The sequence below is a fragment of the Clavelina lepadiformis genome, chromosome 6 (genome assembly GCF_947623445.1).
Source record: "Clavelina lepadiformis chromosome 6, kaClaLepa1.1, whole genome shotgun sequence".
NCBI lineage: Eukaryota > Metazoa > Chordata > Ascidiacea > Aplousobranchia > Clavelinidae > Clavelina > Clavelina lepadiformis.
The window spans coordinates 13,866,697-14,009,370 of record NC_135245.1 but is presented as its reverse complement, the minus strand read 5'-3'; the positions used below and the strand labels follow the sequence as shown (position 1 = coordinate 14,009,370).

Sequence of the window (142,674 nt, the reverse complement as noted above, 5' to 3'; positions counted from 1 at the left end):
ATCTTCTTTGATCAGCTATCCGTCTTTGTTTATGATCACAAGATCTTCACATGATTGTTTCTAACGCGGATGTTTTTCAAGCGTAGGCTTATCATGGAGTCACGTGGTTATGGTTGGGTTGTCACAATACCATCATCATAAAGGTGAGTAAATTTCTGTTGATATTAGTAAATGAAAAAGTGAGAACACCAAGTTAGATTTTTCAGCAGAATCCATTGGAATTTTGGGTCGAATCACTATATTCTATTCGTGTTGCGCTTGGATTGTCATTTTGGAGTACGCGTAAATTATTATCTAATAATTAATTAACCTACTACTATTTTCAGCCAATTGGGGCGAGCAACTTAGATATCATCGTAAAGGTGAGTACATTTCTGTTAATGTTGCCAAATAAAAAAGTGGGAACACCGAGTAAATTTTGGACCTAACCACTGCTTTTCCTCTCACGTTGCTGGTGGGTGAGGTGTTCTTCAAGTAGTCTTCCTGTTAGTTTTATCTAGAACTTGTTTTAATTTCCTAGTTAATCCTTTTTTGTTTATTTACTGATTTCATACCTTACATTTTACATAACTTTGCTGTAGTTTATGCGTGACCATCTGGTATGGTTGCTCTAATCACGCATGTCGCTTCGCCTTTGTGCGCTGCCGTGCCACGTCGCGTTGCCCTTTTGTTGGTTTGAGCTTTATGATATTGCTAGGATTTTGCCAGGATGACAGGGGAAAAGCTATAATGTAGAAGCACGATAGAAAAACAAAATTTGTTTTCCCGAACAACCAAGTCTGAGCTACACTAAGCTTAAGTTATGTGTAGCTCTGGCTACACCTTGTGAGGTCGATAGCCGAATTGTAAGACCGCTGAACTCGCAAAAATGCGGCGCGTGTTCCATATTCGATACCCGTCGGCTTTACGCCGCTACATGGCGCTACCGTTGTATTGCACTCGGCGTTTCACTTGTGTAGGTGTGTGAAGACGTTCCGAGGAACGAGAACAAAGGCTGTCATATACTGTATATCTGTATACCTTTTTATATATGCCATACCATATGAAAATTATCTTTTCGTGAAAGTTTGAAGGCAAAGTTTGTGAAAAAATATTAGTTTTTACAGCTGTAACCCACCATGAATTCCTTTAAAATGCTTGATGCCGCTATTAGGCCTACAAGAAGAATAAGACCGTTTTCACTAGTTGAAGTGCGGAAGCTCTTTTGTTGCAATCAGCATGGTATTACCAGTACCAGTAATGTTTTTCATATCAACGCTTCAGCTCCTTTGACTGTCTGTATTAAATCCGCATACACTGGCAATCGATTGACACAACATTCTGTTTACACTACTGCAAATTGCTTTTCTCAATGGATAAACATTGAAACTGGAAAAGAGTACACTGTTTCACTGGAAGAACTTAGAAAGTTGGTTGATGATGATGATGATGAAGTTGTATTGATTGATGTACGACAGCCTAATGAAGTTGCAAAAGGCAGAGTGCCTTGCAAACGTTATGTTAATATACCAGTGGGGGCTATGTTTGCAGCATTGTCAATGAATGATGATGATTTCAAAAAGGAGTATGGTATCGAAAAGCCTGGAAAAGAAGATGATATTGTGTTTATGTGCCTGGGTGGTGTGCGCAGCACTTGGGCCTTCCAAGTTGCTCAGCATTTCGGTTTCTCAAAGAGTAAACATTACCCTGGTGGATGGGCTGAATGGTCAAGGTCGTAATTTTGTGTCCAATTAACATTTAACTACATCTATATATTTTGAATTAATTTTCAAAGTTTCAATATTTGTGTAATTCTTCAGGCCTGGTGTGCATTTCAGGGCAGAACTTGCCGAGATCTCAGGTTTGCAGACCTGTTAACTCCGGTTTGCGCTGTGTGCAACGGCTAACCAAGTTTTGCACCCATTCAGTCTTACTTCAGTGCATGTTTAACACTTAAATAGCTAGTCTAGATTTATCTAAGAGCCTATCAAAAAGACTTTTGGGCCGGATTATTCCTACTAATATTTGGCCAAACATTTTGGCAATATGGATCAAGCCAACCTCGCTCATTTATCATGCTTCGATGATTCTAAACATTTTTTGAAGTTTCTTGACTTTTTTGCTACTATGAATAAAATTTCTTCATGTTTTGTTTGAAGCAATTTTCATTAAGAAAATTTTGCCCGCAAAAATAACTGATAATTGGATGAGTTTGCCTGAATATAAGCCCTAACGAGAAGAAAAATTTTAATTATTAAGCGGCAATTTGTTGGTCCCAAAATTAAGATTTATAAGTAGGCCAAGTGTGCAAAATTGTATTTGAAATGTATTTTGGGTGTTCAGCTGCCATGAAGTACAGACCGGTCTGAGGTTTGTTTCTTTTTCACAACTAGGCAACTGTGTAAAGTAATGCATTAAGTCGAATTATTAATTAGCAAGTTCTATTGGTGTCACCAGTATTTATGTATATACATTCATCTAATAATTAATTTATAACTAATAAAGTTGTTTGTTTGTGGTAATAATTGCTTAGTGAGATGTATTTAGTTTCAGGGAATAGACATGTAGATATAGCATTGGAGTATCCGCAAAAATATTAATGAAAAGTATGAATGTAGTTTTGATATATGATGCTAACTATCATGATAAAAATCTTGCTGAAGATTTGGACCGTTTGAAGCAGAATATTTCAAAAATTGTTGATGCAGGTATGTTTGTACCTTGTAAAACAGGAGTATTTTATATTTATTGCAAGTGAAACTGTTTTGTTTATTAATCTAATAGTCAAAACAACAGCTTATTGATACTGTTAGATACATGTAACTAGAAATTGTATGTCTATGTGTTGAGTTTAACTTTCATGAATTTTTTAACGGAAGAAACTAATTTTGTACAACTGATTAAAACTTGCAAAGCTTTGTGTGTTTTCATAATAAGCTAATCGCAAAGTTTGTTAGTGAAAATTATTTTGTTTTATGATTTATGTAAAGCATGTATTCAAATTTTGAGGGTGTAATGTAAGCGCTTTCAAATAGACTTTCTATTCTATGTGAATATCCTCGCATTAGAACAGTGTTCCCTAACATTTTGGTAGTCATGTTATCCCTGGTATATTTTTGCAAATTTCATGGAACTCCTCATCCTCCTCATTAATAAAAGTTTTAAACAATGAGTAGGCTATGACTAGAAATAATTACTTTGAAGGCCCAGTGCAAATCATTTTACTGTTTTAAACTTACCGATACCCAAGTGGTTAGAGAGCTGCGCTCATAAAAATGTGGCCCGTGTTCAATACCGGGTTGTTCTACTTTTATAATGCCCTTGGTCAAGGCAATAAACACCCTTATTTCTGTAATCCTGTTCAGTGGTCCTGGTAAACATTACAAACTTGGTCAGTGCGATATAAAAAAATTAAATAAAAAAAAAAACGATCAAATATGAACTTGCACAATGGCAAGCTCTACAACTTGAACGATGAGGAATCATTGCAAGCTTTAAGTGTGCGAAAACTGTCCTCAGTCTGATCCAAGGATAACGATTATCTTACCATAACAAAGGGCATGGTTACCACTTACCAACAGGGTTACCAATCAAAAAGTAACTTTATATCGACCGGTCATTTTTTCTTCACAATTGTATTGCTACATTTCAGGAGTGGATTAAGATTGGTTGAGGTCCATGGGTAAAATTGAGGTAGGGACCCCTTTGGAAAAATCGCTCAGTATGTCAGTACTACTAAATGATTAAATATTGCGGCCTAGTCATCTTATTAATGATACTAGAAGTTTTCAAATGCTTTTCATGTGAAATTGTCACAAAAACAACTAGCTCCTCCCAAAATCTTTCGTTTTACATCAATTTTATTGATTCGTCTTACAGACAGTGGAATGGTGGCCAATATTTTTGGAAATTTTGTATAGGAAAACAAAACAAATGTCTTTAATTCAACAACAATGTGACAAACTATGTGTTTCGTTAGCTCGTCATAAGTTTTTTGTAAGTGGAAAGTCAGCGGATTCCAATTTTCAAAAATATTTAAACTTATTATTGGTATTCTCAGGAATTCATGGAGTTGGGCTTGAAATATTCCATTTTTAAATGATTGCTACAATAAATGAAAAAAAAAACGGTTTCACTGTTTGAAGGAGACGTGTTTTAATATTTTAGTCCTGATCAACCACAGTTACCTTCAAAATTTAATCGAAAAGTATCAACAGGTTTCTGCTTGTCGAACAGCTTCACGGTTTTAACCTTCATGTGTGGCAGACAGTTGTCCAATTATTTTTTATTTTTGCCGTTATTGTAATAAAACATGCCCAATATTTCAAACGTTGTATACATTTTCATGTTGTACTTTTTTACACCTGTTAGTGATTTACCTGCTGACTGCTGAGTTACCGATATGCCACAAACATCTCTCTTGTTTGATCTTATGCGTCCCAAACCAGTTTGTCCTATTTTATTTTTAAATATGTTATTCTTATTCTCATACGCAGTTACAAGGTTACAGTTGCGATATTTAGTGAAATGCTTGGCGGGCTGCACTCAAAATTTGCAAGGGCCTTGACTAAAACACACCATGTACAAAATTACATTTGCCTATGTACATGATTACATATTATTGGTTTTGTATGTATGTTTTTTAATTACAAGATACTTCTTGCAAATACTATGACAGTTTGGGTCATTAGAATTGTGATTGCTAGTAATGCAAATCCACTCTGCTATATATGTCTTAGTTTGATTGTATCACATGCCTCTAAATTAGTGGTGGAATCTGGCAATTTTATTCAATATAGCGGAATTTAAACAGATGTCTTTCAGTTATTCTTGTTATAACAGTTATTAGTTTAGTTATTAAGATTGTTCACCAATTGCAAGAAATCATGTCCCTTAAAATATCAGGAGGCTAACCTATCAAAGCTCATAAAACCACTCTAAATATCTTTCGGAACACTAGGGTTCTATGGAACCATTGTTGAATAACTCTGTATTAGAATGTCTTAGATTGTTGGTTGTACAATTTTTTAGAGCGCAGCATTTTTTTTTAGAATGCACTCTTGGAGAAGTAATACCATGGAATAGTGTGAAGGTTACTTTCTGTATACCAAAAGAGGCAGCTGAAAGGCTGAAGCAGCTTGCACACACAAACAACAACCAACTGAATGACCTCGGTATATTATCTGTTCAAGTGGAAGGTGGGTATATTTTAAATTAGTTCTTTTGTAGCTGCTGTACACAAGTATTCTTAGTGTTTGCTTATTGTACTCCACAATACAAATTGTTAAACATTTGCTTGAGCTTTGAGTAATTTAGCTAAAACATGGCTGTGTCAATTAGGGGAAGAGATCATAAAGTTAACGATAGAAGATGGTGAAGGAAATGAACAGCGACTAATTCTCCAGCAACAATCCTCAAGCACATCTCAGCAAGGTAGTGTCACGTTAAATTCTTCTAGGCCCCAGGATACCCTGCTTTAACAGCCAGTCATTTGAACGAAAAGTTATCTCTTTGACATTAAGTCACCTCACTAGCCCAGTTTTATATAAAAACAATTTTATTGGCTCTTTTCAACAAATCAAAAACATCACACATAGCTCCAGTGTTAGACTTCAGCGTCATGAAAATTGTGACCGTCTCATACAAGCGCTCGGTGTAGAGTAGACTGTCCAAAAACTGATGATTAGGCGTTAACAAAAGCGTTTCTTGCCTCGGGAAAAGATGGTTCGGATATGCTCATACAGTAATCTTAAATGGCACACGAAAACAGCGTGAAACAAAAGATAAAAACATCCCACTAAAGTATGTGGCTAGAATACAAATAACACATGTGATAAAAGACACACAACTTGGCTTCTAGCGAATGTACATGATTAAGAGTGCTAAACCAGTAAATCTTATCACGCATAAATGCCTAAATTGTGACTATATTCAAATATAATAAAGCATATGTAAAAGTATTGAAAACACACCTTAAAAAATTCATTTCGTCACGGTAGCAAACTACATTTTGTGTACACTGGTATTATGCACTTACCTTCATCGTTTATACTTCACACACATTGTAACATTTGTTTCAAATAATATCATAAGTTGGAAACAGTAATAAAGGTTGAGGTGTAAATTTGTAACAGTAACATTTACTAAAATAGAACTTCCATCTTCTACATTGAACTTTAGAGTTCTGAGTTGCAGGTCAATACTAACCCAAGCATGACACCTTTCGTTGCAATTATTGTAGCCCAAAACCTGGGCTTCACTCACCACCCTGTCATTTGCAATTCACTAACTATGAACTAATATTACAGGAGCTACTGGGCAAAGTTTTAATGTTGACTGTGCTAATGCTAGCCAGTCTGCTACATACATTCATTTGCCCCAGCCAAGTAATCCACCTCCGAAGAAAAGAACTCGGAAAACAAAAGAGAAGCACTCAACTAAACAGAGTAACCAAGCCCAATTAAAGATGAACAACAGCAGTAAATTTGAGCAGAATAAGTTGTCAGAGCAGTTTGCACGTCCTGTGTCACTTTCCACTGGAAATGAAATTGCAGGCCAAAATTCTCAGTATCCCATGACTCAACTCTCCCCTAGTGTTGAGCAGATCGTTTCTGAAAACTGGGACCAACAAATGCATCAACAAAATCCAGAAGAGGATATCATGGGCATTCAACTCCAGAGCTTTATTTCTGGTGCAAATGTAACTACTGGCTCAAACATCAATCCAAGTACTAACCCCTCTTTTGACCAACAACATGGCCCTGTTCAAGGAAGTGGTGTGACTGGTTCAGCACCAACAAACTATGATACTAATTCTACTGTTATTATTCCGTCAGTTAATCACAGACTTGACTTGCAAAAACAGCAAGGTGTGCACAGTGAATCTGCTGGAACTAAAATTTTTGGAGGATCAACAAGTAACTTGATGCATAGAAGTGGAAACCCCGCTATGTTAGACGAAAACCATTTTAACCATCACATCAATGAACCAGGTAATTGTAAAGGCAATACTACATGCTTAATTGTTAAGTTTTACTTACATGTGCTTTGTACTACAGGTGGCAGAACACTGTGAATTTTATAAGATAAATGTACATAAAAGCAATAGCCAAATACGATAGCATTTTAAAAATTTGTTTATTTTGTTAACATGCGTGTCAAACTCCCGGCTTACAATAAAAGTTGGCCTGCAAAGGTTATCGTTTTCATTGAACTATTTCCGGCCCGCGAGATCATTGTACAGTATAACTTACTTTTTTCAAGCAAGAAACAAGATTATAACAAATCGCACAATTCAGCAGCACAGCAGTTGCCCCACCATACGATAGAATAAATAGATTTATTCAAACCCTTGTAATCTGGGCTGCCTTTGCTTTATTGTTTGTAAATTCTTTAATGCTTTTGCAAGGAGATGATTGAAACATAATGATGTAAGAGAAGAACAATCAAAAATAGCCCCGTCAAAAATCGTCCAAAACATCAAAACATTTGGTGTTGTTTCGCTGTCTGTTCCAATTCATGTACTCGTGTCACAAAACGTTCAATCAAGTTTTATCCTTACGGCCCGCGGCGTTAAATAAGTTTTGAGTTTTGATCCCTGGTGCAATTGAGTTTGACACCCCTGGCATAAGGTTAAGCTTGTGTTGTGTTGTCAGGGGTGCTTTGTAGTCGGAAATAAACAGAATACTGTTAAATGAAAGTTCATTTGGGCAGTGTTTTCAACCAATAAGGAATTCTTCCCTAAACCGTCTAAAATTTTGTGTGGGAATTTTGTACATGTGATAGTTGTGAATGTGTCATGTTACACACAACTTTTGTGGTTGATGTTTTATACTATTTGATAAATTGCTTTTAAGGGCAATTGTTTGAATTTTTGCATTGTGTAGCATTGTGATTTGTCGGAATCGTACATCTACCTCTCATGCATTGTCTTCATATGGACATTAGGGCCATCGAATATGTAGAACCACTTAATTATGATTTGTTGATATTTATTTTGACGAGTATTTAATTGTATTTTGGTAGGTTCAATAAACATGGAGTCATCTGAACCATCTCAGATTCAAACAATGTTCAGCGGTTATCAGCCAAATGGCCTTCAGCAAGGAACACCGAATAATGCTTCGCAGCAAAACATGTTGCAGAACTGGCAATCAACTCCAGCCATGATTCCCCAGGCATCTGTATTTAAATCTTCCACAGTACCTGCTTCCAACTTCCAAATGCAGAATAATCATGTTGATGCAATTGGTTCTGGTTTTGTAATGCATTCACAAAGTGCAATATCGCCGGCCTCTGCTGGACACAATCAATTTCCTTTTACATTTACAAGTGGACCCAAAGTACCTAATCCAATGGAAATGCTTCCAGATGCAAAGATGCAGGGTCCGGGCATGTCAATTGCCAGCCCTTTGTTGGTAAACTTGTTACAAACTGAAGCTTCTTCAGGAATGTCTACCATTTCACATCCTCCACAAACCACATTTCCTCCTACTTCTCCTTCCACTGCAGCACAGAAACCGAAACGTAAAAAGGCTCCACGTAAGAAGAAACCACCAAAATCTTCTCCAACAACCCAGATACCTGCAAATACACAATGCTTTACTGGCATGTACAATATGCCTGGCCAAGTAGGAAATCCGAGGTTTCCATCTGGTGAACTCGTGAATCAAGATCATGTTAATCTATCGAACCCTTTGCGCAATGTAAACTATGGGGACGCAAAAGTATCAATAATAGAAACCATTAGTAGAAGTGATGTTGGAGCACAATCAATGTCATTCTCTGGCAGCTTTGATAGTAACGTTCTGCCACCAGGTTCTCAAGTTCAGATGTTTCCAAGGCCCGGATCCGTACGAATGCCCACGAGTCCTGCTTTTTCATCAAAACAAATAGGATTTTTACCAAAGCAAGTGCCCAATATGTCTTCACAACAGCAAATGTATATGAATCAAATGCAAACCCAGTTTGGACATGTAGATCCAGGACCAGCCCAAGGCCAATCTTCTCCTGTCATGGTACAGACAATGCAACCTCAAACAGTGATGCAGTCAGCTGCAATGCAAAATGTCAATAATTCTGGGCAATTTTCTGGTAATTTCCAGCATATTAACGGGCAGTCGAATATGATGCAACAGCCTTCAAATCAACCGCAACCATTTTCTGTCACACCTGATGGTGTACCCAACATGCAGCCAGGTCAGTTGTTTATTAACAGTTTCCCAATGCAAAGCAATCTAAACAATAATAACAGCAAACCTTTTGCTGAAACTTACACCCAAGCAATCGAGCAGTTGTCTTCAAATGACCTGAAATCCCCTCCAGTTTTACCAACGTTATCTCATGGTCATGGCACACCGAGACCTCAGTTCCAACCATATTTGAAAATGTCTGGTAATTTGCCCAAAAGTCAACGATTAAATTATGTTGGAAGGCTTTCCACTGGTGTAATGTCTGTCATAATGAAGGTTCCTTGCACCAGTTTAGAAGTTTCAAAAGTATCTCCTATTCGCTTCCCAACACTGCCATTACTCTCCACATCTCAAGGCAGACCAAGTAGTCGGTCTATGCCGTCACGCAAGTCCCCAGCAGCTTCGTCAATGGATTCTACATCATTTGGTAGTCCTAGTCCGACATTGGGACAAGCAATTACTCCTCCAAACTTACATCTCAATTACATAGCTGCATCCTCATCACCTCTTGCATCCGGCAGTAGCAGCAGAAATGGAACTCCTAAACCTCGACAGCAATCCATCACTTCACGTACTAATTCTGCTATGATGAAAACTGCTAACCCACGAAGGCCGTCGTTAGATCAATACAGCAGTCCAGCCTCATGTCCTCCAAGCCGTAGCTTTAACAGTGAACCATCCACGCCTACGAACATGCCTTCACGACCGTCAAGTGCTGCACTGAATTCCGTTCCAAATACACCACAGCCAGTAGGACAACCAGCAATGCTAGAGCAATCCATCCACCAGCCAAATCACTACGCGCAAGTCCAACTTGCCACGGGACAATTATGGCAATCTCACAATGCTACTGCACAGACTCACGGAATTGCTAGCAATTGGGATGGGCAGGTTGGCCACTGTTCGTACCCAAATATGTCATCGCACTCGGTTTCGGAACCTAAAGCGAGTGTATGTGGCTCAGTGGATGCAAAATTGGATGTCAGGCAGCAGTCCCTTTTGACTACAGATCAGTCAATACAGCAGGGTAGAAATTTTTCAAATGTTTATGACAGCAGACCTTCCGGTAATCCTCAAGAAACAACCGTTGCAGACAATGTGCCAACTATCAAGTCTTCTGTTACTGAAGCTTCACCCCCTGCTCCAATAAAGACTCCAACTTGATATTAATTTTATACAGGCGCCAAAGCTGGCCTTCTTTGTATTCTATTTCCTTGCTTTTTATCTGCAAGCCCATAATATGCGGAAGGATGTGAAATATAAATATGTGAAATGTTCGTTATTAGTTTAAAATGTATTGTGTCAATATATAGAATGATGCACTGCTTTTTTGTTGATAATTCGAACGTTTTAAGCCAAAGATGCAGGACCCGTTAAAAGATAATATCAGGATTACCGCATTTCGTATTTCCCTTTCAACGTAATATTAAGTGAAAATTAAGAAACGAAAGTCTTCGGCGAGTTTTCTAGGTGAGCACTGAGCAACCCTTGGATTATGCATTTCGCCTACATGGCCCAGGGTTTAAAGCACAAATGCGAAAGCAGGCTGTTCTTGGAAGGCCAATTTTTTTATGCGTACAATAAAGAAAGAATTAAATAAATAACGAAAACTATTTTAGTTGCAGCAAGTTATATTATGGTAAATAAATGTTAAAATGTTTGGAAAAGCTAATACTAGTTCGAGCAAGAAGATCGCAGTGACATTGACAGCACCTCTTGAAGGAATTCTATCAATCAGTGTACACACTGGCGATCTCAAGTGAAGTAGTTCGTTAGCTCTTCACGTCGAACCGACCACAGAGACTTTCAGTGAAGACACTCTTGCGCTTAGTTTTTGCACCCGTATGTAAGCTGCAATATTATCAATTACTACTTAAGAGTCGTCACTGTGTAATCCAGTGACAGCAAAAGCTGAAGCTCAAAGTAGTTCAGATTTTGAAGGAAATGACGAAGTCGACCAAAGATTGAATTGACTCACTTAATGGATCGCTGAGATTGCTCCCAATAGTCAGACTAGAAACGTGTTGTGAGTTTGCCAATGTTTTTCAAACCAAACCAGGAATTTAACGTGAGAACGGATAGACAGGAAGTGCCACATACGTTGCCAAAGATTGAAAACCTGATTTCAAAGAAGCTATTTACAATCTGCGCATCGTGCGTCTAGGCAGCTTTTACAGCCACACCTATCGGCACTGATTTTCCCCATTGCAACTACGCTTGTAAAGATGGATCTTGCCGACTTCTCCTTAAAACACTCGTTTTCCCATCCATTGAAGAACGTATCTGCACCTACGTAGAACCAGTTGGCAAGGATTTTATGCTCCACTAAGCTTATATATTTAATTAAATGATGATATGTGTGATGCAACTTGTAATCACAGTGCAACGCTACAACAACCTCACCACCAACTCTGATAAGCGCAATCATGGAGGAATTGATCAATCTTCTGTTAACGGACTTCGCTTGCAGAATCTACAAACCACATTTACGAGACTCTCTATAATTCTTTCTATAGAGCAAACCACAAGGTGAGTGGACAACAAAGGCTTCGCGGACGAGCGTCGGTCGATAATGAAGCCACTTAAAACTCTTTCAAAGATGTAGCTCGCCAAGCAATCCTCAACTTTACCTAACTAAGTCACATATCGCTATCAACGACTACCCAGTATACAATCTACAATCTCAATTTTGCTTTTCAGCAATCTGGTATTTTCATTTGGTCTAGTGGGAATAAGAAGATAGTTTGCAGGACGAAAGATGTACTTGATTGCTTTATGAAACTCAAGTACTCTGTGTTCTACAGCAAATATGTGTATTTAATGAGATTTTTGTCTACCAATCATTTTGAGAATAGCGTGGCTTTCTTTGTGCCCCTGCTCTTATTGAATGCTTGTGTTGTAGTGTAGGCAATAGTTAGAAGAAGGATTTGCTAAATCTGCGTCATACGTTTGTTTTGTTATGCTAGTACCTAGTAGCGGTCTCATCTTGTCTGCTGATTCGTCAAACCAGTCCTTGTTATGGCCAGTTGTATTAACCAGGTATTGTTCAGCAGTTTCTCTGATCGCTGGTGAAGTTTTCTCCGATAAAAGGCCAAGCTTCGCTCGCTGTAATTCCTTATCTAAGTCAGTTGACTGAGTTGAGAAGGCTCCGTTTTATTCTTGACTAATACTCACATTGTACTTATTCTTCCAAGGGTGACACCGTATTGATGCAATAAGTGCTGGTAAAACATTTTGGTGGCCAGAGATACCGAGGCTAAAATCCTACCAAAAACGTAGATGATAACGTACAATAACAAACTAAAACTGTAGGTTACATGTGTCGTGTGTAATGTTTTTCCATTTACCAAGCTTCATATGACATTACGAGTGAAGAAAAGCAACTGTTACACATTATCAACTATGACATAAAACACATGCACTTTATTGTAATTATCCAACTATAAAATCGTCTTAGAGTCGCTGGTTTTTCTTCTGATTGAATTAATTCTCTAATACATCGTAAAGTTAGAAATAGAGCAGAAGGAATTTAGGGATCTGTTAACTGGTGTATTTGCTGTACTAAATAAACTACATACAGGCTAACCTGCCACAAGGTTTCAAAGTAAAGTTTCTATAAACAGTTTGTTTATTAGACCTATGATTACAACCGACATGCAGATAAATTATATCATCAATGCAAAGGGCGCAATTTAACATTGAAACGTATTTGGTCATGTCAAGCACTCAAAATCCCTTGGTAGGCTATTAATTGGACTACTTTTTGCATTCAGCATTATATACATCACAAAGAATATGATGTTATTTTAACTGACTTTCACTGCTTGCTAATCTTCCTTGCGATAGTTTCCTTTTCTCCAATGTAATTGTCGCACTCGTCACAAGACTTGCCGCTGCGGCGGCTGCTGCTGTAGCGATTGGTGCGGCTGTTCCTCTTGCCCATTTTTGATATTTGATTGAAAACCAAACAATTCCGATCATAAACAAAATTAAACCGCTAGCAAAAAACACTGGTCCGTAGTCAAAATATACATGAGAGTTCTGCTCCTTCTCTGACGTTGATGGGATTTCCTCCATGAAATGAAAGATCGTCAAGATTACTCCAGCGGAAATGAAGCATATTCCAATCAAGATAAACGCAGCCGGTTTCAGCAAATATCTCGTTTTGCCTAGCTGATTGTTGGTCAAATTTTTATAAGCGTCCTTGTTTACTGTAAGGTTGATCAAATTTGAATCTTTTGTATCGTTTTCTTTGTTGTTATTGCAATTGTATTTTATATCAAGATTTTCTTGACAATTTGGCCAATGATCGGTGGACTGCTTTGTTTTCGACGTAGCATCCATGAAGTCTTTGACTTCCAAGTTTTCTTGAAATTATAGCTTGCAAAATATCACTTGCTTGTTGTTTTCTTCTTCAATGTTAACGAATAATCTTCACATTACCCATAATTACATGTCAAATTTTGCATCCACCTAGACGATAGCTTTATATCTTACTATGAAATATAAACAATATATATCACGTGAACAATACATTTTTGAATTTATGAATTGAAGTTAGGTTAATGGATATCTTAGAAAATTTTCGATGCTAAAGACAGTATGGCGTTCATCGAATTGCTATATACTGTTAAATGTTATTTGTAAAGTCACAGTGCACTATGCCGAAATAGTGCTATAGGCTAATCACCTAATACTCAAAAATTGTTCTTTCTTGTTACAGTTACACTTTCATCTGTATACCGACTCTTTTACAATAAAGCAAACTAACCATAGAAAGTTTTAGATTAAATTCTGGTAGACATTTAGGTTTTTTTCTACACTGTGCATATGGTATATTTCATCCCGCTTTCTCGATCTATTACAGACCAAACAATTAAGTACAAATAAGATATATTCATAAACGTGGCCCATTGGAGCCTCGGGTACGTAAGCTACACACCTGCATAAAAGTTTAACGAATGGCAAAACTGGAAAGAAAATTATGCCCTACAGCTTTTCTAAGGTTATTATGTATTTGCCCCACACCAAGTATAGCAAAACAAGTTCAAATATCACAAAATCCACTTGAATTATTCATTCTTTAAAACTACCTTAGTTTATCGCTAAAGAAATTGGAGTAAAAACTGAGCAAAAGGTTAACGAAAACAAAATGTCTTTGTCAATCTTCTGTTGCTAATCTTTTTAGCCACACTTGTGTTATACGTGTTCTACTTCACCATTTGCGTTTAAGTTAACTTTACACCAATAGTTTATTATTTATTTACTTTTACTTTCAATATGATATCCTCTAATTAAACATCAGTACTAAAAATAATAATCTATGCAAGGGGTTTCTGGCTATATGCTTTTATAGTTACTACATATGATGCAAAAGAAAATACGTTAACCTATATAATATATTCTTTCGATTTTGCATTTTGATTTATTCCTGTTTAGAGCCGTATTTCGTGTTTTTTTCACGTCAGTGTATTGGTTACTGCATAACTCACTCATTGCGATATAGTCTATTGAGCGAAATTGAACAACAATGGCATTTTGTTTTTACAAAATAAGTTTGATATATTATCGCCCATTACGCTGTATGGCTCTATTCTTTTTATACCACTTGATTTTATATGACAAGCGACATGCTGTTACGAACCAAATTTCACTTAACTTAATGGGGATTAACGTGTGGCTTTGACCTTACTCTCTCTTTGATCATGATGTAAATTATTAATCGATGAAAAACTATTAGAACACCAATTGCCCTTTTCTGATAGCGCTCCTTAAAACATAATCAATACGACACGTCAGTGTAATAATGCAAGTCTAATAGTGTAAAGTAATGTCCGTAAGTCAATATATAGAGCCATTTATATTTGTTTTATACTCTGTTTACCTGTTATATATCTTACACTAAAGATAACAAAGTGCCAGTAGACAATTTCGCCATATATTTCAATTATTAATCGTCCTTCTACCTTGTTTCACTTATTTTTCATGTAAATATAGATTTTAAATCAAAAAGAATGTTAGACCTCGGACCGTGTCGCTAAATTATTGATTGTATCTCTATACCAGTCACGCAGCAAAGATGACTGATATTGCAGACAAAGTAAGCGCTTCAAAACGACAGGTCGAAAGTAGCGGATTGAAAGAGTAAGCGCTTTGTTTAAAATTTTATAAATTTGAAAGAGCGTTTTAAAGAAAATTAAAGTACCCAATACTGGCAACCACAGCGTAGCATATTTCTGGTGCGCATAAGAATGTGCCCTACTTTTCACTGCAACGATATTACTTGCGAAAGTACAGCTATATGCAAAATAAATTGTAAGAAATGGTGACAAGTTTACCATATTTTTTTATGTTTACAAATAGTCTATAGCGTTTGTCTTTCTAAACGTCAAATAAAACGCAAAATCTTGCAGGCACAAACGCCAGTGGTATAATGGGTATGCTGAAATAATTCATTTGAAGATGTTGAAATGTAGTTATACTGCTGCATATACTTTTCTTGCATGTGCTGTGTTTAAAGTGAACTCACACTCTAAATTTACCAACTTTAACTTTTCTTCCGATACACATCCGACGTTTGGTTTCTTGTTAAATTATTCTCACAAAATATTTCAATTCCGTTTTATAACTAAGATACTGTTTCAATTGCCTACCTAACACAACGGCTGGACTACTTATACTTTGATTTCAACGTCTAATTTCTCCAAGCTGTTGCCTTTCCAACAACAGCGCGGGTAATCAAAGGAAGGGCCATGGCGCGCTCGCAGTTTACTGGTTAATTAGTTTACACAACTTAGTTTTGCGTCCCAAGAGACCCGACCATTCTTCTTTGCCGTCGATAATTTTTTAAGCAAAGATATGGGGGTATGTTTCTGTTGTTCAGGTTTTTGTAAAAACAAACTTTTGCATTGTCATTCTGAAGATGAAGTGACGTATTGTAATGTATTTTTATCCTCTGTTTCAAGTTTCAACGCCAAAAAATAACAGCAGTAATAACTTCATCAACTGCATATGTCAATCGCATAAAATCTCATTTATTATATCCTCTCTGCTTAATAAGCTTTGTATCTTTTTTATGAAATAATTCAATTTAAAAAATTAATTATTTTTAACATGAAGAGCAAGTTCAAAAGTAAGTTGGCTTTAAATTTAAGAATCGTCAGTAAGAATGCTGAAAGAAGGTTTATCATAGTGTTTAAGCAATTGTTGCCATTAATATATCGTAAAACAAGCAAATTTGCGCTGACCTTAACATATATGCATGATGGCAAGTCACAATCTGAAATTTATTTGGCCTTTCTGTTTAGATTAAGTATAAATACCTTGTTGAACAGAACTCTTCCAGTGGGCGACAAGAAACTGAAAACGTATTTAAGTGCATAATATACGAATAGTCGAATACCTTGCTTTAGTCAAGACAACCCTAACTAAGTAAATGTTTATGTATCTATACTGGCGAAAATAACAAATTATATACAGTATACTAAGTATAAACTATACTAACGTTCTGGAGCTCAGTCTTGGCTGTAAGCGCAAGCTTAATTCAATGTTTTACCGGCATACAGGGCAGGCGCTGAGGAATGCGAGCCCGGATTGCGAAACTGTTGGCAGGACTGCTCAAGCAGGTCTCATATTAAACGAACATTCACGTTTAATTTTATCTTACTCTAGCCGTCTATCGTATTGTACACTTCACTTAACTTAACTTAATTTGAAACGCGTTGTAGGCTGGGCTCTACTACAGGAAGATCCACTATTAGTAACAGAGACAAGGTTTCGTATTCTATAATCATAAAAAAAACATTGAATATATATAGTTTACCGTAAACTTTTTTTGTAAAAATCATTTAGTATTTTTAAATCATTTCGAAATGCACCTCTTTTTGTAATATCATTTTCATTGATAGCATCGCCAAGCTAATTGATTGCTCAAGCGATAATAATGAGCATAAAAACACTTTGATCAGTTTTAGTTTTGAAAAACTTCGTTCGACTGATGTCAATGTTACAGGCATTGTTAAGTAAATTCTCTAAGCAATAAAAAGACTAATAAATGCCGTGTATCGGATTAATTGCCGTCAAGTATTTAACCATAGAATAAGGCTTGCTGCCATTGAAAGGCAAAAATGTTTTTAGTGCTTCAATTTCTTCAACCATGAATATCCTTAAGAATTCCGCAGCTATATAATTTTCCATAAAGTAGTATAAGTATGCTAGGTTATAATTCTGTTTTGTGCAAGTTGTTTGAACAGTTCGATTACGGAACGTAGGACATGTTAGGATTGTATCACTCTCTGCTTCATGGAATTCGTGGATCTTGTAGTCCTATTACAAGAAATCGGTCAAAATCGGCAAAAACGACGGTACATGCCGTAAGGGAACGAATATTTCTATACTGTAGCACATGCACCGTCATTAATGACAATTCTACGTTGAAAATTAACATCACCGACTACTAATCCAAAATAAAAAAAGAGGTGAACAGCCTTCGCACAAAAATGTCATTCACACTCATATACAACATCGTTCGTCGCGCTGGTTGGCATGAATTGTTCAGCTGGCTGACGGATCTTCTTCTTTGTTCTTCTACATATCGTATCCATTTAACAGCTTCTGCCTAGGCGGGTGTAGGGATAGTAACAAGGCCCCGGCTGTTGGAGTGTGTGGACGGACAGATTCCTTTAGATCAGCGGTTCCCAAACTGAGGTCCGCGGATCAACTGGGGTCCGCAATGAGAATTAGTCTTTAAAGCTTTAAAGCAGTTTCAGAGGGTGGATGTAGCACACGACATGAGAGTTGCGCTATCCAAAACCAAACCAAACATTGATGAGTTAATTGCAGCAAAACAAGTGTACCCATCCCCTTAAACGCTTAACGTATTTGATAGTTTTTGCTTTTTCTTTCGTTGGTGTGGATTTTGAATTTATCCTATAGCATTCTTTGATTTTTATAGGGCCTCGAAATAACAAAATAATTGCAAAGGGTCTACCAGGCAAAATTTTTAGAAAAGTTTGGCAACCGCTGTTATATACGAACTGGCGCCACCAAGCGTACAATATATGACAAAGTCATTGTACCATTTCCCTAAGTTTGTGTCTGCTTAAACAGTGTTGATTCAAAACTGTTAACTGCGGATGTTGGATACCGCCAGGGGTGTGTGCTGTCATCGCTCCTCTTCATAGTTTACATGAACTGGACATACATGCTGCGTCTTGATAAAGAATGTGCCATGGTTAGACACAGTGAGATCGGTGATTTGCTGTTCGCAATTGACGCAGATGGTTCTCTTCACTTCCTTTGAATCTGATTTTTAACATTCGCTAGATCGTTTCGCAACTGCTTGGTCTATGGGATGAAAATAAATATAAAAAACTGAGCTACTTTGCCTCTCAAGAAATACTGCTCAGGCAACTGCAACTTTACAGAGAAACATTGAATCAAAGAGAAACGTACGTTCAAATGTCAGGAATTACACTTCACGAGTAACGGAAAGCATAACATTGAACTAGACACAAAAATCGGAAAAGCAAGTGCAGTCATTCCTGAGCTTTAACGAACGGTTGTCATGAAGCGAGAGTTTTCTAAGACCGTAAATCTCTCAAGTTTTTAATCAGTTTTTCTTCCAGTTCTCACTTACGGTTTTGAACCTTGGATAATGGTCGAAAAGATTCGCTCACGGGTGCAGGCTGTAGAAAAAAAAATTATGATATAATGTTATTAGCTCAAATGCGTAGCACTGAAATCTGTGAATCTAATTAAATGTTGAGCCCAACTACTTCTTCAAATTGAAAGGTACCAACTACGATGTACTAATGATGATGAGATAATAATTATATTACAGTAAAGGAAAACACGTCGTCTCTGATGCCAATGTTCTTTTATTTGAGAGTATCATTGAATTCTTTACTATAATTTGAATCCCATATGTTATTGTAAAGTATGATTTTTATAGGATTCATAAGAACAAGGGAACCTTGTGTTAAAATTTTTCCATTTTTATTTAACTCGGAACCGTCGAATTTTGAAGTGGTTTCTCGTCACAGCTGAAGTATTGTCTTCAGCTTTGCTTTATGTGACTCAAATAGTTATTAAATCTCTTTCTTGACAATATAAAATATACCCTTATTCAGCCAATTTACTTTCACCTGTTTAATGTGCTTACATGCTTAACTTTTGCTGACATAAAACTGTGTTTTTATTTGGAACCTAAAACGTTTCAAAAGTATGCATTATGATAAAATGTGGTATGTTATTCTCAGTTATAAGTTATATACTTTATTTCTGACAGAACCAAGAGAAAATATTAAAACCCGCAGAAAGGAATTCCTTAGATTATATAGTATAGTATAGCTGTGTACTTGTATGCATTTACAAGGAAGTTTAACTCTTTTTGGACAAATGTGATGTTTTTTTTAACATTTTTAAACCCAATAAACAAAGTTTGTGAAACTACAGTTTAGTTAAATACTTATCTTTGTTATGATTTCCCATAATGCTTTTCTTTACCTTACATTAATCAAGGCTTTTGGAATATACTAAAAAATTTGACAGTATATAAAGCTTAGGTGCTAAAACGTTTTCGCATGCGAGCAATTTTATTCATGACCAGGCAAAATTGATCTACTTTTATTTATGAACGCTTTTTAGCATATGCAAAACACTAAAATTTGTTTTTTAATATTTTCCTGAATAGATACACTTTAGAAATTCAATATTAGTTTATTTGGATATAAGGTGACTGTATACCCTTTACATACGGTCTTTTCGCACATTTATTGAAAAGGGATTGAATCACAGGTGATAAAGATACACGATCTACTCTCAGTGACTTTTCAATCGACTTGTCCATCACGAGTGAAGATCGACACCGTTGGAGAATAAGATTAAACGTTTTTGTTTATTTACCTGAAACCTTTTGTTTTGCCGATTTCAATCTTGCAACAAAAATTCTCCTAAATCAAAGTGTGTGGGTACTATGACACAATGCGTGTGGGTACTATAACATAGTCATAGAACAATAGACCTTTCGGCGAAACGTCCCACCAATTTAATGATGTTGTAGTGTAGTTAGCAAGGTTTGAGATGAGTCCAAAATGGAAGCACGTAAATATGCCTACCTCGTAATAATTCTACCACTCAAGAGATGGCAAATAAAGGCTAAAAGTTATGATTCATTTTGACAGTTTAGAACAAATCAATATGAGCGATAGTATTAAATACAATTGTAGAAATAATTTTCTCTAGTGAAAATGTTTAAATATTGTATAATTTTAGATACAGTACGATCTCCTCAAATGAAAGTTCACGTACCTACCGCGGTTGCCTTGTGATCGCAAATAATAAAACAGTTGGGCCTCTACGTTGTCACGTCGCAGTAAAACGCATTCTTAATTCAGCGTCGTGACTTCTGTGGTTGAGACTCACCCCGAAATAATTCCAACGCTATTTGGAATTGTGACGTGGCAATTGTTCTTTATGCAAAAGCACACGAGCAAACAGATCTCGAATTAATCTCGGCCATTTTCTGAAGTTTGTGTTTGGAGCTACAACAATGAGCGATAATGTGTACTTAGCCCTGTGCGCGCAAACATTTTATCGCTATGTTCGAGAAAGTTATCATACATTGTTGTGATTTGAACATATCTTGGAAACTTAAGAAGGTGGTCAGATTTGTCTGTTGTCGAAATCTTTCTGAAGTTACTACCTGGTTAGAAAAGCGAAGCGATGTTCTTTGCGCTACGGAAATACAGTACTGTAGATACGTTTATCGATAGCAGGTAAATTGCAGTCGGACTGTAGATAAAGAAGTTAATAAGTTTAATCACTGACAAAGATCAAAGCAATGGTTAAGTACAGGCAAGTGTAGGGTTTGTGTTAAGCTACAATACGCAGAGTACATAGCCAAACATCTTGTTTGTTCAACGATTTATCTGTCATACCTTCGCTTAACTTATTATCGAAAAGATATATCAAGCTTCCTTGACTTCAGCTACGTTGCTAACTCATAAACTATTGCAAAATCACGTATGTTTGAACGTGTTTTGTAGCCTACTCCTGGATAAAAAAAAACTATAGCCAGTAGTCACCAAAGTAGTTTTAGTATTTTAACCAGGGAAAGCAAACCAATAAAGGAGCTTAAATGCTTGACTCACTGCTAACTTTAGAGGTAAAACTTCATGTACGGCGATGAAGAAAATGTAAAGTGAATTTGATTAATAAGTTTTCCTGTATGATGTTTTTGTGAAAACCGTTGATGTATTTATAATCCTCACAAAATAATACTCATTGCCTACAGTGGCCGTGATACTCGTTTACATGCCACAGACATTTTCTGTTATTGACGCAAACACGTCTTCAAAGAAACATGACGTCATTTTCGTATGTCTGTGTACACTGTATGACATCATTTGGATGTTGTTACAAACAAAGCATTTTTAATGGCTTTGTACGGTTTGTTCACAAAAACATTTAATAAAATAGTTTAAATTAATCCATGATTTGGCTATAGTCTATTTCAAAATGAGATCATTTTAAAATGGGAAAATTAATTATAAGAGATAAGTTGCGTACAATTGTCAGTTAATGAAAAGTTTAGAATAGAGTTACAGCTACCTTTGTTGATTCCAATTTATTGGCGGGTAAAATGTGGATATGGCAAATCTAATTGTCGTTTAACCGAAACATATATCTTTTCATGTACAATTTTATTAGTCTTAAAACGCCACAGCCTACAGTTGATATTGTTAAGTTCTTCTCATCATCAATTTGCTGACTCTTGATATTTGACTCAAATCTCCAAAACAAAACAAATTTATGTGCAGAGGAAAGCACAGCTATATGGGCCTAGAATGTATTTAATTGGGGGGAGATGTGACATATGAATGCGAAGTTAATAGGACATAGAGTAATAATAATTGGTTGGTCTCTTTGCTTATTATATGCAGTACAATACAACGCTTTTTAATCGATCGTCAAGAACGCTATAGGTAATCACCATAAACATCTCAGATTAAACATTTTTATAAAACATGAACCAACGGTATTATACAACTTTCGCAAGCACGAAAATGGCAAAGGCGAAGAACTCCATAGTTTCACGACCAATACGTTTCACCGGCTACAAAGTGAGTTAATATGTCCTCAGTTTGAGTGAAGATGACCCTAAATTAATTCACATTTGCAATGATTTGTCGTTTTCCTTTGAATACTGAGTGATATTTGTTTCATAGGATAAACAACAGGTTTAAATTCTGCAAAACTGATAACTTGCTGCCAGAAGTCTAGCAATTTAACAACAATTGGTAACACGGACACAGTTTTTCTTCAGAATTGGATTTTAAGTCATTCGGTATTGGCCTTTATGTATTTAATCTGGGTTAGCGGTTTCATCTATAGAGAAATATGAGTAGGAAAATCAATCTTATTTTTTAAACATCGAACCAAATCGTCACATTCGGCTAAGCAACTGTATCGCTAAACTGGGTTACGGTCGGAATGGCAGCGACAAGCAACATGGAAAATATTTCAAATGATTTATCTCCAAATGGGAGAGTGTCTGAAGATATCGTGCTTTCTCCCGAACACTTGGTTCATGCCTCTGATCCCAACGTTGTGTTGACCAATCCGGCAGTGTTGAGTCATTTGCAGCAACTTCACGACAAGGCAACGAGAAGGTTATAACCGAAAACGTGTTTAGTTTATTGTAAAAATTAGCGTCTGCAAATTTAGGCTAGAAAAAATTTAAAGTGAAGAGCAACTGCAAAAGTCAAATAAGCTTAAATCAAAGAATCAAAGAATCAAAGAGTTGTCAGTATAAGTACAATGAAGAATGATGATAATATGTGATCAATGATATTAAGCAGGTATTGCCATAAATGTATCGCAAAACAGGCAAGTTTGATAGTAATTGTGAAAAACATGGTGGCTATTATGAAGTGACCATGTTAAAACAATGTGCATTACGCTGGTGCTTGGTACCCGGTATATGGTGAAAATAGGTGATGCGTATTTCGGTGCATAACACGAATATATCTTGCGTTATAGGCCTCACCCAATCTAAAGTTGGTGTATTTGTGCTGGTAAACGTAAAAGGTAGCCTAGTTGCTAAGCTAATATAATGACTTCCGTTGGTGACTTTACTCGATTTTGACTTGACTCAATTTTTGCAAAAACTTGATTTGACTATTCTTGGAAACCAGGTAAATGGCTTGACTTCACTGGAGCCAATAAGAAAAAAACTCGTGTAGGTTTTTGTTTACGTATACACGTTTCTGCATCAAGGCAAACTTTTTCTTTTGTTCTGTCTAAAATACTCATTAAATAGCAACTTAAAACAAAGTTAGTTTCTCTACGAACGCATATGGGGCAGAAAAAACGAAACGTATTTCGAAAACCTTTAACGTTTTATTTCATAAAAAAACGGACTTTTTGCTTTCTCTATGGCTCGGCTTCAGCAATCAAATGACTTAACTTGACCCGAGTCACTTGTCCCAAAGCAATTGATTTGATGTTTGTCCTAATTAAATTTAACTTGACTTGCCAATCAAGTTTCATAACTTAGTAACGTTTCTGTAAGCTACAACTCACTGAGCTCAATCTTGGGTTTTTGTCGCTATGATCCAGTCCTCTATCGGTAATTGCGTAAAAACACGAACGTTTCAGTTTTTGGTCTGGTGTGATCCGGGAAATTTTTATATGCTGCAAATAAACATCAATCTCAACCGATTGTTTTCCTAAAAAGACGATTTCCATCTTATATGCCAGCCATCGAACACGTTAATTTTACATTTTGACATCATTATTGCCGTCAACTTCGTCGTAATTGGCAGCAAGTTTGCGACGCATTTTTGGCAATAACTTCTTAATTACTAGTTACATATCATTGATTTTCTCTTTGGCATACAAACGGAAAACTTTATTCTTTGATTTTCGGTCAACTTATGTTTGACCTTGCCCTCACTTTAAAGAAAATTTCTATATAACATCAAGCATTGTTCTCATAGAGCTCAAGTCACAGCTGATGATGATAATACTGAACGTCGTCAGCACCTGCAAATAAAAGTCGATGCTTTTAACAAAAGAAGTCAAGTCGGAGCTTTCAGGGTAAAGTTAAAAGATGTAAGTAAGAATAAAAACAACCATCGTTTTCTAATCTGTTGTGTTTGTTACGTGATATGTTTTTTGTAAAGTTGCATAAATTTTAAAGTAACCGCGTAATAATAAATTTGTAGCAAAACATAGAAAATTAGTTTTTTTATTTTTTTTGAACTTTTCTGCCCCAATACGTTACGTCTTTATTATTAATGTTACAAAAGCAACATGTCATTGATGAAAATACCATCACCAGCTAAATTAGCCCGTTCGGGTTCAACAGATTCAACTAGAATTATAGAGCTGTTGTTGCGTCTATTCTAGACAACAGCTGAACTCGGTTACACAGGTCCTATGAAGTTTTATTATCAAGCGCCGGGGAGCAAAAGTGAAAGCTTTCGCTTGATGACGCTATCTGATCAAGATTGCGTGAGAGTAGTACTTCCAAAATTGCGACAAAAATTTGCAATCTCTGATGATCAGAAGTGCACAATGAGAGAAAATATTAATGGAGGTATGCATTTTTACTTTTATTTTTTTATGAAATTTTCATACCTACATGTAGTTTACCAATAACGCACAATGCATATTTATCTTTCTATACCTTTGCAACATTGTGAGATATTTTTACATTTTGAACGTGTTGTATTTCGATAAATGAGAAACTTTTAAGAAAGTGACCTTTTTGGAACTATATTATGATGATGTAAGTGCCAATGGTCCATTGATGCTGCTCTTTTCAAAGACTGTTTACTTTGTAAAAAGATAAAAGTAGAACTTCCGGTAACGGAAGTTCGTGAAAAACTGATCTAAATTTTGTTCTAGTTTGAATTGAATTTGATGTTATATTGTTGCAGTTTTTTGTGATATTAACCGGCGGATTACTGTGGCAGGCTATTCAGCCTTCGCCTTATACGTAGTTTGACTAAAATATACCTATCCAGCTAGTAGTTATCTGTACTGTAGAAATCCATTTTTACACTACACAATTACCATGTCATGATAATGCACGTTACCTTATAGCTGCGACTTTTTCTTATAAATTTAAAGCATAAGTTTTCAAGCATAAACCTTTTGACTTACTATGTGTACTCCGTATAATGATTAAATCAACTTGAGTCTTGCTGTAGGGCTATGTTATAGCAGAGTTGGAGCTGTCAGCTTCAGATTCCAAAGTTTTTCATGAAACTTTTCTTTACACACTTCATATACCCGTTTCGCTCGGTGTCAAAAAGTGATAACAACAGAAAATGCGAAACCGCTTGTATGGGTGTCATCCCGAAGACGAAAATGGTACAATATGGTCAAAGAAGAAAACGCATAATATTAAGTTGAAATTTATGCTATAATAGGTTCATGTGTCCCGATTTGGCTCAACATACCTACGTATTTGGTGCGGTATTTCATCGAATTTCTATACATTGATTTTATTGCAACCTTAGTTTTCTTTGATTCATTTGCGCGATACAAAGCGACACACTCATTGTTTTTGAGTGACGTTTCGAGAAGTGATATCCTCTTTTTGTTTTGGAATCAATCGTATACTTGTGCTAATTGTTGAATAGTATGGTAACAGCTTACTATAGGGATAAGCCTTGTTGTAAAGTGTGATTGCCGCAAGCTTGTTATAGTACTTCATCAGCGTCGGCTTCTCGTGAGCTGCGGAATTTAAGGATTTCAACGATAATTAATGCGACATTTTGGATTTAGGATAATGCAACTAAGATGCCGATGGTTATACAACAGTCGTATTTTACGAGTAATTTTGTTTGAAGCTGTAGAAGATTTATGGTTTCATCCTTAGGCCAACGTGAAATAGCGATAATATGCGCCGATGGTTGATGTTAGAACAAGCAATGCCTAGTTTGTTATTCTAAGACTGATAAAATGTATTTATTTTTAACAATCCACTTTCAAGCGTGAATGGTTTTGATATTTTCGGACGCCGTGTCTTGTTTCACAATGAGCGTTGCCACCATTGTGTCGCGAATAGCGATGTTATTTCAACACAATGATTTTGATGAAAAATTGGCACACGCCTTAATCGTTTGCTATGAGAAAACCTTGCTTTGAATCAACGAAACCTTCTGTTTTATGCAACGAAGAGCAAAGATAAAACATTGTCGTTGGAATATAAACTGAAGACGTGGTTAAGTGCCTGGTAGGTACTATTCTTTTTTGGAGATACGAAATTGTTGGTAATACTGTTAATGTAGTTTCGTTTCATTTCGCAGTACACCTGAAGAAGCTCATGTAGAAAAATATAAAGTTAGCCTTCAGAGTGCCTAACTATATCCTGTTTTTTTTTTTTACTGTTAATGTAGTGTACTTGGTTACGCCAAGGAAGAGAAATGGGTTAATTACGAAAGATGTTTAGACTAAGTGGTCAAATGGTCGTAATATCAAATTTGATGCAGAATGCTGCTATGTTAGTAATCTCAGCCGTATGCGCATATGTACAGTAGATACATTAGAAAGAATCAATATTTATGATCGTATTTTCTTACAAAGACGCTTATTTGAAACTCTGTATCTTATCGATATCGTACAAACATTTCCGAAGAAATTTGGTATTTCTTAACTTAGTTTAGGCCCAGCGTGTAATTCTTGAACCAGGCTTAGTGTTCAGCTGTGGTCTCCACAGGAAATTTAATAACAGTGCGTTTAATAATGGTAATCTCATTCTGACAAAATACAGTCGCATAGGATACGTACGGTATTTAGGGTTGTGAAAAAAATGAGCAGATTGTTAAGATTTATAAAAAGGTTAAGTTTAAGTTAACCCTTTTTGTTGAATTGTACTGAAACTATTGATGTAAATTTTTAATATTAGTGAGCATGGAAAAATTTCTAATTACATCTAAACTATTTCCAATCCTTGTGTAGTTCAAAGACTGAGTTTAATAGGCTACTGAGTTCAGCAAACAACAGTAATCAATAGTCTACAGACCTTTGCAGGTCCGTTTGTAGTTCATAGAATGATTACAGAAGTGGAAAAGTATAGGTGTAGTCACTTATCATATAGTCATATGAAACAATTAGTTTAACTTACTTAAGTGCTGGGCAAGTGCAAAAAGACGTTGACCCAAACTCAAAGAATACTCGACAGTAAGCATACCAGGTGAAGATTTTTTTATAATAGTTTGTAGATAAGCAGTTATCACTATCACCAAAAAAGTATCACAGATTTGCCGCTATGTATGACAAAGTTGGCAGCGAAGATAACACCACAACGTAAAATCAATACGCTTGATGTTTAGTGTTTAAAATTTTAAATGAAGTATATGTAGTAGTAGTAGTTGGTACGCTAGCTAACGAGTTTGTTGTTAGTGATGTTTATTTTCAGGCCAAAAAGTCACACGTGGCAGAACATGTAGGCTACTACTGATGTAATTGTGTTCTTTGGCAATTAACGGACTAGGTTATAGCGCTAAAAGCCAAGATTGTTCTTATGTGTCATATTTGATCAAAACACGAGAGAATATGGTGACGTCACAATTAATACGACGTATGTTATAATTAGCAACAACCTTGCAGTTTTTGCAATAATTGCTTAAGTTGTAAATATTTTTTAAATATTTTTGTCCAGTAGGTCTATACGTACTTTCAATTATTCTTTGATTTAAGGTGAACTTGGGTTAGCACTTGACCATCATATAAAAAAGTGACTTCAATCTTTAGAAATAGGAATTATTTGTGATAGTAAATATGGCACATAATATAATCTTCGCCTGCAAAAGCTACTACTGCTTAATAACTTCTAGCATCTCACCAATCAAAGAATTTGGCCTTTTTATTACACCTGCTTGTTTCCCATTTATTGACATTCGTTTGATTGTTTCCGTTTTGCGGCACAGCTATTGGATTTTCACTGAAATTGTCGACTTTTATGGGGATGTTGCGTTCTTTGCTTTTTGCTTACGAGAAGTGTACTGTAATATTGAATGAGGCAAACATGGCACGCAATTTTTGGGTGACGTTGATGAACGAGCGGTTTCGGCTGAAATATAACTTACAGCTGCGAAACATGCTCTGACTAGAGAACGTCGTTGACGCTTGTTAGGAAAAATGTGAAATGAAAGTAAATAACATATTAAAGTGTTATTGAGAAAACGTTTTACTCTTCACGTTGTCACATTTTTCGTATGTGTCGCATTGTTTGGTGGTCACCTTTCAGCCATTTGCACTAACTGCAACCCGGTCGATGAAAAGCAGGGCATTTTTTGTTGAAATTTGTCAGGATTAGAAAATCAGCTCTGCCAACAGACAGCGTTAGTGACCAACATCATAATAGACCTGCTGTAGTTTAGTTACGTGTGCGTTGGACAAGATATCATTTGTGGTGTTGTGTTGCAATGTGCAAACATGAAAACGAAAAGGGTGAAACAAATGTCTATTTGCACACCATGTTAGTACCAGCGATTTATAGAGCTATAAATATCGTTTTTGAAGCGAAAGGCACTATTTCTCTCGGAACTTTGATAAAGATAATAATTTTAGTGCTGTAGCTTTCAGTATGACCGGAGAAAGTACTTATATATCTTATGACTGTATTGACTGTGATATCAATTTTCCTGCCGCCCCTTCCCCTTGTCCATCGAGTGAACATGGGTGGAGCTTTAAAGGTGAGTTAGTTTTAATCGTTAATATTAAGTTCACTGCGATCATCGCATACAGTCGTTCCAACTACCAACTGTAGTTCCCACAATTTTGCAATATTTGATGGCTTTGATGAATGATGTTTTCTTGGCTGTTCCATTGCGAAGCGGTTAATTGATGCAAAGACTTTCCTCAGTCCAAGGATAAGTATTACAATACCATATACCTTCTTGACTTTAAGTCTAGCGGTAGTGTTCGTTCGGACAAGATCTGCCTAAAATTAAATTATTAAATTGTTTCGAACTGGTTCAAAAATTGTTGCAGTCGTAAGTAAAGGTTAATATATCACTTTGGATAATTCCAACTAAGTCCTGTGGTATGTAATTAGGCAATGTTACGCCAAACTTCTTGCCAATTGCCTATACCCTCTCATATTAATAACAGGTTAAAGATAATAATTTAAACATCTTTATTTTACTTCTTGACGATCTAACGGTTTGGGCATATCATTATGTTATTAGCCGCATAACCACAAAGCCAATTTAATTATTGCTTGAACTGATGAAGCTCTCTAGTAGTCTAGTTTTATGGATATCAGTATTGAGTGTCAGTAGATATGGTGTTTTATTATACGTTCGGATCCACTTTATGCGGATAAGCGCTACAGCGAGAGCTACTGTGCTGTAAATTTCGATATAAGTATTACGAAATGCTTTGCGTCAAAAAAGTGGCATGGAAGTTTCTTGAAGAATAGTTTAACTGTATGTGTGTGATCCGGTGTGTAGTTTTGGCAGCTTTTGTACACAAATGTTTCGGCATTTCACAGCACAGCATTTCGCGTGCTCGTTCATTGCTATTACTGCAATTGACCTATACCGTTAGAGAAAGCATAATTGCTGAAAGTACAGTACAAGGCGATTGTATTTCAATTAAAGTATATCTTTTTTGCGTCAACAACATTGCAATGTAGTTGTATTGCAGACGAGATTCTACTCGATCCTGATGACAGACCTCTTGAACTGGCCGTAAATTCGAGATCGCCTGTGACGTTTCATTTGGTTACCGGCGGTGATAGAAACACTGAACTTTTGAAGACTTTACGAAACGAAAGTTTTACACCAGAGCAGCGCCGAAAATTGATAGAAAAGTGAGTAATCACGATGTGTTTTATGTTTTTGGTTAAAGGTATTGTATACCTGTAATTACTTGATCCACAAACATTCACGTACACTTGCAGACATAAAAAATATTAGTTCAAGGTTGTTTAAAATTGCTATTAAGCTGCATAAACCAGTCTCCAACTAAAATGTAAAGGAGTGGGCCTGGAAAACAATTTTGTTATGTAATACTTCTCCCGTATTGTTCTTTATAAATAAATGTATTTGAATTGAGTCACCTTGTCTTGCATGTGGAAGCATGTAGCACAGTCTTGCCATAAACTGTCATATACGTTGCTCTGTTTGGATGTTTGAACTGAATATACCAACAATTGCTTAGGTTTAATTTGACTGCCGAGTTCGAAGATGATGACGTAAGGACTTGTGATACGTCATCACCAAATACGCCGCGGCACCGAATTTCTCTGAGCGGAAGTAGTACAAGTGGAAGTATCAAAAAAGGTGAAGGGAGAATGGCTGGTTTGCCGCTGGTCCCTATGCCTAAGATTACTGGTAAGTACAATGGTTTAATTACATATACTTAAATACTTAACAACACTTTTCGTGTCATAAGTTATGATGCGCGAAAAGATTTAAGGGGGCTATGTGGTTTGTTGCAGAGTTGTAATGAATCGAGCCACTGACTTGACTCGAGTCCGACTCAAATCATTTTGTCTTAAAACTTGACCTGTTCCCTTTCCAAGAAAGTACATCAATGACTTGACTAGTCTCGAGTCAACATTTGAAATGACTCGACTTGTCTCAAGTCTGTTTTTTGATTACAATTCATGCAGCATTGAGATAATATGTATCTCTCTTCATTGATCCAAACACATGAAAGTGTAACACAAAATCATTTTATTTGTCTACGGACGCCTATCATGTATCCAAATGGAGCAAATTTTATAATACAGTAATCTTAAACATTGGTTGATACAGTTGATATTTTTGCTTTCCGTTGGCTTCGTTTCGAATATCAATTGAATCGACTCGAGTCTTATTTACCAAATGACTCGACTTGATTTGAGACACTTATGCCACAAGAATCGACTTGACTTGAGTCTTAAAAGGTATATGACTTGACTTGACTTGCAACTCGAGTTTGATGACTTGGTTACGACTCATTATTGCAATTTAAATCACATGCAGCACGTTGCACTGAAGAATAATTTGTTATGGTAATTTATTTGTTTTGTTATAAACTGTATGCAAACAGTTAACAATCCATAACACCACAAACATATACATTACAGTAATAAGCAACTGTTTATGATGGCTATTTTTAAGTGTAGCAATTGCATACATTAAAAGTAAAACACTTTATTACAGGATACAACAGTATTACCCGAAGATTAAGTCTGAAGCAAGCAGTTGATGATAGATCAACCGAAAAACTTCCCCCCTTTATGAGAAGTCAGACTTTATCTAATTTAGAAAGACCAGTAAGCTTACCAGTGATACCCGACTCACAAAACTCGAACACCCGGAGCGGTCGGGTTCGAAATATAAAACATAAGAAAGACAGTACTTTACCGGGTCGACGAGAGTCGAGGTCCGCATCTGCCCGGAAACTTTTTTTTAGCTTACGCAAATACCGCGCTAGATCCACATCCAGAGATCGAAAAGGATCAAAAGGTAGCGTCTCTTCCGATGTTGAGGACACAAAATCTCCCACAAAAACCACCGAGTTGTCTTCCGATGCCAATTTACCTGGCATCCTAAAAATCTTTGGCGATGCTGTCAGCCCTGGAGCTAATTACAAGAGTGTTTTGGCAACAAAGCATTCCAGTTCAAAAGAACTCGTCAAAATTGCTCTTCAAAGATATGGAATTCCAAAATTGCAGTCGAAAAGTTTTGTTCTTTGCGAAGTTGTTGGAAGATTTAACGAAGAATTAAGCAAAGGAAACACAAAAGCGTTGAAAGTCAAAGCTGGAAAAAATCGGCGAAAAGCAGGTATTTCAACTGTGCAATGTGCATCAACGTTGCTGGATGATTTGCATTTCCAACTGGTCTGTAGTAATTATTGACTTTGCTAGTTTTGTTCAGTATCAAGCATTATAGCTTCGAAAAGTCTAACTACATAACGAAGTTCAGTGTATAGGTTCAAGTAATGTGATGAATAAACGTTGAACCTATTTTAAAGCTGACGTGGTTACTAAGACAAATGAAATGACGATAGCAGGAGCAGACTTCATTGAAGACTATGTGCGTCCGCTCAACGATCACGAAAAGCCTTTAGTTCTGCAGTCGTTTTGGAAGCCACAGGAAGGCCATTACCGTCGATTTGAAATTAGAAGACGGTCGAAGGTCCATTTTAAAACTTAACTGCTCTTTGCAATATTTTTTCAGAACTTTCCTGAAACACGGCTCCACTTGGTGTGATTAACTACTGATAACCGAGTTAATCTAAAAAATATTCACAATTGTTTTAGGTCTTTAAAAAAGTGGAAAAAGATTATTCAACACGTGACATCAACAATCAAGCCAAGCGGCTGGTAATGCAGAAATCAAGGTAAATTATGCGTACGGTATAAAGCTGGCATGCGCTGAACATGTTCCTATTTATGCATTGGTGCGTTTGTTTCAACGTTATTCTTTTGTGTTGTAGAACAAATCTTACAAACCTGCCAGCGACAGATCAACCGCAGACGGAGAGCGAGGATTCTGATGATGAAAGCAAATCACCAACTTTCGACGCCAGACGACCAGAAACACCAAAAGCTACTTCACCGGTAAAAGGTCACCCTAAGAAAACCTCTTACAAAAGCGAGCAGACTACAATAAATAAAAGTCCTGACACAACTGGAGGAGTGGAAAATTCAAGCAAGGATTCAAATATGACCACGATGACAAATAAGAAAGATGAGGTGAAAAGTCTGGATAGCCCACCCGCGCCTTACTTGATCACTTTGCAAGGAAACGAAAACAATCTCATACGAACCCTTAACAAAAACGAGACCCTGGTTGGAAGCGACGTTACAGATATCTGTCTCGAAGCTTCGGATATCTTACGTCATCATTGCGTCATAAAAAGACGCTTGGAACTATTATTTTCCGAAAGTCGGAATTACGAAGCAGTAAAACGATGGTGCGTGACAATTACGTCACTCGACTCAGAAGCCAAAGTGACTGTAAACGGTCAAAGAATCTCAGTTAAACATACTCTGCAACACGGCGAGTTAATAGCAATAGGAAAACATCATATTTTTATGTACAAAGACCCTTCATCTGACATCAACTTAAATAATGTCGTTTCGTTTTCGTTTTCCAAAAAAAGTGACCAACAGCAAATTGAAATCAAACACCCTGAAGCATCAGATTTAGCAAAAGCCTCTGCAAGTTTGAGAACTACAAAAGATAAGGAGCCAGAGTATTTGGATTTTATTAAAACGGATTTACCTTATCAGCTTTCTTCAGAGGACCGTGTGCTAGCTCTTATATTTGACTGTGTTGGGGATTTAACTGACCTATCTCCTGAACGTCCGTTAGCGCCAGCTACCCTTCTTTGCCAGTGCATTGTTCATTCTTGTCTCAACTTTCATTTGGGGCACAAAAATGAATTACTGCTAAAGATTGGAAGCAATTTACAAAGCATAGTTTTGGTAAGTACAGATTTATCACATTCGTATGTACCATATTTTGCTGATGGTTGGCAAAAATTATTTCTTTATCTGTTCCCAAGCCAAGTACTACACAGTGTGTCATTGCTGGTCTAAACTATAGTCTAGTTTATGGTCTAGTTTACGTTTTAAACTACATATAAACTATATTCTGGTTTTTATATCATCTTAGAATGCAACAAAGAGTGTTTCAAATCAAGAAATCCAGTCGTAAGTATTTTTCAATATAAATTTCATATGTCATTACTTTAGGCCAAGTGCATGAGTTAAATTCTTCTGCTGTCAGTAAGTCTAACGACGTTGTCAAGTTTGGATGGTAAATAGAATTAAACCATTTACAATGTTTTAGATCTTCGGATCCGGGGCAGAATATTCAGTCACTTTTACCTTATCTTCGGCCCGTAGTTTTCTGGATGTCGAACGCTCTGGAAATTTTTGAGTTTTTGCAAAAAGATTTAATTCCGATCGTTAAGAAAAGAGTGGAAGAGGAAACCAAAAGGTTACTGATTGCATTTAGGATACGTCAACCTTATATTCTTAAACGCTGTTGTTTTATTTTACGAATGTGCTTAATTGCATAAAACGGAAAGTGGATGCAGTGTACCAGAGCATTGGTTTAACTATACCGACTGGTTGTGTTACCGTGTACGTAATAATGAAGATAATTTTCCATGATCGTGTATTAATAAGACTGACTTCAATTCATAGAAAACAAGTAAGCCCGAAGATCTTGGCTGAAGCAAACAAGTTTGTAGTTAACGAACAAATACTTGCTTTGCTTGAAGAGGTTGTTATGTATGCCTTCCAACAACTTGTCTACTATTTGACCAAGGTAGCTCGAAACTTCCGATTAGCTTCATGCAATTTTGGCAGATGCGCTGCTTTTTGAAGTAAACAATTCTCCAGCGTAACATGCAGCGTAACATGCATCGTATCTTGCAGACGTTGTACAGCTCTCTACCCGCCTTGCTTGAATGCAATCCATTTGCCGACCGATCCATGCCAGGATTAAATGTTCAACATGTTATGGACATCTATTCCAGTGCACGGGAAATGACGCAAATGTATGACGTCAATGAACGTATAGTTGACCAATTGTTTGCGTATCTTTTCTTCTTCACGAACGTTTCACTTTTCAACACTTTAATGGAAGAAGGTATAATACAATTCGTGGATTAATTCTTATGAGTTCTTTTGATGCAAACTTAAGTAAATAATTTATATGATTTCATTGCTTTACAGATTCCTGTTCCAGATATTATAGCTGGGAAATGGGCGTTCGAATAAGAGGCAACCTTGAAAAACTTGAGTCTTGGGCGATAGAAAATGGTTTCATGGATCAGTGTACGACATACCTTGAAAACATTTCAGCACTTGCCAACCTTCTAGCGACACCAAAGAGCCAGTTTTTGAAGGTCTTTCTTCAACAATTGATACACTCTCTGACGTTTCATTCTAGTTTTAGCTTTTATCATGTTGTTGTGAATTTTTGGTCAAAAGGGAATTTTTTTCGCAGGGAAGTTGGTCTTATTTTCGCCAAACTTTTCCTGCCTTGGCTCCTGCTCAATTAAAGCATATTTTAAGTGGTTATCAGATTACTGGAAGCAAAAGTAAACCTAAATCTTGGACGCCTGATATGCAAGAAATGGATGAAGCCATGAATGAAGGTGAGTTATTGATTGAGTTAGAATATTATCAAATTGCAATTATACAATCAATTGTTATTATTTCAAATGTAAATTATTCTTTTTGACTTAACAATAATATAATTAACAAGAAGTCTTTATCAAAAGCATTACTGTCATTATATTCTCTTAGATAAGATCATGGAAAGCTACGATAATCATCCTCCTCTCATGCTTCCTGTAGCGGGATCAAAAATTGACTTTCGACTACCTCTAAATGATTCCTGGTTCCAAGCTTTTGTTAACAAAATAAAACGAGTAAATGACTCCCCATCAGAAAAAGACGTTCCGCTCTTATGCGAAACTAGTGTACGCGAACAACCGGATGGCCGTGAATTATCAAATAGGGAGATGTCACCATCACACACCGAACAAGAAAGCATTTCCCCGAGTGCTCAACCTCCCATTAACAAGTCGGAAACATTAAAAAGCGTTTCACCAGAGGTTGGTGGCAATGACCACTTATCTCATTCCGGGTCATCAAGTGTCGAGGCGCATTCGGCAAACAAGAAACAACAGTCACAAACCGCCTCTGCTGGAGGAGCCGGTCGTATGGTATCATCATCATCTTGTTCTTCCTCATCAGAGCCGGAAGGTTACGTAATTCGGCAGCACAGAAGTCCACATCAACAGCGCAAGATAAGTGATGTCATAGGCAATCCATCACACGCCATAAATGAGTTGGTTGAATCTGAAGGTCGACGTAAAGCATGTGATGAAATTGTTGTGCTTCCTGTATCATCAACCCCGTCCCATTCGTCGCAGGTTTCTTCAAACAAAAGCCAGGGTAAGATATCACCTTATTTGTGCCCTGGCTGTTGAGGGCTACGTCTTAATGTAACGAGGCCTACTAACGAAAGCTTACTTACATTTTAGCTAGCAAAAAACTGTAGTTGATTTAATTCACATTCTACTGTTTCTCTCCTTGATTACCACAGATAGCCGGCTGTAACAACTCCGGCTAACAAGCAACTAGAAGTGTTTTGCAGCGTAACATTATCATAACCAAGATCGTGTTTTGTTCAGACGGCACTCGTTCACCATATAGCGGTAGTTCACCAACCGTAAGTTCGACTCACAGTTCGCAGGCGATGCCTAAAGAAGTTTTTATTGTCGATATTAAGAAGGGGAAAACTGGCCTGGGAGTGGGTTTAGTAGACGGAATTGTTACATCTCTCGGAGTACCTGGTGTCTTTGTGCGATCTCTTATTCCTGATATTTCGGGAGGAAAGGTAAAAAAAGACTGTTGAAGACTAAAATACATTTTTGGATACAACGACAGTAGTTTGAAACATGTTTTTGCGTTTATTTCAAAAACGCATAACCACTGATTTTACTATATATAAGTTACACTCAAGAACCGAAAATATTAAAATGTAATATTTAAGCTTTTGCCAATTGCTCATTTATCTTTTGAAACCATTTTCCGTTAAAGCATGTCCACACGAAACATCACGATGTTTTACGATGCTGGCTGCAAGAGGGAAGGTTGCAACTGGGTGATAGGATACTTGCTGCAAATGGAGTCAGTCTCATAAACATGAGCTACCACGAGTAAGAATAATTTAAATCATCTTAAATTTTAGTTCTGACTTTATTCCATTTAAAAAAAGTAAACTGTATTAAAGCCCAATAAAATAAATGCCTGAGGCGTAAGTAAGTCGGTGAATCTTAATTTTAAATTATCTAAAGATTAAATAACCGGACAGTGATATGATTGAATTTGTTAATGTTGCGGTAATAGCATTTTTCTTTTTTATTTCTCTTTCAATGAAAGAATGAAATCTCCCTATGCCGGCCGCAAAGCATTTATATCAAGCATACAGTGTCAAGTTAAAAGGATAGTATTAATAGAACATTTCACGCAGGGCCATGCGTACCGTCAGACACGCTGGAGATAATGTTCGATTACTTGTTGGTCGTTGCGGGTCGGAAGTTGCGATGAAAATTACATCATCGAGTTGCTGATGTACAGTCAACAATCTCCACGCAACAAAGCATTCAAAATCGTGCCTTCATTTTCAACGAAAAAGTACCCAATCTCTGCAGTAGGTTAAAGCAAGGCTATTAAATAATGTTACATCATGCAGTGTTGCCATTTACAACAGGTCAACAGTCCCCATCGGATATCATTTAATAACGAGAAACACACTTGCTAAAACTCTACTCCTGACCTCAAGAAGTTTTCCTAATAAAAATAAAACTTTTAGTTTTCTATAACTTTGTATGCAGTATAAAATTATTTCGCCTAAAGTGTTCATATAATATTTATTTACAGGTAATTTTCTTTCGTACTCGTTGCGTTTCATACTTTTCATTTGCTTTACTTTGCGTTGTATGTTACTTTGTCACATTTCGTATAATCAAAATTTCAACAACGCTGTATTGTTTTAAGTCTTTTTTTACTTATGTTATGCGTTGGAGATTAAGTTTCATGGTAGACCTGTGGTAACCTATGTTTCTGTGTAGCGCATATGTTTTGGAAAGTTTTATCAATTCCAGGTTTTTAATTGAATGTCTTTAGACAAAAGTTTGCAGTCTTATAAACAACAATGAAGTTTCAATTCTTAAGGTATATCGAGAATTGCGTATTATATAAGTCATTTGCAACAATACAGTATAGGCCTGCCTTCTCTATTGCATAAAACTCTGTAAATGTTACTTGCAAATTATGTCAACTTTAGCAACTATTTTTCACACATGATTTTTCGAACGGTTTAACCCTAGTGATTACGGAACTTTTGGTGAAGAAGAAACGATTATAATACATATAGTAGCCTATTGCTTACGGTGGAAGAAGGGGAATACTGGGAAGAAATTATAATGGGTGCTGGTCATGAAGTCACACTATTTTCTACAATGCCTTTTGCCTACCAAACCAGATTTGGAAATCCCCAGATTTATCTGTTGTGGACAGAAACACAATGACAACACCTTAGACAAGTTAAAGCTTTAACTAGTTAGTTTGAATAGAACGGATTACGATCACATGGGTGGTCAGGCTACAGAAAGAAAAAAATTGTCACCAGACTATATAGTCAAGCACAAGTGCAGTTAACATTGGCGAGCTTAGCAAAATTGGATTATTAATTTTGCTGGATCGTCATATGTCACATTTAGCTAAACCATATACAATTAATAATCTGTTAAACATGCTTTGACCAAATAGGCCAACGTATTTTCACTTCTTGTTCCGTGAACTGAATGTAGGTTGATCAAGACATGTTTCAATATCCTGCGTCTCATATAATGTGTGCTAACTTTGAATTTTTAAAACAACTTATCTTAGTTCAATTTCTAAAAGGAACAGGAAAAACAAATAACCTATTCTTTTTGAGTTCGGAGAAAAATTACTCTTATTTATGACAAGGTAATTAAAATATAAATACTACCTGGTCAATCTCGGCCAACTACAAAACCTTTGAGTGCTTTGAAACTTTCGCACGTGCTGTTTACGTTTGCAAGATTTTCCGTATTTTTAGTCATCGTAATATAGCCTACAAGGTAGATAATGCAAGATTCACAAAAACTATTGAACCGCTAATTACCGAATAAGTTTAAGCAGAACGCAAGTTTGTTTGTCCTAGAGCTATAGGTAGCGGGAAAATACTCAATAAACTAAGGAAATCCCTCTAAAGTTGTACTTGAAAACAAACGACGGTGAGATTATAAACTAGAAGGTTAGATGGAGGTCACAAAATCACGATAAGCTTTCAATGAAAAACAAAACAGCGATGTATTCTTAGTAGAAAACTTTTGCAAAAGAAATTACGTTTTTATTTCATATGTGCTATGAATGCCGAATATTCTGAAGATTACAAAGCGACACTTGTGATTTTTGAAAAGTCAACCACTTAATTAAGTAGAGCGGCAGATGAAAGCAACGTTTTTTTTCTATGAGTGAGTAATACATAGTGTAGTGCTGAAATTGTAATGCGAAAGTAATTGCCTCTAGCTAAAAACGTCGAATAATGTCGCGTTTATTATTGGCCTTTTTCGCAGTTTGGACGTGGAGCTTCTTAGCGCGATTTACTAGTAGAATGGGTTTGCCCGCAATTCAGTTAAAAAGCAGTTCGCTTGGTCACTGATTGTCGGAGGTGTATACCGCGATAAGTTGTTTGGAGGATTAATATCAAGCTTTATAGAAGATTACAAAAATTTATTGCTTAATGTATCTTGATATTAGGCGCAGAACGAACACAAAGATAAGACAGTGGAAAACGTATTTATTAATCAGAGGTTTCTGTCGACATGTACAAATATTAATTCAATTATCAGCGTAATAATAGAGAGCAACTATATGAAGCAAGGTTTAAAACTGCAGCAGTTGGAAAGGAAAAAACGATTGTAAAGAAGTGGCGAAAGTATCATAGAATTGTTATTGTTTGCGTAGAAAGATAACAGAAATGATATTGCATACCCCGGTGGCCGGTACCCATTGAGTTCTAATCATGGTGCGTTTCACCACCTTCACGTGGAGGGTTCACCCTCAGGAAACTCACGCTGGTTGCCATGTTTGGCCATGGTGGGTATGCCACTCATTCACAGGAGCAAAAAAGCCGTTTTAGTCTTTTAGTGGGATAGGGTTTATGTTCTTTTTTATGTTAGTTGTTTACTGGAGGATTTTCCCAATTACCTAGTTATACTTCTGGTGTGAACAATTACAAAAAAAATCATGACTGAAATGTCGCTTTGAAAATAGTCAGATATGTTTGTTAGTGATTCTTTAAGTATAACCCGACTAGATTGTTATGATTCTCTGTTCTCTGTTCTGTTATGATTGTTATGATTCTCTCTTTTGGTTTTCTGTACAGTAAACTACAGTTTAGATCACTCCAAATTCTTTCCTTATGAGCGCCAGTTCTTCTGCACTTCACTTTTGCTTTTTGTTTTGTGGTGAAAAATGCAATTAGAATTGTTTATTTTTTTGTAATTATTTACTTAATGGAACAATCAAATTCTTCTGACAGGTTGAATGGTAATATGATTTAGGAAGTGTTATCTTCGATGACCAACATTTCAATAATAACTTTTAAAACATGGAATTTATGTCAACTTTCCTTTTTTCGGCAGCAATGCTAACTTGCATGATATCCTTGCTTGCATCTTGCGCATCTTGCAAGAGAATTTTTAAAAAGAATAGTAAGTCGTAATCTATTGATACGTTTTTGCGGATTTGGTTTGGTTGTTATTGTTTTGAAGGGAACTTTTTATCATAACCGACTAATGTTTCTAAAGCAGTTTTGTATTAGAAAAACCGGATGAAGAAAAGAAACAAGAAAGGGTTGAAGTAATCGCAATCGATGACAACAAAAAAGAGAATGGATTCAACAACCCAGCTTACCAGAACGAAGCTAATAATGATGAAACCAAGGCAGCAGTAAAGGAATATGATGTAGATGATGCAGATAAGCAGAGAGGTAGAGAAGACTCCTCGGGGCAAAACCAGGTTAAACCGCTGATTAAATTACACAAACTTTTATAGAAGTTTGATGTTGACTATTAAATGTTCACGCGTGTATAAAAATAACGATTTTGTTTACTTTAAAAATCTGTTAAAAAAAGGTTTAATATAGTTCAGAATCTCCGACTTACAGCACGATTGTAAAAACAAACAAAAAAGCTTTGAACATTTTTGAAAACATTTATTGTTTGCACTTTACCGCCCGGGGCATATGGCTCATAAACTAGCAGCTTCAACATTTTTCAAGGGGCAATTTTCATGTTCTCTTCCGGTTTAATTCCACTGTAGAGACAATCATGTAATTGATACTCTCTGTCAAATATGTAAAACACGCTTTCATATAGTTATATTGGTCTATTTGTGGTCATGTTTATCTTTTTAGACATGATCAGTTTTGAAAGATTGACGCTCCTATACAACATGGGATGGAAATCAATCTGATAAGGCTTCTTTGATTTCAACAAAAATATCTTTTTGCCATATAGTTTTCAAATTGCTGAACTTGTCAGGCCTACACGTATTATCACTTTCGGCCAACGTCTTTTTATTTTTCTATACTATTTCTTTAAGGTCTCCACTGGCGTAGACTGTCGCATTGAAAATGAATGCCAAAATACAAATACATCAGAAAAAATGGGTAAGCTATTTTATGTTATACTATTATACAGTAGGAACATTACATTGTTTACTGGCGAAAACGTGGTGTAGGCTACATGACAACTTTGCTTTGCTAAATGTTGCAACCTGCTACATAAGGTTATTAACAAACAACACTCATTCACTTTATGAGCCGGAGAGTTTGAGTTTTCATTCTTGCTTTTTTTACCCAACATGAAAAGGTGGTGGGTAAACGTTTTCAAAATTATAAATATTTTAGGTCTATGTATATAATAGCCAACATTCTCAATGATTTTTGGAACCGATTGTTTTATTGAATTAAATCTGTGTTTGTAGTTGTTTTTGTTCATGCTCATTATAGGTGCCTTGCGGTACTTTATCTGACTATGAAGGATATACAGTACACAGAAGTATATACAGTACAGATATACAGTATTATCCAACAAATGTAACTATTTGTTTGGAAAAACGAAACTCATATGTATTTGGTTGCAATGCGCGAAATTAGATTCTTATTTTCTTTGTATAGTACAAAGACAACAGAACATGACTCATATAACAGAAGTACAAAATTCAGAATTTCACAGTTTAAAAATTTCAAATTTACGTTTTAAGAGCAAATCTGCAATATATTTAGGCCTTTAGATAACAGTGCTTTGTCCGGATACTTTAACACTCCAAAGCGCACCTGGCATTGAAATAAAAGATACTGATACAAATAGCAAAACGAATTAAACCATATCAAATGCGAGTCTATATAATGATAACGAACTATCAAAGCAATGATCGCTGGGAATCGATGACGGGGTAAAACGTTTAAATGGGATACGTGTGATGACTTGTTCCAATTAAAATTATTTGTATAAAAGCGAAAGGTTTGGTATATGCATATATATATAATAATCTTTGTGAAAAGATATATATACGTTATCCGTAACGTTTTAGCCTTTTATAAATAAAGAAAAAAAATTACCTGCATTAGATTACGTGATTGTTAAAATTATTTGATTATTTTAATTGGATTGACGATTTCAATAATCCAAATTTTGAAATAAAATTACCCAACAAACTAACTTTTTACTCATTTTTTGGTAAAGGTTTGTTGGATTTTATACAATTTGCTATATATTAGCTCCGTTTTGTTTTGGCTACATTGTGCTATATTTCCAAATGTTATCACTTTATTTATTTTTGAATTGGCTATTACAGTTATCCAAGAAGAAGAAGCAGAACAACAAATTAGTCATTCATCACTGAATCAGTTTGCAAATGCAGACGACGTTAGTCAAACTGTTACTAAAATTTCAGAAAAATCTTGTGGTAACTTCAATATCGACGTGATGCCTGAAAACCATAATCAATATCCGTCAAATGATAATAACATCAGTGACAGTGATAACGACAAGAACGCTTCTGAGACACACAATATACAATCCAAAAGAGAATCCGATTTAACTTCGATGGATTTCGGTGACATGATTCTTAAAAATGGTTGGAGACAGGATGTGAGGTTACAAACCTTGGTTGAAATGAAACTTATAGATAAAGCAACTACGGAAGAATTGAGATCCATTTTAAGTACATCGAGTGATGGCGTTGAAGAACACAACATACCAGAATCTCTGAAACCATATCTATACGGAGACAGTCCTGTGGCGGGAATATTGCTTTCTGAGACTGGAGAGAAAAAATCAATTTTTCGATCAGCCAAAGATGGAATATTGAGGCGTGGAACAGCCATAAGTCTACTTGAAGCTCAAGCTGCTACCGGCAACATAATTGATCCTGTAACCGGGAGAAAGATGTCGGTGTCTGAAGCTTTTCAACTTGGCCTTCTAGACAAAGTTTACGAAACAGTAGTTTCGCGAGCTGAACGAGCGGTTGTTGGATACAAAACAAGGATATCGGATAAGACCTTATCTCTGGGGCAAGCTATGGAGCGAGGTCTGGTAATAGAATCCCATGGAATACGACTCTTAGAAGCTCAAGTAGCCACCGGGGGAATCATAGATCACAAAAAAAATATAAAACTTCCGCTTGATGTCGCGCTTGAACAAGGCTTGGTTGATGAGCGTTTGGCTGAAAAGCTAAAAGCCGTGTGTGAAGACATACCCGACGCATCCAAGAAAGACGATCTGAAGACATTTTTCGACCCCAACACGGAAGAAAACGTAACCTATCTGGAACTGATGCGTCGCAGTATGGTTGACGACGACACAGGAATGCGTTTGTATCCATTAGAAAAGATCGGACGAAAACGATACAGTTACGCCGGTTACTCCGGTCGTTCGAGTCTTGCGTCTTCACGAGCAAGCAGTAGGGAAAGTATCCCAGCAGCATTGGCAGCAGTTCCATAATTTATTGGTAAAAGTTGCTGACACTTAGAACGAGGAAAAGTTTCAGCCGGATTGTGCAGGTTTTCATTTTATTTCATCATAACCTCACCTGACATACGTTTACTTCCTACCAAGATAAATGGAACGTTTTCTCAAAAATAAATCACTAACATTACATTTTATTCGGATTAGAAATAGATGAATGTGAGCTCTTCCAACAGTATTTTTGTGACTTGTTTTGCTTTCTATTATATGGGCATTTCCAACTACTTATGTTTTTAAACTAACGTTATCATATGTTTATTTGTCCTATTTTAACAGCACTTTTGCGTTTTATGTCACTATACCCTCATTCAAAAGATTTTGCTTTCATATTACATTTGTACAAGAAAATCCACCATCTTATTTACATTCTTTTGTATAATTACTGAGTGTATAGGGATTTTATATCAAAATTTATAATCAAATGTCAATACATCAAAGAAAGAGAAATCTAATAGTAACTATCTATGAGGTTGACTATACCTCCATGCATGTAACCAGATAAGCTGATCGTATAGGCGTATAGTCAGGGTTACCATTCCGTGCTTATTTTCAAGTACAATGTTTTAGAAAATACCAACGTGCTTATTTCTAAGAAACGTGCTTATTTTCACTTGCGTGCTTATTTTTGTCTTATTTTTAGGGAAGAGGTACCTACTTTTGGGCATTTTGACCCCTTTAGTATGCCATTTTGTACCAAAGACATACCAAAATTAAGAACATGCAAATAGTGTCTCGTTTTTTCAGGAACATTGAATGCCTTGTTGTGCACTGTTTAAGGTAGTATTCTTCTTTCGTTTCCTAGTCGTGCTTATTTTTGAGTCGATACCGATGGCAACCCTGCGTATAGTTGACGCGTGTATACGCATAGTCACATAATAGTCGGAAATGCATTGCAGTTGTGAATAAATTTATAAGTAAATGCGCTTGGTCATGTAACATGCGTTGTTTTTTGATAACAGCCAAACACTGCATCCAAAAATATTATACTATTGTGCATTTAGACAGATACGGAAAACTTGCTGGGCATGGGGAGCGAGAACAACTCTCATTCATGCAAAGAAAACATATAAGTTTTGTAGTGTCTTGTTGGGCAAATCAGGTTTTTACTATCTACGACTGTTGCATTCTGAAACACCAGAGTGAAGCGAGAGATGAAAGTGAAAGATACCTTGCTGTTTCGTAGCGAGTTGAGTAAAATGAAAAAATTGTTAGTACTATATGACTTACTATTCCGCCTGAAGGGTTTAGGTAGAACTTGTCCTACACACAGTCTAAACTTCAGTGATTTCACGTGGTTATTTTAATACAGTATAATAATTGTTGTGAATAAATTTTATTTAGTACTGTATACCGATTTTGACAAATTTTTGCCAATACTTTTTGTTTCTGTTATGCTTTTGTGTTGCGCACTCTACTTGAAGAATAAAATGCTGTATATGGTATAGGTATACCATTAAATACGATCAGTTCTTCAATGAGTATTTGTAATGCTGGGTTTATCCAAGGTAGCGTATAGGCTTTTATGGTGCTATGGCACGCTTTGAAAGCTGCTTAGCCGTTTGTATATGCAGCAAAATTTTCCAAAGGTGAAAAGAATTAGTTATATATGTATCGTACTGATCCTGTAAATGGTAATTATATCGAACATTTGGTAACACAATGAGTCACTGTGTCAGGCTTTAATGGTTGCACGTTGTTTACGTCTTAAACGTTTCTTGTCGCTTTTCTTAAAGTTGCGGCATTTCTTTGCAAGGCCAGACCATAAATTTCCTGAGGTCATACGAGCAAGTCACAAATATCAGCTGATCTTGTTGACGAATTTGCTGCTGAGCTAGGACCTGATTGTGCACGCTTGCATCTGTATGGTGGACGGCTATTACTGTTTACACAATCCTGCGTATTGTTTTTGTGTTGAGAAAGACACAGAATGATACCAGTATTTTTATTCTGATCAAAACGGAAGTTTTCATTGACCTCATTACATTTTTAAATATATAATTAAAGGCGGTTAGCGTTGCTGTAGGCTCATTCGAGTATATATATTCGTATATGTAGTCCTTATGTACATCGTAGCCTGTTTTGAAGGGAATAAGAAGTATTGTTAGAAACCTGGAGTTTTGCAGTTAGCTACATGTGTGGGTTAGAGTTCACAGTACTTAGTTACTTTACGGTTAGTTACTTTTAGTAACTAAAGGTTACAATAAAAAATTTGCATGGTTTTGGTTTGGATAAGTGTTTTGATAACTTTTGAGTTGAGGAAGTTGGAATTGAAGGTAATACTGAAACGGGAAAATACATACGATTTTTTCGCTGAAATAGTCACAGTCATTTTTGAAATAGTTTTCGTAACGTTCTTAATACTGTTAGCGCCTGTATTTATAAATCATTAAATAAAATAGCTTGCTTGCGAGTTGTCCCTCGTTAAACGTTAATAGAGCATGTAAAGAAACCACAAACGATAACACGAAGTTTCCGTTATTACGTAATCTCACTATTGTATGGCCGCTCGCGTCATCAACTTGCGCAATTATGCTGTTGGTAACCTACACAATGGACCATGTTTTCCCAGAATTGCAGAGTTAGCAACAATTCTATTAATCAATTATTAATTTTTCGTCCACTCCATTACGTCCAAATCCGAATGGGGACTTCAGGTTTAGGTTCGTGCAAGATGTATCGCGTATGCGGTCGTAACATATAAGCTTAAATATAGCCTACCAGAAAAGTTAACCGGTATCTTGCCAAGCTATTTTAATTTTATTGATAAATGTTGCATCTCGCAATGTGTAGGTACTTTTATTGACGGGCAATAAGTTATAAAATTATTAACACCGGAAATGTTATTATGTAAGTTCGGTGTGATAGCAACATTATGTTAAGTTTGCAACTTGATATTTTGCGTTGTGTTGTATAAGCTGGGACTGGATTGTGTTGTTAACCTGCCTTTTCGGCAATTTCAGAGCTTTGATGACTTCCTCATTCTTTTCGGTAAAGAATAAGGTTGGGATTGATTCCTTGATGAGCCAATAGCCTCCTATAACAATAGGTCTATAAATCTATACAACGTGTTGGTCCAAAACCTGTGCAAAGCTTGCTACAGTGCAAAGGTCAGGGCAACTGTACGAAATTATGCTGACTTTGAAAAGAAAAACCTACCCGACACGCCCCTAGTTTATAATTAACATAAAATGGCAATAATAAGTGTCAGAGTCTTAGTCTTCCGTACTGCGCTAATAGAGTTTCAGTTGCTTATTTGCGAAAAAGTTAGATAAAGCTAAGCGAAGGTAAGTTGAGTGCTTTAGTTAGCATGCCATTAATACTAGAAAATTATGCTATTAAGCTGTAAGCAGGACTAGGTGACATCAGAATTGTTGTTGCATTAGCACGTTTGGTGAAATCAATCATTTGTTAACAGCGATGTGGTTGCCACGACTTCAACGAAACAGACAGCTTAGAAATAACTTTGCATATTATGTTGGCAAAATAACTTATATCTTTAAACACATGCTAAGTCGAATGATGAAAACAATCCTTGCAAACATTATACAATAGTTTATCGTCTTTTGACGCCATCCCAATACACGGTAGGTCAATTGCTTGTTTTGAAGTCTGAAAAACTTGCTGCGAAGAATGTTTTGATTGCCGCTCAAGACATTGCTGCACCGTTCATGAAGAAACGTCCGTGAGGTGTTTTGTTACCAGTGGAGCGCATAGCTCGCTTTAATTGGACAAGTTATATCACGCTGTGGTGGGACAGTTCTGATAAACACTTAAGCGCAGGATACGGCAACGGGTAATAGTGATTTGATTGCTCTGTACAGTTGCTGCTTATTGTTGCATTAAAAATAATATTATTTGCGCATCCAACGGTGTACACAATACTTGGTTGTTATTTCTAATACTGTAATTTAGGTTATGTATCTTGTTAACAAATGACTGCAATGGGTACCAAATAAAAATGCATTTGTTGGCAAATGCCCACAAACAAGCTCGGTGCTCGAGTGGCGAAAAATCATCGCGTAGTTAAAGTTGTGCAAACTGTCCGAGGATAAAGATTCTGATATCACATACCACACTAAATTTGGCATAGAATTTAATTAAATAGATTTGCACCTCATAAGCAAAAGTGTGCCACACGTATCAAATATGTCACATAATTATACATAACAAAATATTTCTTTTATCTATTTCATGACAACTAACTAAATATGGCTAACAACAATTATGCTGTTTATTTTCTTGCATATTGCCACCACATACGAAATGATCAGAATGTCAAATAACAACGAAGCAAATGAAACTTCTTCAAATGACTCTGAAAAAGCGGGGTTATCGACATCGAACATTACTCGAAGAGGATCCTTACACAACAATCACCCCGTGATCGTAAACAGCAAAAAGTTAGTGAGTTTTTGTTTTGAGCTTGAGCTAGAATCAGACAATCGCCCAGTTTCTTGGCCTTTTCCGTAAGTAATGCTTTGGCATGTCCCGTTTGGTCACTTGAATCTGCCGGGTCGTAAATGCAACAAAAGAATCTGAAACTTTATTGCTTTTATTGCGTCAAAACGAGCCATTAACGAAACTGAAGCAAACGGGTGAAAGAAACGGACAGTGTAGCCAATAGAAGGCAAAAACAAATTTTGCACTGCTGAAACGAAACACGGTTTAAAATTTTTTACAAATGCATTTGGTTGACTACTGATACTTACTGTACGTCCAGCTGTTAAATGCATAACAACTTCCTGTTTACCAAATTTTCTCAACATACATGACCTCGAAGGCAAGCGCAGTGCTTGGCAAATAATTAACTTGAGTACAAAGATACAAACAACACATTTGCGCACCGTAGCACAAGACTATGCTATATATAGCAATTGACTTTTGCCATTAATTGTATGCGTACTGAAATTCTGTTTAATATTAAAGTAAGTAAATATTTACTTTTTCGTTTAGCAAGTTAGTTCACGCCTTCAGTAATTGCAACTATCAATACTTCACTAAACAGGGTGAAGCAAGTTTACTTTGTTTTTCCATCCTAACAGATAATTTTGTATTATTTACAGATATGTGGAGCCACCTGATGGCGGATGGGGTTGGATAATAGTCGCTGGTGTGTGGCTTGACAATGTCCTGGTCATAGGCATGTTGAAATCTTTTGGGGTTCTATTCCCTGCTTTTCGATCTTACTTTGAAGAAAACGCAGCGGCAATTTCTTGGATTAATTCAATTTCGCTATCGATGAGAGCAACTGCAGGCAAGAATTGCAAGAATAATTGCTTATAATGTTTTTAACCGTTTTATTTTAATCAAAAATTACGGTTGCTTTAAATAAACAATAGTTTAGGATTGGAAAACGTTGTCTTAAACAAGTTATATAACAGAACCATGTATGTTTTCTGTCATAGCTCCTTTAGCTGCTGCTTTGAGTAATAAGTTTGGTGAGCAAAAGGTTGTGGCTTGCGGGGGTGTTTTAGTCGTGATCGGTTTGATTCTCAGCATGTTTGCCACTTCTCCATATTTCCTTTATGGATCCCTGGGTTGTATGACAGGTATATACTTTTTAAGCATTCGGTACGCCATACCGTACCTATACACCATTTATTTATTATTTTAATATAGCCTACATGCATAGATGTACCATTTATACCGTATACAGCGATAACAGTTTAATGTATTGTATGTTTCACTCCAGGTTTGGGATTTGCTTTGGCGTCTTTACCTGCTCTGACAATGATCGGCAGATATTTTAAAAAACGTCGTTCGTTAGCTAATGGGTTATCGAGATCTGGCGGTGGAGCAACCTTCTTTTTAGCGCCCATTTTGCAGCTTTTAGTGGACAGTTATGGTTGGCAAGGTTGTCTGTTTGTCATAGCGGGATTAGAATTGCACTTGATTGCATGTGCTCTACTTTTTCGACCGCTGCGTTTAAAAGAAGAGCTACAGTTCAACTCAAGTAAAACTTTAGAGATGCATCGACAAAGTGTAAATCCACATCCGAATGATCAACCAAATCCGGAACCAGGGTCACAGAATGGATTTAAGCCCACAAATATTGTTGCACGACGCGCCATATCAGGCAAGGAAAGAGTGAAAGCCCTTCAGAAGGAAGTGGAGAAGAGGGTTCAGGAATACGGTGTAACGGAGTCGCTCATCGTTGACCACTTTCCTCGCATCGAACCAGTTTACGAACCTAAGAAGAAAAGAACACTGGACTTTTCGTTACTTAAAAATCCCCTGTGGGCCGTAATAACAGCAAATTTGGTTCTAACTCAGTTTGGTTACTCAATAACTTTGGTGCACCTCGTGGCTCGTGCAAAACTTATGGATATTGGACAATATAAAGCCGCTATGCTACTTTCGCTTATAGGGCTATCAGAAGTGATAGCCCAACTTTCTTCTGGAGCTCTTGCCGATAAAGGCTATATCAGAAGAATACATCTGCATAAAATTTATATTACTGTAATGGCCATTGCTACCGCTTGTGGTTTATTTGCTAATTCTTTTGAAACGATGATGATCTACTGCGTAGCATTTGGATGTGGCTCTGGGAGCTGGCAAGGTAGGCCAACTTAATTGAACTATCAAGTAAAAATAACTCATATTCTTAGCGGAAAGATTTGATGCCGATATTTAAATTTCAGTTGTTGATTTTTAAACTTTATACCTGATAAATCACCCATTTCGCTCGTTGGTTAAGCCTGCACCATTAAGAAACTAATTTTTTCGTGATCATAACGAATCTTTTAACAGTTTTTTGCGGAAACATACCTTTGTTGAAATAGACATTATATAGGCTGCGGTAGCTCGTACTAAGCCAATCATTTGCAGGAAACATCTTACCTGTCACTGTTGACACTCTGGGAATTCGTCAGCTTCGAAGTGCTTATGGATTCTGTTTGTTTTTCAGCGGCTTATGTGGTCAACTTATCGGGCCACCAGTTGCGGGTAAATACAACGTAGTTTTCATGAAAAGTGCTACAGATTTTACTTAAATCCCTTACAGCTCTAAAGTTGTTTTATCAGTAGACCTACTTTATATGAAGTATTCCGTTATCCGTTAACTATTTCCCTGGAAAAAATTGTATGTTTAAAGCTATTTTTCATGGTTTTTTTTGTTAACCTAACTGAAATGTTTTAAATAGTAAGTGAAACCTATCCTATATCTTCTTTCTAATCAAAATCTATCTTCAACTAAACCACAAATAGCTGAAATCGACCCATTCTAACTTAATCGCCTATTTTTAAATATGGGCTGCATGACCTATTACGGTGAAATAGCAGAGGTGGGCAGTCCAGCGGAACTTTTTTCTTAAAGTACCGAATTACTTTTTTCAAGAAATATAAGTTGGTCCCGGTAATCGTTACTTCTAAAATGATTACTTCAAGGTTTTGAGAAGTATGTTTTTAAAACTTCATTTTAATTAAAATTTATTGCCAATTTTAGCCCTTTTTGTTTTTTTGTTTTTTTAATCTAAAAATGTCTAATAAAGTCAAAAAGAGCGAGTTTACATATATTTTGATCTGAAGTAACCTTTATCGGGGTCATAATATCGGTAATAATTGTACTTGCAACAGGATCCGCTGTACAAAAACTACCGGGACCGAATACCGAGGAACTGCTTTTTTGAAATACCGAACGACCTACTTTTTTCAAATAGTACCGAATACCATAACCGTCGGTACATTTTCTGCCAAGTACCGGTACCGACTGTACTTTCAAAGTATCTACTAGCTACTGCTCACCTCTGTGAAATAGTCACTCTGTTTAGTGTTTGCTTGTATGGGGAGGCCCATCACTTTTTACATAACGTGTAGGTTTAAGAACTGGTAGTTAATGACACGTAGGTCTACTAACAGCGATCGTTTACCGTGTAGGTTACTTTTTTCTGTGTATTTGCAAAAATACGATAAATTTATATCATGCAGGTGCGCTATATGATGCAACCAAATCCTATACGTCAAGTTTTGTATTGGCCTTAGTGTGTTTTATTGTCTCATCCCTGTTGCTTTGGCTTGAAATCCCGGCCAATGCCTACATGCGTAAGAAGGAAGAAGATAATGACAATACAAAAACTAAAAAAACCAACGGCGTGGTTCAAGAAATTTTGATGCAAGAAATGCATGAAATGGCTTGACTTTGGCTTACCATGAGCAGAATTGAATTTTTTATTACTTGTACTTGTTGGTGATTGTGTTTTTATAAAATGTTTAGCAACTCACTGTTGAAGTTTGTCAAATACTTGTCTATACAAACTGCTCTTAATTTTTTTTCTGTAATTCGTCCATACAAATCATTCATTGTCATCTTTGATTGGATTTCTAATTCTATGAGCTCCAGCTTAATGATGAGCAATGCTTACGGTAAGTGTTATGTGCTACAACTCATACGAAATAAATTGGTAAATGAAAGAAAAACGGGAATGAAGTAGTGTTTGCAACCCGGGTTTACCCGAACCCGAAACCCGTTTTTTGCATTTTTTACAACCCGAAACCCGGGTTATAAAAACATGGAAACAAGGGTTTATTAGAAAAAGACTATAAAATGTTTTAATGTGCGATTTGGCTCGGTTGAATGCTATTCGTACTGTTCATTATTTGCTTACTGCTTCGTCATAATATATTCATCGCAATACGATTATTGCGAAAGAAAAAACTTTGGCGCTTCTGTGCCTGTTGACTGGCACTTTCACTTTGCACTTACGTCACAGACGCTCGCTGGCATTTTGCTCATACAGTACACGCAATTAATGTTTGTTTTCTCCTTGCGTGTGAAACAAACTGAATAAACATTTCGTTAATAAACCACAAGGTCTTTCATAGTACATATCGAGTCCATTATTGAGAGAAAAAAATTGCTTTAATTCGAAACCCGAAAAAAAAACGGGTTAACCCGGTTATTTGTTGTCGCATACCCGAAACCCGGGTTTTAAAATTTGTCCCCACATTGCAATCACTAGAATAAAGCCGTATTAACGTCAAATATTGAATATTTATTTATAAAGTCCCATAGAACCAGCATCTCTATTAAGGCCGTCATTAACGCAATTAAAGAAGTGAATGGTGCACTGTTCCTCAATTCTGCGATCAAGGCGGTTATTATAAATTAATTTTCGTAATACGGTGATGCGTAAGTCGTTCATGTTATGGCCCGGTGAGTGGAGATGTTCAGCTACTGGTTTATAGTTATGTTCATGACGGATATCACTTCTGTGATCTGTGAATTGTTTCCTCAAGGTTGATCCTGTTTCTCGATCCCACGTAAACTGCCTTGGGGCAGCGTTGACAGCAGTTGGCATAGATGACGTTAGTGTCGTTGCATTGAAATCTTCCATTGATGCGATGCGTAAATCCATTTTGGCCCACTACTCGGTCAGTTGTGTAGATGTAAGGACTCAGTTGACAGGGAAATGTCCCCACTTCTTTAGATGTGTCGGGTAATTTGCTCGACGTCAGGAGATTTCTGAGGTTGGGAGGTTGTCGGCAAGCTATTAATTGGAGGTTGGTTCGGAAAGATAGCATTGAGTGTAGGATCAACATTGAGCATGCCCTGTAGATCTTTAACTATACGCTTTATGGGTCTCAGTTGTGGAGAGAACGTCATGACGATAATATGGCTAATAATAATAATACGGCTTTATTCCCGTTTTCCTTTCATTTACCAATTGATTTTATTTTATTTTGTTACGTCATTAAGTATTTTGTGATTGCTTCGATCCATGTAGATATTTCGTCACAATTGCGATTGTTGTTTCCAAGCTGACCTTTACCTAACAATTTTGAAATATTTTTTGCCATTTCGCAGCACACCTGAAGAAGCAAGCTTATGCTTGCGACAGCTAGTGTCGAAAAATAAAACGTTAACCTTTGGAGTGCCAAATTATACCCTGTTTTATATTTTACTATTTTAAAATCTGGTTAACACGGTTCAGACAACATCAGCTTTGTAAGTAAACTAAAACTGCAATATAGGGGTTTATAGCGATGCTAGAAAACGTACAGTATCTTGCAATTAGTAATCACAAAGTTCTACAATTTACGAAAACTCGTTAAATAAACTTGCTACAGCCTACAACAACATAATGGGTTTATTGGTCATGCCAGTTGTTATCAGCGTGACTTGACTATGTGACGTAACCCGGATAGGCATATTGTTACTTTAATTATTTTTGAGCACGTTTTAAGCCTTTTCGGCTTTGTCACTTTTTCCCATTCATTGGCGCGTGTTAGTAGCAACTGGCTTGATTTTTCGTCTCTAACGCGCTTTTTGACGAAAAATAAAATGATTGATAATAACCAGCAACTTTCATTAATCATAGTGGAGTGTTTAAATGGTTACTTGGTAACCTGTTATTTTCATAACGCTCAAATATTTTCCTACTCTATTTGATTTATTAAATTTGTATAAAGTTTATATTACATTCTAGATGCGTGTGAAAATAATTTTTTGAGTATGAATCAAAGTCAGGGTATTACCCAATTCTTAATTTGCCTGTGGTCGGCCAGGAACTGGGCCTACAGCTGTAGGGTTGGAGCATAGGTTATGTGTAGACTTAGAGCCTAGATTAGAGGCTACATGACTATACTATCGTTTATTGTTCGTCATTGCCGGTGGGTCATGTCGGGAAACGAAAATCAAAAACTAACCATTAGGAAAATAAAATATTAACCCAACTAGGCTATAGCAGAAAGTCAGAAATCATAGAAACAGCATGCCATCTAGAAAAAACAATTAACAAGGACATAACAACTTTTAACTAAAGTGCCGTTAATGCAGTTTGGGGTATTTTTAAGGAGCTTAAGATCTAACCGGCGTGATGACACATACCGTATTTCGTTTTATTATTTTGGTTGGACCAATATGATGGGCCAATTTCGGCAAGTAAAATAATTTTGACACGGCAAGACATTCCTCTTTCAAACTGTGTAATCACTTTTCTTGTAACTACATCGATAAGCAAATAAATCGAACAATTACAAGCCTAACTCAGGACTGTCATCAAATCAAAACTAGGTAGCAGGCATTATTACACCATCCACCATTCAAGTCAAACAAAGATTTTGTTGTAACGGCATACACACCCGTCTGATTAAACATTTGCGGTTCAAACACGAATCACTCTCTGAAGCAACGTTGCCAACAAGAATTACTTCATTATCTGTCACGGAGCTCCTACAGTCATCATCTTCCTGCTTCGTATTATTTTTGAAGTAAAAAATGACTAAAATTCACTTTGTGACCCTGTTCGATTGTACTTCACTTTGCCGTCCTGCTGTAACTGCCCAGATTTAATTGCCAGCATCATGATAATCGTCATTGTAACATCATAAACTTTATGGTCGCAAACGGCCCCCAGGGGGTGCTGGCGCCCACTGTCCTAACCTAACTCCCTATCTTTAACAACAGGCTATGTGACCTACTTACGGAGAAATAGTCACTCTCATTAATGTTTTCTAATTTTGATGGCTGTGAATGCATTGCCATTACGCATTAGTATATTTTCAGATTGTGGTGAGAGTAAGTAAAAATAAACAGGCCTTTTTATGCTCAGCCAGAGACTACTTCTAAAGCTTAAACTTAACTCAACTATACATCACAACAATCACTTGGCCATGTCTGAACATAGTCTGATAAGTTAGTAGGCTAGGCCTTTTGGCTTTCAGCAGGCTGCTATAGATTACTGGTAGGCTATATCCTTGGCTATAGGCAGGGTTGCCATACCGTCCTTATTTCTAAGACTTGTCCTTATTTTAAAGGTCCGTGTCTTAGAAAATATGTTTGTCCCTTTTTCTAAGAAATGTCCTTATTTTCACCCGCGTCCTTATTTTCGTCTTATTTTTAGGGCAATGGTTTGTATTTTGGGCATTTTGACACCTTTAGTATACCATTTTGTACCAAAGAGATACCAAAATTAAGAACATGCAGATAGTGTCTCGTTTTTTTTGAGGAACATTGGTTGCTTTCTCCTGTTGTGCACTGTTTAAGGTGGTATTCGTCTTTCGTTTCCTAGTCGTCCTTATTTTTGAGTTGAGACCGATGGCAACCCTGGCTATAGGTCAATGGTTCGTAACTTATGTTGGTCATCGAGAATTTTGAAGAATTTATGATCCCTTACACAAAACATTCTACAAATTTAGCCTATTTAAATTTTAGTTTTTACGGCTTATTCGTCACAGTGTAAGTGAAATGCATTAGCATATAATTTCTATATAATAGCAATTCATTTTAGGCTTCTTTCCCTTTCATCGATATGCACAAACGCTTGCCATCGAAAAGCACTTTTACTTTTTGAGTAAGTTTTTAAGTTATTTGAAGTTTTTGAAATTTCTAATGACGATTATTGGTGATTTGATTATGTTTGTTGATTGCATTGTGGCGGCACAAATTTTCATTCCTTTAATGCCTGTTAACTATCCTTTATTGTCGATGTTTGTAACATTATAAATGTCATTATGATTGAAAAAAACATGTATAATTGCTTGAAAATGTTCTCTTTTCTCTGTTTTTGTAGCACTTTGGTAAGATCTTTCACCAAAGATTTCTGTTAACACTAGAAGGACGGCAATTTTCGTATACCTAGAAGGACGGAGTGTGTCAATTGACGCAAAAGGTCAAAACGGCGCAAATCTAACGTTTTTTGTTGAGAAAACTGTGCTGTTGCTCCGAAAAAACTACTTCTATCGCATGTCCACTTTGTGCATTTTAATTAACAAAAGCAATCGCATTGAAAATACAAGCACTCGTGCCTAAACACTTCTGTTTCACGCAACTCCTTTTTCTTCTTGCACTCTTCCGGGACTTCTCTCCTGTTCTGGCGCATTGTCCCTACGAGGCTGCACTTCTTTTCAGCAAGTCGCAATGCCAGGTCAAGTGAGGTGAAAAAATTATCGCAAGTGACGTTGTAACCTCCTTGAAAAAGCGGAGCCATGAGTTTCAGTACAACGTCGGTGGGCACACTCACGTGGGGGCTCCTTGCGTCATCTTTTCCAACGTAAGGAAAACCGTTGAATAAATATTTGTTTTCAACGTCAACTGCCAGCCAGAACTTTAGACCAAACTTGTCTGGTTTATTGGCCATATATTGGATGAACTTGCAGCGTGCCTTACACGGCAATAGTTGCTCATCCACAGTTATCTTCCACTGTGGAATGAATGCTTTTTGGCAGTTTGATATAAAACTGTTCCAAAGTTGTGAAGCGAGTGCAAATTTATCATGCAATAGATTCCTACGCCTTTCCGTCTTCAGATCGAAGCGAAGGAATCGTATGAGCTCCAGAAACCTGTCTCTTGCCATGGTTTGGGAAAACATCGGACATCCCCACGACCTCCCCCACAAACTCTTCAAAGGGAAGTTGCGCCCTCCTATCACGCCACAAGCAACCACCAAGCCGACGAATTTATCTAATTCATCTAATTTATCTAACTAAGAAACTCTTACTACACTTACGCTTCGATAAACTTCAAAAATTCCGAAATTAGGCTGCGCTTGTGACGAAACTACTCTGTTTTGCGGAAAAGTTGACTTGCATAGTTTGTCGACACGTTTGTCACACCTCTGTGTTGGCAGCTGTGACCTAATTCGATAAACCTGTAATTATCAGCAGAAAGAAAACAATGCTCTCTATCGCGAGACTGGTTTTTGTACTGTGAAGTAACAATGCGTCAATTGACGCACCCCGTCCTTCTAGGTAGTGACCACGTTAATTATCTCTACCGGTAAAATAAAAACTTCATATTCATGGGTTAGTTACCTAACACTAATGTAGGAAAAGTCAGGAAATATCACGGTTTTGCGATGCACCACTTAAAAGTTATAGATGCACTTAGGTTGAAAATGCGTCAATTGAGGCGCCCCGTCCTTCTAGTGTTAAATCTGTGACAAGTATACCTTACCATATACAAACAGTATAATAACAGGAAAGCAATAATCAATTTAGTAAAGTGTGCGTATGTAGCATACCTATAGATATCTAGCATACCTATAGATACCTAGCGTATCTAGAGCCTATAGATCAGTGGTTCTCAACCGGTGGTCCGCGGACCCCTGGGGGTCCGCGAAACGTTTTCAGTTGGTCCGTGAGAACTTCGAAATTTGCAACATAAAGTACGAGTTTTTAAAATTTTTTGCTGTTTATTATTGCTTTTTGAAATAGGCTTGAACATTTGCTTAATTGCCTATTGTGATGGGACAATACAAAAGCTTATTGAGATTTATCACCCACAGGGAAGGCCTATTGTGATGCACTAGATTGCGGATTTTACGAGAAGACAGCTAGATACAGTGATTTTAAGTAAAAATATCCGCATAGTTTGATGTTATTTTGAATGAATAGCGCAGTTGTGCACCAAGACTATTAAGTAAAACTAAGCAAAGAAACATTTAAGTGCAGTCTCAGAACCCTTAGTTTGCTTAAACTTCAGGGGTCCGCCACTGCTTTGACAGCAGCAAAAGGGGTCCGCCAAGATCAGAAGGTTGAGAACCACTGCTATAGATCATTTTACTTTCGACTGCTATTTTGGTACTGTGAAAACACTTGCAAGACAAAACGGCATAATCAGAAAAGATATAAAAAATTAAATACTATAGTTTGACAAATATCCAAACTTGAGCTGAGCAACAAGAACAGTTTCCACACAATGAAGATCTTCCTGTATATGAAAGCATGTTATTTTTGTTATCTTTACTTCTAGCTGAAGAGAATGTATCAACAGATAGCGTTGCTACCCTTGCAGATGACAATTTTAATGACTAGCATTGACTGTAGGATCAACATCAATGACTAGCATTGGTCAATTAAATGTAATGCGACTTTTGCTACACTGTTTTCGAAATCATTAAAACAAAAGTTTATGGCTAATGTTTTCATGTATTTTGAGGTATTTATTGCTGCCCTGCTTAATTGAATGCTCTTTGCTGAACTGTGGGTAAATGATTAGAAAAATAGACATGTCTTCCACTTGTTCTACAAAACCATTTCATCACTGAATCAATGACCAAAAATTAGGTAAAGACTGCTAAAATATTCTCGGCACCGAAAGAAAATTTTTTTTTTGTAGGCCAGTGTAAGTGAATATCTCAACAAGAATGTAATAACTATAATTGATTTAGTTTTGACACTGTTGCAGAGTTAAGTGTGCAGTGACTAATTATTATCTATATAATGGTTAAAGTCTTCTTATTTTCTATGCTGTACCTTTTAATGGCATATTGTTATTTCCTTATTTTGGATAGAAATCACTTTATTTGCAAACTGAAGCACAGCTAAAGATTCAGTTAAATAATATTTATGTTTCTAAGTTAGATTAGTTGGGCATCCACCCATTGACCACTTGTGGACATACTTGTTTGTTATGGTTGTGTTTATTATGTTATGTGCAGATCTTTTAGAAAAAAAATTACCTCAACGAATCAGTCAAATGCAGAAGAGAAGTTTTTGTGCTTTTTGGAACTAGTAGAGGCCAGAAAGCAGAAACTAACTAGCCGGAATTAGTAGTGAAACAAATCGAACCTTACTGGTATCATACAGTTTGTCACCAATACTAAAAAATTAGAATATATTATGCCAAAGAAAATGAAAACTAGACGAGTATTTTGAAAAGTGGTCCTCAATGTACAATAATTAATATTCTCATTATGTATGCTACATGACTCTTCCATGTTCTTACTGCTTCTGATTTCTCTTGGTGATATTTTGGTTCTCTAGTTTTTCTTGTTTATCTTCGTTTATGTACCATTGTAATAAACGTCGAAAAAATTAAAAAAATACTGATTAAGCTGCTCATTTTGCAAAATTTTCAGTCAGGACTGACATGACATCTTAAACATGTGCTTGTGTTGACCAGGAAGTTTGATTTTTACGTAATGCACTTAAGAAACCAACTTTTTATGCAAACTTTATTTTAACATATAAATTATGAGCGAGTTAGTATGGTACTTGACTAGCAGTGATGGATTGAGACATCGTTTGCCACGAGAGATGCTGTTTGTTGGGCGAAAAGACTGTGAGCTTTTGCTGGAGGTGCGTGTATTCAATTATATATGTGTCCATTATTTTGTTTTCAGTATCACCGGTATTATATAACCTAGTAGTACTTTCATTTATAGACTAAACTTTGACACTACTTAATGAAGGAATTTGTAGGAAATGCATGGTTTGAATAGAATGCCCTAAAGCTTGCTCTTTGTGTTTTAACTCACCACCCTATAGTTCCATATAAGGTACTGGACAGTTGTCGAATGTGTCCATAAGTATAGTGATCTGATTGTTAAATAGCTGTTAATTTATTAAACCTTTTGCTAAAATTCATCAACTACTGTTGGGAAAAGCTTGGTTGGTATAGGTTTCAAGTAAAAATATATATTTCTGTTGTAAAGAGTGGTACTATGACACTTTATCGAAAGACACTTTATCGAACGACACTTTATCGAACGACAGTTAATCGAACCGACAGTTGATCAAACCGACAGTTGATCGAACGACAAACTTTGACAATAGCTTCAAGCAAGATTTTTGCGTGTTTCTCAAACATTGAGACAATAAGCCATTGTGATGTGCGGTCTTTGTAATGGTGTGCATTAATGAATTGTGATGTATATATCATAAAGTTGACGATTTATATTTTATATGTATATTTTATATTTGTATCATAAAGTTGACGATTTATATTTTATATCTATATTTTATATTTGTATCATAAAGTTGACGATTTCGCATGGAGGCCGGCCCGCCATGCGAAATCGTCCGGCCCGCAACATATTAACAAGTTATCACAAGAATACGGCCTGCCGTTTCTTATTGAGTTTCAAACTGCAGTGTTAGCTCTGTTTGAAAAAATTGTGGTATTGTTACGCCATAAGTTGCGCCATAAGTATTGTTACGCCATAAGTTGGTATTGTTACGCCATAAGTCGCCACAATGCGTTCAGCAAGCGTGTCTCAATGTCCCATCCGACGCTTCGCAGACTCGTCAAAAAAATAAAGCAGGAACAAGGTTCCAACGAAATGTTTATTTGAGCAATTGAGTGCTGGAATTGCTGGCCCACCTCGGAAGAAGCGCTACGACGCTGTCAACCAACGGCTGAAGAGCATAGTCGAAAATTATGACTCAACGAATATTGACATAAAAAGTTATCTTCGAGCAATTGCACACAACTTGTAATTAAATGAATGCGATTGAAATGTGCACTTCGTCAGTTGTCGTTCTTTTAACAGTGCATATCGTCAGTTGTTTCGATAAATTGTGGATCTTTTAACCCTATCCTAACCAGGCTCGCGAGTTTACTAAAAAGACTAGGTGTGGCCAACCCCGCACACACATTTGCAATCGTTAATTAATAGAAAACTATGCGTCGTAGACTGATGAGATTTTTACAGGTTAGTAGAAACATCATCTGGCTTCCTGTATACATCATAATTGTAAAACTAAAGAAAGTGAATTTAGTGTAAATTAGGTATTTCTAAAAGTGACACATTTCTAGAAATTCTTCTTGTTACGCCGCGCCCCCGCTGTGAGAAGAGAACGAAAGAGAATAGTTAGTCAAGTTGTTGGTGCGTAAATGAGTAATACGCTTCAATGCGGAGAGAGAGCAAAATTATATAAATATCACAATATCTCAAAAATTACAAAATCCAACTTTATCAAACAAACATGGACAGATAGCTGAACATTTTTTATGAAAAGTCACCAAATTTTAATTTTCTACAGCAAACAATGCAACGGTACGCCACGTTTTGCTATGACTGTGTGCGGGAGAAGCAACAGTCGATTCGATCAACTGTCGCTTTGATCAGCTGTCGGTTCGATAAAGTGTCGTTTGATCAACTGTCGGTTCGATTACTTGTCGTTTGATCAACTGTCGGTTCGATTACTTGTCGTTCGATCAACTGTCGTTTCGATCAGCTGTCGTTCGATTAAGTGTCGTTCGATAAACTGTCGTTCGATTAAGTGTCGTTCGATAAAGTGTCTTTCGATCAGGTGTCGCGTCACGGTAAAGAGTAGTATGTGTTAAACTCGTTTTTAATCATCATAAGCTTGCTAGTAGTAATACAAGCGCAGATACATAAATGATTATATTATGGCAGGCAACTTTCTGGCACACTTTTATTGGAACGATTTTTGAACTAAATGGAAGCAAACAAACATACAGTGTATAAAAGCTTTGTCAGAAGCTTTTGCAAAAGAATAAGTCTGGGATGAGATTAATAGTGTAGTAAATTGATAATATTCCAAAACAATATATAGCTTTACCTGGGAATTATTACTTACTGGAATCATTTATCATCACAAAAATGAACAATAAAATACAACAAGATACACAGCATAACACTACAACAAATAAACTCAGTGGAAAATTAATCCTAAAAATATTGTTTTTATGTATTATATAGTAAACTCTGGTTCTACATTCAAATGCAAAATTGTCAACCTTCTCAATAGGAGATATAACCTTGACATGATGTGTATCTATACCTCCTTTAAAGTCAGAAATTATTTTAGTAATAAACCTTGCGTGCCACGGTGCCCATAACATTTGTTTCTAAAGTGGTGTGTCAATTCACATGCCCGCATGATGTGAAATGTTCTTACATTCATTGACATGGCGGGCAAGGGCTTGCATCCTACCAATATTTTCTTTTTTTGGTGGCAGATATAGGCATTGGTGTGTTTGTTCAATGCCTGATTGTTTTCGTCCAACCAATATTTTTAGTCTCCTACTCCTCTGCTTATATAAATTGTATAATAAGTCTGTTTGCAACTTTCTCACAGAAATCACTGGGTAGTGGGCATGGGCACATGAAATTAGACTGCCTCTATGCAAAATCAGCCACAATTAACTATTTGGATCAGTGTACACCGGCTTTACATTGTATCTCGTCCTATGTCATTTGTGTTACCATTGTGCATTTAATGTACGTAATAGGAGTTTGAATGTTTTGGGACCTTCAACAAAGATAAGATTAATGATCCAAAGGGATTATCTCACTACCGAAATAATCAATACATTTTTCTGTCAAATAATAACTGACTGATCCGACAAAAGTTACATTTACCATGTTACATTTTGGATTGTATACTGTTTATTTTACATCTTTTTTTGCCATGCTGTTCACCATGCAAAACCATCACCAATTATACCCTGAACTTTTTCTTTTCTAACTACTTCTGAACAAAGTTGTTATGTATGATTGGTAAGTAAATTGCTAAATTGGTAACAAATACAACAACCAAATACAGTATATAAAATTTGTTTAACATAGTTTAACAATGTAAATTGAACTACTTATGACATAACAGCTGCTGCTGCAAAAGTGCATGTTCACTTTGCGCATATTATTGAAAATTTGGTAATCCATTTGCACATGTTTACATTGTAGGTAGCTATAAGCCAGAATATTGGTGTACACTGTACAGTTAGATCTTATTAATCTGGACCACTTTGTTTCATCAAAAATATTATTTTAGAGGTATCGGCATAATCAAAATCAAAAGATATTTCTGTGAATGTGAAAAAAGAACTGTACCGGTATTGTAGATCAAATTGGGTCAAAAATGACAAGAAAGGGCTTCTGAAAATTGGCTAATGACAAACATTAAAAAGTGATAAACATGAAAACTTGACGTAATAACATGTTGCTTTTGTCGTAATCTGGGTGAGCGGTTATTTTTTTTCATTTATTAGCATATCTGTTACTAAACTTCCCTATTGGAAATGGACAGCAAGTTTTCTGTATAAAATAAAAGGGTGAAATGCATGGAAGAAATTCATTTGTAGCAGTTCCATGTCGGATAATAGAAATTCCATTTTTTGGGGGTTAGGATAAATGAGGCCTCAATGTAAATATATATTTAAAACATGGCAAGCCCATAAAACATTGCACGTATCACCAAATTTAATCTAATTGTGATGCTATCATACATTTTTATCAATTCTAGATGGATGCCATTCGGGAAGTTGTTGAAAGTTCTTGGATATGCATTAAATTAACTTAACCTGTTGTTAATTTAAAAGTATTAATATCACAACTTCCTGTGTTAGTTTTAAAACAAAAAATTCTTGTCCTTCGTTATCCTATGTAGTATATATATCTATATTATATTTTTATTGTTGTTTTAATGTTTTATTCAGTCAAAAAGTGTGGACAAACAACATGCTGTACTCAACTACGATTCTGTGCAAGATGCTTTTAGAATTAAAGACCTTGGTAGCGTAAATGGGGTATGTTTTATATTTCCTTATATTTTGCTACCTTCTTATGATGAATGTGTTTAGTAGAAAACATAGAAGGGTCGAAAAGAACCCAAACTTGAATAGACATCTATGGTGAGATTCAGTCTAACCTAAGTTCACCTTTAATTATAAGTTGTCAATTTTAACAAGGAAAAATTGTATAGTTTATCGTAAAAGTAAGGTTTGCAATATCTTGCTAATTATTATATGCCAATTTAAAACTAAAGTTTTCGAAAGTTTGTTGCCGGTACTGTACTAAATTTTTCTTAAAAGAACAAATTAATTAGCATTTTGTTATTTAAGAACTAAACGAAGCAAGACATTAATTGTACATTTTTTATTTGGCCCACCCTGAGAAGATTCTGGATTTATTTTTATCAGGACACATGATGCTTAATATCTGGCATTCCTAGTGGATAATAGCAACATATGTTTTAGATAAAACATTGTTACAATCCCTGTGGGATTACTGGTTAGCTGAGTGCCTGACTCATATTGATATTGATACATATCACTTGTAACCACAAATTGGATTGTTTAGCTGATAGCCTTAATGGATGTAGCAATATTATATACTGTTTATATCGATATTACATGTAAGGTTGTTTATAGCATCAGAAATAAGATATTAATAACCAAAGCTTCAATACATGAAGTAGTTTTTGCACTCTTTGTATTTCACATGCTTCGTAGCATGTTTATTAAAATATGTATTGCATGGATAGGTTTGTATAGCGTTTAAAGTCAAAGCACCAAAACCTTTGTATAGTAAGTTGTGGAGTAATGTATTGTAAGTTCAGTTTTCTACAGATTCGGAGATCTTTTGTGTTTATCTTGTTGGGAAAGATAATAGTCCATTGTTGTCGATTCTAGTCATTGTTTTGCAGTCCCAACAAAAACATACCTTACAAGATTAACCACAAAGTCTATCACAAATATCATTGTTGTTTTATGTGATGTACCTGCTTTCAACTGTGCTGGCTAGATACCATATTATTTGCAAATAATTGTGAATATTTTCTGCTAGTTTATTGTTATCTTGGAGACACGGATTAGTGCTTTATTTTAAAAATTGATCTTTTTAGACGTATGTGAATGAAATCAGACTTCCTGAACAAGTTTACATAACCCTAAAAGATGGTGATACTATTAAATTTGGACATGATTCCAGACATTACAGTATTGCCAAGGTATTGTTGGGTTGTTATAGCCAGTTTATAATTTAAAAAAACCAACTGTTAAACCACAAGAAACAATGTAATGTAAAACAAACAGTCTAATAGTACATGATGATGTAACAATAATCATGATAAAGCATTATTTCTAAAACCTTTCTTGACAGTTGATTCGTGTTTTGAGCTGTGATAATGGAAGTTTATTGATCAAAAGAGGTGCCTCTACATCTTCCTCTAGCTCTAGCTCCAGCTCTAGCTCCAGCTCTAGTTCGTCGAGCTCATCCTCTGGTGATTTTTTGTCTTTTTTTATTGAAAATTTTAACAGCTAAAATACAGTCTTGTTTGCATGCCTAAAAAGTCTTGTCACTGTATCAAAGATAAACTTTTAACCCTGGCCACATAAAATTCTTCATACTTATGTTATTCTTTAGATAAAAGTACAGATAAGAAATCACAATCTGCGCATAAAGAGGAACATTATTTTGAAATCCCCACAAAAGACATCAAACCAACCACTGCGAAGAAGGATGGGCAAGATGACCAGGAGTCAAAAGCAAAAAAATCAAGTCAATATTCATATTTACATGCACTAGAGTAGAAACTTTAGATTTATTATGCATTTTTGTTTACCGAGTTTATACTTTATAAGCTTCAAGTAGCATATTTCCTGGCACTGAATTAATCAAAAAATAATAAAATCACAGTAGTTGATAGACTGAATTTGTTGAAGTAACAAAAACAATGCAAAAAGAAACATTTCTAACTGTAAAAAAGTATTGCAAAACCATGTGAGCTGTGTAATGTGGTACTACGACAGTTTATCGAACGACAAATAATCGAACCGACAGTTGATCGAACGATAAACCCTAACCCTAACTCAGTCGATTCGATCAACTGTCGGTTCGATCAGCTGTCGTTCAATTAACTGTCGCGTCACGGTGTAATGTATTCTGTTATCATTTATTTTTTGGATTCATTTTTATGAGCATAGTTACTGGCTCTAATTTTGTTTTTGTTTGAATTTTTCATTGTTTTCAAGGTTTTCTCAGAGTACTGGTATCTTTTTATCTCCTAAATGTTAGATACTGATGTGAAAAATAGAAGAAGTAATACAACCAATTATAATGTTATTGCATAATGAATTACCAGAGCTGGGAAATCATTTTTTCTCACTTGTCAATGAAAAAAAGAGCATTGCTCGTACTTTCACTCTTCTATAAAACATAAGCACACTCGTTTTGCCACTCACGCCTCTATTTTTAGCAATTAAAAATATTTTCACTCCAGCACATTTTCAAAAGTATATCGTGTTTTTATGTTGCAAATTTACATTGTAAAACGTGTGCCCAGTCCAGTCCAAAGACTTAATTTTTTTTTTAATTCAACCATTTGTATCCAGTTTGTGCATTTTCAGTATTGTTTGTGCAAAAAAATAGAGCGTCGAGACTCGAGTGGATAACCCTATAAAAAGGGCGCGCTTGTGGTTCCACTATAAATTTAAAAAAGAGTGGTGCTGTTGAGATTGCTTACAAAAGAAAGGCGAACACTCGTGTCTAGCTCTGTAATTTACTTCACCTATTTACTACCGTATTAAAATTATAAACCAACTTGAAGGAAAAGTTGTTCTTCCAATCCAACATTTCATAAATTGTTTCTTTGTTCTCTGTTTCAGTTTTGCCTCATCAATCAAAACCTCCTCGCAGATCAACTTCTTTTACAGTGGCCATTTCTGATAATGAACCATTTACCACCGTCAGCACGAAAAACTTGCAGCACTATGCATCACTGCGTAATTCTAAAAGGATTGCAACAAAGGTATATTTCTAGATCATTTCTGCCTCTTGACAAAATTGATTTGTATCATCTGCCACAGGTAGGCGCAAAGGCAACCATCCCACGGACAGCTTAAATATAAAACATTAACATCAAATGGACTAATGTTTTCACATATGCTTTACTTACAAAGGGTGAAGCGTCGGATTCAATAGAAAACTGGTTTGCAATTAACCAGCCCTGTAGAAGAGGAAATTCTCCATCAAAAGACAAAGAAGGAACAAGTAATGTTGAAAAATAGAACTAGTTATTTTTGTGTAGACATTGATAAGTGGTTTTAACCGTTTTTCTTAGCATACCCCTTCTGTTTTTTGATTTTTTAAGCATTTTTTGCATCTTATGTACGATAAATTAACTAGAAGTTTCTACAATTTACCCATTAATACAGCAAGAAACATAAAATCTGCCCTATTTGAATACATATCAACACTTAATCGTTGATGGTTACGTGAAGCTTCACATTATTCTTTACCATATCCATGGATAAGACGCTAGTGTTATATCAATTGTGCAATATTTGTATGCTTGCTACGGGATCAAATTTTCAGTTATCATGCATATTCTTATATGCGTACTCTATTTTCCGTAGTGTTGATGCCTTTATTTGTTGAGGTATACATATTTTATATACATGAGTGTGTAGTAAGTAAGTCAGATAAGATGTACTCATTTTATTTTCCATCTTGGATAACTATGTCAAAAGTCGTCACAAATAATGGATTCAAGTTAATCAGTAATTTACCATATTGCAATATTAAAACAATACCAAAACAGATCACATCAGGATCTAGTAAGGAATAAAAATTCACCTTCGCCTGACCACAGGAGAACTGTACTATACGCTGCAAAAAACAAAAACACTGTACAGTACCCTTAAAATCTTCTTATCTGTAGCCTACTACAGATAAGATACTGGTATAAATAATACGTTTTTGTAAAAGCTGCTCTAATCTTAGTATGGTTTAAAAATCTTAACCTTCTGGCTGAGGAAAGTCATTGCACGACTTAAACTCGGAGCTGATTTCTGATGGTTCAAGCCCTGGTTACTGAGCTAGAGGTTGTGCAAGTTCCTATTGATCACACATTTTTTAAATTTGTTATATAGGTTTTTGTATACTGTATTGCCCGAATTTGGAACTGTTCATTAGGACCAATGAATAAAAGCAAGCCCTGCCTGTCAAGCCTGCCTTACACAAGGGCATTACAACGAAAGGTAGTGCCACTGCGTACTGAATATGGGCTGCATTATTGCAAGTCCAGCGCACTAACCCCTCAGCTACCAAGCCAACAGTTCAAACTATGTCAAAATATTTTAATTACATATTTGAGGATCATGCAGTAATAAAATTGTTGGTTTCAAAAGTTGGTAAATATACTTACATGTCACCGAAATGTCAAAAAAACTATTTACTTTGATGGAAATGTACTAAAAAGATAACCAATACTAGCACTGCAAGTACTTGGCAGCTTAACTAAGTAATCCTAAATAGCTAATACTTAAATAATTATAAAATAGAAGCCACGGATGATCAAAAATAAAAAAAATAGTAAAATCGGCTTCTATTCGAATAAAGACAGTAACCAATTTGATCACATGATGAAATATTTATAGCCCTGAATATTGAAATATGCTAATTAATTGATAACTAAGTACTTTACAATTAGTTATTAATTTCCAATTCAAAGTATTTTACATTTCATTTTTCATATTTTTATGCTTTTGTCATCTCATTTATGGCATACGAAAAATAATGACATTGTTGTATATTGATTTCCTAGGTGTACATAGAGATGGCACTAAACTGAGGAAAGATCGGTGAGTTTTATAACTTACTATATACTGTAGCAGTTGATTGAAATACTACATTAACATGTGTTTAAAACAGTACTTCTCAATTTCTTTAAAATTGTGTCATTGTATAATTCTAGTGGCTGGCTGTTTGTAAGTCACATTTAGTAAGTCACGATTGTGTTAAGTAAGTTTCCGTGTGAGGCAATTTGTCTTGTTACAGACATACTATGAACTATGGTAGCCTTGTCATACATCCTAACCGTTTGTCAACTGAATACCAAAGGATAAAATAAACATAAACATAAAATAAGCTTTGGTATAAAATTGTTCACAACAATTAAATGTAGTTTTCATAATATCGCTTGGAGGAGATTTTTTAATTGTTACCCTTTTGCATTTCAGAGTCTCACAGTCCGAACATAGTAAAGTAGAAGGTAAAAATTTGTCAAAATAAGTCAGCATAATTAATAACTTTTACTTGTGAAGTATGCCATTGTTTGCTGTATGAAACTTGTTGATGTGATAAGTTTTTGCTCTTTTTTAAGAAGCTTCAACATTGCATTTAAACTAGCTATGTCCAACCCGCAGGCCGCATGCGGCTCTTTTGGAGGTTTTTTGCGGCCGTGGTGTTGGTATCGTATTATATGTGCAGTATATATGTGTATGAAAGTGTGCTGTTGATTATTATTTTATTCATGTACAAATTGCTTGAGCGTCATAACGTCCGTTATTGTGCGTGTTGTTAGTTCTGCGTTTATGTGGTTAGTGTAAGTTATTCATGGTGGCAATATGCGATCCGAATTGAACTAGCGATGTAATTTTTGGCCCACTGATGTATTTCGGTTGGACATCGATGCCTCAACACAACGGAACAAATCCATTGTTTGCTAAAGTTTTTATAATAAATTTAATTTCTGTAGCTCAATCAGTGAAAAGCAAGAAATCAACGTCTCGATCTGTGATTTCCAAAGCTTCTGGGAAGAAGCAAGTGAATGGCAGTATTAAATCTCGAAGATCAATCAATAACATCAAAAGTAAATGCATTATGTTATTTATAACAGAACTTTATATAGTGTAATTAGTAATATAGCTCTGAATATTGATAGTATAGTGTAGCTGTTATTTAAATGCATTTAAAACATGTATAAGTTGGCGGTTTGCGATATTTTTGCGTCATCTCTGGTGATTATTTCCAGATAATGTTAGCTTTTATTTTATTTAACACGAACATACGCAATTACACAATGCACATACTTTGCAAATAGTATTACTACTAGTTTGTTGTTTAACCCATGCCAGCGATGTGAAATTGCAGTAGAAGTGGCATTTCTATCTGTTCACACAATGCTTGTACACAGTCAGCTTTCTTGTAAGCACAGTACATAACATATCCACTCATGTGTACCTCAAGACTCACTTAAATTTTTCACTCACTGACCACTTTGAGAAATTATTTTGATGTCAGAAGCTCACAGCTCACAGCACAAGGCTTAAATACAACAACAAGTCACATGAATTATATTCATTGGTGAAGTACTTCACAGACTCTAACATCGAAAGGATTTTTTTTTAAATGATAACAAAAAATTTTATGTTTCAAGGCAAACTGCACATGTTTGAAGGTGAAATATACATGGATATATACCGCATATTGTTTTCGTAACGTTAAGAAAAATTTGGTTTAGCATTTTACATGTACTTTATTGTCTTGCCAAAGGACATTACTACTATAGCGTTTTGTGTCACCAGATGTTGATTAAGCTTCAAGTGGTGATATAGTAACCTGTTTTAAACTGTAGGTTCAACTAACAAATTATCCAAAAAAGGAAAAGGATCTTCAAGCAGTAGCAGGTAAGAGTCACATAAAGTCAGACTTCTACTTGAGTAGAGGAAGATTCTTCTTTTTTCTGTTAATTTTAGAACGTGCTTCTGGAGATATGGTTTTAAGATTTTTTATTAAAACTAAATACTTTTAGTACAAGCAGCAGTAAAACCTCTGCCAAAACTGTACCAAGTGAAAGTGGAACATACACTGTAGAAAATGAGAAGAAAGAAATTGAAAACACAAGAAAAGGCAAAGCTAACCAGGACCTTGAACAGGTTTTCTGGCTTATTGTGCTATATTACCCTAAACACAATAACTTCCTTTACATTGCTTTTTAGCTTTTTGTAGGGGTAAATATTATTGCATATGTCATCATGATATATTGAATTATTAGAATCATTAAGATATTGTTAAATATTCATTCACATATCAGTACCGCTGATTACTTCAACTGGATAATGAAATATGTTTAATAGTAGAAAAATGAATTACAATCCAATTTAGAAGTAACATTAAGTTTCATTTTGAATTACTTGATCTTCTTAACCTTTGCTCCCTAGAAATTTCAGCGCTCTTCTGCCATCTTGTAGATTAAGCAGCATTGTTTTCATAGAATGAATTAAATGGAATGGAAGGTTTAGTTATCAGTCCATCAGGATATCATATTTTATGAAACAGATGTCCATGTATTACATTACTTAAAGCACAATAGATACCAGCTTCAGTTTCTTCCTGTCTTGTATCCATCTATATTTGTACCGACCTCAGCTGGTTCCATATGCACAATATTGTTATAAAAGCATGCAGCAGAGGGAGGTTGGACAAAGCCAACCCATGAAGTTTTGTTTTTTAGTGAGTTGTACAGATATTAGAAACAGTTCGTGGTCACAGCACTTGGTTGTTAACATTGAACCTTTTTTGTTTAAACTAACTGCCAACTTAAAAACGCTCAGTCTTTTTGTTCGCGATGTGTCTTGCACTTATGCATCATTTTTTTCAGTGTAAATGAACATGTTTTACCGTTTGTATATGACAGTGTAGCTGTAGTAGATGATGATACTATCCAGGTTATTCAGTAATTATTATTGCTTATTAGTAACAAAGTTATTTTGAAGAAAGCTTTTGAGGAATTGCTGGCCAGCATTTTTTGTTAAATAATGCCACAACATTGTAACTACTTGCAGTCCTGCATTTTACCCCATACTGCTAAAATTAGAAACTTTGCTGATAGGGATTGCTTATTTAGTTTGGTGCTACCACTTCTTCAATAGACCCCACACAAAAGAAAGGCGTAATAATACAGCTATATTGACTTTAAACCTTCTATGTGTTCTTTACAATGGAGTCATTCAAAGTTCACCTGAATTGAATTGAATGTCCTCACCCATTATCAAGATTTTGTTTATCACACAAAGTTGAATAATGTTATTTGAACAAGAAAGTGCAATGTTTTATAAGTAGTTAACACTTATATTAAAGCTTACGCCATCAGCAAAAGCACATAACTAGGTAAATGACAACTTTTCATGAGCAAAAGTAGTTTTATTTTTTCAATCTTGTCAATCACTGAACACTTTTAAAATAAAGGTAGAACATGCTATGTATGTGGGTTAGGTATATTTCTTTTGTATTCCATTGTTCTGTTCTTCCCATTGCACTTAAGTGGCATATAGCTACCCCCAAGTAGTAATTTTCCTCTTTTGTGTTAAGGATTAGGTTTTAAGTACTGTATAATACCTTTAGTAGACTTTAATACCAAGATTTCAAGAGGTGTCAGGTGCCAACTTTTATGCTTAGTTAGAATATATATTTTTTTAACAAAGTCAGATTTATCTGCAGTTGGAAAGCTTGAGATTATACAATGCAGTACTCTTAGAAAACATAATTTGGAGCTTAAAATAATGTTATCAGTCACTTAATATGAATGTAGAAACCCTTAATTTGCTAATGACCGTGATATCGTTTATGAATTGTAGATACTTGGAGTTACTGATCCCAATAACAATAGGTCCAGCTGGGTTAACGAATGGATCAGTCAGCATCAGATATCATCCCCAATTACTGATAATCACAACGGAATTTACGAAGATAATGAAGGTGTTTTTATTTATATAATTCTTAAATGTTTCTGCTCAACAGGGATTTGATTTAAAATTTAAGTAAAAGTTGCTGCATCTCTGTTGGAAATCTGTACAAATTTATATTGGCTCAAGTGTTTCAATTTAAAGTTGTTTTCAGATAAAATGAGTCATTCTGGATCAGAAGGGCAGCGGATACGTCGTTCTCTGCCTGCCATTCCAATTGTTGCTGTAGAAGCTGCTAAAAAAGCATACATTGCAAATCAAAATGACCGGTGAGTGAGGTATTAAACACAAAATGTAAGTTTTACTCAAAGCTAAGTTAATATTTTATTTTAAACAGCTGCGTCTAAAAAGTTGTTTTTATTTTTGATGCTTAGTTCTCAGCATTTCAGGTTTAGCTCATTAGCACTCAATGCGATGTCTTATTTAACATGTAATAATCTCCAATGCATGGTAAACAGTTTAATGTTTTCATTATTTTTCATCATATCCAACTTAATTCCATTGGTGCAAATTGATAATATTAAATGCGTGAAAAGTTAGGGGAAACGTTATTGTCCCTATTGTAATTTATAACAGCTATGAATACATACAACAACTATTAATTCTCATATACATTTAGATATAAATCATAACCATAATAGGGCAGTTGTCCCTTTTTCCGATCACTCTGTAAACGCTTCTTTGCCAAGTAACTGTGTCGCTCAAGTTTAAGCAACCCAATTTTTCTTTCCTTGTACACTGTGCGTGAGGGAACAAATTTAAAACAGGTGTTTTACACAGACCTAGCTTAAGGCCCGGGATGATCAGTTGCACCACTATACACATACAGTCAGTTAGCTGCCTACAAATTCATGTAAATGATGATGCATTTATGTTGATTGTTTCTGGTTTTTATTTATAATATATAAAATTATACAACAAGCTTGATTGCAGTATCTTCCTGCTACATGCTGGCAGCTGCTTTGTAGGTGAGAAGATAGTGGTATTTACTATCAAGTAAATCTGTACAAAATTCAAATTTTTTTAAACAATTTTTTTTTATAAAATTGGTTTCATCAGTTGGTAAAGGCATAGCACTAATGGTTCATGATGCCAAAAAAACTATGAAGTTATGTTAGCCAACGTTTAAAACATTTTTACACTTGTTTTGGTCAGTGAGCTGCTTCTTTTTGTTTAAGTTTGTTTTTATGCTAAAAATACATAATCATGGGTTGTTCTTCCATGCTAGCTTTCTTGCAACACTTTGTATTATTCCTCGTTTTTAATTAATTTAATGCAATTTTCATTTAAATTAAAAGGCTATATAAAGGCTTGTGTATGGATGGTTCATTCTTATGAAATCTAACTTGTACTAGGTCTCAAAGTCCTTCAGTGGAGAATGATTCAGCAGTAAAAAAGTCTGCACAAAACTCACACAAATCAACAACAAATGGAATGCCTGCAGAGAATCCGAACACCACTAATACCACTGCAGAAAATACAAAGTGTTTAAAGTCATCAGTAGAAACTCTGTCCAAGTCTGATTTGAAAAACACAATACCTTCAAAGTCTGACAGAGCAAGAAAGCAATCTATGCAGTTAGATGTTGTACAAAAACTTTCAGAAGAAAACAAAAATGCACCGAATGAATCCACAAAATCCAAAAAGCTAATTTCTTCTATGCACTCACAAAAGGAAAAATATTTATCCAAAAGAAAATCTTCAAAAAGTTCATCAAGTTCATCATCTTGTAGCTCTTCCACTGAGCGATCCCTTGTCAGGTCTAGGAGTTTTACCAAGATGAAACCAAGTGATGTTGTGCCACAAACAGAAATACCAAATATCACAGAAACACCCCGGCTTCTTCGCTCTAGTAGTTTTACTAAGCTCTCGCCTTCGATGCCTAAAGAGCTTATTCCAAGAATTTCCTCAGAGTCAAGTAGTTCCTCATTGGAAACAGATTCACCAGATCATGGTGGAAGCAGCTCATTTAACACAATAAATAATGAGGAGGTGAGCGTTTGTTAAAATTTATTATGGCTTGAATTTCATCTATGTTTAGCTTGTACATGGCACATAAAGCAATTTATTCAGTATACTATAAGAGATTTGTGATCCAAAAAATATTAAATCTAAATTTTTGCTCAGGTTGTGGATGGATTGTTATATGCAGAATATGATGACTCAAGTATTGTCAGTTTAGCAGATGGTCAGTCAGATGATCGTTTTTCAAGACCTAGTCCTCGTCAAAATATTTCCCAATACTTAAAAAATCAAAAAGCTTCCATGGCTGCAGCAACACCCAGAGCTAGTTGCAGTTCACCAACGCTAACTAGATCAAGAAACAATTCGAGAAAATCTGCTTCAACTAAAGTAAATGTCTAGTTTAGTTAAACTGTTTTTATAATAAACTTTTTCTGTAGTAAACTAGGTAGAAAATAATGCAAGAAATTTCAACTCAGAATATGCACCCAATAACAAATAAATCGATTAACTTTGTTCAGCCGACTTGCTCAACACTATCTTCAGACACTGAGTGTACCAATAGAAGCTTTCGGCGGACAGTCTCATCAGCTATTAGAAACAATTCTTGCTCTGATTGTGAATCGCCAAATATGCGACTCAACAGAACTACTCTTCTTCGACAAAACAGGGCTAAGGACGAAAATGCTCGGTTAGAGTTTTATCCGGTGAAGTCGTGCATTTAGTTTACGCATAAACTTGGGATTGTTGACATAATTTCTTATGTGCAAACACAAGTAGTAAAAATTTGTCAATAATAATTGTCAATTTTTTATAGAAAAAAAGTTGAGTTATACAGAACAAAGCGTGTTACTTCTGCTTCATCAACCTCAATGACAAGTTCTGTTCAGTCCTCAAAAGATAACACCAAGGAAATGAGAAAGAAAAAAGGTTTGGTACTAGGAAACGGGTATAATGTACCGCTAGATATGTTAATTAATGAATCATAATAAAATAGCAACTTATTACTATGTAGGTTTTCGCTTCACTATAATAGTTGATCTATTTGTTGCTGAACTTGTTTCAGTGATGAGCAGTGCAGAACGTTTGAAAGAACTTTCAAAACCACCTGCAAGAAGAATGGTACGAAACAGTGAGACAGAATCTTCAGATGTTGAGAGTTACTTGGGGTCATCTAGAAGAAAGGTATTTAGATTTTAATAAACTTATGCGACCTGTCTTGTCAAGTTTTTATTAATAGTTCAGTTAAAATGTTTCTTAAAATTTTTTAAATTAGGCAACCAACTATACACCTACAAGAAGAAGATCTCAAGATGTTACTTCATCAACCACAGGAAGTGATATCATGGCGACAAACAGATCTGGTACAAGTTTGGGTGCTAGAATTGTCAGGGAAAGTCGTAAAAGTAACAGGTCTGTGTAAAGCGTGAATTTTATTATTGCATTTCTGCCTGTGTGTTTTCACAGTACGTTAACTGGTTTGTTCAACTGACTGGTTAATTTCGTTGTTTGACTTAACTTTGCATTTAAACTTTGCATTTAATGCCTATCCACACCTACAGTCATTTTTACATATTTCTTCATGTGTTATCACAGGTGATGTGAATAAATACATAGAAAAAGTTATGTAAACATTTGCAATTACATTAGATTGCAATACCACCGAAGATCTGAAGATGCCAATGCAAAGCACAACCACTTAATTAGTCATCACTTTAAGCAACGGCGTTCTGCGACTGACTATACATCAACGTCTGAATCCGAAATGGACGAGCTGGACGCTAATAACAACATTGCACGCACAGGATCGTCATACTCTCACAACAGGCAAGTTGCAAATGACCAGTAGGGATGTGGCTTTGACACGCCTCACTTGGTTACTAACAGATTACATGAGCTTTTTAATGGAATTATTATTCCGTTAATCATTATGACGATGATTAACACAAATTAATATTATTGTTGCGTAGATCACCTCCTGATGGGGAAATAAGTGAGGAAATTGCACGAGTCAGTCATGATCTAGCTCGTGATCTTCATCTTCTTTCCACCAAGACAGTGGACGATTTCACATCATCATCGCTCATTTCACAAAGCACAGTATCACCATCTGAAACAGATAGTCTTGAGCCTTGCACAATTGTAGTAAATTCGCCACCATCAGCTCCAGAACATCGAAGAACATGGAACAGTGCTAGGTCGGCTCTTGACGGCCTTATGCTGTCCAATGTATGTGCACTTTCAGCAAGACTTTGTTCTGTCGCTGACAATCTCACGAAAAAGATTGCTGTCTTGCATGGAGGATCTGGTACTTACAATTTATCGCAGTCACAAGTTCCACTCTTACAACAAACAGCATCTCAAGAGATGGCTTCAATTGTAAATAACTTACGTACAGTAGAAATGCAATTACTGCAAGCTAACGAAATTATTGATCCTAATAAAAAACTGCAGGAATTAATTGATTAGGCACGTTTTCTGTTCAACGGTGGTTTAAGAAACTTCTTTACCAAGATGCCTCCATTGATGATGGATATGTGTGCTCTTTTGCACTAAAATTTTCCCACTGTGTATTATTTGAAGATTGTAACTAGGCCTTAACAATTTAATCATGTGCCTTTGTAATTTTAACCACTGTGTTTACATACCTAGATATATATTTAATTACTTATATTATAAATTGCAGAAATTTTACCTTATGTGACGGCATTTTGTCAATAAAAAACACCACGAGTGAACCAACTGTATACTGAAATTTTATAAACATACATGCATAGACAGGAGAACTACTGCAAGTAGTATACCAATGGAACTAATTGAAGCATTAGCTTGCTTCATCAGGTGTAGTAAGATGGTAAAAGATTTTTTCAAAGGCAATAGTGAGAAACTAAAGTAAACCGGAGTACCGCCCAATATTCTGCTATTTCGTTTTACAATATGCTAATTATACCAATGTAGCCGTAATCGTCTGTTATGTACTTGAGTTACATGCGATGCTTTCGCTGAACTGAGTGTGGCACATGCAAAAAACAAATGTAATTTCCCAACTTTTTACACAAGTATGTCACAGAACTGGCGACTGTATAAAAGGCAGAATGGGCTACAATATCTAATGAATAGTTCTAAACATTTTCCGTTGCTTCAGAAGCAGATCTGACTTCTTCAGTAGAATCCATTGACTTCTCCCCAACATTGCCTGAGCTGTTAAGTTCCAGATTTTGTAAATGAGTGGACATGCTGTCATGCTTTGCTAATTCTGCTCCAACTAGTTTCATGTTCACCATTTTAGGGTCTTCAAAGGCAATCCTGCTCAAAGCTTCCACCTCTGAAAAAACATCAATATAAAAAGCATTATAACGGTAGGAGATGATTTTTGGCTTAAGTGCATTCCACCCCAAATAAAGAGTAGCCAAGGCAACGGCACCTACATAATTGTGTACACATTGTGGGATGTAGAATTAATGTAGCATTGCAATTTAGTAACACTGAGTTTGGGACATATGGTGCTTCGGGCAACACTTTCCAAATGCTTCTTTTCTTTGAAAGTCTTAGCATAACATTATGACCTTACTCAAGCGAGCCTTAATATAAATAAAATGGTTTGTACGTTATTTCTTTACTGTTTTTAATTTTACTGTTTACTGTTAAATTAAAAATTAGTTAAAAAAGTTAAAAAAAATTTACTGTTGGTTTGTACGTTATTTCTTTCCCCAACAAGTCCCCTTGTTATCCTGCGTAAGTTTTGCTGTTTTACATTGCTTTGTTTTTTCCTTATCTTTCACGTCTCTTTTTGTACCTGGTTCATTTACCATCCTTCTTCGAAGCAGGACATAGCTGTTTAGTTAACGAACGAAGGACAGTGTACTGGTATTTTATATATTAATTGTTTTATTTCACTGGTTTATCAATGTTAGTTTTTATAATTTCCGGTTATGATTGTGTTAAGTTATTTATTCCAACAAACTGACGATGTCTATAGCTATATAGGCGAAATATATTTATGTTTTAAACCGTGCAAACCGACCCTGGTTAATTTCAATTTTTCCATATAGCATTCATTTTTAGGTTACAAAAAAAACTGTCCCTGGTCGTATGTTACAAGTACTTTTTCCTGGTTAAATGTTAACTTTTCTTTAACATTGGGCTGTGTGACCTATATAATTTTCGATCAAAGTAAATGTGATTTTTTTCGATTACGCAATAAATTGTACCAGTATTGCTAGCTTACAATGCTAGAACATAATAGTTTAACAGAGCCCATTGTAAACCCAACTCTATTTAAAATTTAAGTTGGCTTTCCTCTTCCGTTAATCTTTGGTAACTGTTATTTTTACGTTATCTTGTTTCAGACAAAAATGGTATTGCTGACAGATTGCTATTTATATTCAACCAAAACTCAGCAAAATACCAGCACCGTGGCAACGTGCCACGCATGAAAGGATTATCATACAAGGAATTTAAGATATAATATAAACGCTAAAATATTAAAGTGAAACATTAGATATTTTCAGCATGTAAAGGAGGTCGACGAGGGATTATTTTAATAAACTTCTAAAAACTTTAAGAAAAATTACACTTGTTTCATGAGCCACAAACAACCTGATCAAGAGCCACTTGTTATGATTTGACCAACCTTGCTATTGGCCAAGGATTTCAACAATAGCCATCTTGGACTACAGGATGTTACATTTGCAATACAATTTTATACTTTTAAAAGTCAAATATTGGTGAACTTTCATATTAATGGTGCATCACCTGTTCTACTGGTATCAGAATCACAATTGCTTAGAATGTTGGATGATTTTTGTTGTAGATCAAGTCGAAATTGTCGGCAAAAACCAGCACATTCCGTTAATACCCTTTGCTCTTCTATGCGTAGTTTTAAAGATAATTTAGCACGTGAAGATATTGTATCATTCCTCAGCAGTGTTTCAACGTCCTGTGAAGTACAATTTGGAATAAACTGGTTCCAGCAAAGCATAAAAATTTTGACAGAAGCTTTTTAATAGCAAAGTTAAGATACCACTTAATTAATCATTACTAGTTGCAGATGTTGTCTATGCCAAAGTGCATTACTTTTACAAACCTCAAAGTTCTTCTTAAATTGTAGCAAGAGTAAATTGACTCTGTTTTCAAGATACTCCCACATCTTAATATCAGCAGAAAAGTGAACGGGGCCAGAGATGTAAACTTCACTCAGGTAATTTAATTCTGTGTCACTCTTTGCGATCCACTCATTCAGCTCACCTACATATCTCAAGGTTAACAACCTACACGACCAAAAGCCTTGCGACATATAAGTGCGAGTCTTATTAAGTGAAGGTTAACCTTCAGTCATGGATCACCTTCATTCATATGAAAGACCCTCAAAAACGAAAGTAACTGTGGGGAGGTTGGAAGGTTTCCGTTCATCGAGCAGATGGCAAACAATCCATTTGCTTCACACTTCACTCTGCTCAGTAACTGCACTTTCTTTTTGTACAGTGGGTCTTGAGTGCTGATGCCTATTACACCAACTAAATTAGTTAAAACTAAACAGATTACAGTTTAATTAAGTAGAGGAAATTTGCAGAAATCCTTTTTGTGTCCACACAACTCACCTAACCTAATTCTCACTTTATCAAACGGATTATTTGAGAAAACAAATCCATTATGAATTAATAAATCAGAATTGCACCTTCCTCCATAGCAAATTGTTACTTGTTCATCCTTTGCAAAATCACGCATAGCAAAACATTCCAATTGATTCGTTTGCGCATTGTATGCTGTGCTCATCTAGAAATACGAAAATATTTATAAAAATCTGTTACTTATGTATCAACAATACCAATACATAGAACCAATATAAACATCGCATGAGTCGCAACTGCCAGCCTTTTGTTCCCAATTTAAATGTATAACATATATATATTATACCTAGTGTTTCTACTCTTAACTGTGTCTTCTTGACAACAAAACAATTTCAAATTTAAAGTTTTTGAAGTAAATATAGCAAAAGTTGTAGGAAACTTGCTGTTGTAGGAAAAACTTTTATAATGGTACTTTAGCTAGCTTATTCTTTCGCTGCACAGAAATAATGCTGAAGTGTATTGCATCCGTTAAAATACATACAAATTAGATAGGGAAATTAAAGTATTTTTAAACTGGGTGTTAAGTGTTAAACTAAGTTTTTCAAACTGTGCTTATCTGTCAACATAGTAGGTTAAGCTTTTAAGCTTTCAATTACTGTAAAACTTTTAATACCAGCAGCTTGGCATGAGATAAATACCGAACTTTATATTGAAGTACACAATAGTAGGTTGCTTTGGTGAGTTACATATAGGTAAAAGCCGCAAGTACAGTAATAATGTAAAGTCTAAACTAAAAAACAAGCACAAGAAGAAATGCAAGTTTGGTAAAGTACCAATTATTACCTAATAATGTCATGGTGGGCACATATTACAGTCAACATTATTCACAAAATGTGTAGGATGTAGTAAGCGGATTACTAATTGCATCCAAGAAGGACATATCCTAATTGTTTTATACTGTATGGAAACTTAAAATGATAAATACAGCATGTTTTTGTGGACCTTACAAAATGCCAAGTCAAGTATCACATGCAAGAATAATGTATTGCCGATATGTCCTATAGTTTGCAGTACAGTTTTGAAAATATGCCCTTTTAGATATTAGTAGTTGTGAAATTTCAACTGATCTAAATATCTGCTGTACATATATTGGCATGGTTGTCATTACATTTCAGCATTTGGTTATGGGTTGGTCATAACAAATATCACAGATCAGTTACAAATGACAAGTGAAAAGCATTGCCTGAAAACATGGTTGTGGCAATATTGAATAGGATACCAACTGTAAAATACACTTACTGGAAAACGGTTTTCTTGCAAAACAATTAAACAAAATCATATTTAATAGTGATTGTTTTCACAAACCATTCAATTTAGACTCAAGCACGATTTTACATCTTGACACTAGAAAGGAAATTCATAGACTCCTCTGCTAACTCTTTCACATGTTGAAGGATCTTGCTCACTCGCTTCATTACGCAAAGTTATCTAGTCACGAACTCACCCATGGATGTGAAAATAAGCAGTTACAAATTTTTTGCCTTGCATCAGTAGAGGACAAATAAAAATATTTATGCAGGATTCACATGATGTGTTATAACTTATAACGCAGGAGTTAATACATTTTTTAGGAATTTCACAGAATATTTTTGTGAATCTACTCAAAATGGAAAAGAAAGTTTTTCTCAACCCAAACCACTTAACAAATTTCTAAGTCCCGCCGACGGTAAGTCCTTAGTGCTAGCATAAAGGAGTTACTGTTGGTAAAAAAGAAGTTTAATAAATGGCAAAAAGAAGAACTAGTAATTGGCAGGCCAAATCCAAAACAAATCAAAATACAGATTTTCAACATACATATGCAAAACACAATAGCAGTCGCAAATAGTTGCCTGGCAAGTCACATGGTGGCTCCATATCTCAATCAAGCCAAGCCTGGTAGCCAGGCAACTCGAGATCGACATCAAGGGACTAAGTGTTGTCTCCTACGCCATAAGTATTTAAAAAATTCATTACAGCATCAGGGCATAGCAAATAAAAGAAAGATGAGCTGGTTAAATTATTACAAAAAATTATTTCAGCAAAAGGCAAAAAGGCTGAGTTTCCGACATCCTTCTGCACAATAAACATAAAAAGGAAGTTTTTTCTAAATTTGTGGTAAAAAGTCTAGCTCAAGTCACATATTGAAGGTGAATATTGCAACTAATCACCAAAATACGGAAGTAATAGCGTAAAGCACTCACGAGTTATGAAACGCCAAAATGTGTGTATTTTGTAGGTTTTGGTGGATTTTCTGCAAAACTAATCCTATGACATATGCTCAATAATAACAAGAACCTTGCTTTTTTTAAATCCCACCTACATACCAAACTTCAAAGTCCTTTCGTTACCCTTATTTACAGTTATCATAGGTAAAAGAAAACTTTGATGAAGAAGAAAAAGAAGAAGAATAGCAATGACAAAAACCATATTGATAAGAAATATTTCCGTACGTACTAATACTGATAAATAATCATCATCATAGCCAGAGAAGCAAAAACAACATCTGTTGAAATAAAATATTTCAAATTTAAATTTCATACTTACAGGGCCTATGTCATGATTGAACATGTCCCACAGAGGAATCATTGCCAATGTTGATAATCCATCTTCATCATCTGCATTTTCTGGTTTCACTACAAACACAATTTAGCATTGATTCAGAACAAACTTACGACGAAAGTAAAATGTTGTAATTCTCTTCATGCAGCACTTATATATACTTCACACAAATCTGTTAATAGAGAATCTTATGTATTTAAAAACAAAACAATATATTGTGGTAGTGCCAGATGTTTAATGTGTTTTTACATGATCTTACATGCTGGTATTTTGTTTTGGCGAGTTGTTACAGCTGATACACACCAACGATAAGCATCAAATGTAAACATTTCTCGTCCCGCTGCATTTAAACACGCAACATCGTTTTGTTGATGATTCCCATTAAAGACCTTCATACAGTAGCATAACATGGTTTAGAGATGAATTACGCATTTACACAAAGTGTCAATCTACAAACAAGATTGTGTATAATATATTTGTAACATGGGTGTATTGGTACTTAAGAATAAGCAAATGAATTGTTAATGCTATTACCTGATACAGCAGGGTAAATTGCCGAACTATGGACTTATATTGCTGAACCGCACTACCTGTCAAAACCCAACAAATTGTGTATTATTGAAATGTTTAACAACTAAAATAGCCAATTAAAAAAACCAAACATTTCAGTGGCGTATGCAACATCCTTCAAAAGAAAAATCACATATCATAGGTACTTAAAGCAGTTGACCCTCGCAAATACTTCATTTCTTCAGGAGTAAAGTAAAGTGTAGTGTTAAATTCTCGTGGAAGTATATCTGCAGTGTAAAACAAAAACATATCTACATGAAAAATTGCTGCAGTATCACTAATGTAATATTTGTTACTGTTTGATAAATTTGCCTCAACTTATGGTAACTCACCTAAGTAAGGTTTGTATTTAGATTCAGGATTGTATTTCTCAAAATGTAAAAACAAAGCTAGGCAGACATTTGGCATAACTGATAACACTTCATTGCCAGCAATCAAGTCTTCTACAATGACAAACATATAAAATATATAAGAGTAGGAGGAAAGTTGTTGGCTTGTAGTAAATCCAGAAAACATGCGTCAACAAATTAATTTGCAGCAGTTACTTTCTTTGACTTCATGATGCATTACTATTTTCTGAAAATTTATTACACTATATGAAAAGTTTAGATCAGAAATTTCCTGACAACAACTTCAATATGGCTGCATATAATTATAATACACCACAGTCATTATCTACTTACTTAAATATGATGTCTTCACATCTTCATGGGTTATCATAAGCTGTCTGGGCACAGTAACAATACTTTGATCAATCTGTAATTTATCATTTATTCAAGAATTAGTAATACAAAAATTGAGCAAATGTTAAATAATGGCGAACTTCGGCCATAACTTGTGGAGAAAGGAGTGCTAGCAATAATATAGTGACACAACTAGAACAAAAGTTACTAACTGTAAAACACAATGCGAACACCACTCTATTATAAACAGGGTGCAGAAATATTGTATGCAATAAAAAGCAATAGTATTAAATATGATGGGTGATGGTGTATGAAAATAAAGCTCTTTCTTTTGCTATAACATAATTCTTCAACTAAACAACGAAAGGCACGGACATACAGAATAGAAATTAATAATGTTACATGAATGAATGAAACACAACTCAAAATTTATGCATTTCTACAAGCGAGTAAATACAAATTAATACAAGTTATTACAAATAAATTAAATTCTAGTATATGATGAATAGTTTAATTTTTCCAGTCAAAAAGGTATGAATATGATATCATGTTCAAATTTTACTATACAGTATATGGATCATTGCAGATAAACTTAAACAGCGATAGCTGTTCAACAACAACAAAAAAACAGAACAATGATCACACACTCACACCAACAAAATAGAATATTTCATCCATTTTTCAAAACAATGAAGATTTTGTATTTACTGTATTTACTATGATTATGCATTTATTTTTGTATTTACTGTAGAAGCTGTATAAACAGCTGTCATGTAAAAAGTAACATAAATTTGACTATGATTTAAATATAATTTATCAGCACATTTGCATAAGGTGTACGTTTACTAAGTGCCGGTTTGTCAATACATGAATACACAAATATCTAAATGACTGTTACATAAATTTATCCTCTAAAAGTTAAACTTATTAAATCAAATTTCAGTGCATTTTTTACCTTTATATCTTCAGTAGCAATTAACCCAAACTCTTTTATATCTTCAAAGTCATGAAGTTTCACGAAATTTTGTTCAACTCCATTCTCAAATAGCCAAGTTTTAAAAACTGGCAATGACAGATTTCTCTTATCAGTAGTTGATGAGACATAGTTGATACCTAAAGTTTGTTTCCAATCAATGAAATAAAAAATTGATATCAGCAGCTTAGCGTTTTTATTGCACCTGCTTTACAAATTTTAGGCATCTCTACAAAAAGAGAATGCAATAATGCTTGCTATTTGCACTTTTTGCTAGCACAAGGTGTATGCATCAAACTTTTACATTTCATTAATTGCTGCGATTAGAATTCTTTTAAGCTACAATCTCTTTGGCAAAAGTATAAATGGTGCCTGACCACCACTTTTAACATTAGCATTAGAATTTTGGGTTACAACAAAAATCATTTTTAGGAGGTTATTTCACCAAAAATGGGAGTTGATCATCCTCATAAAGTAACCATAAACCACGGGTCGGCAATCTTTAGCATTGAAAGAGCTATTTGGTCTTGTTTCCGCCAAACTAAATCCTACTCTGAGTCACAACAACTATTTGACTACTTAAAATAAAAAACCTAACACTACATATATAACTCGAACTAATGCTTTACAGTTGCACGTAAAAACTTCAGTAGTTACCCTCACAAAATTCTCACTATAACGACGACAATCTGCATAGTCACCAAACAAAGACAAATATCCAAGACATGCGACCTCGAACAAAAACAAACTTAGGATCACGTGAGTGGCAAGCAGTCATGCGTATTATGCCCGCGAAAATCACTGTGAAGTATTTATATAAGACTTTTCACGTCCAAATAAAACATTCTGAATAATATAATCAGAGAAACACATTCAGTTATTACATTATGAAACTAATAAACACCATTATTTATTCACATTAAGTTTTCCTAAATGAGCTCGTTGGCTCCGAGTCGCAAGAGCCACAACACAGAGGTGAAAGAGCCGCAGGTTCCTGACCTATGTCATAAACAGTCTCTTTCCCCATACCTCTCGATGTCATTTCTCGTTAGCCACTTAGCCTCTACTCAAGCAGTTCACACTAAATCACTTAGCTCGGTGACATTCAAGGTTTCCCTTCAAACTCTTGCTTCTCACTTCCAATGATAAATCTTTCCTTTCTCTCTACATTTCCTGGTCATCTCAGCCAGTTTTACCTCATTACAATTACAACATGTTATGGATTACATTCAAAGAAAACGCTTTTTGCTAGTTATTAACTCATGCTATGTCCTGAATAGTAAGTAATAAGATAAGATGGGTTCATCAATAAACAACAACCCTTTTTAACAACCAGAATGCTTTGCAATAGCATTATCTTTGTTTATAAATTAAAAACATATAGCAAGGTAAAAGTATCCTAAAACCTAACCTATTTACAGAGTTACAACACTTGTCCATCAAAACAAGGTTTGCAAAATCGTGTAAATAACTATTTCAAAAAAGAATTAACATTTAATTGAAGCTGCTTTGAAAGTTGCAGTCATTTCATGCATTGCCTGCAGTTTTTTGCGAGAACTAAAATAGAAAGAAAAAAGCCGTTAAAGCAGTTATGCATAGCGCACTAGTATTGCTGGTTTAACAAGAGAAAATAGAAAAAACATTCTCGTTAAATACTTATGTACAAGATATATTCTTTTTCATGTACAATGGCACAACATAGTTACGTACTATGCATAAAGTGCCTGCACAGTGCACATCCTCAAACAAACACAATGAAATCTTTATTACACAATTAAAAATCACATAGTCCTTATTTGGGAAGTTTCGTATTCTAAATGAAATAGAGCACTTTTAGAAATTGAAAGCTTCTAAACACTATCACAACCAAAGGATATGCAATATTGTGCCAAACTGGAGATAAAATCAAAAATTTTTACATAAAATCGCTAATTTTGCCATTATTTTATATGGTATCCAGTTGGTTCATCAGTCAACTAATGCAACATATCCCAAATTATATACTTAAGTCTGTATAAATTATATTTCTTCTTGCCTATACACGGCATCTAATTCACAGTTCAATCAAACACATTATGCACACAGTTTTCACATTGTGATACTATAATTGCCAAAATGAATGTTATAATTAAAACCTAATTAGAGATTTTTGCGACATTTTCGACAGTTATTGCACAGAGAGTGTTACTGAACTGATAATTTATTAAATCACTTATTTACTAGTGGACAAGAAAATTTTAAGCTAAAAATTTTACAATATACTTACCCTCTACATGGCGTTTTCTGAAGTTTTCAACTGCGCTATGAATTTTGAGGTAATAATCCCATTCCTCTTGATGGCTTGGGGAGTAAATGCACACTAAATGATTATTAAATGCTTCATTACTATTACGTTACTAGATAATGGCAGCATATCATTAAACTACGTCTTAGAAATGCTGTTAGGCATACAAAACTAGACTAAAAGATATCCATTAGTCATTGCACAATTTGGATTGATGGTAGAATATTCCGATCTGTATTTCGTAGCAGCTGGACACCTGAGATAAATTTCAAGCAAACTTTCTACACAATTAACTTTTTAACCATGACATGATATTTTATCCAAAACTAAGTTGGGGTTTAATGAGCAATCGTTAGCTTTCAGGTGTCGTCATTGCTGCTCTTTTCTATGTGTAGTGGAATGGAGAGGATAAGTATTTAGGCATTTGAAGTTCGGTTTCACGCATGGGCATGGTAGACCAGTTACAACACCAAAGTAAGGGCAATTCGCTGACTGCATATTTTGCGACCATTCCCAGTGTCGCACTGAGTATGCAGTAAAGTATATCGAATTCAAAACAGAATTCCTAACTAAAATCTACCAAGCTTTAAACATGGGTTTTAAACGGCGTTAAATAAGCTTTTAAGCTTATACAAATAGAATAATCTGTATACTTAACTTTTTATAAGCCATAGTTTTGAAGCTAAATAAGCAGACTGAAGCTACTTTCACGCCCAAGTTAGTTTAAATGACATACCCATTAATTTTAGCAACTTTGCATTTGTGATACCTATCAAATCAAGACGCCACCACTTTAAGAAGGGACCACAAATGTAACATTTACACAAATTGCAACAAACAATAAAAAATTACTAATGAGATGTAAGTCCGTCACCACCCTTCGATTATTATCAAATAGCAAGCAAGTCTAATTGCTGCAACGCTTTGCACAAAACACATACCGATAGTGAGTAACACTGAAAAATGTTTGGAATCATCGAAGTGTTACAAATCTGCAAGAGTTAACCTAGAAATCAAGCTAGTTAAAGTCATACATATATTTTCCTCAGTTCGAGGATAAGGATAAGGATTGTAATAACATAATAATTAATTTGAATAACTTACTCTTAAAAAGCTCAACAGCAAGCTTAGTTAGCTCTTTCTTGTTTTTATTGATCGTCGTCAAAGTTTTAGAACTCTGTTTCGCACGGCTTTTCTTACCCATTGCACTGTGTCAAAAACTGTTGAAACTCAAGGCCACTTCCACCAGCAAGTGCAGCAACCTTTCCCACAGTTTAACTGGATGTGGAACACCGAATGATAAAAAAATTGTGAATTAATGATTAAAACACAACCAGACAAGAAAGACTCGCGTAGGTGCATCCCCTTTTCTGATAGCAAAAGTCGATTGGTTTTTATTTTCGTAGGTTGCAAGAGTGTGCAAGAGGCCGGGTCGTAATCAAAAGAGCAGGTGCTGTAGCCTGCTGTGTTCCTTTAGCGCCCTATTATTGCTTGCTGCTCATGACTGACAGGCTGCGGATGGTGACCTGAAACCAGGCTACTGTTTGTGACGTAATGAATAACAGTTTAGCTTTACAGCAAAGTGAGCAGTTAATGTCGATTTTTTCCAAGAAAAATGTAGATTGGTTTTTACAAAAGAATATATTTAAAGACTGGTTGATATAAACAAACTGTAAGCTGTCCGGTTTTCAGTAGCAACCGACAGCAGGATGCTATTCCAGCAATCACGGTCTGCTGTTCATTACGTCTCATTAGTGTCATTACCAATGGTAGCCTGTCAATTACTGATCAGTAACAATAGCAAGGTGCTTTTTGAAAACAGCAGGCTGCTGTGCAATAATAACACTCATTCTTTTGATTACCATGCTACTAAATGTATCTTTACAAGTCTGTGTTACCAGCTTATTTGAAGCCTAGTAACCGGTCTGTCTCAGTATCCCACTATATATATATAACTAGAGTCTTTATATAAACATTCCAATAAAACTTATTGTTAGTACACATTGTTGTGTTTGTGATTTGTAGTATATCTGTTTCTTAAATGTTTAATTTTATTTAGAGGTGACTGTGTCTCTTATCAGTTGTGACTCGCATCTGTCTACCTATTCTCAGAAGGGAGCAAACTCAACCTAGAAATCTCTAGACATCAGCCAACTTAAAACAGACAATTATTACTAAAAATATGTATTAATGTTACAGAAAAAGTTTATATTTACAGGTTAACAAGAAAATATATTCATGCTTATACAGCGCCTCATTCAATACTTCACAGACATTTAGAAAGATTACATTCAGCATAACAACCGTCAAGCTCAATTAACTAGAGGTTATAGGATGTTCACTATAACCAGGTTTGCTATACCGTCCTTATTTCTAAGATTTGTCCTTATTTTAAAGGTCCGTGTCTTAGAAAATATTTTTATCCATTTTTCTAAGAAATGTCCTTATTTTCATCTTATTTTTAGGGCAGAGCTTCGTATTTTTTAGAGCTTTTTGAGCCCAGACCGATGGCAACCCTGACTATAACACTCAAATAGTTCTTTTTTTGACCTCAACACCACTACTTTTTGAGGTGGAAAACGGTTAGGCCTACATACACATATATACAGGTTGGCAGATAATAAAGAACCAATAACTAAATATAACTAATATAAATTGCACACAGTAGGCCTAAGTGGTGTAATTAAGATGTAAGTCCAATGCACTGCAGTTTGGCCAATGGAGATGAAGTAACTAAGTTTATTATATCTTTTGTACGTTGCGCATTAATTGATATGTCTAAGTATCTAAGATATAGTAGATTATTCTTTCTCTAAGTCGTATTCATAAGTCATAAACGGCATCAAAAGTTGTCAGTCCACGATCATAAAATCATCAAGTACGGTTAATCAGGTGCTTTATTTCTTTTGGTTAGCTTCTCTAACGCTTGTTCAAAAGTCATAAAACTTGTTATGTAATTGTCCTAAGCAAGGTCATAAAATCATTAAGTCTTACATCATACGGGGTCAAGTAAAAACATTGCATTAAGATAAACTTACAAAACGGGATTAACGTTTTGACTAACAAAATCCTTTGTCTAAGTCTGACGTCACTTTTATTACAAAAAGAAACAGTGCCTATCATGAGCATTGTTTTGCCGTTGTAATTTTTTTGAACTTATTTATTGTATGTTGGGGTTAGTAGTTGGGATAACCAGTTTTTATCTTTATCATTTGGTTACATCATTTTTGCGCGTTTTAAGCCTTTGGGGTTAGCTGCTTTTTCCCGCTCATTGCTTTGCAGCGGCTTGGGTGGTCTTATCTAATCAACATTGCAACATCTCTTGCAATGTGTTTTCCAACTGATGATTAACATTTACGAATATGTTTTGTTTTGAGAAAAGCTTATTTCAACACCCTATGCACCTCTATCCTGTTGTTTATCAGATCGCACATTTCAACTCCCGTCTACACACTACAAAACCTTGTGCTTTAATCAGAGATTAGTAAAGAGAGGGATATCGCTTACCCAACTTCTGTCGGACTCGATGAAAACGCACTTTAGTAAAACTGGTAGAATGGCAGTTTTAAGATGTGATTCGCTTTATAATCTTGTGGTAACACGTGAACATAATTTTAAATCAACGCCTTTACTATTAAGCATATTCGTTGCAATCTGTAGCCAAGTGACAGCCACGGTGTTAGAGTATTCTAACAGCACGCAAGAACTATAGACAAGTTAATCTAGTGAAGGGACAACGTTTGTGCCCCAACAACCTCTTCAGTTAGCTGGTGGAATTGTTATTTTACCACGCTATAATGGTTAGCATTTTATTTTTCGTTCTCCCACAGATTATAACGAAAAATAAACAATACAATACGATCCTGCTTCTCTAAATCACTAATCACAGTAATCAGCAACTACTTGACATCACCAATAGCAAGTTGCTATACCGATCAGCAACCACGTGATGTCACCAATTGCAGGGTGATACTCAAAAACAGCAGGCTGCAATTGGTGACATCATGAGAAAATTTTAACACGTGCTCAGTTAAAACTGTAATTGCGGTTTGCTGAATCTTATTCTATAACCGGTTTTAAATTTTCGATTCAAAACTATTGGCATCAGGTGTTACTCAGACCATAGACTGTAATACTAACGTCGATTTTAATGACGATAATCGCCTACCTATGTTACTACATGTAGGCTACAGGCAGAGCTTGGCAACTGCAGTTTCAAAAAAAGCGTCGCTCATGCTTTTTTTCCGTAATGTGTTGCATCGCTAATTAGGTAGCCAATAGGCTATATATATATTTACTTTGTATATATACTCTCTTTATATATATTATATTTATACTTGAGGCTGCCACTAACTTATATCACCGGAAAAATTGTGCGTTCGAAGCTATTTTTCACGATTTCTTGTCAATCCAACGTAAATATTATAAGTTTATAACATAGCAACCAACACCTAACCTAAATAAATCAGTCTTCTAATATAACTTCGATAAAACCTTAAATAACTAATACAGTATCAACGTTTGGCTTACCAGTTTTCTAATCTAACTGTTCACTTTTAACAATGGGAGGTCTAACCTTCTTTCGATGAAATAGTCACTCTTTTTATTTCATTAATAAGACTTCGCAGAGCTCCAAATCCTTGTCGGACGCTGTTTCGTAAGCAGTTCATTCGTGTCAGACATATTTTCGTAGGTACACGGGAGATCTTGCCGGAGTTGTATGCTGAACTTAGGATGCTTAGCAGGAAAAATTAGCCGAGCTTTACGAAGTCACCAGTGTGACCATCTTTCACATAAGGTTCTCCGGACGCTCTTCTGACGAACAGCCTTCTGTCATAAAAACCACCTTGGACGACGGCTGACATAGCTTTCTTGACCATCATCAGAATTTAGAGCGAGAATGAAATTCATCTTGACTCCTAACAAGGTTACATGTCTTTCTCGGCCACACGTCCGCAATGATCGATTTGTCAACATGTAAGAAAATAAAGTTTTATTGAACTAGTAACTTAAGAAGCAAACGAACAACTGAATGAAAAGAGAAATTGTGAATTTAAAATAAAGAAATACAATCAAGGTCAGATTAACTAAAGAATATAACAGAAATCGGTAAAACAAATAATTATAATTTAAACGGAAATTGCTCAAGTCGTGGCGGTGACATGGTGCCAACCGCCACGACTTGCTTTGGAAAATAACCCAGTCACACTTTGACAATATAACACGGACACTCGTTATCCAGATTTTCATACCAAAGCTTCGAAAATTCTTGGAAAAGAGGAAAATACGCTTCCTTTATTTAAGCGCTTTTTGTTCTAAAAAAGCATGTGCTGGCTGAAATTCATCATTAGCTCCATCTTGTTAACTTTAGTAGGCCTACATAATTTAATGACAGCCATTAAAGCTTATCTGTTTAAATGATGTATTTTTTAAACCACAAGGAAAGTGTACTTCCTGAGAAACAGCAAGATCGGTCGACTGTTGTCTGGAAATGATCACGTGCTATCAGCTTCTTTGAACCTAATGTACGCTAGGCCTATATCAGTTTTTGTCCGAACCCTTACCCTGTTAATGCCATTGGTATTGCATAATAATTAACTTATTTTGTTTGTATACACCTTCTGGCAAGCGCGTCTTTCGAATGGTCGTTGGTTACACGCAGAAGAATATGTATGGTTGCATGGGTCTACTCTGGCATTTTTATTAATTTTTTTGATTTAGATTTTGTATTCATTGTTTCGAAATCATTTAACTTCCTTGAGTTACTAAAATAATATCATTTAAAAGTGAGGTTTGTAATTCATTTCGCGAAGATTTGGTACAGGTACAAAATATGTGAAAGCATTTTTGAACATTGCAAAATAATAAATCACAGTCACCTCCTTGATCCATTTGCGTCTTCGTGGCATTCTATACTACGGTTTTATAGAAAGTCAAACATCATAGTTGCAAACATGATAGCCAGCAGTAGGCCTATTGTTCATAAACGCCACTTTGCGCTCATTGATAAATCACATCTGGCACACAAGTTGTTTTTTTTGCGATTTTTGCTTGATTTCCATTATATAATGTAGCACCAATAACGAGCAATAGTGAAGTAGCTTGCGAAAAAAACAGTACAAATTAAGTTAATATAAGGAAATAAATTATTGGCAACATATTGTATGCAACTAATAACTGGTTTATCTGTTTATCCTTTTTTAACCTTGCCATAAGAAACACGATCAACAATAAAATAATCTTTGGTTAACATGTAGGTAATAAAGATATATAAAAGTTATTAGTAGACATATTAATGCACGCAGATAACAAGCCAATAAAGTATATTATATAAATTGGACAAGAAAAGCCAACTACTGATATTGAAATGACTTATTATTATCAATGTCGATGGATGGAATGGCATACAGCTTATAATAGTCTTCACAATACACCATTTTCAGCCAATCTTTTCAAGCCGTCTAAGCTCTCAATAACAGATGTTTTTCCTCGACCTGCCCGCTTCATTGCAGCCATGCTGATCGCGTCTCCCGCATCCTGATTGAAAATCCAAGTGAAAGCTGGAGGCATTTGATCTGGTACAGGCGTCACACCAAGCATGAAACATATCTGATGAGAGCAAAAACACAGGAGATCTACAATATTCTTACTCAAAACGATAATGCATCTCATTACAGTATTGGGCTAAGTTTACACAAAGTAAGAAAATTTTCCGATTTCCCTAAAAATACTTATTTATATTGCTAATCGCTACAACATAATTTTGATTCGATAACGTTCATGCTGTGGTATAAATGAACATTCCCGATGACACAATGAAATATATTAAAATGGATAATTCTGGTTCGAAGATTGTTCCGATTAGGCTATTTTATAATTATCTTTATTTTTAAGCTTGCTTAAAGTTTGCTGCAAAATAATTGTTTTACCTCTGTAACACAAACCGGATCATTGACGTGCTCTTTCAAACCGGCTCTAGCTAATCCTTGAGCAGCACCACCACCGACCGCCATAAAACCTGTGCCGGGAATTAAATACATATCGGCGCCGCCACCTACATACAATCATTTCGATAAAGTAAAATTAATTTCCACACACTATAAAATAACATGAACGTTACATGTTTGTAGGTAGTTTTTAGAAATACCTACGACAAAGAGTTTTCAAAAAATCAAAATAAAACTGTTAGTGTATTGAAACTGACCCAGAATCAATCGATTTTAGCGGCTTGAAAGCAGAGTACAACAAAAGGCAACTATACTGTAGACTTGTACAGTAGAGCATGACTGTATCAGCGTGGGTCGACATACAAAAAACGCCATAAAACAAACTGTGTAAAAAGTAGTTGCGCAGCAGAATACAATGCGAATAATAAGGAGTCAATGACAATACAACTTTAACTTGACCGTCAATGAAAAAATTGTGTATGGAATACAAAAACACGACTGCGATTGTACACGTTATGATAATTAATAACCATAAGATATATCGATTTAAAAAAACATCTGTATAAAATATAGATTAGTGAGCTAACTACATGGATGTAAGTGCATCAACAATCAAGTTACGCTCTTTGAAAAGAATCATTGTATTCATGGTTTTGAGATTTTCGTCACATTCCATTTCTATGCCATAAGAATTGTTTAAACAAATATTTTTATTTAGTTAACCCGTTATTCAATTAAAAAAATAGCCACGCTATTTTTAACAGACCATCTGCCTATTGTAGTCGGTCGATACAACCTTTCCTACAAATGCAAATTTACACACGTAAAACCGTTACCGGTCAAAATATAGGGTTGGACAAACCTGTTACAAATGTATAACTTCCGTTGGGATTATCTTTGACCAAAGGAATAAATGTTTTATAAGCCACAAATGGAGCAACAACCAAGGAATTGAGAGTCGATTCCAGCTCTGTTTTACTTTGTTGTGCGACAGGACCTTTTTGCCACCACGAGAATCCAATAGCAGTCACAATATCATCAACCCGACCGCACTGCTTTATTACCTGAAAAGCAGATAAATCAAAATTATTTCAAATCTAACAAACGTATTTTACGAAGCGTGTCATGTGTTGTAAACGTCATTACAATCCATGCTGTAAACAATATGCAATTTTCCGGCAGTGCCACTGTCTTGGTACGAAGGAAATAGTAACCGAGCTTGTTTTCAAACAGTATCAAACAAGGAATACTGAAAAGTTTGTACTTTACAAATCACCTCTTGCCTGGCAGCCTCGGCGCTTCTCTCGCTTCCAACGTCACCCAGAATACAAACAATTCTTTCATGTGCGTCTCCAGCTTGTTTGCGCAAGTTGTCCAGTCGAACTGGGTCTCTTGAAATAACTGCTACCCTTCCATAACCTCGCCTTAAAAAACCTCCGACAACTCCCGACCCAACGTTTCCAGCCCCTCCCAAAACCAGAGCAACTTTATTACTACAATCAACCATTTTGCTGGAAAAGAGAAGTGAGTGCATTTGCTAACGAAATTACATCTGTACATCGTTCTACAGTACTAACAGCATTGTCATTGCCAACAACTCGTTATCTGAAATCCAAATCCGCGGTATTGTCCGGGCAGATTGAGAAGTAAAAGACGTAAAAACAAACAAAACATGCAGTTTGTTACACACGCCAATACTGACATTTGAAGAGACCAATGGATAAAACTAATGTTAACTAATGCTGAATTAAATACGCTCTTGCAATTCATTAAAACTTTACCAAAATCGTTATGACAAACAGGAAGCGCCCTGATAAACGATTGGATTACAGTACCTTAAACCGCAAGTTATTCTCTGAACCATTATTACCTTAGCTAGCCAACCACTCATGTTACAATTTTGATTTCAGACAAATAACTTTTGACCAGTAGGCCTACTAAGTTTATGTTGACTTCGGCCCACCTATAGTGTACAAGTTATTTCGGAAATTTTCACAGCATCGACCATGACCAAAAAGAGTGAAACAGCTCTTAAAAAACTACTACTATCGAAAGCTGCAGAGAGACAAACCGGTTAACTCAAGTTCGAGTGTAGAGCAATCATAGCCTTGTTTAAGTCAGGCAAAGATTTTGCTGTTCGAAGATAAAGATTCCAATACTATACTAATTCTAACCCAATTTCCACACTGTAAAAAATCTTTTCTAATTATAAGTCAGTGAGACAATTGAGACTAACTATAAGCCATACTTTTCGTTGGAAGACTAACTATTAGTCTCAATTGTCTCACTGACTTATAATTAGAAAAGATTTTTTACAGTGCAACGGTGTTGGTATTGGCTGAAAGAGCTTTGCCTTACAAGCATACTCTACTTAGTCCACTATTAATAATTAATGTTGGTTCGGTATGTTGGTTGGTTTTTTCAATATTGGTTCTATAAATTAGCACCATAGAATTTTAAGATTTCTTGACTGACGGCTCATTTCCCATTGTACAAGTTATTGCTGATAATTTAAGACATGTTAGGTTTTGTTGGTGTCAGCTACGCAGACCATTACGCGTCATGCCCGAGTGGCGATACTATGACCATACCCGGCTACTCTGTGAGTTACATGCTAGGCTTAACTTACTTTGAAATTACAGCTTGGGTTTATAGATGCAGCCCAGTTCATACCTTCCTTCTAGTCTTGCATGTAAGACTTTGATTTAATCTCACTGTTGTGCTGTAACAGTCAACGAGGCACTGTCTAACAAAAACAAAACTTACCATTGACTAATTTTCGGCTTAAGCTGCTCAATCCTACCGGAAACTTCAAACGTGCTTTCGGCTCGACAAGAACGTCAAATGACATCAACGGGTAAACAAATCAAATTCGCTTGCCTGGTGTCATGTGGTCACAGCTTGAACTTACTTAACTTAATAAAAACTCTTTTCAAAAAAATATTCGATGAAAATAGTGCAATAAAGTTGCGGTGTAAATCATCGTACTGCATCCTAGTTCTGAACACCAATCAGAAAAAACGTTAAGTACATTCTTTATACAAAAGCTGTTCCTAGAAGGTATTTCGTTAATGACAAAAAGGCGAACGTTAATAGGCTTATGTTTAAATGTACACTTAAGCTACTACTAAAACACGGGCGTTTCGAAGTACTTGGAACAATAAGCTACCAAACCAATCCCATCATCGTACTTTTCATTGCGAATCCACTTATGCAGTTGACAGCTATACTACTTTAATACAGTTGCACAGTGTTTGTAGAAAACGTTTGTGAGCTCACGCTTGATACATAGACAAAGCATATCAAGAAAAAATGAAACTCTAATAAAAAGAACAGAAAGTGGAACAAATAAAGCCATATTTCCGGAAAACACAGTTAATATTTAAGCAATCTACTTCATATTTCTCATATCCAAAATTACTAATGAAGCCTTTCATTTACCGGAGTCACGAAACCTTTCTCAACTTGCTATTTTTGTCCGTCGTATTTGCATACGCCAATGAAACACGTCTTCGCTTGAAAACGTTGCATACATGGCTTAAAGCATATATAGTTGCACAATTTTCGCTCAAACTTGAAAATGAAGCAAAATATAGAGATCACTAAAAAGGACGAAGTCTGTCTAAGAGTGACGCATCTCTAGTATTGCACCTATTACCAATGTTTTGTACAAAAGATTGCCTACGGCCAAGCAATTATAATGCGATTATGGCTGAAGCAACAGAAATAGTAATTTTACAAAAGTGATAACTCAATACATTGCATAAAGCCGACGTTTTCAATTTCCCCACACTATATTAAGTCTATAAATATGTTGAGAATAAATTAAATCTCAAGCATTTATGTTATATGTTTACTGTTAAGTTATGAGACTTGTCACGCAAGCATCTAATTAGATTTAAATATGCAGTGGTTCCCCGACATGCTGACGTTGGTTCAACTAAATCGTAATCTGCATCCTCAAACTGCAGTTCTTAAAAAAAAGAATATCGCATTGCAGTCATGTTTTCATGGAGCAAGGCAATACAGTACTAACTCTTACTGATGATTGCGGTATTGTATACACAATAAGTGCATGTGTGATTAACAGCTTGAAGATTATGATAAATGAACTTTGCGTAATGTTTAGACAGAGAAACGCAAAATCTGCTAAATTTCCGCTGTTAAATTTATTAACTTGAAAATCATTTAATCACGAGGTAGTGTTTAGTTTTCGAGAAAGTTATTCGTTTTGAAAATTCCTTAAAGTCACATAAGTTTAATAATGGGAGGCATTTTCTCCTACCCAATCACAATGAAATATCGCGTCAGGACAAACGATCACTTATAGAATACAAGTACTGTATTGCGATAATGGATTCCAACATTCAAAAGACAGTGTTCAGTGTAGGCAACTGAACCACTTTCACGATACGTAATAATTACTGGATATGCTTTTCTATTTCCACAAATAAGCAAAGGCTTTATTCTCAGCTTTGAGACATGTGGGTTTAGTCGAACTTACTGCTACAAACGATAAGGAGCTAAAATTGATAGCTTCTTTATTCGTTGGAATTTAATAAAAATCCACTGTACATGCATATTTACTTGTATTAGAATTAGATCTATCATCCACCTCAGATTAGTGGCAATAAAACATTATATTATCGACGACATGGATATACACTAGTCAGTTTGACAATTGATAGTGAAAGATGACACTCGTATATTCGACAGTTATGACAAACGTCTTGCAAATCGAAATACTAAAGTAATCCCTCAAGCACCTAAGTACACGTAGCTTAAAATAAGTTTCATGTTCACGTCATGTTGTTTACGTCTGTGTTACATTTCTGCCTCACTACCTTAACTACAGGCGACAGACCTGACTTCCATCTGAGATTTAGGTTACCACACGTATCAGTAACAGAACATAGCCTCTATTACCATTGGAAAATTGTTTATGATACACCACAGTAAAACAACATAGACAAACGTACGGGCGCTAAAACCTGATGACGGTAATTTTGGATAGGAAAGCCTGTTTTAGTGCTACCCTACATAACTTCCACATACAATAGGTCCGTCTCTTTGCCCTTTTAAGACGTTTTACATAAAACCGGCAAATCGCTGAACGAAGGTTGTCACGGTCTAGTAAACGCTGCCTTTCATTGTTCCTTTGCACCTTGAAGTGGTTTGCTACTCACTATTGACTATACAAACGAAAATTTAAGGCTGAGCGAACTGTAGTAGTTAAAAAGTTATTGGAATCTAAAATATTCCTCACGACCAAGTCACCCGTGCAGATATAAAAGTGAAAGTAGTAAGCCGACTGACAGTGTTAGGTCATTGCTTTAAGCCAAAAAACCTTGTTGTCATTTACTATACTGTACATGTTGCGGACGGAAAGGAAAGTTAATTAACTATATGACCTCCAACCCATTAAGATTTACACACAAAAGTAACGTCCAACAGCGTTTGTGCAAAGCTAACCAGGCTAGAATACAAATGTAAGCCTATGCAATTACAGTTAAATTTCTGACCAAGAACAGTGAGCGCAACTCGCAGATCAACTAGAATGCTAACTAATTCGCGTTATTCCTGGTCGCCGCTGGAGTTAATTGGCCATAGCTTTGACAGAAGTTATGCACCGCTGAATGTGTTTGTGTTGGACTGCTGACATTCCGTGCGAACATACGGATACTGTACACTGGTCAACAACAAGTTATAATCACAAAAAGCGTGTTTGAAAATAATAACACCAACATTTCTATAATCTTACAATGCAAGATGTTTTACGGAAATGAAAAAAAAGAAATTCTTTTTGCTACACACACTATACTATCGTTCAAAGCTTTTCAGGTTTACTGTAGATTGCTTATTAGTAAATAGTCTTTTGCAAATTACGTATCGTTCATGACATTGTTGTTATCTATTCTTGTTAAAAACTTGGCCTTGTACGGCTTTCTTCTTCGTCTCCTGTTTCTACTCTCCTTTAAATCCTCCTGATCATCAGATGCTAAATCATGTTCTTCTATTATGTATCCTAACAAAAAAACAGAAATTAATTACTGAAACAATTTCTATTGCACGTTTCCTCTGACACGATCATACCAGCTCACCTCGTCGTTTGCATTCTGCCGTGCTGGGAATACCAATTTCCCAGAAATTTTCTGGTGTGGATGGAGGGATAAACTGATGACGATGACGACAAACATCTCTAATAGCTTGCTCCCTTTCTGTATCCGGTAAATCACTGAAATGCAAAAAAATGCAACTACAATACTGGTATCTATACAGCATACATATTGAGTTAGTTTTTTGTTTCAGATATCTACTACAACAACCAGCTTGTTATGATACATTTTTATCAGTTTGGTATTCAGTTCCTATTTTCAAGACTGTTGAAGGCATTTTTTACCTGTAATATTCTTCACACTGTGGACATGCTTTTGCTTGCATTTTCCTTCGATCCTCTTTTTTCCTGACAACTGATAGACATTTTACGCCCTCTGCATCTTTTTGTGGCACACAATCAAAACTGTCATTCATCATACAAGCAGTTGTAGAAGGGGGGCTTGAAATAATAACAAAAGAATATCAATCATCAAAAGCCGCCATATTTTGTGCACTAATTGCATCTCCCTCTTGAAATACCGAAAAAGTAAAGAAAGAAGAAAATTGTCAAACGTATCCACTACCATGAAAAATGAAGCAAAGTCAGTCAAGGAACCGTATAGGCCAAAAATTGAAAATAAAAAAATCTGTATTACATTTGCCAACCATAAAAAACAAAAATCATGAGTATATGAAACATTGATGTACTTTCCAACCAACTTTCTCAGGTTGAAATTTTCAAAATCATCAACCGCCTCTAACCTGCTATTTTGGATCTTACAACCAGTAAAATGCCGTTTAGAAATATATTCAGATGTTTAAGATATCAAAGCGTAAGCTAATCAGGCTCTTTTTGAAAAACTTTGAAAATTATTTTGAAACCTGATCAGAAAAATATCCAACTGCTATAACTTTTTACTTATTTCAATTATGATAAACTGAAACTGTTTCTAGCAAGATTGAAAAAAATTCATAGATTAGAAGTATACTCACTAACTCACTTTCTATCCTATTGAAAATTTAAGGATAATACATTGCAATTTCAAAGGCAGCACATTATGCAGGATATAAAGTAAATCACCTAGAACAGGGTGGTCCAAGACTTCGAGTATGAAGGGCCACATTAAGGTTTGAGTAAAACATTGCAGGCTGCAAACAGGGCAACTGTAATGTTAGCAAAGGTCTGAAGCTGCTGTTCTAATTGACTTGATGCTTTGTTCCACAACTGATAACGCACTGATTAATACTTTCTATTTGCTTGCGTCTGTGCTTGCAATAAAAAGTTAAAATCATTGCATGTAAGTTATGTATCATCAAAAATACAGTGACATTAGCCGGCATTATCACTCCATAATAATCACATATTGACTTGCACTTCAACGATGTGTCACTTATCTCAAGCTGCGGCTAATGCAACCCATTTAATTAAAACGCAAGTGTATTTTAACAAAATTGAATTTTGCACTGGAAAATACAGTGTAATACAATTCCGAAAGTATTTGCGGGCCGCACAAAATCTGTCTGCGGGCCACATGCGCCCACGCGCCATGATCCCACGCCAATGCGCCATCAATATATCAAATTGTCCTACTTCCAACTACTTTAAAAGTAATGTTAATGAAACCGCAAACGTTTTGTGCAATAGTGTGATGTATGAGATGGTTCTTAAACTATCAATGCAACCCCTCGGTTGCTGGTATATTTGTGAAGTATATGGTGGAATCAAGCAAAATCTTGGCTCAATATTCACAATACAAATCGACCAAACAATGTGAGAAGTCAATTTTCCTTTTCTAAAATTGTCCTTGTGTACTCAGTTTAAAAACCCCTGATCTAAATGATTAGACAGGAAAATAAAGGAAATTTGTAGTAAACCTTCATTGCAGCAGTAAAAGTATCTACATTCAGTTCATGTACTGACCTTATGTTTGCTTGATGCCGCTTATCACAATGCCCATCATATCTGTTAAGCTTTGCAACATTACAACTTCCCAAACATGTCAACTGATTTTCCTTATCACATGCCGGCTGATCAGTATTTGAAACTGACTCCGTGGCATTTGATGACATGTTCAGCAAGAAAACATCGGTTTTATTAAATAATTCATCAATCGATGTTTGAAGATCATGCACATTTGTGGTTAATGACAACTGTAACAAACAAACATTTTTTGCTTATTTAAAGATTGTTCGTCATATTATATAGTTAAGAAATGGTACAGTACAGTAGAAATCACTTAATATGACCACCCGCGAATGCTCTGATACATAATTGTCCGTTAATTATGACCAATATTCGGATAGTATGACCACTTCTTTCAGTTTTTTAATCAATTTTTCAGGTCAACTATGCAACTTAACAATGGCAATTGTGTCAATTCGGATACTGTGACCAAAATGATCTGGCCCCAAGGTGGTCTAATGCAGGGCTTCTCAAACTTTTTGGTTTTGCGACCCCATTTTAGAAAAGAAATTTCTATGCAACCCCTAGGGGGTAGCCTACACGTTAATGATGTTAAAACAATAAACATCCAATTACAAATCTCAAGTAGTATTTTTGTCTCTGGCAAAATCATACAAGTGCACACAATCCACCGAAGTACAGTAGCTGTAGCCTGCAGTAATAAAAAAATCTCATAATGGAAACAGTAAAGCGAATAAAAAATAAACAAAAAACAATTCAATTTAATTACACAAACTTGTTTCACGACCAAAAAATGACATTTTGCGACCCCGTTTGGGGTCGCGACCCACAGTTTGAGAAGCCCTGGTCTAATATATCAGTATCATCAGAACGCTTAGTTACACTCGGTTCCAAAATAACACTGAAACTTTGGCTACGAAGCTTAACTGCATACGTTTTCCAATGAACACAACTTTATTTTTAGTTTTGTACATTTTGTGGATTTTCTCCAATTTGCTACTTTTAACTAGAAATGACCAAAACTATTGTTCAGGAACAAAAGTCATTAATGTTTTGACCAATGTTATTAATGTGATAGTACAGTGCAATAGCATTTAAAACATAGATTGTTTCAATAGTTAGTCCTACTCTTCACCTGCCAAAACACTGAGCTGACAAAAAATTTGCACTACATCATAATTACACTACAAAATAGCACCTCATGGTGATTTTCAAATGTTTCATGTTTCTCATAAATGGGAGAGATGGGTTTGTGAATATTCCTACACAAATAACTTTCCACAGGAGACCGGGATTTCACAGTTGGTTCTTGTTTTGCTTCAATATCTGAACACAAAGCAATTAATTATAATTCCACAACTACTTATCTTTCAATTCAAATTATCGGTAAAATTGAAGTTTGTCATTCTAGTCTCAGATTAGAAGATGATTGTATTACAGTTATTATGGACAAAGATAAAATGAGTGTAAACATAAATAAACTGGGGGAGAAAAGACGACATAAAAAGATTAAAACAAAAAATATTAATTCTGAAATCATTGATTTAAATTGAACATGAGTTTTGTTTTTTACAGAAAGTAAATATGCCATTTTTGATAGACAATATTAGAATAAAAAAAATATAGGTTGGTTTCAGAATCAAAATCATACTTAATGATTCAAGATTTATTTGTAAATATTGAAAAGTTGGCAACTATTCCATTTGGAAAGGTATCAAAATGTTTAACCTCAAACTAATTACAAGTTTTATGTATTAAAAAATGCATATTAAAATTGTATGCATTTTCTGGTAGACTTATACTTTATTACTTATTATTATCCTCGATTATGTGTACCTTGTTTAAGAAGCCGTACGTGCTGAAATTTTGCGATAACCATGATTTTGTTGGACTCTTATGTAATGATTAAAAAAGTGTATTAAACCAATCATAGGCTAGCATAATCGGTGTTGTTTTTTTAATGTGGGGATTACCCTAGTAAATGGTGCATTAAAAACTTGCAGGTCGCATTTTTAGGTTAGCCTAAATTATAGGTGAAAATTGATGAAAGTTGACACTTTTAGCCTAAAATTGCAGTCTGGACTTTAATATTCTATTGCAAACGTTAGAAATATGTGATTTTATTAGGAATTCATGAAATAATAGCCAAGGCATACTAAAGTGACAAACAAAATTTCAGGAAGCCCCATACGTGATTTTTCGATTAATTGCATTTTAAGCAATTTCAATTTAGTATGTAATTTACAATAAAATAAACAAAAAAATCAGGCCTTTCTACAAGTATATATGAGGCCTTTCACCAGAATCCGATTATTTGGGTGCTTGTACTTTTTTGCCTGAACTAATGGAGCAAGGTTATTTTATACCTTAACTAAGGTCACCACAGCAATAAACTAGTTGCTCAAATACCTGAATCCGAATTCATGTCTTTGAGTTTGGGAAAATTCAGAGTTGCTTGTTTTTTTTCTTTACGCTTCAATGGCAAAACCTAAAAAATATTTATAGCGAGTATTATATATTAATGAAACTTCTAAAACTAGCTAATACACAAGATTACATCGGAAGAATGGTTTCATTAAAAAAAACCTTAAGTATTTTCATATTTGCTTCTTTTTCATAGTTCTTGACAAAATTCTGTGGATTAGAAACATTTTTCCTCCTTATTTTTACAGGCCCACTTAAAACTGGAGAAGCAGGAATTGAAAACTCATGATCATCCTGCTGATCCACCGATACAAAATTTTTGCAACTCTTCGGTAAATCTGTGCTTCCGAGAACACCTCCAATGGTGAATTGTTCATTTGCAACACATGTTGAACTCAATGCAGCAGACTGATTATAAGGTTTATGTAAAGATTCATAGCAATTATCTTCATTCAAAAATCCTACTGGAAATTTATCAGAGTCAACAATGACTTCATCCTTTTCTTCTTGTTGTTTTGGTAGAGCAAACAAATTTGATGACACTGAAACTAAAATAAAAAATATATAATATGTTTGCAGCTGTTGGCCAAAATTTATCTAAAAGGTGGAATTATTCATCAAGTAAATTAAACATAGTTCACTTAAAAGCTCTGTTTTGTGCGAACTGTTTTTAATGTTTTGTGCTAACTGTTTAACAAAAAATACCATGTCAGTAAATATCAAGTAGCGCTTAGTTCAATGAGTCAAGAAAATAACTCAGCCGAAATAAATGAAATATGTTGTGGTTTAGGATTTTGATAAAAACATGATAATACATATTCATATTCATAGTACAGAAACTGTGTCACTGTCAACATCTGAAACTGTGTTATATTTTAAAAGGTGGCAGTAAAAAAGGAATAATAGGGTACCCAGTAGTATAAGGCAAAAATATTATGGTCAAAGTAAAAGTATACCACCACTCTATCCAAGCCAGTGACAGCTAATGAAAATAATAATTGTGGATAGATATTATCTTCAGTACATTACTTAAATCTTGCCGCTATGTTGTGTGAAGCTTGTAATAACTTATAAATGATATTATATGTCCATTATTCTACATAATAATAATTGATTGTATGTAATAATTGATGCTTATATTAGTTATTACAGTTATTAATTGTTAGGTTTTATACCAGCACTCACAAGATCAATAAAAGTAGATAGATATAGCTAACAATTGCAAGTAAAAGCATGACATAAGTTGGAAAAAAGTATGCTTAAACAATTTTAAATCATTTCTAATAACCTATTTTGAAAAATATTCCAGGATCCACTTGCGCAGCGGCACAACAACTTATATGGGTCTATGGGTAGTGATTTTCTCATCATATATATATCATACATATTTTTCTTTGACAAAGCTTAAGATAGTAGGAGATACCATTTGTTAAAATGTGCTTAGCATCAAAGGCTTTGTAACTTCGGAGCAAAGTAAGAAAATTTTGAAAAATACAACATCCAAAATAGAGAAGAATGAACTAAATCCTAACATAGTTTTCCTTCGAAAAGCATTTGGTCATGGAACAAAAATTTTCTGAAATTTACAATTTTTTTCACCAGTGTGAGCAATGCATACCAACTCCAGTGTTTAATGCTTCCATTGTATACTGGACTGCAGAATTACTGGTTTAAAATATATTTGATATAAATGTTTTTATTATGCCTTGTGACAAATTTTACTTTTTAATTTTAAACTATTGTAATATCTTTGAGGGCCTGAAAAAATCTTTTGGAAAGATTTACAGACCAACGCCATTGATATTCCTTGTGAATAAATTGTGTATTCCTGTTGAATTATTTTAGAAATGGGTGTGTGCCTCACTTTGGGGAACACTGACGAAACTATCAAACTTTTCAAATTCAATATAATAACAGTTTTCATAATATTTTGCCACAAAATTTTGTATTTTAAACCAAAACGTTTTAATTATCATATAAGTAACCGTAGATACCTCTCTTCGTAAAAACTTCATCCATAGATGCTTTATTCTTCCTGTTTATTCTCTCCTTATCATGTAAATTTGTTAAACCAGCTTGTGCTCTACAACACACAGCAGAGAGATAGTGACATAAGAGATATTCATATAAAAGGTTAGGTAAACATCTTTATACTAAAAGCCTTACTCCAGAAATTTTTGGTGATAGTTATCACATTTTTCTTTCATTGCTTTGTAATCAGTCTGCAGTTGCTTGTAGTCATTTGTCAGATTCGACTGAGCAGTTTCACTATTTTTCAATGATACAGTAAGTTCATCCAAGGACTTCTTATATTCCGTCACTTTATTGCTGTCTAGAAAAATTGCTTTGATTTAATGTTTACACTTGAGTTCTCAATATGATGTCATAATGATATCGTTTGCAACTTGAATTATCCTGGTGCAATGTGTCGCTGTTAAAAGTGTTGCAGTTTTGCGATTTGCATTGGCAAATAACATTCATTATTTGGTACTAACCGCTTGTTAATTGCAAACTCAGGTAAGTGTGGAGTATAGCAGTGTTCTATGACCATGTAATATTGCATGTACCAAGTGATGTCAGATGAAAAAAATGACAGCTGAGAGTATTATAAATGAGGTCAATGGCAGAGGTTAAACAGTAAGTCATTTACCTCGCAATCCATACTTTTTTGCTAACTACTGGCAACGTCATTCAACGAGATGAATGTTATATACTTGTGTCAGTAACAAAGCTACGTGTGAATGTGTTTGCAATTTACGAAAGAATTGAAATTTACGCATTGAAAGAAGCGAATTCTGACACATGTCGCTAACAATAGTCTACAGATGTTTATACTCTGCAGTATCTCTTTAAATGCTACCCGTAACTGTTTCCTTTGGGTGTGATATTTTACAACACCTGTCATAAGCAAAGCTATAACTTAATATTTTTCATGCGATGTCGAAACTAATGCAACGATTTTATTAATTGTTTTGGAATTAAAAATACCGTTTCACGATTATCACTCAAGTCTAGAAAAGTGTATGAAAAGTAATCGATTATATCAATTATATTATTACACTACTATAATCGATTTATAGTAACAGAGAACAGTTATCCACAAAAGCCTGTTAAAAAGTGAATAAAACTAACTACTTACCGTTTACTGAATTACTTGGTAACTGACAAAACAAACAGTTACACGCAAAATATTATTTTTTCTAATGGCTTCGCGGTCGACTTGGGATCTGTCTGCGGTCGATTGGTAGACCGCAATTGACTGGTTGGGCACTCCTGATTTATGTCATACCTCACAACACACGTGACGTGTTTATTTGCATAGAATTTTTTAGATGCACCTTGGCCACCACACTATAAGCACATGTTATGAGTGTGTCATTATAGTGCTGTAGCATGAAGCTGGTAACATAAAACTCAGAACAGACTTTTTCTATTATTTGCATTAAAATGAGTTTCATAGGAAGATCTAAGTTTGCGTCCTTCTCTTTATGATGATGACATAATTTCAAGCCTGTAACATTAAGCCCGTAACGAGTGCAAGTAAACAATATAAAATATTAAGCAACCTAATATCAGACAGATTGTCATAACAAAATATATAAACTGTATATTGATCCAGTATGTAACACACTAATTTTCCAAAAAAACTGGTACAAAAATATTTTTATTGAAGCTGTTGCTGATCACAACTGTATAAGTAATGCATAAGACCTGTTCAGCATTACAAATAAATATTTTAAATTGAAGTGATTATTTCAGACTTGTAACAGAAAAATGATTCACAGAAACTATGAAGTTCATGTTGATAACAACATTTGGTTGACACTTTACTTGCAGTATGGTCTAATATGGTCCAAAGTGGAAAGTGTGACACCTGTATGCATAATGTTCATCAAAGCGTGCACCGAACTTTTTTGTCTTCACTCCGATTTATAATAAAAAAACAAAGAATTTAGCCTTCCATGTCTTTGCACACACGAGTTCTCGTTGAAAACTGAGTGCACTTTCCGGTTGGGGCCATGATGTTGCAACTATTAATTTCACTGATATATTTTACTTACCATACAATTCTTTTTTCAAAATGGCTGTTATTAAAATCTGCATTCCTTCAACTATGATATTGCTTGATGAAGTAATGTCACTATTTTGCAAAGTACAAAATGTGCAATTTGTGGTCATGTTTGAAAATGATTTAATACAAAAAAATTATACTAGCCTAGCCTACCGACTGTAAAAAAATTTGCTATTATTAACTAGGATAATAGAGTCTCAAATGAAATTGAGTCTCGAATCAGAGAAGCCTGCAGTTAGTACATTAGCCAACTGTAAGTAAGTTTAGGAGACAATTAGGCCATCGAATTTCAAATTTTAAAAGAGCTTGCAGTTAAGTAAGACAAGATGTGGTCCATTTTGCTTAAAAAAACTGTTTCACTCCAAAATTGTACGCCACGCAGCCTCTTGTTAAGCATCCATGGGTCGATCAGTGAATGAAAAAACTATGGAAAAATGTCCTTTTAGTCTTAGAATAACAAAGAATCTGAATAAGCCGCTTCTAACGAACTTGAAACAATGACAGCACCCTTTTTGAATTTCCGCCAAAATTTATATGCCTTGATAGGACGTCACTTTCGCGAACAAGGGGATTCACCAAAAGCAAACTTCATTGATCGACTCTAAGAACTGATTGTTTTTTAAACAATTTATTGCTCTCACAGCACTTTAACCAACGATATATAGAACATCTTTGGTTTAACCATGGTTTAATAGTACCACTTTAAAAGTATTGGTTGGGTTCAATCAATATCTGTAATACACTAATTTCGATAGCCTACTTTTTCAATGTGATGGTATAGATAGAACTATAGATGGCGGAACAAGGGTAGCCTATGGTTAGTCCGTGGTTATGCTAATTTGGAACAAAATTTTGTTCCCAAAATTATTTCATAAAACAAATTTTTGTTCCGAAAATGGAAAAAATTGTTTCTGAAACAATATTTGTTCCGAAAATTGTTTCGATATTCATTTCATGAATGGTATTAAAAGCAAATTTTGTTCCAAGAAAAAGCTGTTTTTCAAAAAATGATACCGACTTCTAAATTCCCAGGAAGTTTGTTTCACAAATGTAACAAATTCTTGTTCCGAAAGTAGTTAGGAAATTATAAAGATTTGCTACGAAACTTTCGCAGTCACAAGATGGCGTTAACGAACACTTGTACGCTGAATATAAAAACATTTTTAATGCAACTTGAGCAAACTTGGCTAGTGTTATAAATTTTTTTCCAGATTTTTTCTGAAAAAAAAAATATCTTTGTTTAATTTATTTCCTGGAACAAAATTTGGTAGTATGTAACAACTTTAGACACAAAATTTGTTCCGAAAAATATTTCAGAAACAAAATTTCTGACAAAAACTTTTCCAAAAGTTTCAGGAAACAAAATACCAACTCGAGCATGTAACAAAATTTGACTCAAAAAATAGGACTTCAACACATTTGGTTACTGTAATAAATCGTAATTATTTCAAATTTTTTCTGAGAAAACAAATCATGTTTTTTTAATTAGTTTTCTGGAACACATTATGGCAGTATGAAACAAATTCAGACGCAAATTTTGTTCCAAAAATGTTTCAGAGACAATTTTTGTAACAAAAATTGTTCCAGAAACAAGTTTTATAGCAAAAATTGTTCCAAATATTTCATGGCACACTGACATTTGACACACACTGACACTGACATAGACATTTCATGAAGACCGCTTTCCATTTCCAGAATAAAGTAGGCTATATTAACGGCAAAAAAAATTTAATAGGCCTAGTTGTTAATACCACTAATATATCATTAAATAGCCACAAATTTAGATCCTGTGATGTTTTCGAATTAAATTATCAATCTGTACAAAAAGCAATGTCGTTTTTCAATCTATTTAAAACTTAAATGTGATTTCAGCCATTTTGGTAAACTTGTACAATGAAGATTTTCGCTTTGTTCAAATGAAGCATTAAGACAAATATCAAGATTGCACTTGGATAAGCATATATGCAATAACCTGTTATCATTTCAGCAAGTTTAAATCTCTATGTAATTTTTTTATTTATCAATCCATTCAAAATTTAAACTTACATATATTTCTGTCACTTTCAACAATTTTTGCAATGCAATTCACAATAGCAGACATTCATGTCAAGTTAAAATGTTGTTTTTACACAAGATAATACAACGCAATTTACTGAAAAAAAATCAAACATAATAACATAACTTGCTTTAAAATGATCAAAAAGGGTTGTATTAGACTACGCATAACGTTATATTTGTTATAAATCATCTTCAGTTCACGACATAATTGTTAACCTATCGAAGAATAATAATTAATTGATTGATATAATCTGTTCGGTAAACATGTTATCTAGCGGTCCCAGCGAAATTCCTATCTTTTACGTACATTTGAGTTCGCCTATATCGACACCTTTTTTGATCCCCCAGAGCTTTTTGTTCGTTTTTAGTGACAGTTGTAGCTCTTCTTTTCACTCCGGGACGTAATCCCACTTACGACTTTATGACGTTATCGTAACGTATTTAACGTAATTATGATGTCACTATGACTTATTACGACGCAGTGTCCACAAATCGTCATGTTGGTTTTTCCGATTAATTATATTCTAGAAGCGATGAAGGACTCATAACTCGCGAAACAATCACAGAGAGCAGCATTTTGAGCTAACAGTTGATGAAGATGGAGAAGAAGAGAACGAGGGAGATGATGATGAAGATATTTCTGTAGAAGACGTTCAACCTGCTGTCCTATCTCTAATAGAAGCGCTGGCAGCAATCACGAAATTAGATCGCTACCTCAGAAGCAGCGACGACAACCAAGAAGTCTTACATTCGCTCATAAAATTTTAGCAACATATGTTGAACAAAGCTGTCGCAAAAACAAAACAGAAAAAAAAATTGCGATTTTTTTTTGCAAGGAAGTTAATACTGCACTGTACCTTACTGTAGTAACGCCATATTGCTCCGCATCCGTGATCTTGTTTGTGTTGTTCTTTGCCGTAGTGTACGCGAAAAGATAAAATTAAGCGGCAGTGCTGATTACTGATTAGAGTACACGTTTAACCTTTACATTGAACTAAAAGCGGAATTTAGGAACAATTTGTATTGATTCGTCTATACACTCTATAGTCTATAATATAGAATACATAATAGAAATAGATTCCATATCGACACTTTTTCTTCATCTCCTTGAGGTGTCGATATAAGCGAATTCTACTGTATGATCTATTCAACTTAAATTCAGGAATTTCTATACAGAATTTGCAACCTTCTAATTGTCCTTAAAAGTCAGATTGCAATATAACAAATTATTGTGTTGGCCTATACTCCGAAAGTGTAACCCACAACTACTCTGATTTAGGGCCAACTTGTTTCTATACTTGCCCATCACTTGAAGCGTACAGCATTAACAGCCTAAAGTTTAACTAATTGTTTCATTTGTTAAGTAGAGCTTCTTTTGGAATGAAACAAATGTTGCCCCTGCATCTAAGAAATTAATGACGCTAAAATACAACTTCACACACCAGGTTCAGAACAAATCATTCTAGTTAACTCATTTAATTACTGGTTATATTTGCTTTGTACACGATATACAGCAAGTAAGCAAGATTGACATTGACAAAAATTTCATTAAAATTTTGAGGTCTTTCCAGTAACGTAAAATGTTAAACAAGTTTTTCATGATAACAAAGCAAAAAAGGTTATTAATAATATCAATGGTACTTGGATTCACTCAATTCACATACCTATACGAAATGTTATATTTTCTTAAAACAAGTGACAGGCTACTATTATGAATACACAACACAAACTGAGCTGTGATACATCAAATTTTGTAGTAGAATTACGATAATTGTTGTCAACAAAATTAAGAATGCTAAGCGTATATAAGATGCAGTCGGCTACTGCAGAAGGACGTTGATATATATGTTTGTAATCTGAGGTTATATACCAATGGTGGAATATGGAAGCATGATTTCACGTTATCACAAAATCAATTGCATCACGAAATACAGGTAGATTAATTTGTTGCAAATACAACATAAAAATTCGCTCCTGACGATTTGGCTGAAATTAAAACATTGCAAGAAAGCATACAAGTTTAGTAGTTCCGAGGTCTGCGTTTAGGAGTTCTTCTGAGGAATCTTCACAACGACCTAAAATTTAAACAACACTCTAGTAACATCGAGCCGCTTACAAAGCTTGTAACTTAAACACTTTACACAAAAGACAGCCAGATATTTTAAAACATTGTCACTGAAATGAATGGGGCTCGGTTTCAGGCGGATGATATTCATGGCTAGTGGACCAATACGTAAAATCGGGCTAACGTTACATTGTTGTGCTGATGAGTATCACTAGGAAATCTTTACAACCTGCGACATTAGCACCGCCGTGTAAACATTGAGTACGGGACAGTTTTAAAGTCTATGATTGGTGCTATTTTGTATAACGTCGCAGGAGAATCTTGGGATGCTACATCCAAGTACTTCAGTAATTTTTCTCACGTCTGTTCATTTAATCACCCAACGGCTCAGTAATCAAGGTTGCAGAAAAATTTGGTCAGAACTGAACCTGATTAATGACTTACGTTGGAACAATATCAAATACTGCATCTTAACCCAGCGATACCACTAGTAATACCACCGCAACTCACATCTCACCGAACAAAATTGAACGCATGAAAAGTGCAGTTAAAGCTTCTGATATTCATTTTTCCTTGCAGTAACGAAGTAGTGAAACTATCCAATGAAAGTTGCCAATGCCATTACTGGTATCTCGAAAACATCGGCAATAATTCCAAAGGTCGATGATTAGAAAGTTAAATAGAGTCTGAGTTAATAATCACCAAAGGACGGTAATAAAGTGATAAGTATAACCATAAGTTTTTCTTCTCTTCTTGAGCAGTCTGCGTAGGCATGTAAAATGTTTTGGGCTAAACCCTGTTATGATTATAATCATCAGAGGATACGATATGGCTTATGCGATAGAGAAGCATGTCCGGTCTGGTTCCACAAGTCGCATGCCCTCTCCTTCGAACAAACCTACAACGAGTTTGGTGGCCGTGCTGTGCAAACCTTTTATCTTGATCAATTTTAGCCCTCGGGGCTTGGCCGGTTTTTACCCGTTAATTATGTGTGAGCATATTTTCGTGGTATTATAATGCAAAGATTAGCACCATATTTTTTTCGCTCTCCACATTCCATGGTGAATATTAAATGATATAATACGCTTAATGCTATCATTTAACTCATTTCTCCGAAATTAGTTTTCGTAAAACAGGCTGACCCATACATCAATATCCGCTACGAAAGCGGAAAATGCCGTCATTCGCAAAACAATATGTGCTATATTTCAAACGCAAACGTCTCTTGATAAAGGTGACTCTTTATCGTTTTGAGGCGAGAGCTCGTTTGAAATACGATTCACACCTTTCAACATGTTGTTGTTAAATTTACTTCGCTTCAACTTATACATAGCTTGCATATACTATACTTTTGTGTACATATCTATACAAGCTCCTATTTGTAAAATATTGCCAAGTATAAACCACAATTCATAAAGAACCACGGTTATCTATTTGTACTATGGATAATGAATGATTAACAGCAACGAAAAAAGAGGTGCCTATTTTACTGTATTCACAAGATATAATATACTGCAATTAAGCCATTTTCCACAGTTCAGTCCCTTTCTGCCTTACAAGTGCTCTAACACTCGTGAATATTAAAGGCAAGACGACGGAAAACATTTTTTCAACAACAACACTTACACATTTCACTTCTGTGTAGGCCTCCAAGCCATATTCTCCCAGCTCACGACCTTGACCTGACATCTTGTAACCGCCAAACGGGCTCATTGCTGAGAAGATGTCGTACGAGTTAACCCTGCAAAACAATACAACCGCCTTGAATCAAATATTTACCCAGTTTGTACCGTTCCATCGTACTGACTGTACTTCAAGCACACATATGATTATTGATTATGCCTGAAATTCCTAACACCTGAAAATGGGTAACAACACACTAACTTACCAAATGGTGCCAGCTCTGATATGATTGGACATTGTAATGGCCTTGTTGATGTTCGTGGTAAACACTGCGGCAGCAAGTCCATAAATAGTGTTGTTGGCACGCTCAGTCACCTCTTCAATTGTTTTAAATTTCATAATCTGCATGACTGGACCAAAAATCTGCCATATTTGAACAACATAAATACACATTTGTTGCATGTTAAAAATAACTCGGGGGAGGGGAGTTTCTTGCAGAGATAAATCACTAGCTAAAGGTCTTTATTAGTCTTCAACTCCTATATCATCTTCACAAATGTTATCAAACGAATGTAGCAACATGCATATTGCACCTCTTCTTTGGCAATTTTCATGTGGTCTTCCACATCGACGAAAACAGTTGGTTGAATAAAGTAACCTTTGTCCCCAGTTTTTTCCCCTCCACATAACATCTTTGCCCCTTCCTCTTTTCCACTTTTTATCAATGCTTGAATTTTTTCAAATTGTTCCGTGTCAATCTAAACACCAAAAATAAAAGCAGGACTGAAATAGCTGAAAAACGATCATCCAATTTACTGTTGAAACATTACTTGTGAAAAAAGTTAATGCAGAATTCTTCCAGTTTTGAAACAGTAAAAGTTAAAAAATATGATCGAAAGTGAAACATAACAACGCACCTGAGGGCCTTGTTCAATTCCTTCCTCCCATGGAGAACCAACTGTACGCTTTGCAGCTCGTTCTACACTTCTTTTGACAAACTCATCATAGATAGATTCTTCCACGAACACGCGTGAGCCCGCGCAACAACACTGGCCCTAATAAAATAGTTAACAGTGAAACGATACCAGAACTGAGAGCAGTAACACACGCAACAGTACGCTTCAAAGTTGAACCAAATAAATGTCTATTGGACTTAAATTAAACAAACCAAACCTGGTTGAAGAAGAGGCCAAAGTGTGCAGTCTCAACTGCCATATCAAGATCAGCATCTGCAAAAACAACACATGGACTTTTCCCGCCCAATTCAAGAGTCACTCGCTTCAAATTGCTCTTGCCAGCTGCTTGCATGATAATATGTCCGACCTACAAACAGAGACTCATATTACTGAGCAGAACTAAAAGACAATTATTTGATTATTATATACCATTAAAATACACTCATGATCAAGTTTCCATTAAACATCCATGTGCAAAGATATGAAGCATCCAAATACCTCTGTGGAACCAGTAAAAGCAACTTTGTCAATATCCATGTGTTCACTAATTGCAGCTCCAGCTGTTGGGCCATAGCCAGGGACAATATTGACAACACCTGGTGGAAAACCAGCCTAAAACGAAGCATGTAAAATTGTGAATGCTGAAATTTTACCAGGCTAGGACTTCGACAAACACTGAGTTATTTAAAAGCTATTTACCTCCTTAATGAGAGCACCAACATACAAAGCTGTAAGTGGAGTTTGCTCTGCAGGCTTCAGAACAACTGTACAACCACAAGCTAGGGCAGGTCCAAGTTTCCATGATTGCATAAGAAGTGGAAAATTCCATGGAATGATTTGCCCACACACTCCTACTGGTTCATGACGAGTATAGGTTAAAACATCTCCATCTGCATAAAAAGCAACAGTTAAGCTAACAAAATCACCATCGCCTCAGAAATGCTTTAACTGGTTGTACAGCACATACCCATTGGAATAACTTTGCCATGAATTTTGTCTGAATACCCAGCATAATATCTGTCCAACAGTAGAAAGTGTTTGATGCAACGAAATATTTACATTTACACAAAAAAATATCACAAATAGTTAAAATACCGGCAGTAACGATACAACTTTCACACATAATCAAAAAAAAGCAAATTAGTAAAAATGGATTTTGATTAACTTCCAATTTTAAGTTATCTAAGTTATATCCTTATACCTATAGCAACGAATGACTAGCTCCAAATCCACGTTGTAAGCAATATTGTACGGTTTTCCGTTGTCTAAAGTTTCTAGGCACTGCAAAATTGTAAACCTCATGATAACAATTTGTAAATGTCATGTATTTAATTGTACTATTAAATAGCACTGCAGAAACGTAGGTTTTCAATGTGTTACTTACCGCCAGATAATGTCTGTCACGTTCGATGAGATCTGCAAGACGATTAATAAGTACACCTCGTTGTGAAGCATCCATAGTTCGCCATGGAGAACCAAGTTTAAATGCTTCCCTTGCTGCTTTTACAGCAACATCTACATCAGCCTAAGCATCCAATAAAATGTAATTTTATGCAAGCACAAATTCCAACCATCAACACAACCATAGATCTTAACTTATAAATATAGAAACTAATGCTATACATGGAGGCTTTCAAAGTACTCTGGGTTTCCATCTGCTTAGGCCAAGCATATCAGGTTATGTAGGGCTACAATCGGACTGTTGCTACTTCTGTATTACAAGAAGTATAGTAGAAAAAAGGAGCTTGTTGATGATAAAAGATATAAACCTTAGAAATGTAAGAAACCCTCAACGGGAAACACATAGTATCATACATACTTAGAAAATATACCGTAACTGTTCTTAGAACTGTGTTTACTTTGATCTAAAAAAAATTTTTCACAATAATAGCACAAACCTTGTCTCCTTCCTGAACATCACATATCTTTTCTTCATTGCTTGGATTGAGTGTTGGAAAAGTTTTACCACTGATAGAATTTTGCCATTCATTGTTGATGAAAATCTGTGTACAGCAGCATTACAGTAAACAAATTTTACATTTATAGTACTTTTTCTGTTCTTGCAATAGAGACACCAATGACTAATAAATTAACTTGCAAAATATTTCAAAAACTGTAGGCTTTTACACAAAATTTATTGAGCAGTATTGTTACATTGCTAAATTTGTAAACTAGCTTACTGTCGGTTAAGACCAAAAGAAAAGGTGAGAATTTATTCGCCATTTTTTTCAAATTGAAGTATAATACATTACATTAGAAAACTTTAAGTGTAGTCATGTAGCCTACCTGAGTATATTGTACTTTGGGGTTTTTAACTGGTGCAGGCAAAGACATCGTGTTGTTGCAGTAATAGAAAAGTAACCTAGCTTAAACGTTTGTGGACCTGTATAGCCAAAATAATAAAATAACATAAATACCGATATATCAAAATAAGATATATGTCATGTCAAATGTCAGTCCAAATAAAGTAGAAAGTAATTATTTATTACAAAACCGTAGTGGAGGTACCCCGTCAGGAATATACCTAGGCCATATATACTGATACATAATATACTAGGCCCTATAGTCCTATACCATATATACACTGGCAACTACCACTGATTAGACATTAAAACCGTTGTTAACCTGGCTATTACAAGCAAAAAAATACATGATACTGTACTTATGAAAAATCTTTTCCATGAAGACCATAACGTATTAAGCACTCATCTAGCTCGAAACAATCTGCTCTGTCATTGCAGCTGCATCAGGCGGAACCTTATTGGTATCTCTTGATTGAATCTGACCTGCAATAGCCTAAGAGAGGTAACCAATATATGCCATCTACTATAGCTTTACTGGCATATTGAGTTACCACTTCGTCTCCTGGCTTGAGCTCATTTCGTTGTAGAAAAGCACAGACCATGACCTTCAAACCTCCATCTAATGACGTGAACTGGTGGTGGTAGCGGACCGGGAGGCAATTGACGTCACGAAGAAATGTGATTGACGAAGCGTTCGATTTGTTTGGCTATGTTTAGACCAGAGAGTTTATATACAGGTGAACATCTATGGTTCGATCATTGTCGTTTGAAGGACCTATCTCGCATTGCATGGACAAAAGTAGGGATGCGCTATTAGTAGGATTGTTATTCGGGTTTTCTGTAATTTGCGTTTGGTGGCCGTGCTGACGCTAGTAACTTTTTACATTCTCGTATTATTCCGTAGGCCATTTTTGCCCTCGAGGTCTTACCACATTTGCCCGTCGAATTTGTGGAAATTATTATCATAACTGGTAATATATTTGCGACCACCTGTGTCAGCACAGTTTTTCGTCCTCCACATTGAAGGCGAAAAATAAAATGAACGAATGAATAGAATTCAAATACAGTGAGACCTCGTTAATCCGGACCACTTCGTTTCGTCAAAAAATGTCGGTTTAGCGGGGTATCCGGATTATTGGAAAGTAAAAAATCAATCAATCTTGCAAATGCAGCACAGTTCAAAACGCAGTATGCACCTTACTCCAAGTCTAAGTACCGAGTTTCTGGCTGGACAGCAACTAAAATAAAATTATATTTTTTGTATGATCCGACCCAGTGTCGAACCCCAGAACCACCGTATTAAACACGAATGCTCTAAGCCAGAAGTGACGAACATGCGGCCGCAAATCGGTTTGACAACCGCTCTTGCATGGCGAAGCATTCCGGCGGGACCAGCAGTCTAGAACTTTCTTAGGCCTGTTTCCAATTTTTGCGCAATGCGATATCAAAAGCTGATAGCACGATTGAGTCGCAGCAGTATGTCTTCAATAGATTGCCGCACTCAACCTACGTAATGTACGTATTTTTTTGCGATCGCGGAAGCGTTGTTTATTAGTGTTGATGAACAATTTATTTTTTCGTTTCTAAAATACTGTACAGTATTTCATAGTATGACTAAAAAGCTGTGCGACTTACTCAGCTGTAACTGACAAAGTGGCTTGCCACAACGAATAGGACCGTCACCGCTGCTACAACGTCATTATGCAACGCAACGTAATTATGCGTAGATAATAATCGGCAATTGTTTCGTCAACTAACTACATAGGCTACTGTATTAGGACAATCGTGAATCATTTTCGCTTAACTGTTAATAATCCGGTTTATCGGATTTTATTGCTATTGATTTAGCACATTTGTTCCAAAACTTTTGTGTCGGAGTCGGACAGCGGGGTTTCCGGATTAAAGGGGTAAAATGCATAGGAAGAAATCCGTTCCCGGCAGTTTTGTGTCGGATAGCGGCGATTCCGGTTCATCGGGGTCCGGATTAACGAGGTCCCACTGTATAATGAACATCGACACAAACAAATTCCGAATCTATTCGTATCAGCAAGAAACGACAAAATTTCATCCAAAAGTTGCCACACCTTAGACCTACTTCTATCGCCAATAACTGAGCAAAGCGAAAGCTACGATGCTTACCGTTATAGTTGCAGCACAATAAAAAACATGCTAATGAACAGTTAGCGAGCAGAAAAAAGTGGCTAAACCCAAGGGATTAAAATATGCAAGATTGAAATAATACAATAGTGCAACAAGATGGTAGGTTAGCATGGCCACCAAACCCACAAAATCATTCCTAACTTTAACGAATTTTAGGCCAAACTAACACAAACAATGAAACAACTACACTGTTAGTAGATGTAGGCTAGAGGACATGTTCCGTAACATTCAAAACACGTACAGTATATTAATAGCAGAAATAAATATATAAACTGACATGGTTAGATTAAAATGACAATGAATATCTTAAGTGCACGACAAATGGATGTTTAAAGAAAACCGCACAAAAGAAACTCTATACTAGGGACCGGAATTCCGTTAGTGTGGCCAAGAGAGGGCATAATATTGAGGCCCACAAGTGCACTAAAAGATAGACAGTACGAATCAAACAAAAGTATAATAATGTCATTAGGAAATCATGCCTTTACATTCCCTTCAACTAAAGTATTTGTGATAAACAGTGGATACACCACTAGTGATTAGGATAACTATGCTACAATAACATATTACAATACACAATTACAGAAAAAAGCAATGTCTGAAGTCGATTTGCCCAAAGAACATTTTGTAAAAGATCCCCGATTCAGAACGACCACAACCGGCAACCAAGAAGACCCGATACGACAGCCATATTATAGTAAAAAATGGTTTGATACCAAATTATGGTTTGCCATAGTTAGTATTCCGCTAACTATTCCGCATTTATTGTTTGTTTACTAATTTCTGACAGCCACATGGAAAACTCCCTTCGCATTGCTACATCGTCCATCTCACTGAATATTGCCAAACTTGTTAGACAAAAACAGTGCCAAACTTTAGGCTACATTGAAATGTCGACGTGTAGTAAAAACTTTGTTCAATTTACTATATCTTGGTATGTTTATTGTTCTTATAATTGTAAAAAAGGATAATACGTATTTCTAAGATTAGAATTTTGGTGTGAGTGTTTTAATTAGAAATTAGCAGTAAACACTCAAGTGGCCCGCGCAATCATTCGTAAATCGCAAGTGGCCCTTTGGCCAAAAAGATTGGAAACCCCTGCTCCCAATTCGTCAAAGATTAGCGCATTGGAAAAGTAGAAAGTAAAGCACGGATAAACCATTTGTATGGGGTTGAGGTAATATTTTAATCTCTTGTGGTAAATTGCGAACACGTTCACAAATTACGAACGCATAAGTAAGATGTTTTGCCAAGCCGAAAGGGTCATAATAAGACGTTGGTAGATTTATAAGCGTTCACAAATTGTATGCACGCTGAATTATCGTGAAAAAAAATCACAATTTACAAACGTGTACAGGTGAGCTAATAGTGACCTGTTTCGCCAACACAGCTGATTTTTCACACGATATTTCAGCGAGCATGCAATTTGTAAACGCGTATGTAATTTATCAACACGTTATTGTGACCTTTCGGCCACGTAAAAAATCAAACCTACGCGTTCGTAAATTGCGATTATAAACCTTTCGGGCAGGCAAAATATCTTACTTACGCGTCGTAAATTGTGAACGCGTACGCAATTTGTGAACGTGTTGAAAGAAGTGAATTCTGACACGTAAGGCTAACCAGAGTTTCTGGTATATTTTATTGTATTGCAGTATAGGCTATCCTGGCTAGGTATACCAGTATTAGGCCAGCAACAGCCTGAAATGTGGATCAGCTATTCGACATACGATGTCCATTAGCCTTAGCTCAATTACCACAAGAAATTAAAATACTGTACAGTATTACCATTTCTCCATACGAATGGCTAATCCGTGCATTATCTTGTAGCACCCTTATGGGCTAATCCATCACGAATTGGGTAACTCTTTAATTTAAATCCAACTGGTTTTTGGACTTGACGTGAACGAAAATCTAAAACCTAGGTTCAAGTAGTCTATCTTAGTAAATTGATAAATTCCTATTATACGCTGTTGTACAAACTATACAGTAGTGTTCTTCGCAATACGCTTACAAAGTTACGGCATCCCATTGGATTGGATGTTTAAATCCAAGTCATATCAGGCCAACTAGCTACCTTCACATTTTCACTGGATCACAAAGTAGTTAATATGCTTTCAAGCTGTAACGTGTTTGCAAGACAAAGCTGGAAAACAAAGAAATGCTGCAAAGCACCACCTGGCCAGTATCGTGACAGTGCAAATAAAAAATAACTGCACGCATTTTTTCTGAATTGTCATCCTGACGACATGTTTCCGCTCAGCTCAAAGCGTTAAATGTTAGAGTTAGCACTGCAGCTGTACGCTGTGATAATTAATAATGCTTTACAAAGTACAATACCGTGAATGAAACGTAGAAACTGCCTGCAATAGTTATTTGACATCTTTTTAATGTTCGATGTAGGCCTACTGTACATACAGGTACTATGACACTTTATCGAAAGACACTTTATCGAACGACAGTTAATCGAACCGACAGATGATCGAACCACACTTTATCGAACGACAGTTAATCGAACCGACAGTTGATCTAACGACACTTTATCGAACCGACAGTTGATCGAACGACAAACTTTGACAATAGCTTCAAGCAAGATTTTCGCGTGTTTCTCAAACATTGAGACAATAAGCCATTGTGATGTGCGGTCTTTGTAATGGTGTGCATTAATGGATTGTGATGTATATATCATAAAGTTGACGATTTATATTTTATATCTCTATTTTATATTTGTATCATAAAGTTGACGATTTATATTTTATATCTATATTTTATATTTGTATCATAAAGTTGACGATTTCGCTTGGCGGCCGGCCCGCCATGCGAAATCGTCCGGCCCGAAACATATTAATAAGTTATCACAAGAATACGGCCCGCCGTTTCTTACTGAGTTTCAAACTGCAGTGTTAGCTCTGTTTGAAAAAATTGTGGTATTGTTACGCCATAAATTGCGCCATAAGTATTGTTACGCCATAAGTTGGTATTGTTACGCCATAAGTCGCCACAATGCGTTCAGCAAGCGTGTCTCAATGTCCCATCCGACGCTTCGCAGACTCGTCAAAAAAATAAAGCAGGAACAAGGTTCCAACGAAATTTTTATTGAGCAATTGAGTGCTGGAATTGCTGGCCCACCTCGGAAGAAGCGCTACGACGCTGTCAACCAACGGCTGAAGAGCATAGTCGAAAATTATGACTCAACGAATATTGACATAAAAAGTTATCTTCGAGCAATTGCACACAACTTGTAATTAAATGAATGCGATTGAAATGTGCACTTCGTCAGTTGTCGTTCTTTTAACAGTGCATATCGTCAGTTGTTTCGTTAAATTGTGGTTCTTTTAACCCTATCCTAACCAGGCTCGGTAGGGTTACCATATTTTCGTGGCCAAAATCCGGACACTCTTTAGTGCCCACTAGCGGTTTTTAAAATGAGGTATGAACACATTGTCTGTCTGTGTGAAACTGAGATGTATGTTCCCGGTTTGCAAACTAAACACTATGCTTTCCATTCATTTCTACCCTTTCTGAAGCATGGATGTTTTGCTTGCATTTCATCCGTGAATTGACCTTGACGGTGCGAACAAAACCCGCGCCCCACTTCGAAATCATTAAGCATTAAACAAACGACAATTTCCTTGGAATTCTCATTTGGTCTGCAACAGACTTCTTGTTGAGCTATTTTTTTACTGCTCTCACTGCTTTACAATTTTCTTCAGCGAATATACGCTCTTATCGTCTCAGACATGTTCTAAATTTTGCAATATCGACCAAGATATAAGGCCTTCAGCTACTAGCCCAGCTCCACTCATCCATGTATCATTGTATCCCAAATAGAGCGCTCTATTGTGGTTTATGACGTAACAATGAAATTATTACCCGTAAGGCAACAAAAATTTAAAAAAATTCCGGACATTTGAGCATATTTTAGCATTTCCCCCCGGACGCAGTTTGAACACTAAAATTCCGGACATGTCCGGGGAAATCCGGACGTATGGCAATTGGCAACCCTAGGTGGCCGACCCCGCACACACATTTGCAATCGTTAATTAGTAGAAAACTATACGTCGTAGACTGATGAGATTTTTACAGGTTAGTAGAAACATCATCTGGCTTCCTGTATACCGCGCCCCCGCTGTGCGGAAAACCAGCTGACCGCGAGAAGAGAACGAAAGAGAATAGTTAGTCAAGTTATTGGTGCGTACATGAGTAATACGCTTCAATGCGGAGAGAGAGCAAAATTATGAAAATATGACAATATCTCAAAAATTACAAAATCCAACTTTATCAAACAAACATGGACAGATAGCTTAACATTTTTTATGAAAAGTCACCAAATTTCAATTTTCTACAGCAAACAATGCAACTGTACGCCACGTTTTGCTATGACTGTGTGCGGGAGAAGCAACAGTCGATTCGATCAACTGTCGGTTTGATCAACTGTCGGTTCGATAAAGTGTCGTTTGATCAACTGTCGGTTCGATAAAGTGTCGTTCGATCAACTGTCGGTTCGATAAAGTGTCGTTTCGATTAGCTGTCGTTCGATTAAGTGTCGTTCGATAAACTGTCTTTCGATTAAGTGTCGCGTCACGGTACATACATTGGGCTATACAGTCAGCGACTTAGCATATTCTCTTAAAACATTACGCCTAATCTGTTTGTGGGAACGTTATAGGCCTACGTTGAAGGCAAGCTATGCTGTTTTTCAGAATTTCAAAAAAAATCACTATGTTGCTTATGCAATGAAATCACATTTACGCTATACAATAAGTTAATAACTAAAGACACTCGGACAATAATCAAAACTGGAACATAAAGAAGTTGTATTGTATGCATTTCCACAGCACAAAATCCAGTTTGTGGTGACCAGTTTCAGCAAAACGGTTGATAATAATGCTATCTGTTGACTGGAGATAATAATATACTTGATAACGTGTGTTGATGAACGGTGATATTCAGAGCCAATACGAGCAGCCAGTTTAGCCGGAACGTTGTACAGTATTAGGTTATGAATTTATGATAAAACTTTACGAATACGTCACAATACAGTGCATTGGTTTATGAATGAACCTTCCCGTATGAAATTTGATTGTTCATGCAGGAAAGCAGTCCCATAAATCATATCAACCGTTACATACTGTAACTATTACATTTCCCTTTAGGCAAGTTGTGCTCACTGTTCAGCACTCTCTAAAACAGCACATTCTTGCTTAAGTACTTTGAAGACTTCTCTCGGTTAAAGAATTAAAATTGTGATACGATGATACCATACCATGTTGTTTTTGCCGAATCAAACTTAAAGTTACACTTATAGTTCATGGTTACGTGGTTATAGCTTGGGTGGTTCTGGCTATTATATTCAATGAGTCTCGAATCTATCGGTCGTGAAATCTTTCGCAGCCAAACTTCTCATATTATTAAACTTGTGTTCAACTCGACAAAGTTTGTCCGTATAAATGTTCATTTTATTGATATCGCAATATATTCCAATTCCCCTAAAGACTAAAACAACATCACGAAACAGCAACTTGTACACTAAACAGATGAAGGCGCAAATTAGACTGGGTTGTAGTAGAAGAGTAGTTATATTGGGCGTAACCATTTTGCATTATATGCAGTTAGCTAATATAAGCCAACACAGGTAAACACGTCATAACGAAACACACACAAATGCGACACGAAACGCATCTGTAAACGTTTGACAGGAAATTGTTTGCAGGCCGCTGAGGGATTACCACATACCACAGGAAATTTATATTTTAATAGTAAGTGCAAACAAATGTTAGTAACTGAGGTCCCATAAATTTATTTCATATTTTGCTTAATTGTTGATTTGCATTTTTTCATACCTCTATACGTCATTCGTATATTATAATTTTACATATACTACGTAAGCCAACATATATTTTGAAAGGGAAAGTTGTGTAGAAATTGCAGCTTACTTAGATTACGAGCAGATTAATTATATAGTGCTGTTATATCTAATTTTAGCTTCACGCTATAGAGCAACACATTTGCCAAAGGTCCTTACCCCATTTTTTCTGACCAGGTACTTTGGACAACAATTGAGCAAAAATACACTTATGTATAGGTCATATGCAAAAATGTTCATTAAATTTAAAGTTATACAAGTTAAAGCTACTCTTATTTAGGCACCAGGACCAGGGCAAATAAGACTCGAGTCAAGTCATTTGCTAAAACCAAGCCATATACGAAAAGTAAAAATTTCTACACTTTGATGTGTTGGGAGAAAAAATTGTTTTACCTTAATGTTGAAACTTAATCAACAAGATCTGACCCGAGTCAAACCAAATCATATATGGAATTTCGTAGAATGGGACTCGAGTCAAGTTAATATCTTTGCAAAAAGTGATTCGAGTGATTACGCCTTTGTAAATAAACCTACAATATCATCGAATGATAAAAGTAGATTATATGGCGCAATCTTAGCAGGCTACAATTTATTATATATACATATGCTGTTAGTTTATGTATACTGCCAGTTGGACCTGCTTAATGTGGTGACCAAGCCGCATTTATAGCTTGATTTTATAACATTTTAAATTTGTTTGATATCCTTAGGCTCGAATAACTTGCTGTATTTTCTTTGGGACTTGGCATAGTTTTGAATAAAATGTAGTTTTCCCAGTAAGCTGAATCTAATCAAAACATATCCAGCTAGCAAAATGACAGAGACAGTTAAAACAGCAACTTTAACTTTTGACATCATAGCTTTCATTTCGTCGGTATTTTCATGTTGCACCACTCTTCCTGTTTTCATTTCTATATGTTATGAAAGGGCCCGGTTAAATAGTTATTTATAGAGTTAGATAGTAATTTAAATTTTACGAGTACACGCAGAATGTGCTATATAATAAATGTATTTTAATCTCTGTGTCAAAAGCAGTTTGTTTTGTCTTTTAAACAAGTTTATAAAATGATTTATGAAATATTTTTTAATTTATGACATGTCAAAATTCAACCAATCACCTTTGCAAGAGTGTTGTTTTTGGAGTAACAGATATCCTTCATGACATGAACACAATGGCTTTCCGAATGCGTCCAATGAGCAAATCTGTTCACATTCTCCGTTATTCTGTATGAGTATAACAATGCAACTCAATAACAGCAAAATGATCAGTCGAGTCTCTAATCTTTCCATGCATAAAATCGTGGCGATTTAAAATTTTTATTGCTAAACCTAAAGGTATTTTTCAGTGCTCTTCTGACTTATGTAAAAACTTCTCGGAATTTAAAAAAAGAACAATTTACCAAATTTTGTATTGGTTTTGCAAAATTATTGTGAATTTTTTTACACAAACGCCTAATAAGTGACAGTGTATATGATGTTTCGCTTGTAACCAATATTCGTGTCGTTGTTATGACATCACTCATTACCAGACCAATAAGTGATCGCCCATTATTTTGTTTAATCTTTACTTGAGAGTGATGCAAATTAGTAGCGCGTGATCAGTAGAGTAGAGAATTACAACATGCACTTTCCAGATGCGTAACGAAAAAGTACAGCTTCAGAAACAAGCGAACTGTAATTGCGCTATTGCCATTGAAACCGAGCGGACATATATGATGGAAAACTATATGCGTGTATGTTATATGATTACAAAGCAAGTGGCCTTGCACTTTAATTTTGTAACATATATACATATGCTTGCCTGTACTCTATTAAGTATAGTATAACTAGGTTTGTCGGAAAAAAGTCTTACTTTTCCACATTGAGTTGAAAATGAATCAATTTTAATTGGTCCAATGGTGACCGAATGCGTTTTGGCAGCCTGAGCTGATCGTTTTCGTCGAATATATGTTTCGGAGGTTCCATTACATTCCTTCACAAAAAATACAAAATTGAAATTATTGTTTTTATTTCCGTAAAAGACATATATTTCAATGTTGTGAAATCTCAAATATTTCAGTGTTACAATAATCCATTATTTTTGTTGTCGCAATCGGGCTCAGCGATACATTTGAACCCGATGCTGTCAGTATTACCTTTTGAGCACAGGTATCGTTTAGAACAGAATCGCAAACAGACACCTTGCAATGCAAGTATATAAACTGGCTATTTGCAGTTGAATCTACCCATGTGAAAGAAGGGAAAGCAAATCGCACTTGTGTTGAATAGTAATTTTCATAAAGTATAATGTTTTCGGACGTGGGACATCTGGGAAAAGAAATTTACTCATTCTTGCAAAATTAATTCCAATGTAGCACATTGCATAAAGTAACAAACGGGACAAACGATTTTTTAAATGTACCTCAGTGATATAATCAATACCGTACACGATGTTTGCAGCTCAATGTTGTAAGCAAATACATGTTAGTTATATTACTTTACAGCGATTAGTAAAGCACAAATTTATTAAGTATTGTACTGCAGATAAGACCAATCTTATGATATGCGCTATACCTACCCCCCAGTAAGAAGAAGCACTCTTTTTGCGTTGTTTCTATGGCTTGTAGGAGTTGCCCAGCATTTTCTTCCCTGTGCATGAAAAATAATTTGGCAAAAGTTGGGTAAAAATTGTTATGTATCAGAATAATTAGATACCTCCGTCCTCCTTGAAAATATATTGGAGTAAAACCAGGTTAAACCCTGGGGATAAAACCGCAACCTTTTGCCATTAAAATAATCCGTATGTAACAGCAATTCCCTACAAATATGCAAACCTGAAGAACAAGAAAGTTTGCTTTTCCATTTGTAAAAGTTAAACCAACGTATACGTGTGAAGGAACAGTAACAGACAAATCTTCTACGGCCAAAGAAGCGTATGTTGAATCTTTGTAGAGAGCCATAGCCACTGCTAAAGATGAAGTCGGAAGTTTTTTCACAGTCAGTGATGTAGAACTGTTTAAGTAAGCGAAGTGTTAAAACAAACTTTTCAAAAAATCTTTTAAGATAAATGCAAAACATAAATATGCAACCCTTGCTATTTGGACAATTTTAAAGAAATCATGGAATAGGAAATATTGGATGCAAAATATATTTCATGTCGCGGATATTATTTCATAAATTTCATATATAGGCCTATTGCATTTTCTAAGGAAATTAGAACATTGAACGAAAAAATTTTGAAACACCGGTAAATTAATTCGCTTGCACTTACTTGGTAAATGTAATACCTAATGGCATTGCAATATCAAAATTCAAAACATATATGCAGGAAAATCTGAATTCAACATCATATCCTCTGTCAATACCGATCGACACAAATGGGTTTAGATACGTCCGAATGGCATATTGATATTCAAGATGTGTGCTATTTCTCTGCAAACAATCAACAACAACTGTATATCACACAACAACAATCAATAAAAAGTAAAACAAAAAATCTAAAGGTAACAGTTGGGTGGATAAGTTAGGTAGTAAAATTTAGCCCAGTTTATAAATTTATTTACGATACGAATTATTCGATGTGTTCGTGCAGTAACAAAGTAGTATGAAAGCCACAAACAACAACTAATCATTGTTTGAGTTAAGTACTAATATCAAAAAAGATAATTGCGAAAGTTAAAAACGTCAAGTTGATGTTGATACATCATGGAATAATAACATCAGAGGCAGGCGGCTACTTATTCAACTCGAGAAGTTGTAGCTACTGGTTACCTGCTTACTTATTCAGTTATTTATTCGCAGTTCAAGAAAGTTACTGTAACTGTTGAATTATTTGCTACCTGTTATAACAACTATGATTTTAAAAAAAATTGTACAATTTAATATAAATTTAAATAAATTTATTATATAAAATTTGCGACCTTTTAAATAAATCCGTACCAATGAAAAAAAAATAACAGCTTTTAAAAGATTGGTATAAAATGAAAAAATTTTTAATTAATTTATATAAAACCAAATAACTTTGATAAAAACTAAAATAAGTTAACTTGCTTTATTTTAAATTTTTTAAGAACATTTTGATTTTTACCAAATATTTTATACGATGATTTAAATATGCACATAGATTTATTTAAAAAGTTTTTGTTTAAGTGTAATTCAATGTTAATAAAGAATATCTGGTTTGGGTCTTATATAAATTTATTAAATATTAATTGAGTTCGTGTTAAACTATTTAAAATTTTTCAAAATTTATTGGTATTTTAAAATTTGTTTTTAATTATCATGAACCTAAATGAATTTTTTTGAATTTGTTACATTTTTAAATTTGTATAAATTTATTTCATATTAAAGGTTGTACAGCAGGTAGCAAGTTACCAGAACAATTTGATTTTTACACACGCTAAATTTTATCAACGAATACAAAGAAGGTAAAAACAAAATAACTAAAGCTGAACAAATGATCAAAGGAATACAATTTTCAAAAATTTTATCCTGTGATCCGGTCTCGAACACGGATCCGACGTAAAACATTTTATAGTACGGTATTCCACAACGTATAAGAGATATTGAGAAAAATGTATTCTGGCATAATAGATGCTGCAGCAAGGCGTAACTTGTAGTTAATGAAGCAGTCAAACTATACAGCTCCACGGAGCAAAAGATTCAGTAATGCAAAATATATTCAGCGCGACAAAGTTCATACCAACGTTTGAAACGCAGCCGTAGCCGTCATCAATCATACTTACTGCAATGACAGGAGAGCAATCAGAAATATTAATGTAAAAAACCACATCGTAGCCGTTTTCAGAGGTTCGCGTTTGTAAACGTGGAATGCATTGAGGATCAACCATGTCATAGGTTATTGTGGTGATACTTGCATTTGCCAAAACAAGAGTTGAAGTGGCGTTGTGACCAAGTGCTTGCAAAGAACAATCTAGCAATCTTAATAAATATTAATTTAAAATTTGTAAAAGCATTTACGCATGCATTAGGCTACACAGTTGTTATTATTTATATATAATTATATATTAATGTATCACCAGCAAAGTGGTAACCAAAAGTATTTTTATGCATTTTCACAAAAACTAAATGAACTATGAATGTAATATTTTCACAATTAATAATATTGCCCTTTAAACGTCTACAACCTCGTCAAGAAACGCGTCTGGGGGTAACATACATCATGCGGTGTTATCTTATACAGTATATAGGGCATTGTATCAAGTTTTCCATTTTCGGCAATGTTACCTTGCTTCGATAAACCTGGAGCCACAAGATATCCGTAGATCAACAAAGCTTAGAATAGTAGATGCCGACAATGAACTTGGAAGAGTAGTTGCAGTACACGCTGAAAAGGAAACGACCATAAAATGTCATAAAACAGAATTATAGGAATATTTGAAAACCTTATGTCGAAAAAGCTAACCTTAAATTTACTATTGCTTGACCATATGTGTCAAAAAGTGAATAAATTATTTTTAAACTCTCAGAACCGTATTGACTATACCTTAACCTCGGCATTTATACTACATCACATTTGTTTTCATTAGAACATCACTTTGACATGAACGCGGCAAATCAAACAAGTCTGTTACAGCAAATAATAGTAATAGTATAATAACAATAATAATACTGACTACATATATGTCTTGATTAACCAACCTCTTGTAATGGCCAATGAGGTATTAGAAAAATTCGCAATGACGAAAAAACAAACAAGGACAAACTTAGACATCACTGTAAAATAATTCCTTTCGAAAGGTTGTTTGCATTAGTTTGAGCACTGTTCCAGATGTAACATATTTCCGTAGGTTATCTGAAATTAAACGTTCACGCTAATACTGTATATCTATTCTATACATATCCAAAAACTTTGTTCAGGATTGCACATTGTCGCATTGTTATAAGTCAAATATCTGCTCCAAAACTTTAATAGAAGCATGTTAATTTTTTCTGTAACAATGAATTTTAGCCCATGCTAACAGTGTTTTGAAAAACAGGTTTTTTCGTTTATGCCATCAATTTTGTACTTAGCCGTGCTTTTATGTTGTATCTGCGTCTACTCCTGAATATAAGCTACTGTGTTTTATTCTGTTAGAAGATTTTCTCATTTGCTGTGCTCATGCCTCTCATACATTTTTATAACCTGATTTACATTATATCCGAATGCGAAAAATCTCATACATTACAAGTGTTGTTAGTAAGTGTCCTACTTACACATTTGTGACAATTTCATGAATTTTATTACTCCAAAACCTAAGCGAAAATTCTCATCTTATCTGAAAATATCCGATTTATCGATAAATTTCGTTTTTGCAGCGCTACTTTTTGTGTTGCGATGTTATTCTGGTGCATCTTTATGCAGGTGGTACCTGTGCACTAACGGGGCTATTTTTTTTGTCAAAACTGCGTTGCATAGGGCCTATAGGTATTTGGTTTTAGAGTGCTATATTTTGGTAAAATTGTTTACTGACTGCTTCCGATCTAATTGTTTACCATATATTGATGCATAATTATGATTCATACAGGGCATGGCGCTTTGCTATTATAGATACAGATAAAGTTTTGCTATTTAAATTTTAAAAGTACTTGAACACACATCAAAACACAGGAAAAGTCAGTAAAAAAGATTAAAAACTGCAATTAGTACCTACATACGGTACAAAGGACGAATTAAAAATCGCTTTCAAAGAAAGTTTAATTTCTTTTGCCTAAAAATTGCTTAAGATCGTCCCCGTATGAATTAGGTTAATTAACTTACACTTACCTATATACGGTAAATTTAATAAGATGCTCGAAAAGCCTTTTTTAAAATGTTGTTAACAGTAAGTACATTTCCATCAGGGCATAAAACATAACAAATTCGACTACCAGTCGAACTTTCTCATTTTCGGCAGAAAGAAAAATGCCTGTGAGCTTTTTTATGCAGTTCGGCAACGCGACCAACATTTAACAACACAACACGCATCTGATATGCGTATTGCTGGATAAGATTTAGTTTACTGTAGATTGATGTTAATTCTTATTCGCATACCTTAGTCAAAGGTTTAGCATTTCGAAACAAAAATGATATTGTTTTAATAACAGCATAACTTTCTAAACAACATATCCCTAAAAAGTTTGGACATTAAGAAAATTAAAGCTATGGCTCCACCAGTAGCAATTTAAAGTTATCACTTTCAATTTTTTTCCGTAAATTTCTAGCGGAGCTGAACTGTATACAGTTACACCAGTTTTGAGCTGTGCCGTAAACATTGCTCTATTTAAGTAATACTACAAATTTACGTTAGTCATTGAATTACTTTTGTTGTAGAATAAATTTGAATGTGACTTGCTTTAAGTACATAAAGTGAGTGGTGATGCCATGGTGAGCTACCATCATCGTCATGCATTTCAAAGCACAGGGGCAAACGCACAAGGGTAATGAACGGAATTGCACCCTTAGGCCTACCTTTTTACATTTGAGTATCGGACAAGTAGGCTATACGTATATTATACAGGCTACCTTTTTCACACAATTAAACCTGTTCACATTGAGTACAAACCCATTAAGATGTCTGCTCCCTTTCAAAATCTTTGTCACATAAACTTAATTTTTGTCGACAAAAATGATCATATATGATTAGAGTGCAATTCATCGTTACATCATATTCGGATGTTTTCCAAAATCCAAGATAGTATTGAATGCCTCAAACTGATGCAATTCCATGAAACAATAATTTTAACCTTTTAACCAGTCAGATCATTAGATCTAGTTATAACGTCACAGAAATAGAATAGCCAGCAGGACAAAAGGGAAATCAATACTTTTGTAAAAAGCGTAAAATCCCAGAAATTATTTGTTTACTTTTTACCGTTTACTTCTCAAACCACAAACTACTTCAAAAGTACTTCTACACCACGATACCTTGTTTAAAACCCAGCAAACTATTCTTATGCTTCAAGTGGCTAGCCCAGCGGTTCTTAACCTTTTTCATCTGTTTTCCCATTTACGCCAACTACCAAACCCAAATTTACCCCCTTTGGTTTTTTAACAGTTTTTTTTGGCTAGAGCCTAACAACATCTCACTTCTAAACATAATTGAATGTAACCAACCAAACACATCAATTTAACAAGTTCGTTATGATCAAATCATTACATATCTGATACGTACCACAATTGCAAAGTCTATGCAGCTTGGAAGCATAATATATAATAGGCTACACCAATTTTCTGAACATCTATTCAAATGTAACTTGGCCATACCTCTTTGGGCGTATGACGCGATTGGGCAGAGGTAACAATGCAAAATGTGTATGAAACAGTAACCTGCAGCGTATAATATACTTTCTTTTACAACGAAACTTCTTTTCTGAGTATGATTTTTGTGTACAAAAGATAAATAGGTTAATTATTTCCCACCTAAACTTGCAAAATATCCCACCGGTTAAGAACCGCTGGGCTAGCTATTATTAGGATATATGAAGAATACAACTTTTCCGAAGAAAATTAAGAGATACACAAATTTTAATTAATTTACATAATTTATTCTTCATTTTACTATTAAAATCGCCATATGTGAATGGTTGATCTGACCTAGAAAAAATAATTTGTCGGCTCGATAGCCGTGTTCGATCAATAGCCAGGGGCGCTACCGTTGTGATATACATGGGCATTAACGAGTAATGACAATTGCGCCTGTGGCTCAGTAGATCAAGTGAACTTCTCTAAATTTCATATAAAAATTTAAAAAAAAACGAAACAAATAAAAAATCTTTGACAATCGGAACTTGCACTGCAATAAGTTCAGTAATCGGGACTCGAGCGATGAAAAATTATCGCAGGGTTTTTATATCGTTGATTAAAGCCTTGCAAAGACTTTGCTCAGTCCAAGAATAAAATATTATAATTTTTTATAATAACATGTAATAGCATAATTTATAATTATAATTTATAATACATATTTATATAATAATATCATAATTATAAATTATTATACTATATTTATACTATATAATTGTTATACTATAGTTTTGAAATAATTTTTTACCGTAGCAACATAGGGAAAGTCCCTGTAGTAATTTCTTTATTTTGTTGGAGAGTGACTTCTACACCCACCGTGTGTGGATCACGCAGCCTGTTGTCAAAGGTAGGCGGTTCGGAAAAGGCCATGCAAAAAGTTTATTTTAGCCAAGTTAGGCGGTTAGGTTAGAAGAATTGGAATGCAAATGTTGATTTTAGCTATTTGAAGTTTTATTGGAGTTAGATTTAGGTTTCTATGTTACAACATTTAAGTTACGTTAACAAGAAGCTGTGAAAAATAGCTTCAAACCCACGATTTCTTCAGGTGTCATAGGCCCTAGTAGCAGCCCTTTTGCTCGAAGCTATTTTTTTAAAGTTTCCTGTTAACCTACCTATAATCTTATAACATAATAATCTAAACCTTACCTAAATCTAGCTCCAATAAAACCTCAAATAGCTAGAATCAACATTTGCATACTTATTCTTCTAATCTAATCGCCTAACTGTAACAGCAGGCTGCGCGATCTACTTACAGAGAAATAGTAATTTAAGTTTACTGGATGCGTAACATAGCATAGCAATAAGACTGTAGCATAAATTTTATACATAGTTTATGGCTATAGATTGTGTGAAAAGATGTTTTCCGGTTGGTTATCATTTTTAAGATATTACACAATTTTTTGTATCATTATCTACATGCAGTTTATTGTCGTAAAGGTTAACCTTCAGTTCATCAGCTTTGCCAGTAGTTCGAGTTTATATCACTTATCTGGACAGGCCGTTTGGCTGATATGGCCGTTTTCAGCAAGATTGTGTGCAACTGATTGGTAAACAACTAAAAATGACAAGCGCAGGTGCACAAAAATGCTGGGATGCACTTGAAGTGCATACTTAGATATGTAATTACAGTATATGCAGAGTTGGAGTAATTCAAGCTCTATTGAGATTAAAATTGAGTGAACAAAAGTTTTGTTTAACTCTTTAACAGTAAAATTGTGCACCTAAATTGGAGCATATAAACTACAACATTCAGTGCACCTATGTCAAACTCTGCAGTCTAACTACCTATTATATCATCCATCTTCTACGTAAAATTGGTATGAATACACACATTACACTCTCTATGGTTTTTTTTGTAGGAAAAGCAGTAAATGTATAAACAAAGTATCAAAGATCGCTGGACCAGGTACACATCTGAGGGAATGTTTTTCAACATGTGTTTTCATTGTGGGTCTGTTTTCTGCAAACATGCATGGAGCACCAATAGCAGTCTGATAAAACAAGGCTGACCAGGTATCTTTGTTATTACATTTCCACTGACCTTTTATTTAGGTGATATTGCTCACCCTGCAACGGTTTGGTTATTTGGCAAGTTGTCGAAGAGGTAAAAAATTTTAAAGCCTAATTTGTCCTACTTAAATTTTGAATTTCGTAGCTCCACTTTCTTTGCATAAGCAAGCTGTTCACCACTGACAATAAAACCTCCAAGCAGTAGCCTTTTTGTTTATATGCAAAGTGTATGGCTGCTCACCTTAATTTAATTAATTATCTTTCCTTGTTATTTTGCCTTAAAAATCCCTACTTTTCTCTGAAGTCAGCCTCAGTAAACTAAGACATACTTGCAGCTGAAGCACTCAAAATTTTCAAAATTCTTTATCCAGACATGTCTGATATAAGTGTCCCTTCAATCAAAATGTATGGCAATTGTGGTTTGTGATGGTGTAACCAATATAGAATTCTTTTAAAGTGTAGGGAAGTGTTGTTACTTTGTTGATTTAGTCTGGATAAAGTTTTAAAACTTCCAGTTTTAATGTCTGTTAAGTGCACCATATTGTAAGAGTGTCATTGGCAAGCACACATATGTTACTATGTAATGGCAATATTTTCTAACAATTCAGCTTGTTCGGTCATAAACCTTTTTTGGCCCTTGTTATGAGTTGGATTGCCAAAGTCCAAACCCATCAGTGTTTGATCTGCATGTGTTGATTTGTTTTGAAAGGCATGCACACATTATATTTTTACATTCAGGTATACTTATTAGCAGTTCATTCTTCATCTACACTAATGCTTGTGGGGTCTCTCTAGCTGTATAGTGCTGTGATATGTGATAAGTTAATGACCCTCTAAATTTAAAGTTAAAATCCTGCACTAAACTATGACTTGCATATAATACTGGTACAATATGTATCAGAAGTGAGCAATAGGTACTCTGAAAGTACCGACTGGTACCGGTACTTCGCAGAAAATGTACCGACGGTTCCGCTATTCAGTCTATTTCAAAAAAGTAGTTTGGTACTTTGCCGGTAATTGGTACCGGTATTTTTTGTACAACGGATCATGTTGCAAGTGCAAGTTTTGTCAATTTTATGACCCCGCTAAAGGTTAGTTCAGATTTAAAAATATGTGAACTCACTCTTTGCGACTTTATTAGACATTTCTAAAAATTGTTGGCACTACCTTATTAAAAAGAAGTTTCAAAAAACATACTTCTCAAAACCTTTAAGTAATTATTTTAAAAGTACCGAGTACCGGGACCGACTTATATTTCTTGAAAAAAATAATTTAGTACAAGGATTTGTTACTATAATACCATGGTACTGCTCCTCTGAATATGTTTAATAATAGATTTTTCATCATAACAAAGATGTTATGTGTGTTTTCTTATCAGAATTTAAATATACACCATTTTCAAATATCAATTCTAGCAAAATGGCGTAACTCTACTTCCTGGAAGACTGTGTATTTATAAAGCTATGAGTAATACGTTAAACTAATGTAAAATAATTTTACAGGCAATACAAAATCAACAGGTAACTTGGTATGGCAGCCTATGGATACTTTATTATGACATGATCTGAAAGTTTTTTATCTCAAGATAAATAACGAGTGCTACACATGTTCTGGGGCAGAGATTCAAGGTACCATTAGTTGTTTACAAAAAAATGCTCATAAAACTTATATTTTGGTTTACCACACTTTTCTGTTTTATTGTTCTAAAGAAAACTAATCATGGATAACAATTCGTACAATCATATTGACTGTTGTAATGAATTTGACCAACATTGACTCTGTGCTTGAACTGATGATACTTGTAAATGGCAACTTTGTTGCCTTAGGCTATGTGTTAAACCTGTTCTGCAGCTACCAAGTCAGTGAAGTCTTCCTGTCTACACACCACGGCTCTTTACTTTTCATGGCTGGCAATGTGTTTGGAGATCACATGAGAAAGGTAACGTATAGAGTTATGGTAACAGATAACTTTTGTTTGCAACTATTACAAACCGGACGATAGATTTTTAAATAGAAGCTACTTATAAAGCACTATGTTTCAGAATTGAAATAGTTCTTTATCCTTCAGGATATGTTGTCTAAATCGTCCAATGGCAAAGACAAAGTCTTCAAGAAAGACTTGCTACAACAGAGCTGGGTGCAGCAGACATATTTATATTTAAAATGGAGAACCGGGATTGTACTGTTCTGTACCATAGTGATTTTACTATCTGCATTCAAACTATACAATCTGTGTGCAAGACATAATGCTGAAGTCTTTATCACTCCCACATCTACTGCGCAACACGCAACAAGTGAAACATCATATGCAATTATGCTGGATGCTGGAAGTACTGGGTCAAGAATTCATGTTTACAAATTCTTCTGGGAAGATAGGTCAGGAACTCCTATATTAAAAGAAGAATTATTTGAGCAGGTAATTGTTAGGTATTTACTAAGCCTTATAAACATACAGTGGTTACTGGATTATTTTCTGTGGATTATAGCTAATACTTTGGATCGAGATCGAGAATAATCTTTTCTAATTAATTATTGGTATTCAAACAAACATTGTGGAAACTCATTCGAAGCCAGTAAGGCTGTTTTTAATGTAAAAACTGATTTTTCTTTTTGCAGTAATTTTTTTGCGATTTCAGGTTAAACCTGGACTTTCATCATATGCTAATGAACCGACGGAAGGTGCAGCAAGCATTGAACGACTTCTTCAAATTGCACAGGATAGGATACCATCAGAAGTGTATGTAACTTGTCATATTGTTTCAAGTTGGCCTTAAATACTTCTTAATTTGATTGACTGATCTTTATTACGGTTAGTATATACAAAGTTTTCATTTTAAAATAAAACCTCATACATTGTCACGGTGATTCTTATACAAGTCACTATTTATTTTTAGTTGGGGAAATACTCCACTTGCTCTTAAAGCAACTGCTGGTTTACGTCTTCTGCCAAAAGAACAATCAAAAGGTTTATTAAATGAAGTCCAAAATTTGTTCAATGAATACCCATTTCAGCTTCCTTCCAATCCAGTTTCAATAATGGATGGTGTGGATGAAGGTGCATTCGGCTGGACCAGCGTCAATTACTTGCTTGATCATTTCTATGGATCAAACCAATTTTCTGTTGGAACAATAGATCTTGGAGGTGGCCATTGAGAAATTAAATTCATTTAAGAAATGGCACTTATTTTTAGCAATGCAACCTTACTTCAGCTCATCACACTAGATTTTCATTTTATCCTGAAGTTGATAATGTATAGGTAATATTGTATTCGAGTTTGCCGAAATCATGTATTTGGGTAATATTGATCGAATTCATATGAGTTTTGGTTTGTGTTAGTCCATCCCACTTTTACGTAATTGTTACCAATGTGTAGAACTACGTAAAATACATTTTTCTGCTCTTTGTCTATAGCTATACAATGCAGACATGATTTTCTATTCATCACAAACAGGCGGGTCAATGCAAATCACATTCGCACCTCATCTGCGAGATACCATAGACAATTCACTTCCAGAGAATATCAATACGGTTTCGATATTTGGAAATCAGATGGTATTGTACACTCGTAGTTATCTTGGACTGGGCCTAATGTCAGCGAGAGAAGCTGTTTTGCATCAATCAGGAACATCATATCCAGTAACTACAGCTTGTACTCCACCAGGGTATACATTTGAGTGGACAAACGGAGATAACACGTAAGAGTTGGCATTGCAATTGCCTTATTGTCTTATTAATGCAATTGTCTTATTAATTATCAACCTTGACAATTTCAAGTTGTCCACTATTTACTTACAGTTTTAAGTGCCACTTTTTATCAGGAGTTTTTTGTAGATATACTATTGAAGGAATGGAAGATGCGAATGGGGAAAGATACGAGTGGTGCTATCAATCAACTCAAAAAATTATTCTGGACAAAATTTCTTCACCACCTGAAATTAAGCACTATCCTTTTTATGTATTTTCCTACTTCTTTGATCGAGCTGTTGAAATGAACATGGTTGATGAAGAGGAAGGTGGTATTTTAACAGTGGCACAGTACATTGATGCTGCACACTTAGCTTGTTCAGATGATTCTTTCAACAATGAAAAACCCTTCATGTGTATGGACATGTGCTTGATAGTAACTTTCCTTCGTAATGGTTTTGGGTTTGACACTGACACCCAGTTAATAACAAAAAGCAAAATTGCAAATAAAGAAACAAGTTGGGCATTGGGTGCTAGTTTTTCATTACTTTAAAAGTGTAAAGTTTCACAGAATTTGCACACCGATTTGAATGAATTAGACAAAATTAATTTTCTTATTTTTTGCCAACATTACTCGTCTATTTAATTTTATAAAGCTATCACATAATAAGGCATAATCACATAATAATAATAATATTTTGTATAAACTGTAGTATTACATCAAGTGTAGCACACCACAAGATTAATATTGTTTGAGCTTCATAACGAAAATTTCAGATGGTGCGATAAGACTCTTGAAGCCCTGGTAAGTATAATGTGATTGCAATTTAGACGCAAATGTATGTTCGCATTTCTGTGTCCAACGTGTTTTTTGGCATGTGCTTGTATTTTGGAACTGAAAATTATTTCGTCTTAATAAGCGTAAGGTTTTACCAAGTATGAAGTTATTATTTTTATTTTGTATTTTACACCTTTAGCACAAGAATTTCAATAATTCCGTTAGTGATATGGGCTGCCTCCTAATTGTTCTTTGTTATTGTATTTATTCATTTTAGGATATGAATATTTTTATCTGATTTGAAAACAATGTGCATTGACAAGTTAAGGAAAGTAATCAAACCTCTTTCTGTTTTCCGCTTCACATAGGCTACTTTTAAATAAAATAATTTTACGTTGTAATGACTTGATGAGTGTTACTCCATATTTTGGGTTAATAGATGTCATTTTTGTGTGTGGCAGTAGTTGGTGTTACAGTGACTTGACGACCTTTCCAACCTGGAAGTGGCGAGGCATTAATCACACTTAAGCCTGTTCAGTGGACCTGGTGAACAGTTCTAAATTCGGGCAATACGATTAAAAAAACAAAAATTGTTTGACAATCGGAACTTGCACAAAAGCTGTAGCTCTGTTTAGCCGAAGCTGGAGAAATCATCACCGGGTTTAATTCGTGCAAGGACTTCCCAGATCCGAGTATTAAAATTATCAAATCATACTAACTAACTTCAGGAACAATGCCGCTAATAGATAATGGACAACGGCGGCAAGTGGTGTTTCTATTTCTGTTATAACAACACCTCTTTCGAAGAAGAATCCCGATCTTAATACTTAACACAGAATAATCCAACTTCCTTAACCTAATAAACATCCTAAGTAAACTTTTTCGGTAGACTCTTGTAAAAGAAAGTAATCAAGTAAAGAAAGAAGAAAGTAAAAGAAAGTAATCAAGTAAAGAAAGAAGAAAGTAAAAGAAAGTAATCAACAAAAGAATTTGAATTAAACGAGAAAACGAAAAGGTTAAAGTCGTAGCTGTTAATGCCACACAATCGTGCCAGTTTGGCCACTTCTCTTTAAAAAATCCGCATTCTACACATTTTTATACGTACTGCTTATTGCCCAAATTAGTGTATGAGCTTCTTATATAAACGCGTGTGTCTGTGCAGAGTTTTATTCAGTTTGGTTTACTTTCATTCAATACGAGTTTTATCAAGCTTTCTCATTTTGCTGGCAACGGCGGTTTTCTTGCAGTGCCTGTCGGGGGGAGCACGGAACTGTTATTGAAGTGAAGTGAAGTCAGATCATGTCGGAGTCAGGACAGGGTTATCTCTCTCTCTCTCTCTCCTGCGGCCATAGGCGATGCCTGTTAAGCGTCTTCCAAGTCGCTTCTCAGTTTGCACCTTTGGCAATTACAGTTTGCAATTGGACATGCCTGTCAGTCGCTAAATGCAGTAAAAAAAGTTTACCGCCAATAATGTTACATATAAATGCAATCGTTTGCTCCATATTTGGTTTCTAAAATTTGTATGGGTTTATGTCAATTCCAAATTGTCAAACGAAAACTTGAAGAAACGATGTTATTGTAGCTACTCCCTTACCGCTACTACTGTAAAAAGATACCACATATGCAACGTCTACTCTATTCAATGGTAGCCCATATAAAACGTCTATCTCTTTAACTCCCATTCATCTAAGGAGGTGCAAGATGGCCCCATCTCCTTATTGTAGGCTATTTAGCGATGGGCAGTTGCGTCCAATCACAACATTATTATCAGCATGTATTGGCTACGATTTCAAATAATGTTATACCAATAAAACAAAATTAACCACAGATATGCACGCCTCAAGCACTTATGAACGAGGTTTCATAACGGTATAAAATCTTTGATTGTATTATGTTATATGTTGCTCTTCTACAGTATTTTTTACCGAAAGGCTCTTTCGGTGTGCTTTGTGTCACTATCAACACTGGGTTTGATTGTGTACACATGGTGGGAACTGGGGAAATCTGCCGTAAAGACATTTGGCCCCCTTGGCAGCAGCTTCGCTGTGTTCTGGTTTCACTTCCATCTGGACCGCAAACTGATACCC

The 142,674-nt window shown here is 35.3% G+C and overlaps 12 protein-coding genes across 17 annotated transcripts; 7 read left to right on the top strand and 5 right to left on the bottom strand.

The window, feature by feature from the left end:
• The first annotated feature begins 952 nt into the window (after positions 1-952).
• LOC143462086 (thiosulfate:glutathione sulfurtransferase-like) lies at positions 953-2,526 on the top strand. Its single transcript, XM_076960124.1, has one exon. It carries the CDS (start codon positions 1,119-1,121, stop codon positions 1,716-1,718), a length of 600 nt encoding a protein of 199 aa, XP_076816239.1. The 5' UTR covers positions 953-1,118; the 3' UTR covers positions 1,719-2,526.
• Positions 2,527-2,550: 24 nt separating this feature from the next.
• LOC143462085 (uncharacterized) lies at positions 2,551-10,497 on the top strand. Its single transcript, XM_076960123.1, has 5 exons — positions 2,551-2,687; positions 5,031-5,177; positions 5,320-5,412; positions 6,288-6,971; positions 8,005-10,497. Exons 1-5 carry the CDS (start codon positions 2,579-2,581, stop codon positions 10,332-10,334), a joined length of 3,363 nt encoding a protein of 1,120 aa, XP_076816238.1. The 5' UTR covers positions 2,551-2,578; the 3' UTR covers positions 10,335-10,497.
• An 11,920-nt stretch (positions 10,498-22,417) lies between these two features.
• LOC143462345 (ras-associating and dilute domain-containing protein-like) lies at positions 22,418-37,956 on the top strand. 2 transcript variants are annotated; one of them, XM_076960473.1, is made up of 19 exons: positions 22,418-22,843; positions 24,173-24,287; positions 24,585-24,774; positions 29,841-30,006; positions 30,357-30,529; positions 31,346-31,969; positions 32,160-32,323; positions 32,449-32,528; positions 32,625-33,618; positions 33,809-33,846; positions 33,986-34,135; positions 34,345-34,468; positions 34,579-34,792; positions 34,879-35,051; positions 35,153-35,303; positions 35,455-36,108; positions 36,348-36,553; positions 36,757-36,875; positions 37,190-37,956. In XM_076960473.1, exons 1-19 carry the CDS (start codon positions 22,665-22,667, stop codon positions 37,287-37,289), a joined length of 4,614 nt encoding a protein of 1,537 aa, XP_076816588.1. In that variant the 5' UTR covers positions 22,418-22,664; the 3' UTR covers positions 37,290-37,956. The 2 variants fall into 2 exon arrangements, with proteins under 2 accessions (XP_076816588.1, XP_076816589.1); XM_076960474.1 differs by lacking the exons at positions 22,418-22,843; positions 24,173-24,287; positions 24,585-24,774 and adding an exon at positions 27,414-28,885.
• A 1,476-nt stretch (positions 37,957-39,432) lies between these two features.
• On the top strand, positions 39,433-45,247 carry LOC143461658 (epiplakin-like). The gene is made up of 4 exons (XM_076959468.1): positions 39,433-40,463; positions 40,574-40,770; positions 41,356-41,422; positions 42,613-45,247. The coding sequence occupies exons 1-4, from the start codon at positions 40,361-40,363 to the stop codon at positions 43,758-43,760; spliced, it is 1,515 nt and encodes a 504-aa protein (XP_076815583.1). The 5' UTR covers positions 39,433-40,360; the 3' UTR covers positions 43,761-45,247.
• Positions 45,248-47,048: 1,801 nt separating this feature from the next.
• LOC143461657 (monocarboxylate transporter 5-like) lies at positions 47,049-52,088 on the top strand. 2 transcript variants are annotated; one of them, XM_076959467.1, is made up of 7 exons: positions 47,049-47,577; positions 48,049-48,184; positions 48,848-49,038; positions 49,190-49,333; positions 49,477-50,343; positions 50,613-50,729; positions 51,711-52,088. In XM_076959467.1, exons 2-7 carry the CDS (start codon positions 48,057-48,059, stop codon positions 51,917-51,919), a joined length of 1,656 nt encoding a protein of 551 aa, XP_076815582.1. In that variant the 5' UTR covers positions 47,049-47,577; positions 48,049-48,056; the 3' UTR covers positions 51,920-52,088. The 2 variants fall into 2 exon arrangements, with proteins under 2 accessions (XP_076815582.1, XP_076815581.1); XM_076959466.1 differs by having other exon boundaries at positions 47,050-47,577; positions 48,056-48,184.
• Positions 52,089-57,796: 5,708 nt separating this feature from the next.
• On the top strand, positions 57,797-77,420 carry LOC143461568 (uncharacterized). 2 transcript variants are annotated; one of them, XM_076959333.1, is made up of 22 exons: positions 57,797-59,801; positions 63,910-63,999; positions 65,097-65,201; positions 65,354-65,474; positions 65,618-65,752; positions 66,859-67,001; positions 67,153-67,243; positions 68,799-68,835; positions 69,214-69,245; positions 69,732-69,845; positions 70,611-70,662; positions 70,788-70,911; positions 72,613-72,733; positions 72,875-72,989; positions 74,076-74,712; positions 74,848-75,072; positions 75,204-75,373; positions 75,500-75,612; positions 75,698-75,867; positions 75,959-76,095; positions 76,333-76,509; positions 76,653-77,420. In XM_076959333.1, the coding sequence occupies exons 1-22, from the start codon at positions 59,697-59,699 to the stop codon at positions 77,149-77,151; spliced, it is 3,513 nt and encodes a 1,170-aa protein (XP_076815448.1). In that variant the 5' UTR covers positions 57,797-59,696; the 3' UTR covers positions 77,152-77,420. The 2 variants fall into 2 exon arrangements, with proteins under 2 accessions (XP_076815448.1, XP_076815449.1); XM_076959334.1 differs by having other exon boundaries at positions 57,798-59,801; positions 75,749-75,867.
• A 1-nt stretch (position 77,421) lies between these two features.
• Positions 77,422-88,754, bottom strand: LOC143461570 (actin-histidine N-methyltransferase-like). Its single transcript, XM_076959335.1, has 14 exons — positions 88,465-88,754; positions 87,343-87,435; positions 85,059-85,216; positions 84,104-84,176; positions 83,753-83,863; positions 83,567-83,647; positions 83,385-83,440; positions 83,110-83,239; positions 82,836-82,924; positions 80,283-80,457; positions 80,028-80,186; positions 79,769-79,929; positions 79,438-79,621; positions 77,422-78,007 (listed from the first exon to the last, which is right to left on the bottom strand). The coding sequence occupies exons 1-14, from the start codon at positions 88,562-88,564 to the stop codon at positions 77,805-77,807; spliced, it is 1,773 nt and encodes a 590-aa protein (XP_076815450.1). The 5' UTR covers positions 88,565-88,754; the 3' UTR covers positions 77,422-77,804.
• A 4,382-nt stretch (positions 88,755-93,136) lies between these two features.
• On the bottom strand, positions 93,137-95,818 carry LOC143462332 (chlorobenzene dihydrodiol dehydrogenase-like). The gene is made up of 4 exons (XM_076960458.1): positions 95,584-95,818; positions 95,170-95,371; positions 94,290-94,414; positions 93,137-93,969 (listed from the first exon to the last, which is right to left on the bottom strand). The coding sequence occupies exons 1-4, from the start codon at positions 95,812-95,814 to the stop codon at positions 93,784-93,786; spliced, it is 744 nt and encodes a 247-aa protein (XP_076816573.1). The 5' UTR covers positions 95,815-95,818; the 3' UTR covers positions 93,137-93,783.
• A 4,174-nt stretch (positions 95,819-99,992) lies between these two features.
• On the bottom strand, positions 99,993-108,958 carry LOC143462331 (uncharacterized). Its single transcript, XM_076960457.1, has 10 exons — positions 108,813-108,958; positions 106,918-107,083; positions 106,746-106,834; positions 104,914-105,299; positions 104,737-104,815; positions 103,526-103,653; positions 102,325-102,554; positions 100,708-100,863; positions 100,409-100,542; positions 99,993-100,332 (listed from the first exon to the last, which is right to left on the bottom strand). Exons 1-10 carry the CDS (start codon positions 108,928-108,930, stop codon positions 100,190-100,192), a joined length of 1,629 nt encoding a protein of 542 aa, XP_076816572.1. The 5' UTR covers positions 108,931-108,958; the 3' UTR covers positions 99,993-100,189.
• A 3,394-nt stretch (positions 108,959-112,352) lies between these two features.
• On the bottom strand, positions 112,353-117,943 carry LOC143462532 (aldehyde dehydrogenase, mitochondrial-like). The gene is made up of 13 exons (XM_076960737.1): positions 117,812-117,943; positions 117,424-117,528; positions 116,910-117,050; positions 116,727-116,806; positions 116,493-116,542; positions 116,225-116,415; positions 116,024-116,137; positions 115,743-115,892; positions 115,487-115,624; positions 115,163-115,327; positions 114,835-114,992; positions 114,573-114,687; positions 112,353-112,956 (listed from the first exon to the last, which is right to left on the bottom strand). The coding sequence occupies exons 1-13, from the start codon at positions 117,857-117,859 to the stop codon at positions 112,924-112,926; spliced, it is 1,488 nt and encodes a 495-aa protein (XP_076816852.1). The 5' UTR covers positions 117,860-117,943; the 3' UTR covers positions 112,353-112,923.
• Positions 117,944-125,432: 7,489 nt separating this feature from the next.
• LOC143463126 (uromodulin-like) lies at positions 125,433-132,406 on the bottom strand. The gene is made up of 10 exons (XM_076961506.1): positions 131,495-132,406; positions 131,081-131,180; positions 130,579-130,774; positions 129,105-129,265; positions 128,668-128,845; positions 128,412-128,482; positions 127,990-128,161; positions 127,707-127,826; positions 126,973-127,078; positions 125,433-126,765 (listed from the first exon to the last, which is right to left on the bottom strand). The coding sequence occupies exons 1-10, from the start codon at positions 131,565-131,567 to the stop codon at positions 126,542-126,544; spliced, it is 1,401 nt and encodes a 466-aa protein (XP_076817621.1). The 5' UTR covers positions 131,568-132,406; the 3' UTR covers positions 125,433-126,541.
• Positions 132,407-135,331: 2,925 nt separating this feature from the next.
• LOC143462704 (ectonucleoside triphosphate diphosphohydrolase 5-like) lies at positions 135,332-140,991 on the top strand. Of its 3 annotated transcripts, none has more exons than XM_076960956.1 (8): positions 135,332-135,688; positions 135,974-136,127; positions 137,627-138,063; positions 138,193-138,540; positions 138,761-138,861; positions 139,019-139,266; positions 139,577-139,820; positions 139,957-140,991. In XM_076960956.1, exons 3-8 carry the CDS (start codon positions 137,881-137,883, stop codon positions 140,360-140,362), a joined length of 1,530 nt encoding a protein of 509 aa, XP_076817071.1. In that variant the 5' UTR covers positions 135,332-135,688; positions 135,974-136,127; positions 137,627-137,880; the 3' UTR covers positions 140,363-140,991. The 3 variants fall into 3 exon arrangements, with proteins under 3 accessions (XP_076817071.1, XP_076817070.1, XP_076817072.1); XM_076960957.1 differs by having other exon boundaries at positions 135,345-136,127; positions 137,627-137,752; positions 137,976-138,063; XM_076960955.1 differs by having other exon boundaries at positions 135,332-136,127.
• The last annotated feature ends 1,683 nt before the right edge of the window (positions 140,992-142,674 follow it).

What these genes read in the sequence shown, in the direction of transcription:
- LOC143462086 (XM_076960124.1), top strand. Translation starts at nt 1,119, where the DNA reads ATGAATTCCTTTAAAATGCTTGATGCCGCTATTAGGCCTACAAGAAGA.
- LOC143462085 (XM_076960123.1), top strand. Translation starts at nt 2,579, where the DNA reads ATGAAAAGTATGAATGTAGTTTTGATATATGATGCTAACTATCATGAT. An exon ending in TTCAAAAATTGTTGATGCAG is followed by an intron (nt 2,688 to 5,030) that starts GTATGTTTGTAC and finishes ATTTTTTTTTAG; the next exon opens with AATGCACTCTTGGAGAAGTA. An exon ending in CTCAAGCACATCTCAGCAAG is followed by an intron (nt 5,413 to 6,287) that starts GTAGTGTCACGT and finishes CTAATATTACAG; the next exon opens with GAGCTACTGGGCAAAGTTTT.
- LOC143462345 (XM_076960473.1), top strand. Translation starts at nt 22,665, where the DNA reads ATGGCAGCGACAAGCAACATGGAAAATATTTCAAATGATTTATCTCCA. An exon ending in TCAGGGTAAAGTTAAAAGAT is followed by an intron (nt 24,288 to 24,584) that starts GTAAGTAAGAAT and finishes CGTCTATTCTAG; the next exon opens with ACAACAGCTGAACTCGGTTA. An exon ending in ATTTACAAAGCATAGTTTTG is followed by an intron (nt 33,619 to 33,808) that starts GTAAGTACAGAT and finishes ATATCATCTTAG; the next exon opens with AATGCAACAAAGAGTGTTTC.
- LOC143461658 (XM_076959468.1), top strand. Translation starts at nt 40,361, where the DNA reads ATGGAATTTATGTCAACTTTCCTTTTTTCGGCAGCAATGCTAACTTGC. An exon ending in GAGAATTTTTAAAAAGAATA is followed by an intron (nt 40,464 to 40,573) that starts GTAAGTCGTAAT and finishes GTTTTGTATTAG; the next exon opens with AAAAACCGGATGAAGAAAAG. An exon ending in AAATACATCAGAAAAAATGG is followed by an intron (nt 41,423 to 42,612) that starts GTAAGCTATTTT and finishes TGGCTATTACAG; the next exon opens with TTATCCAAGAAGAAGAAGCA.
- LOC143461657 (XM_076959467.1), top strand. Translation starts at nt 48,057, where the DNA reads ATGTCAAATAACAACGAAGCAAATGAAACTTCTTCAAATGACTCTGAA. An exon ending in ATCGATGAGAGCAACTGCAG is followed by an intron (nt 49,039 to 49,189) that starts GCAAGAATTGCA and finishes TTTCTGTCATAG; the next exon opens with CTCCTTTAGCTGCTGCTTTG. An exon ending in TGGCTCTGGGAGCTGGCAAG is followed by an intron (nt 50,344 to 50,612) that starts GTAGGCCAACTT and finishes AATCATTTGCAG; the next exon opens with GAAACATCTTACCTGTCACT.
- LOC143461568 (XM_076959333.1), top strand. Translation starts at nt 59,697, where the DNA reads ATGAGCGAGTTAGTATGGTACTTGACTAGCAGTGATGGATTGAGACAT. An exon ending in GACATTACAGTATTGCCAAG is followed by an intron (nt 65,202 to 65,353) that starts GTATTGTTGGGT and finishes CTTTCTTGACAG; the next exon opens with TTGATTCGTGTTTTGAGCTG. An exon ending in ACACAATAAATAATGAGGAG is followed by an intron (nt 74,713 to 74,847) that starts GTGAGCGTTTGT and finishes ATTTTTGCTCAG; the next exon opens with GTTGTGGATGGATTGTTATA.
- LOC143461570 (XM_076959335.1), bottom strand. Translation starts at nt 88,564, where the DNA reads ATGGGTAAGAAAAGCCGTGCGAAACAGAGTTCTAAAACTTTGACGACG. An exon ending in GCGAGGGTCAACTGCTTTAA is followed by an intron (nt 83,441 to 83,566) that starts GTACCTATGATA and finishes GGGTTTTGACAG; the next exon opens with GTAGTGCGGTTCAGCAATAT. An exon ending in TTCTGATACCAGTAGAACAG is followed by an intron (nt 78,008 to 79,437) that starts GTGATGCACCAT and finishes ATGTTTTTTCAG; the next exon opens with AGGTGGAAGCTTTGAGCAGG.
- LOC143462332 (XM_076960458.1), bottom strand. Translation starts at nt 95,814, where the DNA reads ATGGTTGATTGTAGTAATAAAGTTGCTCTGGTTTTGGGAGGGGCTGGA. An exon ending in AAGTTATACATTTGTAACAG is followed by an intron (nt 94,415 to 95,169) that starts GTTTGTCCAACC and finishes GATTGTATGTAG; the next exon opens with GTGGCGGCGCCGATATGTAT. An exon ending in ATCCGGTTTGTGTTACAGAG is followed by an intron (nt 93,970 to 94,289) that starts GTAAAACAATTA and finishes TGCTCTCATCAG; the next exon opens with ATATGTTTCATGCTTGGTGT.
- LOC143462331 (XM_076960457.1), bottom strand. Translation starts at nt 108,930, where the DNA reads ATGACCACAAATTGCACATTTTGTACTTTGCAAAATAGTGACATTACT. An exon ending in TATCACCAAAAATTTCTGGA is followed by an intron (nt 106,835 to 106,917) that starts GTAAGGCTTTTA and finishes TGTGTGTTGTAG; the next exon opens with AGCACAAGCTGGTTTAACAA. An exon ending in CATTTGAAAATCACCATGAG is followed by an intron (nt 102,555 to 103,525) that starts GTGCTATTTTGT and finishes TGTTTGTTACAG; the next exon opens with TTGTCATTAACCACAAATGT.
- LOC143462532 (XM_076960737.1), bottom strand. Translation starts at nt 117,859, where the DNA reads ATGTCTTTGCCTGCACCAGTTAAAAACCCCAAAGTACAATATACTCAG. An exon ending in GTGACAGACATTATCTGGCG is followed by an intron (nt 116,807 to 116,909) that starts GTAAGTAACACA and finishes ACAATTTTGCAG; the next exon opens with TGCCTAGAAACTTTAGACAA. An exon ending in CTTTTACTGGTTCCACAGAG is followed by an intron (nt 115,893 to 116,023) that starts GTATTTGGATGC and finishes CTCTGTTTGTAG; the next exon opens with GTCGGACATATTATCATGCA.
- LOC143463126 (XM_076961506.1), bottom strand. Translation starts at nt 131,567, where the DNA reads ATGTCTAAGTTTGTCCTTGTTTGTTTTTTCGTCATTGCGAATTTTTCT. An exon ending in TCCAGGTTTATCGAAGCAAG is followed by an intron (nt 130,775 to 131,080) that starts GTAACATTGCCG and finishes ATATTTATTAAG; the next exon opens with ATTGCTAGATTGTTCTTTGC. An exon ending in TTAGGTATTACATTTACCAA is followed by an intron (nt 128,846 to 129,104) that starts GTAAGTGCAAGC and finishes TTACTTAAACAG; the next exon opens with TTCTACATCACTGACTGTGA.
- LOC143462704 (XM_076960956.1), top strand. Translation starts at nt 137,881, where the DNA reads ATGAATTTGACCAACATTGACTCTGTGCTTGAACTGATGATACTTGTA. An exon ending in TTGGAGATCACATGAGAAAG is followed by an intron (nt 138,064 to 138,192) that starts GTAACGTATAGA and finishes TTTATCCTTCAG; the next exon opens with GATATGTTGTCTAAATCGTC. An exon ending in TGGAACAATAGATCTTGGAG is followed by an intron (nt 139,267 to 139,576) that starts GTGGCCATTGAG and finishes CATCACAAACAG; the next exon opens with GCGGGTCAATGCAAATCACA.